Source organism: Melozone crissalis, unplaced genomic scaffold (genome assembly GCF_028551555.1).
Source record: "Melozone crissalis strain CALT ecotype California unplaced genomic scaffold, PUWL_Pcris_2 ptg000033l_1, whole genome shotgun sequence".
Lineage (NCBI taxonomy): Eukaryota > Metazoa > Chordata > Aves > Passeriformes > Passerellidae > Melozone > Melozone crissalis.
Window position 1 is genome coordinate 12,307,790 of NW_026535811.1, and position 144,179 is coordinate 12,451,968.

At 40.1% G+C, this 144,179-nt stretch overlaps 3 protein-coding genes across 4 annotated transcripts; 2 read left to right on the forward strand and 1 right to left on the reverse strand.

Moving 5' to 3' along the window:
• Positions 1–444: 444 nt before the first annotated feature.
• FGD4 (FYVE, RhoGEF and PH domain containing 4) lies at positions 445–54,938 on the forward strand. The gene is made up of 17 exons (XM_054281886.1): positions 445–569; positions 14,330–14,494; positions 22,974–23,145; positions 26,967–27,438; positions 32,859–32,948; positions 34,918–35,063; positions 38,612–38,768; positions 39,838–39,976; positions 40,911–40,969; positions 41,591–41,737; positions 43,009–43,181; positions 45,553–45,583; positions 45,756–45,851; positions 46,730–46,855; positions 49,433–49,573; positions 50,719–50,859; positions 51,047–54,938. Exons 1-17 carry the CDS (start codon positions 554–556, stop codon positions 51,302–51,304), a joined length of 2,529 nt encoding a protein of 842 aa, XP_054137861.1. The 5' UTR covers positions 445–553; the 3' UTR covers positions 51,305–54,938.
• Positions 54,939–66,111: 11,173 nt separating this feature from the next.
• Positions 66,112–102,333, forward strand: DNM1L (dynamin 1 like). 2 transcript variants are annotated; one of them, XM_054281919.1, is made up of 20 exons: positions 66,112–66,314; positions 77,293–77,440; positions 82,554–82,592; positions 83,770–83,816; positions 84,891–84,962; positions 85,444–85,530; positions 86,143–86,305; positions 87,610–87,730; positions 88,335–88,466; positions 88,730–88,936; positions 89,138–89,258; positions 90,137–90,292; positions 90,409–90,498; positions 91,376–91,468; positions 93,256–93,312; positions 94,518–94,595; positions 96,753–96,920; positions 97,567–97,676; positions 98,827–98,986; positions 100,055–102,333. In XM_054281919.1, exons 1-20 carry the CDS (start codon positions 66,213–66,215, stop codon positions 100,109–100,111), a joined length of 2,208 nt encoding a protein of 735 aa, XP_054137894.1. In that variant the 5' UTR covers positions 66,112–66,212; the 3' UTR covers positions 100,112–102,333. The 2 variants fall into 2 exon arrangements, with proteins under 2 accessions (XP_054137894.1, XP_054137895.1); XM_054281920.1 differs by lacking the exon at positions 82,554–82,592.
• A 3,064-nt stretch (positions 102,334–105,397) lies between these two features.
• Positions 105,398–111,760, reverse strand: YARS2 (tyrosyl-tRNA synthetase 2). The gene is made up of 6 exons (XM_054281798.1): positions 111,587–111,760; positions 109,044–110,083; positions 107,843–108,010; positions 106,549–106,704; positions 106,080–106,250; positions 105,398–105,778 (listed from the first exon to the last, which is right to left on the reverse strand). The coding sequence occupies exons 1-6, from the start codon at positions 111,758–111,760 to the stop codon at positions 105,619–105,621; spliced, it is 1,869 nt and encodes a 622-aa protein (XP_054137773.1). The 3' UTR covers positions 105,398–105,618.
• Between the last annotated feature and the right edge of the window lie 32,419 nt (positions 111,761–144,179).

Consider the following 144,179-nt stretch of genomic DNA (forward strand, 5'->3'; position numbering starts at 1 on the left):
CCTGTATACTTAATTCTTGGCATAAATTTAAAGAGTGATTAGGAAATGCAGAGGATTTGACACGAGCGCCATGCATTAAAAAGGGAGAACAAAGCACCAACAGAAAAATGTACTAACTTGTCCTTTAACCTTGATGCTGTTTTAGTTTCAAACAGCAGCACAATGAAGAGTAACAAAACTTTCATAGTGGCTGAGGTATTAGACAAAACAACTTACAGCAGTCCCTCCTCCTCCTCTCTCCAGCAGTTTTTACGTTACATAAGCAGATTTCTTTGTTTTTCCCCTTTCCTCGTGAACAGACTTCACTCTTTTCTCTGAGCAGACTGGTTTGCTTACGCCTCTCCCCTCAGCACAGGCTGGCCCTCCGAGAGGAGGAGCATCGTGTGGCTGAGCCCCAGCATGTGAACTGTGAGCACAAACCGAGCATCTGGGGAGAACTCCTTCCTGGCAACTTGTAGGGCTTGTCAATGGCATCAATGTGAGCCTCTGGTGGGGTCACTGCCATTGCAAAAGCAGCTCCTCGTGCAGTGGTACTGGATTACGTTTGCAGACAATGTCTTCTGAACCAGGTAAGGCTGACTGGGATGCTTCTGGCAAGCTTTAGTCTCTTCAAGGCTTGGGGTGTGTTTGTGTCCAGAGACACCAAGAGTTAAACTTCATACTCTGAGGCAAATAAACCGGTGAACATCAGCTGCCTTGTGATGCAATACAGCTGGAATGCTCTGGTGGATTTTTCCTCCTATTTGCAGTAAATGAGCTTGAAGTCTCCTGAACGGACTGCCTGGTACATCTGCCACACCAATAACCCCGCTGCTCTGGGCTTGTTTTGCTGCTGCTTTCACCAGCTCAGGACTTTCTTAAAAGCCAGTCCGTTTTCTGATGTTTGTAAGTGGTTTCAGTTCCTGGTTCATTTGCCAGATTCACTGAGCTATGTTCATAGCTGTAAGGTTTCTAGAGAACATATCTATAAGAAAGCATTACCTCTGAGATTTATATCCTGCATAAGATTTATATCTTTGTTTTAGGAAGTAGGTGTACACTTATGACTTATAGCCAGCTTTTCACCTATAATGTTGCAATAATCCATTTAACTGATGCTTATGCTACACTTAATGTATAGAATTTGCTTCCAGAATTTTAAAAGAAACTCACATTTTACTGCACCATCCAGTGAAAGGTTTGGATTTTCCCCACTGTATGCTTGTAAATGAGTTTTAAAGAATACTATTCAAAATACTGCTTTACTTCTGAGTGCATTTTTCAGTTCTGAGAGAAATTCAGCTTGGGGTAAGTTCAGTCAAAAGGCATACCCAAGCCTAACACTTAGTGTAAAACAGCAAGTATTCTGAATTAGGTTTTTCACAGAGAGAGGGGTGAAGCTGATCTGTGGAAGGTTTGGGTTTAGCATGCCAGTCTCCCTCTCTGGAAAGCCCTCTGAGGCTAAAGAGAGGGAAGGAAGTTGCCAGCAGAGTTTGAGATTTGCTAGAGAAGCTCAGAGTAGATGTATGCAGATAGCTCTACCCATTTCTCCTGATTTCAGTACTTGAGGGCATCTGCTTTTTTAGGGGGGTACAAAGAACACTTATTTAAAAAAATTGTATTTGCTCCTTATCTTTTATGAGCAAGTTTGAAACTGCCCTTTCCCCTCTAGCATTTAATAATCAACTAAAGGGATGGGAATCACAGCTTTCCTCCCACTCCTTAAATACCGTTTTGTTGTATCCAGAGAAGAATTTACATGTGGATCTAGGAAACTTTCTGATCTTTCCCTGATCTCTCTCTTTAGAGCTGTTCTCCAGTGTGTATCCTTTTCCTGTAAATGTGACAGGAACCCTTAGGGATCTTTCAGGAAGGATCATGTGGTGTTATAACTACTATTTCCTCTTTCCCTTTGGCTTGCTTTCAGTCTGCAAAGGCCTAGGCCTACAGAATTCTTACAGTGTAACAGTGGCAGTCTGAAGGTCAAATAGAGTGGTGAAGCTGTGACATTTGGGGGTTTTTTGAGATTAACTATGTGATAGACAAATAAATTTTACAAGCTTTAAGGTGATGTAAATTATCCTATCAGGTGTAGGAGACCTAGGATATAGACAGTGCACAGAGAAAGGGTGACAGCAAATAATTCCAGTCTGTGTGGGTTTTAAATCAAGTGGACAGATATCCCTGGAGCCCCCCAAACAGTGTCAGAGAAGCAGTGAGTCTATTGCTGAAGCGTTGGCCGCCTCCAGTCTGAAACACAAAGAAATCCTTCCAGTGCTCACTGCTGGACTGGGTGAGAGGGCAAAAGGAGGGACAGTACCTGCAGGAAATATAAATTCACATATCAGTCCCTTCATTGCTATCGCCATGGGCAGTTTGGGCAGTTGAGTGTCTGCAGGGACCTGAGCAAAGCAGTTTTTCCAAGCACTAAAGGCCACAACATATATGGAAAATGTACCTTTCCTGGAGTGTTGATGTTTTTGAAGACTCAAACTTTATAGATTTATATTCTTTTAGTAATAGCATTCACTATAAGGGAAAAAAACTGATTTCAAGCAATGGCTTTTCAAAGGGTCATTGAAACTGTGACTCAGAAGTCAACAGGGACTCCAGTGTTTTCATTAGTGCCACCATTATGCTTTTCTTTGTGCCTGCAGCGCTGAGTCTTATCTTAGTCTTTTTCGTGATGCGTGGTGTATAAACAGAAAATGTCTGTTGATTTACACCAATGCTTGTAAACTCAGAGTATTTGTTGAGTCTACTAAAAATTCATAATATTTATGCAATTGTCCTCTATCTCTCTCCTTCTGTTCTGGGTTTATAGTTATTATAAAACAAAGAAGTAAGTTTCTTCAGTGTTAAGAGTTTGGAACTTTAATGCCTGTGTACTTCTAACAGTTTTTGACAGGCAATTCTCAACCTTGAGAAGGACAGGTGGTCAGGAAAAACAGTCTTTCCTTTACATTGCCATAAGATATTTAATGCATTATGGTTACTCTTGCTTGCCTGTGAAAAACCCCTGCAGTCATGACCCACCACTGTAAAAAAAGGAAACAAAAAGAAGGGGAGGCAACAGCTGGTTTACGTCATCTGAGGTGGAGAGGGATTGGAGCATTGCCAAACCTTGTATTAGAAAAGAAATTAAATGCTTAACCTTAAACAAATGTTATTTTTACGAGTAATTTCGTAGAGTCTATTTGCTCTCTGTTTTGGAAAACTTTATTCCCCATCATGCAAGCCATCCACTTTTTTTAGTGACTATTAGAATGCTCTTTCTACTGATGCCAAGCGCTGAGGCTCTACGGAGAGCGCTAAATATTACCTAGGAGTCAGCAACATTCTGTTGGGCTGCAGTTCTGTGAGCAGCTCAGTGATCCAGTGGGCAGCTGCTGCCAGGAGGCTGCCAGGTCCCTTCCTGGGGCTCTTGGGCTCACCCAGAGCCAGCTCAGCTCGTTCCCACTGGACAAAGCTCTGGTGTCAAAGCCGCGTCCGCTCGCCCGGGAGCTGTGCGCGCTTACCCCGACCTGGAGACAAACCCAGCCAGCCCTGGGGTGGGTAAGAAGGGAGCAGTGGAAATTCCAGGGATGTGGAGGGATGGAAAAAGTGGAACTTCTCATCGTGGTGGGGGCTGCTCACTCTGCAGTTTGGGTGGGAACAGCCTGTTTTTTGGTCTGTCCTGGGGCCTTCGAACATTTGCGTTTTGAATGGTTGCACATCCTCAAGCTGTTTTGGACAAAACTTCAGCCATTTCAAAATTATTTCTCTTCTTGGAGTCTAGTTGGCCTTAATGTATTTTTTACATTATATTACTTTATTTTTTTTTAATAGTATTTTCTATCCATTTGCACACTCAAAGATAAATATTCATAGGAATAGTAAGCTTTTTGGAACAGTATGATAAATTTTCTAGTTTGCATATAAACAAGATGTTTCAATTGTCCAGCTTTTTATAAGTTTTAAGAAATGACATTCAAAATTCATCATACAGTTGTTTTTTTTCTTATTCTTTATTTAACGTATAAGATTTTAAATGGAGGTCTAGAAAAGAGAGGAGAGAGAACTAATTTTCAATTTTAATCTCTCAGCCTGTTCAGAGCATTAAGTGTAAAGCTGTTTCAATCTGTATAATGTTCAAGGGGCAAATGCATTCACGTGCAGGTCTGTCAACCTGGAGTGAATTCTGTACAAAGAGTGGTCATTTCTGGCAATTAAGGGCTAAGGGATTTTTTTCCCCATTTGGATTTCAGGCAACTTGTATTTGGCTTCCTTACATAAGGATGATCATGAGCCAGTGGGTTACTGTGAAATGGTGATTGGTTTCTTGTTCCTTACGGAAAGGAGGTGATGTAAAAGCTGGCATAATTGTGCTAGGCTTTAAAGAGACTGGACAAGGAAGGTCCTTCCTGAATGATTACACAGGAAGGCTCTAAATGCACTTAAACGAGGCTTTTTGTAGCTATTCTTCACTTTTTTTCCCTCAACCAGGTCAAAAGCAGGAAGCACTTGAATTCTTGTGAAGTGTCCAGCTTGGGGTTCTTTATATTTCTGGTTTGGTGCAGCGAGCATTGCCTGGGAGCTGCTTGTTTGGGAGCTGCTGGTTGTTAATGACTTGGCAGGCGGCTGGAGCTCCTGGGCAGCCGGGCTTGGGGCGGAAGGCAGCGGCCATGGGGCGGCCGTGGTGCTGCCCTGCTGGGGCCCAGGGCTTCTCTGCATCCCCACCTTCCTCTTCATCATAACGTTCACGGGTTTGCATTCACTTGTAACCTTTCATGTAACAGGAAGCAGGGCCTGGTGGCCTGTTGTAGTGCTATTGTGCCGTTAATACCCTGCTGCCTCCTCTATAATTAGAGCACATTGCAAACCATTTAGATAATGTTTGTTTTTATTATTTTTTTTCCCTTTCTGTCCCTAGTGTTTTCTCCAGCCACACTGAGATATGATTCAATAAAATCAGTATTACCTAGTGTCTACTTGCTTCTGGAAAGAGAATCTTGTATTCCTTTCCCTATCAATAAATTTGCATCATCGCCCAAGCTCCAGTGCATCTAAGGTGAACGAAAGCGTGGAACTGGCTGCTTTATTTTTTGGGCAGGGTGACATTCCTGATGGCTCAACTTTCCCAGACCACATGCTGAGGCTAGATGGGTGCCAGCACTGGTGCACACAGAGGGGTGGGAGCGGGCAGCCAGCAGGAGGGAGGGAGGGGAGTGGGTGGAATGACCTGTGTCCGTGACAGCTGGCTGCTGGCTGAGCCCTGGGCTGTCAGAGGCTGGCAGGACACACGGACTGCTCAGCAGCTGGATCAGGCAAACAGTTTCCATCTGTCAGTGATAATTTTATTGACTTGTGTTGAGTGATTGACTTCTTTCTGCATCTTTGGCTGTTCTGCATTTTGGATGTACTATGTTATGTATTTATTTCTTTAAATTACTTCAAGTGTGCCTGTGTTTTACAGCTTCTGCCCAGATCTTCTGCAATAATACATCAGTTACAATCTTCTGTAATTAGATACTTTATTTTTTTCCCCTTTGGGTCTGTGGGGGCATTTTGCTTTGGCTTGTTTAGCATCCTGTTTCTAAAAATGTTTTCATTTAGTCCTTTTATCTACAGAAATAGCTGATTTCATATCTCAAAGCATATGGATAGTTTCCAAAATAGCTCTGAGTCGAGATGAAATAACTTCTCAGATAACTGGGCAAAGAACAAGATTGAAGTGTCAGTGACTTGTTAGAGAAGTTCAGAAGCAATGAATACCGTGCAAAATTATGAAATTTGTAGTTAGCTCAAATTTCTCTGAGCACACTGATATTTTATAATGGGTTATGAATTATAGAAGGGGAGATCTTTCTGTCACTGTCTGAGTAATCCCTGCACTTGCCTGGTAAGTATATGCTAATGAATCCTCTTGAATTATTCCAGTGATTTGAATGAGATAGTCAGATGCATTTTCCCTTCAGCTGACCCCAGTATTGCAGGTGCCTTGCTTAATATGAAGTTAAATTGGGCTGCCCAACATGGTGTCGTTCTGTTTATCTGATATATAATAAAAGAAAGAAGACAATAAATCATCCTAAAACTCAACAAATAAAGTGAAAAACCCACCAGATTCAGTGCAACAACCCTTGCCCAGACAAGTGATTCTTCTGTGATCAGAAAATCTGTTTTTACAAATGGGGTGTCTTGTTTAGTAAATAGGAGCTTGGGGCACTTAGTAAGTGATGATTGCCATCTGTGCAGAATGTGCTGGTGACAAAAAGTTAGTGAAAATTTTCATTGTTGCATAAAATAATAGTTGAGGAGACATTGCTCACCTCATGCAGTTCTGTGGAGAAAACTAAAATGAAAAAATAATTCTGGGAAAACGTGGAGGAGGCGTGTCCTGTCAATCTTTTCTTATGGTAGGCTTCATAATCAAAGTGACTATTAATGCAGTAGGAACTCCAGAAAGCCACACAAAACTTGCTCAAGCCCTTCCTCATCAAACATGAAGGAAGCTGTAAGAAGAGCAAGGGATAGGGAGGGGAGGAAGTGGCCCCCAGACACAGAACTCACCCCATTAATGTGCTCCCATTACCACGATGGGGGAAGAGGTTGGCAGATGTAATCAGGACGCTGCTGTGACTTTGTGAAATGCTGTCATGTGAGAAGCAGCTCTCCAGCTGAAAGTTGCCATTGTGAGTTATGGCACTGGCAAAAGGCAGTGCTGGCCAGGAGGGAGGAATTGCCTGAATTTTCCTGGTGCAGAAATGAGACTGTAACAGAAGGGCTGCTGACTTGGGCTGCAGGGTCAACTTGCCCTGCCTGTTCCTGGAGTGATGGAGCTGATGATTATCCTTGTACCCATTTTCTGTCTTGTTTTGTGGCTTTGGATCCTGTGGTTCTTAGCTACATGAAGTTCATGGTACATGGCTGTAGGGTCAGGAGCTGTATTCACTTTTAAGTCTTGTAGTTGTAATAAAAGCAAAGAAAAATCATTGTCCAAATCTGCTGAAAGATTTTGACATTATTTCATGAAGCACAAACCATTAAAAGTCTCTACAAGTAAAAGAATACTATTGCTTATTTTCTCTCTAGACTTTGTGCTTGATAATACTTGTTCAAAGGCTAAAGTGAAAACAAGGCTTTGAGGGAACATATTGTAATACAGGAACTAAGCTTGTGGAAGAGGAGTAATTCATTCCTCTGAACAGAACTCCTTGCACTCGGAGCTCTCCCTTCAGTCATGTGTTTCTGGAGATGTGGTTTGAACATTTATTTTCTCTGTGTACTTAAGAAACCCCCAGTATTCATTAAATAGCTGACGAAGTATTCTACCATCAGCAAAACCATCATCACAGTGAGTACAAGTGTAGGTGAATAATAAAAACCTCAGTGAAGAAATGGTGTTGTTTGGCAGAGGACCTGTCATAAGCTTCTATTTTCAAACTACAATCATTTGAAGTTCTGTACAGTACTTTTTTTATTAATGGAACAGCATCAGCAGTGCATGTTATATTATTGTGCTAATCTGAAATTGAAACAAATGTTGAAAGATAATCCCATTAATTGTTGACTCATTTTAATAAGACTCCCAGCAGATGAGCAGGTTGGCCTGCAAGGAAATGATTATCAGAGCCAAAAGAACAAAGATTGCAGCCAGACAGGACAACAGAGTGAAGCACACTGAGTCTGCCTCTTGTAGCCAGCATTGGCAGGACATTTGTAGTGACTGTGAATTCACCATTCACTTCCTTGCTTTGTGTGATTCACCGTATGCTGAGACTGAGATCAGGGGATTACTGATAAATCTGATTTAGTTAATATTTTGGTACTTCATCTTAAAGCTTGGGCTTTATAATCTTGAATTTGTTACTTTAAATATGTATTCTACTTCAAAGTGGTGGCATCCATAGCAACTCCCATCTTTTTGGTAGAAATTACTGAAAGTTCTATTTCAGTCTAGAAATGAAAGTTGCCATGAGAAAGATGCATGATTTCTTCCAACCAAAACAACTGTAATGCTTGGCAAAACATGGGAAAAACAGCATGGAATGAGCTAGTCTCCTAAATACCTGCAAATCAAACCAATCATCTTAGACCAAGCAGATATGGGAAAATTTGATGTTGGGTTCTGTCACTGATGCACTGCATAACCCTCCTCAGTTTATTAAAAATGAGACTATTTCAGAAGTTGTTTCTTCTTTTAAAATAATTTGGGTGTTGTCCATGGTTAAACTTGCTGAAATTTCTTTCACTTTTCCTTCTGTATTGCTGCTCTGTGTATTTGTTGCCAGTGGTTCACACACTGTTGTGCATACCACAGTCTGGAAACCTTTGCTCTCTGTTACTAAGTAAGGTACCATATCTACCAAGAAGTTAAATATTTTCTGGTTCTTGGCAAGTATCATATAGCAAGTATTTGGTCTGACAGTTTGAAATTCAGTAAGGTTTCCTGTTTAACTTCACTATCACATGTTAGGAGTGCATTCACAGAGGTCATTAAACTGAAAGAGCAGAAATATTTATATACTTTTTGCAATCTACAATTTATATGTACCATGTTCACTTGAAGATTTATTTACTCCATCCAGAAAATGCTATGAGAGGCAGGTAATATTGGTTTGGTAGTTCTATTAGTGTTTGTATGCAGTGAGAAATAATAGTTTTATATGGTTTGAATCTTTTTTACTCCCAGAAAATGGTCTACCTTCTTCTGTTGAACTTAGAATATTTTTGCCTGTGTCTGGGGAATAGCTCTGCAAGGAAAAAACCCTACATTTTTGCATTTTGTTAGCATAGGTATCTGAACTAATCCTTTAAAAGAACCTGATCTGCCCCCTATCCTTTGCCAAGATTCCATTTTTCAAAGATAATTCTAAACCGTCTGTTATTTGCTATTTATTTTTCTGGCCAGCACCTTCTTGCAGGAAGAAAACTAATTTATTTGGTGAGACAGCCCTCCTGACTTCAGCAAAAGCTATTTTTTTCTCTTTTTGCAGTGTTTGGTTGTCAGCTATTTACAATATTTCAGCAATGGCTCACCACAGTAAAGGCTGGCCTGATGTTTAACCTTTTATAGCTCATCTGCACAGAATATCAGTGTGGAGTTTCTGCACTATTCTGAAGCTGAAAACATTCACAATTCTACCACCACTGCAGTGGGAGAGGTGAGGATGTATCAAAGCACAGCTGTGTCATTAACTCAGAATGATAGCTTTTAATAGGAATTGGAGGAAGGAAGATTTTTTTTTTTTTTTTTCATGAGAGAAATGTTGACTTCCAGACTTCCTACCCTCCTCCTTCATACTCTTAATTCTCAGATAATTTGAGCTTAGTCCAGTTGTTACTGACATTGGGTATACTTGAGCAGTATAAGCCGCAGGAGCATGTCAGCTCCCCTCACAGAAAGGATAAATCTGTGAAGGGGAAGTAGCAGGTTACTTGAGGCTTAGGTTTGAGGGCAGGTTTGGACACAACTGTGTGCAGAATCTGTGACCTCATGCACTGGACGTCTGGCTCGGCCTCAACATGTGGTGCTGTGAGTGAGAAGCTGCTTTGCGCCTTCTTGTTCGTGACCAGGGAGCTGCTGCTCGCTCTTGCTGTGCCCTTGCCAGCCCCTGTAGTGTTTGGTGAGTAGCTGGGTGGCTTGGAGTACTCTCTGCTAGTGTCAGTGTCACTCAGCACTCCTCTGAGCTGCTCAGGAGAATATCTGGTTTGGTTGCTGTGCCTGAGCCAGTGCCTTGGCAGGGTCTATTTGCTGAACACCCACTTCTGTCCAAGGCTGGCTTGGGTGAGGCTTTGCATTGATGTTACATGAGAAGATCCAGCAGTAGAACAGCCACAGCCACTGGGGTAGGTGCTCTTGGGACTTAACACATGGGGCATGCATAACTATATCATTTATGAGAAGTAATTTTCATCCTTTAATTTTCCCTCTTATCATAAGAGATTAAAACTTCCCCCATTGATTTTGTTTTTACATCCAGAACCACTGCATTTCTTTCATTCAGAATGCATGAACAAGAGTGGGATCACAGTGGCAATAAAAATTAGACAGTGCTGCAGCAGAAGAGAAGCACTATGTGCTTGGAAGTGGGAATGAAAATAAATGCAACAGAAGAGTTAATGGTGTTGAGATTGGCTTATGGAGCTGCTGATGGAGGACCCATCAAATGCTAAGACATTAATGTAACCTTCCTGAATATAAATAGGCCATGTTTTAATCTTACTGGCACTTCAAGCCGGCTGCCTGTTTGTCTAAATGTTCATGGATCCAAGTTACTTCTAATTAAAATGCCCTGAAAAAAAAAATGTAATGCATCACCTAGCTTGAAACATACTTGCAGATGCAAGCATGTTTGCAAGCATTCTAGCTTCTCATTTCCTTGCAGATGATAAGCAAAGTAATTAAATGCTTATCAAATTTGCACTGTTTATTTCTCTTTTCTATTAGCTATTATTACCTCTTTCTCCCTTACACTTCTTAATTCTTTCCCCACCTTTCTCTCCTCTTCAGAGTATTTAATTATTCCTGATTAAAAGAGGGAGGGTTTAATCATGTACCAGTCAACACAGCAAGTGACTGGTAGTATTTGGTTGTGCATGGCATTTCTGACTTGAGGTAAAATTTCTCAGTTTTTATTATTTGTAGGAGTAGCAGAAGTGCACAAGTGTTTCTTTAATCAGGTCAGAATTAATCATGGTGGAGTTCTACTTCAGCCCAGTGCAGGTTTTTGCAGCATGTCTGCATTTTTGCATATCTAATGGGATTTTACAGGGCAACAACTGTATTTTAAAAAGGCAAACTGTGTCACTGCTTACTTAAGCCTCAAGAATTGAGCAGCCCTACTGAAATGCATGCTCCTCATTGTGGAGCAAGTATTTGGGCTGAATGTTGCATGTTTTGGGCTTTTGTTGTGACAAAATGTATTGTTATGTTACAATACACTTGAATACAATACGCTAGATACAGGAATTTTCACTATGAGTTTGTGTTTCTGCCACAATTTTATTGTCTGCATCACCTGGAAGGTGCTATTGTTCATCATTATTCATATACTCTTCATCATCATTGCCTAGAAACTAGGGCTCAGATTTCCATGAGTGTTAAAGGATGTGCTTTGCCCAGAGAATGTTCAGTTTTGTATAGAAATATGCTGTGGCTAGATTTTTTACCTTTTACCATTCCAGCTTTTACACAATTAACAAAATCACTAGTTTGAAATATGTGTTGAATGTCTGCAGCATGTCCATCTCGAGCAAGCATGAGAGGAAGGAGGATTTGTTTAATGGCTTGTACAACACTCACAAGTTTGAAGTCGCTCTCTTTCCCCACAGCCCCATGTGCTGGGTTGTTGGTGTGAAGACAGAGCACATCTTGAATCAGAACACTTCTTGTAGCTTTTGTTTCCTGTAAGCAGCTGCAAAAATCCCATTCTAGAGAAGCACTCTTTTCTCTTGCTTGTGGTACTGTTCTGTCTTACAGTGGGTGAGCTTTACAAAATGGCTTTTGCCCACTGAATGCAGGTAATATTTGCCAATCTAGTGGGGACTATGTGATGCTGACCACAAAATTGGTTCTTAAGGCCACCTACTATTTTTGCATTAAAGATTTTTTTTCAGCTGTTGCTATTTTTGCTGGACTTTGTGTTAAGGCTGTGTGTGTGCATGTGTAAACCAAGCAGAATGAAAGTCTGAACAGCTGCTGAGGAACTGGGGTTGTGCTGAAATGATCTTATCAGGCAGGTCTAAGGAAGGGCTGCTGCTGCTGGGAGGAGCTGTCCTGTCCCTTTCCAGCCATATTCCCAGCTGTTCCCTGTGCCAGCAGCAGTGCTGGGGCTGCTGAGTGAGGCCAAACCCACCCAAAATGCACTCCAGCTGCCACCTGCCCCATTTCTGCTGCTCATCTCACAGTGCAGTGCAGCAAGGGCTGCTGCTGGCCCAGGGGAAGGAGTAGCCAGAAGCAGAAGCTGGAGCAGAAGGTGACAGGGAGGGGGGACCGTGGCTGACCACAGAGCAGCTCTGTTCTCAGCAGCAGCTCTATTTACTGGGCGTTACGTGATTGTGAGTGATAACCTTCAACAGGTGTGAATGCCTTGATAAAGATGTGCGTGCAAAGCAAGTTCCCATTCTGGCCACAGCAGAACCTCATTTTCTTAGGAAATCCTTATAATAAATAAGATAGTATTTTGATGGAGATTTTTAGCCTTGGCCTGAGCAGTTGACACAGCAATGGCCCTTACTGAGCTGCACTCTGGGAGCTCTGGATTTTGCAGCATGTTGGCTGACAAATCTGCAAACCAATTAGTTTTTAGTAAAGTCTAAGCCTTCACACTTTGACCCTCACTGCAAACTTATAACTGATCTGAATATAGATTTATAAATTGTATGCAATTGCCTACCAAATTTGTACAACCTACTGATCCCACAGGAGTTACTCTTAAATTTGTTTCTGAATTTAGAATTGCCCATTAAGAATGCAAGCTGCTTCACTTGTAGCAGTGTTTGTATGGGATTCTGTAGGAGAGGGAAATCCAGCCTGTCGGCTCTTAGGTGGAGACAAGGAAAACTTGGTGGTCCCTCCCTGTACCATCAGCTTGGTCTTTCTAAGAGCTCTCAGAACTCCCACCCCCAGGAGAGACAGATATGGCACTTGAAGTACCTTGTTGGGCTTTGAGGAATGCTGTGGGACAGAGCTGTCACTGCTGTAGTACAACACAACTTTTTGTGGATGGGGCTGACACCAAAGGAAACAGAGTCAAGGAATCTCTGCCTGAGATTGCAGGCATCTGAGACCTGCATCTGTAGAGTGGGGGCCCTGTTAGATTATCCTCATCACTCTGGAACAGCCACCTTTATGTTCTGGGAGATCCCTTGCTACTGGGATGAACTGGAAGAGGGGAAGATGCTGTGCTGCTGCTGCGGGTGTTGTGCATGCATTGTCACCTGGGGCTTTGGTAGCACGGACTGTTGATCTCACTGTTACCTCCTCAGGAATCTATGTTGGTAGAGGCAGCCTCTGGGTGCAAGGCTACCTCAGTGTCCAACAGGAAAAATAGGCTCCCAGGAAATAAAGAATAAATACTTGAAGGTATTGTTGGAATCCAGAAAATGCTGAAAAATCATTAAAAAGTAGTTGTAGCATCCCTTTCCATTGCTGTACAGGCTTGGCTGTATCTAGGGGTGGGTGAACTTTGCAGTGGGAGAAGAAGTTGGATGGGACCAGAGGGTCCAAACTCTGCAGGGGAGTTGTTGTTCAGAAGATGTAGGAAGATCACCTTATGAAATGGGTGAGTGGGCTTTGGATTTGCTTTTAATGGAAACATGCAAAAAAAACCCCAGCAAAGGCAAGAAAATAAAAAGGGTGGTAAAAAACAACAGGAAATAGAGATGCAGAAGCTCTACCCTAATTTTTTTTTTTTTAATGAAAATAATTATGACAACACCACAATAATTGAGTAATGGACTTTCCTCCTTTTCCTTGCTCCTCCCACAAAAATGTTCTGGAGTATTTTGGATTCAGAGGTAAATGAATCTTGACCTAAGTGACATCTCAAAGTCCTTCATACTATCCTTTCAGGTTTTTGATTGTGTTCGGAGAACCAATTTCTTTTAAGCTGGAAAACTAGAGTGCATGGTTTTGGCTTCCATAATTCACATGACTTATTGTAATAAGTGCTTTTATTACAGTTTCCATTGTTTGAATATGTTTTACTTAATATTTTCTTCCACACTTCTTATCAATAACAGCATATTGATCCTATGAATGAGAATAAATTCCATTCTGCTAAGAAAGAATTTCTCTCTGGCTTTGTGCTGTGCTCTTTTTTGTTTTTTTTTTTTTTTTAACTGCTTATAATAGGGCCCTTTCCTACCAAAAAAGACACAATTAGTTTAGCTGACTTTTGGATCCTTCCACCAAGTAATTAAATAAGTGTTCTGAATATATAGCATTTTGTACACATTTTGAATACAGAAATAGAATAGATGAATAAAAATGCTGGTTCTGTTGAACCAGCTGGTCCAGTTCTGTTGAACAAGCAACAATTCAAAGGGGAAAAATATCTGTTGGGTATTGTCATGTTCCTATGGAAGAGCTCAGGCTAATCATGGTGGAAATATATTCTTCATATCCAACCCTTCAAGGTTTAAACGACAGAACAAATTTCAGTGAAAGGCAAAGAGTGTTTTTAGGATGAGACACTTTAAGTATTTTAATATTCTCTGTAGGGAGTTGTTAGCACTCTAATAAATGTTCTTGTAGTCTATTCTAGCCTATACTCAATCCTGTTTCTTACTTTTGTATGTACTTATACTTTTACTTATTTATACTTATTTTCTATACAAATCCTTGTGTGTGTTTATTTTCCAGGCAGCAGCATCTGTCCAAAGCCCTTGATACTGTCCAGGGCTTGTGCAGCGGGTGCCACAGCCAGGCTCGTGGAGCAGAATGTACGCTACGACGCGGCTCAGGGAATAAATGGAAGTGTGCCACTCAGACAGTCCCCGCGCTCAGCTGCAAGTCCAAAGCCACAAGGTAAGTGCTCTCCAATATTTTTGTTAGGGAAGTTGTTCTCTCAGTGTTCTGAGAGCAGAGCACCTTGAGAGAATTGTACTTGAAAGAGAGAAAACCATGGGGCATAAGCTTGCTGCTGAAGTACAAATGTTCTGTAAATGCCTTGTGATTCTGTAATTTCTGGCTTATTTTTCAAAAGTATTGCTGTTTTTGAGCAGGGAGGTTTGGACGCTATTTTTAAACTGGAGTGTTTGACAGTCTGGCTTCAAGGCAGGGGTGGTGGGAAGATATTCAGGGTCTTTGGAGTTCTAGCAGAGATTGAGAGGAGCCTTCCTGCAGGAGTGTGTGGAAAGATGGGAACTTGATGTTTGTGCACCAAAAGCTGACTGTAATGTACACAGACTAGAATTAGATCTCCTTTCTCTCTGTTTCTGTCCATAAATATCTTTACTTTTAAAGGCAAAATAGTATATAGTAAATAGTAAAATAGTATATAGTAAATAGTAAAATAGTATATAGTAAATAGTATATACTATATATATATATATAATATATTAGTATATATATACCCCTGTGCATATATATACATATATATATATATATATATATACATACTTTATATATAGACACTTTATATGCACATATGTATAATCATACATATATAAAATCACTATTCATATTGACTCAAACCATCTTTTTATGTGGTCTTCTCAGTAATATATTGTTGATTCTGCTGTGGCTGGTCACAGCTAAGAGTCACTACATTCCAGAAATCTTGATTTCAAATCAAATCTGGACTGATATCTTTTAGAGGTGACATGCAATAGGAACTTTGATTATTTAAGTTTAAAAAAAAGTGAGTTTTGAAGGCATGAATCACAGTGCTGGTCAGTGCATTGAATTCTGAGACACAGTGCTGATAAGACAGAAATGAGAATTACTTACGGAAAACCAGATGTGGAGAGCTGACCCTGGCTGAATGCCAGGTATTCACCAAAGCTGTTCTATCAGTTCCCTCTTCAAACGGACAGGGGAGAGAAAATACTACAAAAGGCTCCTGAGCTGAGGTAAGGACAGGGGGAAGATCACAAACTGATTACTGATTAAGCAACATAACAAATTTCAGGGTGCCCCCCATGGGAGACAGTTCTCCATGAGCTGCTCCAGCATGAGTGGAGGTGCAGCCCTTCAGGCACAGCCTGCTCCAGCACGGGTCCCCCACAGGGTCACAAACCCAGCCAGAAATCCTGCTCCAGAGTGGGCTTTTCTCTCTCCAAGTCTGCAGGTCCCTGCCTGTGTGGGCTTCCCATGGGCTCACAGCCTCCTCTCAGGCATCCGCATGCTCCACCATGGGTCTCCTCCATGGGCTGCTGGTGGATCTCTGCAACCCCATGGATCTCCATGGGCTGCTGGTGGATCTCTGCAACCCCATGGATCTCCATGGGCTGCTGGTGGATCTCTGCAATCCCTGTGCCCTCCATGGGCTGCAGGTGGATCTCTGCAACCCCATGGATCTCCAGGGGCTGCAGGGGCACAGCTGCTTTACCATGGGCTGTGAGGGAATCCCAGCTCCAGCACCTGGAGCACCTCCTGTCCCCCTTCTGCACTGACCTTGGTGTCTGCAAAGTTGTTCCTCCCACATATCGTCACTCCTCTCTTCTCAGCACAGTCATATCTGTACAATAACCTTTTTCCCCTCCCAAATGTGTTATCACAGGGGTGTTTCTCCCTTCTCTGATGGCTCAGCCTTGGCCAGTGGTGGGTCCATCCTAGAGCTGGCTGGTATTGGCTCTGTTGGACATGGAGGAAGCTTCTGGCAGCTCCTCACAGAAGCCACTCCTGTAGTCCCCCCAGCTACCAAAACCTGGTCACACAAAGCCAGTAGTAGAGTACATCTAAATTGAGTGCAGAAGCTAGAATCACACAGAGTCATCATGTAGTGGAGTCAAAAATATCTGTATCACTCAATGGGAAAATGCACCTTGAAGAATTTTGCATCAGTCCTGAGTTTGTCTTAGAGTTAAGGGCAGGAGGAAATTCTTAGAGGTATCAAGAAAGTTTTGTTTCCTTCAGGAGAATGAGAGCAAAATAAAGCTGGTTTTCTGTGTGTTATTTGTTTTTACAGAACATTTGCCAGTATTGTTAACTAAACTAAGACTTTTTGCCAGTCATATGTAAGCATTACTTATTGAGGAGCCTTTCTGCACAGTTTACTAGGTCTCTGGAATTAATTCTTTACAGCAAAGGGAACATGTGTTCTTCCTAAGAAAAATATTTTAGAACTAATTAATGGATTAATAGAAATGTGCTATCAATAAAAAGATTTAAAGCCTTTCAAAAACAGAGCCAACACACTTATTATAAAATTTTAGCTATTAGATAAATTAGGAGTTTTATATTATTGGACCTCATTCATTCAAGTTACACAGCTGTTGTTGATCTTTCCTAGCCATGTTTCCTTTTGTTTGTCAATACTGTGTGCTCCAAAATGTGCCACAGCCAGGAATAGTGTGGTAGTCTAAGAAATGCAGCTGTGTAGACAGAATTCAATAATACCGTTGTAAATAGTATTTTGTGTCTCCTTTGTTCATGGCTCACTCTCCATTTAATAATATTAAGTATGTGCATCAGATGGAAGTTTTATACTATATCTTTTGTTTGGCTTTTTATTGAATTGAAGCAAAAGAAACCAGAATTAGTGAGAGAGGCATTTGGGAGACTAAATGTTCTAAGCAAACTAGGCTGCTCTGGTTTATTGGTTTAAAAGTGGCCACTATTTTTTTAAAGAGCTTCCATGCAGAGGTACAAAAATTATTTTTGTATTTAGCAGCAGGAAACATTTTTCCATATGATTATTCTAGTCATGCAAATACTAAGTGGCCTTTAACAGTGAAAGGAAACAAGATGACAGACCTGAATTGTAATGCCAATGTATTTGGTTGTGGAGGAACTAACTGCAAAATGACCTTCATCTAACCTATCAAAATAATTAAAATGAGAGACATATTTATGGCTTTGAGGTTGTGTTGCAAGTGTGGTACAACCATTTTCAGTAAAATTTACTTTATTAAGGGAAATAGAGTTTTAACATTGAAGAAAAATGTTCAAAATCTTGTACTTCAAGTGAACCCTGTACTTTTGTCTCTACTTGGTCTCTGAGAAGCAGTTTAAGTATTTGGAAACAGTTCACTCAGGGTATCCAGGTCAAGTGAATAAATTTCTGCACACAATCCAATATAAAATTCTTTATTTTCATTTTAATTTTTCCCCCTGGCATTTCAAGGAGTAAAAATCCTGTTTGATACACTGTCAGTAATAGCAGAATTTTTGTTCTCCAATAATTCCTTCCATCAATTTTTGTTCCCCAGTAATTCCTTCCATCAACAAGTCAGCAATTCATGTGTCAGATTTCTGTCTGGAGCAGAGTTTGATTCAGGAGAATCTTTGGAACAAATTTGGAGCAAAGCCTGAAACTGGCTGAAAAGGTGATGAGGGAGTTGAGCAAAGGAATTGGAGCTGCAGAGCAAAGCAGTCAGAGGCTGTGTGTCTGTCCCAGCTGTGAGATGTGCTGCTTTGCCTTTGCCCCAGTGCAGTGCATTCCCTGATAAAGTGGACTAATTCACACTGGAGGCAGTCAGTGGAAATAGCAAAATATGCTACCACATATGAATCCACAAGAGAGGAAGTAAGTTGTTAAATAATTTGTAATTTGCCCTTACCTACAAATATTTGGGTAGTCCTCTGAACTTTGCAATAGCAGAGTTCATGTAGAGTGACATGTAAAAATTACCTTTTTCCCCCTAGTTTCTTCTATTCCTTGCTCTTTGATCCTCTTGCATCAGTTCTTTTATGATGTCAGACTGCTAAATACTGGGCACTGAAACTGCTGTCTGTACCAGGCAGTTTTATTGTAGGATGCAAAATATGTGGAAATGCCAACACTTCTTCAAAGCAGTGAAGTGCCTTGTCAGTTCAAGACTGTGCATCAGTTGCTCATTTAAATTTTTCTAATGAGAGCCTAGGAGTACTTATGAATCTCCTGCTGAGGCTGAAGAGGCATTTTTGTTTGGGTTGGAGGTGAATTTCCACTCCAAATGTTGGCCTGGTTTGTGCTACTGTGAAATGATTAGGATGCAGCAGATTCAACACTTAAACTTTGGCATTCAGTTTTAGCTGCCTATCTGCTGTGTACCATGAATCCTGCCTTCCTTTCTCAGTTATTATATAGTCTGTGGTTAAAAGCTGACAGTGGCCTGGGCTTTAAAAAGCTGAGAGACCTCTTAAAGGACTGAAATATAGACTGTACTTCCCTGGCAAATGAAACTAAATTGAATGGAAGTGAGTGGAATTAAAACTGACAGCTGTTCCTAGGTAAGCTTCTCCAGTCTTGGTGGTCCTTTAAAAAACCTGCTACAAAGTCTCTTTTAAACTAAAACTGAAAAAATCCCCAAATTATCTCAGTGAAGACGACAAATGAGAGAACAAAAGACATCTGATTATTATTGGTCATCTCTCTTGATATACTATTGAAAGATTCTTCTTGTGACATGAAGTAAAAATATAGGAATGCACATCTCAAAGAGGAGATGACTTTTTTCTCTGTTTCTGCTGTGTTTAGGTTACTGGTTAGGTTATTTAGGTTACTGGTTAGGTTATTTAGGTTATTTCATATTGTTCTTAAGAGTATAAATCTTTGGCATCTATTCAGCAGTGCTCATTTGATATTCCTGGTGATGATGGATGACTCAGCCAGGAGAGCTGTAGTTGCTTACTACAGGAACTTTTAACTTCATTTCCATTGAGTCAAGGCATAGCAGCATTTTTAACCATTGAACACATTATACTTTTTAAGACAAGAGATTAATTACCTTTGCTTTGGAGTCTGCAAAGGTGGTTGTATCTTTTGGGCCATTTATATAGCATTACCTGACATTTCCTTATGTATATATGCAAAGTTGAATGCACAGGCAGGCACTGCAGCATAAATCTTGATTTTGGTAGCTCTGTACAGTATTTTCTGCCTCAGTATATGGAAGGGTTTTCTTTGAGCAGAATAAGCAGTTCATATCTCCTAATGAGCTCAAAATTCTGCAGTACAGAGGCAAAAGTATTTATAGACTCAAACAGAGCTCTGTATTATGCAGGTTACTACAATAGGGCAGTCTTTTCTCTTTTTTTCCACTTAAGATCCTTGCTCTGCGCACACTGAAAAATAATCTGATTAAAATAAAACACTACAGAAGTACATTGAGGAAAGAATTAATAGAATTTGCTTTCCATAATCCCTGTTAACAAGGCTGACCTTACAGGTAGGTTTGAGGGTTGTGGATTGCTTTTTTTTTTTTTCCTACACTACTGATTCTTTTCTTTCCATTGATCTTGTGACTATTCTTTCTCCATGGCACTGTTTCTGAACCATACACTAGCTACAGCAGCAGCTGGTAGGGGAAATGCAGTCTGCTAGGTGCTGATAGGGAGTAAGGAATAAGATATTTTGCTTAAGTGAACTGGCTGCTTGGTTTGTGGTTGTCTTCTGAAGACATTAAAGTGATTTTCAGTATATGGGGATTGTCCAGTTTGACATGAGGTTCCTCATTGCTTGCCATATGTGCTTAGCTGTGGTTTTTCAGCTGCAAAAGTTTGTGACACTTCCACAAAATGTCCTAGAATTTGATTTTTGTCCCAGTGGATCCAGTATAAAAATAGCTACCAACTAATTCCTTCTGCTTTATCAGTAGATATTAATTCCTTCAAGTTTAGTAGTTTTAATATATCCTTGTGAGGATTATTAACATTTCATGAGATGTACAGAAGAATTGAAGAGCTCTACTAGTCCATTGCATAAGAGATCTCCCAGGACTGGGGGTTATACAGAGTCCATTGCAAGAGGAAGGAATGTTCCTACACATTGCTGTGGTGTGTTTCGTGGCTTTGCAGGGGTTCCTCAGGGTGAGAGAGATAGACAAGAATCTTGCTTCATGATCAGAAGGCTGGATTTATTAATCCATGATATATACTACATTATTATTATGCTAATAGGAATAGAGAGAGAAGTTCAGAAGCTGCTAAGCTAAGAATAGAATAGGAATCAATAAACAAGAGAGCTCTCTGTGAATCTGTCCCAGAGAACTTGGTCCCCGATTGGCCCTTAATTGTAAACATGGAACATGGGCCAATCCCTGTTGCACCTGTTACGTTCCACAGCAGCAGATAACCATTGTTTACATTCTTCTTCTGGGGCCTCAGCTTCTCAGAAGAGGAAAATCCTAAAGAAAGGATTTTTATGAAAGGATGTCGGTGACAGTGGTGCTGGTCAGCAAATCCACTCCGTGTCCCCTTTGCTGTCCCCCTCCTCCCCGAAGGGATGGCAGTGCTTGTGATCAATGGTGTGTCCTGCTTTTCCCCAGCCTGCTGGTGTCTCCCTGGCTCAGCTGTCCCATGGCTTTGTCAGCACAGGGAGCTATTCAGTGCTGGGACAATTACGGGATGCTCACTGGCCTCATTCTGCCAGGCCTTGCCCGGGATCCCTGGGGAGAGGGAATTTGGGAAAAGCTGTTCCACTGCACTGCAGCTGCAGCAGGGCTGCATGGGGCTGCTCAGGATGGATTGCACTTACTGCAGACACTGAAGGAGTTGCACAATTTAATAATCTGCTTGTTTCAGGGTTGCATATAACTATTTCAAAAGAGCAACATTACTGTATCCTTCCCCAAACTTGCTTTTTTTGCATGTGTTAATAAATATAAAGCTTCTGAAGACTGAGGGTGCACATATGCACAGTAAAAGCATCCGACCTGCAATAATTGTCTTCCTTCTCCCTCTGATTATTTCATCTATCGGCCTTTGCAGTTGATAGGATTGAAGTCTAAAGATTTTTATGGCAAATTCATTTCTTCACAGTGTCTCTCATGGTACTTTTTAGACTGTAGTGATCACTGCAATCCCATTAAACTGCAATTAGGTTGTTGGAAACACAGACAAATATTGCGTCCTGTATTACCTATAAATTAAATGAAGGGAAGAAATGAAAAATTGCCCTTAATCACATGTAAAACTTCTTTATAAACCTGATAAACTTCTTCAAGTTTATCACCATCTATGATTAATATATTTGAAAGAATTTCTTAACATGCCTTTCAAATGTTGGTTAATGGGATTTAAGATCATTCCTGTGGTGCATGGGTTTTCCAGGTTAAGTTAGGAAGATATTCTAGCACCAGCAATGCAGGGAACATGGCTTTTCCACATCCACCTATTGTGTTCCTGTACTGGAGCTTCTGTCCCTACCACAAGAGTGGTAAAAAAGCCAATTCAAGTCCTCCTTCCCTTCCCTTGCTCACTGGCAGGTTTTATAGTTGCTGGAGGGCCAGCACTGTGTCCCACTGGAATGTGGTGCCTGTGGAGCAGTGCCTGAGCCCCTGGGACACTGGTTCCACTAGCAGGATATTGCCTACCCCTGCCAATTTATGCCTGCCTTTCAGTTACTTTTTTCCAATTTCATATCAAATGCTTTCACTGCTCCCACAGTATGTTTTGGGGATGTGTGTGGGAATGAACACGTGCTCTCAGGAATTAAGAACACTTGTTTTCCATCAAGTCTCTCCTTTTGATGGAGCTGGACATTCATTGCTCAAAGGTGGAATGCATTTGGGCCCAGTCTGTGATGTGCTTTTGTTGCCCACAAATGCTGCATGGTTGTTTAAAGTTAAAGATTTTAGTGCTGTTACTTCAGTTCCCTTATGTCTCACCTTGTCTTTTGTGTTCTAGTCACTGCTCTATTAAGTAGTGGCTGATCATCAACAATCTAATTAGAAGGACTTATGGCAAGGATGGGGAAAAAGCAAGAATAAAAAAAATGTTTTCAGGGGGAAAGGTTTTCAGCAGTATAATTAGACAAAGGTTCAGTGAGTAAGGGAATTTTAAAGCTGAAGGCAAATACCTTTTCTACTGATGATTATTACTGAGGTCACAAGGGATAAGGTAAAGAATGAGAGCACCAGAATTTTGGGACAGCAATTTCCTTTGTCTTTCCTTTGTGCTTAATTCTTTTTTATTACAAAATCTGCAGTCATAAACTTCTCATATGTATTTCCTACAGTACACTATGAAAACAGACTGAAAGAAAACAAGAAAACTCCCTAATTTTCTAGCTTGTTAAAGTAGCATATGGTTCAGCTTTTAGTCAAGAAATGTAACAAGATCCCTAATAACAAACAGTGCATGAAGAATTATATGAAGTCCTTGTATTTGTAAAGCAGCTTTGAGATTGAATAAAGCCAAGGGTATCTCTTTTTCATTGATGCAATGAGTTCTTTATGCAAAAATCTCATTTGTGAGAGTAACCTGGTCTTGCAGAAAGTGTCGCTGCCCATGGCAGGGGGTTTGGAGCTAGATGATCTTTAAGGTCCCTTCCAACGTAAACCATTCTATGATTCTGTATTCTAGAAACTCAGAGAAATACAAGTGATTGATATTTTGTTGTTGTTGTTGTTCTTTGCAGTGCCTCCAAAGCCAATTCATCTGCAGAAGGCAACATACCAAACCACTAGGCATAAAGCTTTAACAAACCAGAAACCAAGAATGGAGGAAGAGACACCTGCTGCTGTTTCTAGTGTCACAAAGGAAAAGTCCAGTAAAGTGTCAGATCTCATCAACCGTTTTGAGGGAGGCAGGTATGTGATGGATTTTGATTTGGTTTGTAATTCTGTTTGTTGAGGGGGGATTGTTGGAACTTGAAGCTGTTGATGCCTTGTGAAGGCTGACTTAGAACAGAGGCTGGGCACAGCTAAAGAAGAAAGTAGGGATTTATTAGAAGGCCTCAGTGGATGCATCTGGAGCAGCACAAGAGCCCAGCCAGGGCTACACCCCAGATGAACCCAAAATGGTCACTAAAGTCATGACCAGTCACTTTGCTAAATTCTGGTCCATTGGCATATTGGAGTTAATTGTCCAATTATAGCTTCAGCTTATGAAGTCCCCTCCTTCTTGTTTTTCTCTCTTGAGTCCACTGTTGTTTATACTCTTGCACCTGAAATTTGGATCATTTGTCCTTGGTCCCCAGCTAGAGAAGGAATTGTTTTGTTTCCCTACTCTGCGAAGAGAGCTCACCATCCCCTAATATGAGGCTCAGAACTACACACCAAAGCAGCACAGAATCTGAAAAATACAAAAGCTAAAACCTGAGAGGCATCACTGTGAGGAAGAACATTGGTACTGTGGTAGGGCTCACTCCTATCTCTGCTAAAGGACTTGATGGCAAAACTGCATGTGCTTTGAAATAGTGGGAGCTAGTTGTATATTTGGCTTAACAAGGTGTGCTTTTTCATAAGGCTTTTTCATTATTCCTAATTTTCCTTTAAAAGACAAAAAAAAGAAACCTGCAGTATTTTAAAAACAACCTGGAAAATGTCAGCAATTTGAAATAATTTGAAGCTAATTTGAATATTTGAAAATGTCAGCAATTTGAAGCTAATATTAAATACTTCTTTTCTTGAAGGAGAAAAAAATACTTTTATGAGCAAATAGAAAAACCTGAAATACTGGTTTTAATTTCATACTGTCTTAACTTCTTCAATTGTTCATGTGAAGAGGGTGAACTCTACAAATTATTTGTAGTGGTGTGGCATACATTCCCTAAGTGGCTTGCTTTGTAGTACTTGGTGATTTTGGTGGAAAAGCTCATTGTTCTTGAGTTTCAATTCTGTGGTTTATGGGAAACATATGGAACTTTGAGAAAAAAGAACCACAGTCAAAACTGCTTTTACAAAATGGTGTTTCTTGGGTGTTTTTAATTAGATGCACATGATGCATCTCTAAGTGGAGGCATTATAAGCTCTGAAACAGAAGTTTCAAATATATCTGCTCTGTACAAAGAGAGTGACTTTCCAGAAAGCCCATGAGAGAGGAACGGCTCAAGAAACAGTCCAGTGACAGTTGTGCATTGCAAGGTTTGGATGTGGTTTTTTATGTTCCCTTGGGACATGAAATCTCTTGGATCTCAGAAGGGGATGCCCCCTGTGGGAGTGAATGAATGATGTACCTGAATGCATGACCTGCTATGGAGCCAGAGTAAAAGGGCTTTCATTGAAAGAATTTCCCCTCAAGATGGGTGAAATTTAATCGTTTATATGGAAGCTGCTGAGCATTGCAAAAGTGTTTTTGTCCGTTGGAATAGAAATAATTTCAGAGCTTCATCTGCAAGAAACTTCTGTCATTAGGCAGAGATTTAATTACACTTGGTGATGACAGGTTCTCAGAGATGGGAAAACAAGATTACTGCAGCACTGGAGGTCATGTGAATTCTTTTAGCACCAGCCTCTAATCCTGCTACCACTCTGTTTTCCAGTCTTCCTCCAAAACATCACCAAGCTTTTAAACAGTGCAGTATCCTTAAAAAAAAAAAATTAAAAATTATCTTTTCTGGAAGAAAACTCTTCAGGTTTGTTGTGCCCTGCACCACTGAGCCTTACATTTCTTCCTCCTAGACCTGCCTACTGTGCTGTGCAGGAACTTCTTCCATATTATACAATCATAGGAAGCTATAAATAAAGAAATAAAACTTTCTTGTTGATAGACCTTTACAAGTAGGGACATTTTGTGGACTATGGGAAGCTGAGTTGTTTTTTTGGCAGCATCATTTATTAGGTGCACCAGTAATACCTGTCCAATGACTAAATTCTACTCAAGTCTATGATCTCTGCTTATGAGAAACTTTCATGATTAGCATGCCAGGTTCTGGATTATCCTGCTTTGCCAGTGCACGTAATTCCTGGTTTTTTGAATGAGCTCAACCCACAAAATATGTCTTCTGTGAAGCTGAAATTCAATTTAATTAAGGATCTTGAAATGGCTAGGTAGCACGTTCATGAACTGCAAGCTGTGGTTGTTAACTATAATAACTTATTTTCATTAGTCTGTACAGCCCACAAGCATGTAGGCATGTCAGAAAGTTAATTAAACCTCTTTGTGCAGGCAACTGAAAAACATATATTAATTTTATCCTGGAGTTAAGTTTATTTAATAAAAAAAGCATAGTCTTTACATGACTAAAGAAAAAGTGATTTAAACTTTTTTTTTGTTATATGATGGAAGAAGATAAAGCTAGTGTAAGTTATTTTTGATCTGTATGCACTAAAGTGCAGGATATGTTTGCAACATTTGTGTAAAGTATCCTATAAATAAGGACTAAAAGTACATTTTGTAAGCAGTTTTCATCCTTCCAGAAGATGGAAGTCCTTACCAGGAATAGTTAGGGGACAGTCAGGAACAAGAGATAATATGTTTAACGCAGAGACAAATTTTGGAGAACAAAGATCTTCAGAAAAGATGCAGCATGAAAAAAGGACATTGCTAAGGAAACAAAGGAAACTGGAAATGAGACAAAAATGTGAAGGTCCTCATATAATCTGAACTAAGGAAAGGGATGCTAAATGGTCTTGATTGATTTTGTTTGATTAATTTTTAATAATTAAAGAGCTATTAGGGAATGGGATATTTGTTAGTTTAAGCAGTGGACTAGGACTTGGGAAACCACAAGCCTTGCTCCATTTCTATCAATAACCTTCTGGGACACTTTGGGCAAGTTGCTTCATTTATCAGTTTCTTGGTTTCGTGCTCTGTTTCATGGAGCTAAGAATAGAAAAATTTAGGTTGCAAAAGATGAGTGAGTCCAGCTGTTAACCCAGCACTGCCAAACCACTAAACCACCTCCTCAAGTGCCACATCTTCACATCTTTTAAATACCTCCAGGGATGGTGGCTCAAGGTCTTCCCTGGACACCCTGTTTCTGTAGCCATGATATTTTCTGAAAAATCCTTTCCTCAGGATTTTTTCTCCTGAGGAGCTGAGAGGCCTCAGAAACAAAATGTAAACAATGGTTATCTGCTGCTGTGGAATGCAACAGGTGCATCTGTGATTGGTCCATGTTGGTTGTTTCTAATTAATGGCCAATCACAGTCAGTTGGCTCAGGCTCTCTGTCCAAGAGACAAGCCTTTGTTATCATTCCTTTTCTATTCTTAGCAAGCCTTCTGATGAAATCCTTTCTTCTATTCTTTTAGTATAGTTTTAATATAATATATAACATAAAATAATAAGTCAAGCCTTCTGAAACATGGAGTCAACATTCTCATCTCTTCCCTCATCCTGGGACCCCTGCGAACACCACCACATGTTCCAATGCCTGATGACCCTTTCAGTGGAGAATTTTTTCCTAATATCCATTCTAAATCTCCCATGTACATGGGATTCAATACACATAGGGATGCAATGGCTCAGAATGGGCAGAGGTCTGGGTTTCTGGTAAGAGAAGCTTGTTTGTAAGTGTTTTATTACATTTCAGGTCTCAGAACTTCCTAATATCAACACAGGAAAAAGAAGATTTTTTGGGGAGAAATTGGTTGTATGTTGCAACTCTCCTATTTCCCATACCAGGATTTTCTATAAGTCCATATTTACCTCTCCTCTCATCAATGCTTTGTTTGCTTGGTCTTTTAGCTCCCTGAACCCTAGCGACTTCAAGAAAGACCCCTCCGTTCTCCACATCACTAAATCTCAAGGAAGATATGGGTCCACTCCATCACCTCAGCCAAAACTCCCCTCCCAGCACTCACTACAGACACAGGGAACCAGTAACACTGACAGAACTCAGGTTGCACAGCTGCCCACGGCCAACGGCGTGGCGGAGCAGGAGGAAGAGGAGCGGCGATCGCCGGAGCGCGGCTCGGCCGCGTCCACCCCGCTCCCGGACGGGGCCACGGACAGCAGCTTGACCAACGGGGATGGAGAGAGCGCTCACACAGAGCCCCTGCCAGGTGAGGCTGCCTGCGAGGAGCAGGTGCTCAACAGCTGCCACAGGACTCCCAGCGGTGACGCGCTGCTCCCACCCGACAGCGAAACTCTAGGAATTGATGTCAAGGAAGAGCCAGCTGAGGAAAGCAGTAAACAAGATCAACCTGTAGAAATTAAGGTAAAGAGAGAAATGCTTTCGTTCCTGATATATTGCTACTTTTCCTATTTTCTCTAGGTTTTTATTTACAAAAATATGCTTCCAGGAGCAGGTCAGAAATTGAAAATATTTTGGTTATTTTCCCTCTGAAAAAAGATGAGAAAAAAAATCTTGCTTGCCTTTTCCCACACTCTTCCCTCCTTTACTCTTCTCCTCATCCCCTTGGCTCTTTCCCCATTAGTTATCTGAGGTTTAAAAAAAGTGAAACTCAAATATGTGTGCCTGTTTAGCAGCATGCTTCAGCTGTGCTAGCCTACAAGGGACACATGTTAATGGTGTATATGAAATAAAATGCCATGTGCAGTAAACTGTCTGACAGAGCTTCAGGCAGAAGAGTTGTGTGAATCCCTAACTTGGATGTGGTTGGCAAGTCAAAGCAGGAAAGGCAGTGGCAGTCTGCTAGTGATCAGATAGATGCAATGCTCAGGGTATACTAAATACATGCCTTTTAGCAAGGAGACCTTTTATCATGATGAATTTGAGCTCCCTTGTAAGGAAGATTTTAAATGCTTAAGCGAAGTAAGTGGGTGGACGGAAATCTGTCTTGGGAAATTAATTGCTGAAAAATAGTGCATATTTTTCACTTGTGAAAGTTTACTTGTGAGTTTCCCTCCTTGTACCAAAGCAGTGAATGTGATTAACAGTTCTGCTCCAGCCATCCCCTGTTTGGCAAGGGGAGCTTCTCCTCTTCAACACAGAGCCAAACAGCTGATGCTGGAAAAGCTCTGCACTGCTGGTCAGGGGTGCACCTGCAGCAGCTCACTTGAGTTTGGTTAGCTGGGGATCACATACATGCATGCCTGCAGGTAAATTCTGTAATTCTATGAGTGGGAAAGGTGGATGAAATATCCTGGGTAATGATAAGAAAGTGATGTGTTGTGTGGTTTTCTTTTTATTAGGGGTTGTTTTCTTCTGTAATGTTTTTTTTTCCAGTAATGAATGTTATGATCTCCACCTAAGCATAAGCCTGGGCGCAGTCCAAGGCACTTCTGGCCCTCCACACCTGTGATAACATTTCTGTCTCCTGTTGGGAAATGCTTTTTTCCCCTCTCTGTGCCTATAAAGTGCTGAATTCTCAGTGAGCAACAATGTTGAGCTTGAATCCAAGTCACGCAGTAAGGTGCTGGGAGCATTTTCAGGAAAAAAGCTGAAAAGGGAAGCAGTTCTGTTTTAAAGTTCAGGAAGGAACTGGGCAAATGCTAATGGCAGCAATCTTATTAAATTCTGTCTTGGAGCTGCTGGGACCAGCACATGTGATCTGTCTTATATTGGCACTGAGTCAGCTTGTGAGGTGTAGACTGTAACTGGATGTATATTGTTCATTGGTGCTTGAAGGGTACAAAACCAAGACATACCCGTGCAGGATGACTTTTAAGCTTGCACTGGTGCAGAACTGAATCTGTAAAACTGAGCTGGGTCACAGCAACCCTTCCTGAGATACCTTGTGCAGCAAGGACTTCCCCTTTAGTCTGGCGGGGTTGAGAAGTGTGTCTGCCACCCTTCACAGAATCAAACACTGATTTAGTTTGCATTAATGCAACCTGGAGATGGAAATCAGCCCTGTGGTGGTCTAAATAGCTGCTGCCATGCTGTCTGAATTATGAGAATGATGATGAGCAACAGGAGAGTTCTGGTGGAGCTTTAAGCAGTTTCTGTGTTCAAGCACACACTGATAAGAAGTAAGAGCATTAGACAATCTGTGATTTTGCTAAATGCCTACTTAGTCATTATAGAATATTAAAACTGGGATGCAGTCCAGCTGAAGTTGTTCCACACAGGATAACAGGACTCTCCTGCCCTTTTGATTAAAAATGTAAGTACAGTTGAATAAAAGCAAAAGAAGCAGATGCATGTGAGTCATAATCAAACTTTGAGTCTGATGTATGTATTTTGATGCTGATACAAAGTATTTTCTCTTGCATGTCATGTTTCTTAATTCAGGAAAGAGTAGAAAGTGGTGCTCTTTCTCTTTGTAAATGTGTACATGCACAGTAGAAGTAATCCTAAATCCACAACTGAAAGGGGTGAATTAAATTCGCGAGTGGTGCAAAACCAGTGCAGAAATTACTTTTTGGACTTGGAAAAGAAGGCTTGTTTTGAAATAGTGTTGCTCTTACAATTATTCCCCTCTCTCCTCCCCCAGTCAACATAGATTTGACTAAAGACAGATTATTGCAGGTTCTGGAAAAAGTTGAACAAAACTTATTAAATTTGGCAGTGATCTGAAACAATTTCCTCAAACATCCAGAGTAACCTTTATTTCTCTTTTTGACTGAATTAGTTTGAAGGTAATGAAACACAATCATAACAAGCAAAAAGACAATTAAAAGTTAAAACTTTCCTGCCTTGCAGCAGAAACAACTCCTGTCATAAAAATTGGTTTGTGTAAACTGCGGAGGCTGAATAGCACAAGAACATCTCAATCAATTAACTTCCTGAACAACATCTTGTGGGGAATCTGCTGCTGCAGCTAACTGAGGACAAGAGGACAAATGTGTCAGTGTTTGCTGTGAGACTGGTAGGAAACAGGGATATAGAACTGCCTGCATGCCACAGATGGGGGAGAATCCGCTGAACATCTTTAAATAAAATCCTTATATGATGTCTTCTTTCAGTGATAGTGCTGGGGGCTCTGATGTTTCAGATGCAGAAACCTGATGTAGGTACTGGATTTCTAAATGTGGGGTGATGTTTCAGTTTAGCCAGGATAAAATTTTTGGTTTTGCAAAATTAATTCTCTGCCAAGGAATGTTTTACTGTTGAAAGAGTTGAGAAGTTCTACCAGCTTCTTGATTCTACAGTTTTTAGCCTTCTTTACCTGAAACAAAGCTTTGTATCTTCAGCAACCAATATAAATGCATAAATCTTCTTGTGAACAGCCACTACTTTAGGGATACCAGAATCTTCCTGCTTTATTGGTTGCTGTGCAAGAAACAAGCACAGTGTAATATAAATTTTCTTTGTTCATACTCTACTTCTCTCACCCCGTCTGTGTTGTTTAATATATTCCTTCAAATCCCTCGGGGCAAGGGCTATGCCTGAGTGAGAGTGAATCATATACATCACTGTCATGTTGGCAGGTACAGTTTTCTTGACAGGAGATGGCTCCTGTTTGGTTTGGATAATAAGAAACTTCATACTTTCACCAGCATTTCTCACACTTCTCCTTAATTTCAGAGTTCAAAAGCACTTATTTTAATTTCTTAAGCATGCATAGTAATAGAATTATTCTAGGCATGAGCAACTTTGTACTAAAGAACTAGATCCAGCTGACAAATTTACTGTAAGCATTGGAGTAGAGATTCAGGTTTGCAGTCCCTGCTGATGCAACTCTTGGTCTCTCACATTGTTGATATTTTGCTCCAGGGATTAAATAATGTACCTGTGTAATATAAATGTTCTCTATATAGCACACTAGCCATTTCTGCTTGGTTTTATACATTGAGTTGCCATGTGTGCTGGATTGTCACAGAAGTTTAAAATGTTCCTTGAAATAATTGTTCCCTGAAGTTCCCCTCAACAACACCCCCTGCTTCCCCACTGAGGATGTGCTGAAAGAGAAGCAGTAGTAAAGTTTTCTGCTATTTTGCACTGATCTGACCCTGTAGGTGGATGTTCTTATGCTGGAATAGGAACATGCTGCAGGGATTAAAATACAACTCATCTGTGATGAGCATTTTTCCCCCACAGAGAAGATCCCTCTGTTGTGCAATTGATGTAGAAGGAAGGTGCAGGTTCAAGAATTGAGATGATGTCTAAGGTTGATACTGAGAGGATTGGAAATCTGGGCTCAGCTCGTTTCATGTGATTTTTTTTGCGTTTGTTACGCATGATTTTCCCTCTCTTAATTAGTTCAAGTAATCCTCTAAAAACTATGGGTTGCTTCTATAGCACTGCTTCAGGGAGAAAATGGGGTTCTGGGGTGAGGAAAAAAAAATAAAATTACTGAGGAACCAGTAACCTCCATGGTTTTGTGCCTCAAGTCCACATGTGAGATCTTTTGTAAATGGCTGCACTGAGCAGCAAGCTGCAGCTGTAATAGCTAATCTCCAGCTCCCTGCAATGTCTCTTGACAGCACTTAAAACACTGTTCTGCAGGTTACTGTGGTTGCTATGCTGATTTAAACAGATTTAATGAACAGCTTTGAAGTCACTATTGAAAGCCTGTTTTTAAGGAGGAGGTTTGCCATGTAGCAGTGCAACTGTGAACACTGAAGATTAGAATTGAAATACATTGAAATTTGGAATACTTATTGAATGCCAAAATGGGGGAAAATGCACTGAACTGCTTTAAATATGAGACTGTACTTTAATATTTGGTGTTCTTCACACAATTGTTGTAAAGGTACTTGCAAACGTTTATCATAGTTTTGCGGGAAGCAGTGTGCAGCTTGAAATCAGAAACCATTCTCTTTTTTTTTATGAAGAATTCTTATGGTTTGTCTAGCAATTACCAGTTTCCCATAAGCAGTGTGATAATACCGCCATTTATTTCAGGAAGACTCTGTTGTTGTTAGATGTGAACAGACAGACTATCACTAGATCTGGAGAAAGAACCTTGTAATGGGAGTATCAGTTTGTTGAGCCTGACACTTGCAAGCCTGAGGCATTTCCCTAATGTTTTGACATTGTAGAAGGCTGTCCTTTCATTGTTTGTTTTGGAATAATTTTGCCCAGCAACTTACAATTACATATTCTAACATATTTAGTTTAATACTGAAAATTCAATGCATGTTTTGAGTTTCTGTTCAGCAGAAGAATCTGAAATATATTTTGCTGAATAAAAGATTTTAAAATGAAAACTTCCCTTAAAATGCAAAAATTACTTCCATAAAGACTTAATGAAGGAGTCCTCTAATTGCAGTCAACAATTATTCAGCAATGAAGGTATTGGTGAACATAAAACATTTTGTACCACATTTTTCAATAATTTTGCTGTGCAAAGAACACACAGTTCAAATAAGTTCTGAAATGGGGCGGGGGTGAGCACTGAGTGCTCCCATCTGTTCCCTCTCACTCTGTAAATCAGCTCCTGCAGCTCTGAAAGGTCAGTGGTGCTCAGTTACCAGGATGTGAGCTGATCTGTTGAGTAGGGAGCTGGTGCTTTGGCAAAGATCCCTACACAGACTGGAAAATACTACATCTTCTAGGCTTTGAGTTTTGCTTCACAATTTAACTGATTTTTAACATTCTCTGGCTTTTGTATGTATTGATTAAACTATGGGAAATGATGTATTTTTCAGTTGATGTTTATTACTAAATGTTACAGTTGTATTTCAGTTTTTGGACAATAAGGTAGTCATAAGTATTTTCAAAATATTTTATTATTCTTAAATTATGTTTTCTTCCGTATCCTAAGAGTTGCTCTTCTTTTCCTCCAGGAGACAGATGAGCAGAAACGTCACAAAATTGCCAATGAGCTTCTGCAAACAGAAAAGGCCTACGTCAGCCGACTGGACCTCCTAGATGGGGTACATTTTTCTCATTTTGCTTTTATTGTGTTGCCGTGAATTCACTCAAATGTATAAGTGTGGGTATAAATTACAGAAGATGAGGCATGTTTTTCACAATTTGCTGATTCTCCAGTCAGTCATTTTCTGTTGCTTCATGGTTTTGCCTTTGTTTCTATTTTAAGAGTGCTGTATTTTTAATAAGTATTAGAATTTTGTGGCTATCAATGCAATATGTTCTGTGTGTGGGGATGTCACTTTAAGCAATCATGCTGGTAGCCAACAAGGAGGATGGATAACCATGTTTTGGCTTCCAGTGAATTGGAGTGAATGTTGCAATCACCCACTCATCAGAAAATTACTGAATCCTTCTAATTTGAACCACCCAGTCAGAATTTTTCTTTAGTTCCAAAGAACCTAGAAATTGCCCATTCCAAAAAGAATATCCTCTGCTTTCCCATTATATATTTAGAAACAGAAATTACTGTTCCTGCAAGGAAAGGGTTGGACTCATGCTTTGTACAATCTAGCTGATATTTCTTAAACCGAAAAGTCTGGACTTTAGAATTTTCCTTCCTAAGTCTTGTTTGCTTTCCACATAACACATATACACTTTACTTGGATGCCTCTAGCTTTGCATTGCCTTACCACAGGATATTTTTCTCAGGTCCAGTGCAGAAGAGCTGTACAAACAGTTGATGAAAAGTAAAAAGTCTCAACTGATACAATAATTGTTCAGGCTGCTTGGGGATCTAAGTAATTGTCCTCAAGAAAGTGGATTTACACAGCAGACCTACATTGTGATGGATGTATGGTAACTTTTAAAAGCCAAATTATTGCTGGGAAAAAAAAAGTGATTTAGAGAACTTTAAAAAAATAAAAAAATATGTTTATTTCCTGCATAGATTTCTCTGATGGGTAATGTACAATTATTTTCCTTGATGACTTTTTAAGTGCATTACTGCTATGTCTGTTTTCCAAATATTAACTGGAGAAAATTCTGAAAAATTAGTTTCAAACACAGCTGCTCAACTGCTGCTAATGAGAGGAAAGCAGACTAGGAGGGGACTGTTATATTTCTGAGCTTGGTTAAAAAGTTGTGTAATCTTTATGGTCTTCAAAGTAACTAGCTGTCCTGTTGGCAATGCACCAAACTGGGCATGTTTTAGAGTGTATGTGGAGAAAAATGGCATTTTTCCTTTTAAGACACTTTGGCTGTCTCAGTTGGGAGGATCAAAGTTGCTGTCTTCGGAGTCTTTTCTTCTTTTCCAAGTACTTACCCAGACTTTTGAAGCCTTTTCTAGGGATATACAATCTGTTCAAGCATGGGAGAGGGTGGCAGAAGGACAATGGCTGTCCAAAAGCATTTGGTTTTTTGTGATGCGCATATTAACAGATGCACATTTTGTAGCTGCACCTAGTCAGGTTTAGCCCACTGAAGGAGAAAAAATACATTTATTTTTTAAAGAGACTATAGTCCACTCAGAACTGGGTCTCTTCTGTACTTTAAATGATACGTGGGGACCACTCATAGTCTGTCAACTACTTTGATTTCAAAAGGATAAGGGGATACAGCATTCAAGGAAAGTGCTGGGGCTGTTGGTGATCCAAACATCATGCTAATTGCAAAGAACAGAAGAGTGGAAAATACTGCTGGAAGACTGGGGAAGCTGAGATGACGTAGCTGCTAAAGCAGACAGGATGAGATGTCTGGAGCTGCTCCCAAATGGCACAGCTTCAGCTTGGCTCTCCTTGTGTCAGCCCTGCCTGCAGTGCTCTCCTGCCTTACGAGAACAAAAGGGGGGGTGTCAGGAGAGGAGAAGCATTTCACTTCCAGAGAGGGAAAGGCAATGAATGAATTCATCACTACCCATCTGTATTATTGAAATGTTAATCTTGCCTCAGCTGGAGCAGGAGGGGTGGATGGGTGGTCTTCTATTGGTTAAATATAATGGGCTGATAGGTTTGTGGCTCTTTTTCTGTATTGCAGGTATTCTATTCCAGACTCCTTGAGGAAGCCAACCGAGGTTCATTTCCACCTGAAGTGATTAATAAAATATTTTCCAACATTTCTTCGATAAATGCCTTTCACAGTAAATTCTTACTTCCGGAACTTGAAAAAAGAATGCAAGAATGGTAAGAGGCAATTCACTGGTTAGTACACTTCTAAAACTGTGTCTGTAGAAACTCTCTTGCAGGGTTGAGGTAGGGAAAGTACCTTCAAATTAGCTCTCCAGGCCCAGGAGCCACTGTGAGTAAGAGAACATCTGCTCTCCCACTCTTCCTCAGGATCTGACTCAGCAGAGGGCTGGCATCATTTGCTCAAAATAAAGGACATGGATCATGAGTAATCTCACTGAAGCCAGTGAGATTGCTCATGAGCTTGCTAAATTAGGGGTTCAGACTCAAATTATGTGCTACCTGGTGAATTTATTGTACAAAGTTGAGGTAAATAACACAAATGAGGTTTATGATAATGCTGAAGTACAGTAACCTCTACATTTACTGCCTTTTGTAATAACATAGGACAGAATCTTCTTCTCTGTTTTACTTTTCTTTTTGAAATTAAAATCCATGCCAGGTATATTTGAGGGCCATTTTCCCCTCAGCTTTTCTTGACCTCTGTTTGGAGCCAGCAAGGATAGAACAGGTGTAAATACACTGTGTAATACTCATGTACAGATGTGGTGTCTTTATCCTGACTTGGGTTGTGTGTGTGATTCTGGGCATGTTAAAACACAGTCATACATTTTTGGTCTCTTCTATGTAATTAAAAAAAAAAAAAAAGAAAAGGTCTCAAACCATTGCTGCTTCCCTACCTTCTTTGGGAAAAAGGATAACCTCATTTAAAAAGAAATGGTAAATAGAGTTTCATCTAGTCATTTCACCTCAGCACTTGTTTGGCTCCTATATTCTATATTGTCTAGAATTTATTATGAGGAATTCAAATGTTTGTCCATACAGAATTTCCAGCTACACTGTCATATAGCTCCTTTATTATCAAAAAATACACCAAAAATGAAGGGGAAAACCCCGTTCTTTTGTAATATATATGAAAATCTTGGACCATGCAATGGTGCTTTAGACAGCAGCTGTACATCTTCTGACTCTGTAAGATGATCGCCCTTTAAATGATGGTTCCTTAAAATAGAATACTTCACATGCACAAACACATGGTACCTCTGGGTAGTCTATAATGCAAGGAAGTAATAAAATGTAAGCATTGTGAAATATAAGAACTTCCCTGCAGAATGGCTTGAGTAAGTAAAAACTACCCATTTCTTTTAACAGAAGTTGAAAAAATGTGATAGGAAATAGGAATGCCTAGATTGCACTAGAGTGCATGTTCATGACAAGTGGAGTTTAGATGTTTAAAAAACAGCTTACACCACATTATGGCAGTGCTGTGTGATTTGAAATGGGATTCACAGTGTAATCTTAAAATTCTGCTCTAGACACTTTATGGAGCACAGAATATGGGTTGCCTTACTTTACATATCTGCAAAATGCTAAACTGCTCACTGCTATGGTGTGTATAATTATATAGCTTCAAAGGTTGAAAAGTGCTTTTGCAGATAGGCTTTGACTCTTGGTGCAGAGCTAATAAATTGCCTCACAAGGATATTATCTTTTCCAAATTGTGTGAAAACAACCTTTGTGCTGTACCTGAGACAGCCTGCTTAAATGTCCTTGAAACACTGTGCTTTTGGGAGGAGTTAGAAAAAAGGGTGTAGCTGAAGACAGCTTTTTGTGATCATTGCTGAAAGTAAAATCTGGGGTAATTTTCTCTCCCCATCACTGGTCTCTGAAATTGTCTGGAATAATAGCTTCTGCCAGATACAGTCTTCTCAGAAGCTCCTCTCATTATACACAAGAAATTAAGTGTGTTCCATGGGTAGCTTTATGTGCTTCTATTATTCTTTATCTTCCAACAAAAAAAACCTGGATAAAAATTTCTGACCTTTCCTTGAGTTTTGGTTTAAATTGAAAACTTAGAGTAAAAATATGTAAAAATATGTAAAGCAGATCAAATGCAAATTCATTCTTGGAAGAAAAGGCAGTGTGAATCTAAACTTCCCAAGTGAAAGTGAAATTGTCTGGTAGCTGCATTTAGAATGAGTTGAGCAACAGCTGGAGCAGAATATCTCTTACAACATATGGCTTGGAAACACCAGAACCAGCGTTGTTGCAATATATTTCTCATGAAAAGTGTGTAACAGAGCACAGCAGTGATCCCATGCTGTAGAATCATCAAATGGTTTGGCTTGGAACAGACCTGAAAGAACATCTAATTCCAGCTCCCCTTCCATGGGCAGGGAGACCTTTCACTAGGCTGTCAAACATGATAATTAGATACAATATCCTGAGTTTTCTGGACCCAAGGATGACCAGTAGCAGGTACTTGGGAATAACATAAGAGCCCTGCATGATTTCAGAGACCAGCTTCCCACCCTGTTTTGTCCCCCCATTGCCAGCCCCAGCAGCAGCCCAGTGTTACACAGGAACCCTCTGCCCTGCAGAGGCAGCTGCAGCTGCACCAGTGTTTGACTGTCCTGCAATATTCACTTTTCAAGTATAACTTTTCTGTTCTGCATAGCTTTTCTCTCAGACAAGTGGTGTGTTGGAGTGGGCTGAAGAATTTTTCACTTCAGACCGCTATGAGAACGTTGATTTCAGACTTTTAGGAATCCTTACTGAGATACTGAGTTTCTGAGTCTGTCCCTGAAAATGAGACGTGAAATGTGCTTCCTATGGTAGTTCTTGGAGGTGCCTGTGTGCTGCTCCACATTTTTTGTGTGCCCTGGGAGTGCAGCTTCTCTCAGCCTCTCCATCTGCTACTTTCCTATTCTGCTTTATCTGAAGACGCCATCAGGAGTTGGGAAAAACGTGGGAAAGTTCCCACAAAAGACTGGAATCCGAGGGATTATCTTCCTTCATATGTTCCCTTAGATAATTAGTAATTAAAACCCAAATGTTAATACATGTGTTTATACAAGGCACAGAGTGGAAGCTCTACAGAATGGGTTTAGCCCTCAAACCAAACCACAGGTTAGATATTTTAAGGATTAAATTATGGTCAAAAGAAGATAATGTAATTTTAAGGACCTGCAGATAAAATAAAATAGGCCATGCTTGGTAAATAAAATCTTTCATGTCTTCAATTTCTAACTTTACTTATTTGAGTCTTCCACATGACCTGTGGTGCTTATACATTATCAAAGGGGGGTAGAAAAATTCTAGATTTTCTTATTTTAGTCGTCTACATGATCTGTGGTGCTTATACATCACTAAAGGAGGATACAAACTCTTTCTAGATTTTCTTATTTGAGTCCTCTACATGACCTGTGCTGCTTATACATCATTAAAGGAGGATACCATCACTTTCTAGATTTTCTTATTTGAGTCCTCTACACAACCTCTGGTGCTTATACATATCAAAGGGGATACAAACACTCTTTCTAGGTTTTCTTATTTGAGTCCTCTATATGATCTGTGGTGCTTATACATCATCAAAGGGGATACAAACACTCTTTCCTTATGAATTCAGATTTAATGCTTATGTTGGAACTCCATATGAGGCGATCCCAAACAGGTTCTCTGTTGAACACTTGAAACCTTTTATAACCTTGAGTGACTTTTTTTCTTTCCATTTTGCTCTGAGATTCCACCCTCTTGCTTTGCAGGACCACCACCCCTAGGATCGGAGACATTCTGCAGAAGCTGGCTCCTTTCCTCAAGATGTACGGCGAGTACGTGAAGAATTTCGACAACGCGATGGAACTGGTGAAAACGTGGACTGAACGGTCACCTCAGTTCAAATTCATTATCCAAGATATTCAGGTAAAGGGGAGAATAATGAACATCCTCAAGTGATATATAAAAATACATGTTTGTGGATGAAAAAAGGATTAAAGAGGAAATTACATACCAAATCCCTTAGAATTAAGGTAGTTGTTTTTATCCACTTCACACTGTGTTTTTCCCTGCTCCTTCCTGTGTATGCGCACAACCCATCCACAAAAATCCAGATTTTTCTCCTGCAAAATAGAGGAGCAAATTGTAAAGGTTGAAATATCTGAAGATAATGAAAATAATGCATTTTGTTGTAAATACCAAAGTAAATACCATTTTAGGATGAAGTGAAAAGGCAGTGCAACCCTAGATCCCTGCACTGCGTGAAATAATACTGTGTTTTCTCCCAGTAACGCTGAGCAGAGCCAGCTGAAGAGCCCAGGGATGCCAGTCTTTCCCAAAGGCTCGTTTCACACCCTCTGGTGCTCCCTGGGGGTGTCTCTGGGAATTGGCAGTGTGTGTCCTGCAGTCTGAGCACTTAGAAATAGAATGGAATATTTCTACTTAAATTTTACTGCTCTATGGGGTCTTTTGGTTGTAAGCCAGGGAATAAAACAATGTAGGTTTTAATGTAAATTTTGTTCTTATAATCTAATTGCATCTAAGATTATGGAAATGAATATTCATCTTAAGATATGAGGGAGTTGACATTGTAAATGAAACTCAAAGAAAACTTTCCCTCAGATAGGTAAAACATACCTTTGTAGCCCATTAGAGTCATTGTTTATAGATGTGGTCATGAACTGTTCTTATTAATTTAGAAGTATTTCTCTTGTGTGTTATCACAAACCTATTTTAAAATACACTGGAGTTTAAAAGATTTTTTTGGTAAGACTTTTTGGTAAGACTATCAAATACTTAGAAAATTTTTTACAGTTATTATTTGTGAAGATTTTCTGATTATCTGGTTTGGAAAAATAGTTCTGTATTCTTTCAGAAGATCTATCATGCATGCCTCAAAATACATTGTTTACGTTTCATCAACCATTACTTTTATTTTATGGTATTGTAATGACATTTTTGCCTGCCTCATTGAAATATGTTTACAATTTTTTAGAAGGAAAAAGTGTGTGGAAATTTGACATTGCAACATCACATGCTAGAACCAGTCCAACGCATTCCACGCTACGAGATGCTTCTAAAGGACTACCTAAGGAAATTGCCTCAGGATTCCCTAGACTGGAAAGATGCTGAAAGTAAATATCTTCAGGCCATTAAAGGAGCTATAATAAGATATTAGTAAGAGGATACTGTAAATTAAAGATATTTCCAGGAAAGAGCAAGTGAAGAATTACCCATGAAAAGAATGATAGAATTTCTTCAGTGGAATCATAGCATTCCTTGACAAAAAATCTGTATGAATTGAAGTTAATTTTAAAGTCATAAAGCCTTTAGTATTCTCCTGGAGCACAGAAGTTTTACTTCGCTTTTTGGAATAGTGTACAGGTTTTGATTTGTTTGCTTTGCAGATGATCAGGGCTCGTGGTGGCTTTTTAATTTATTTTTGTTGGCATTTTGGTTTGCTTTATGCACATTTGGAATGTTTGACTGCTACTTGTAAAAAAGTGAAGTTAGGCTCATTGTATTTTTAAGCTTCTGCAGGGAAAAAGCACAGCCCACTTTTAAATTTCGTCCTTTCTGTATTTACATGAGAACAGTTCAAGGTATTTGCATGGAGTGTTCAAATTCACTTGCCAGATAATTCTTTTAAATATTTCATTTTTAGTACCATTGCAGTAAACAATTATAAGATGAGCTGTTTCAACTGAAAAAATATTGTTTGACTTTCTGAACTACTTTGAGAAAAGGAGGGAGAGAACCATAACTGTTCTTGTCACAGAAAAATGTGATTCTAAGTACTGAACTGCTACAGTAAACTGCAATAATTCTCTTCTTCTTTTCCATATTATTGTTTCTATTTGGTACCTGACTTTTTTATGCCTTCCACTTTACCTTGTTTTCTTTTTATTGCTAACTGAAGAAATTTATTGTACTTTGAAATTTACATAAAAACAACAAATATTTTTGTAGAATTACCACAGTGCCCCCCCTTTTTCCCCCCTGTGTAGTACATAAATAAGTAAAAGTACAGCTTTTTGGTTTTACTTATTTTCTTTTTCTTCTGTTTAGAATCCCTGGAAATTATATCCACTGCAGCAAGTCACTCAAATAGTGCAATAAGAAAGATGGTAAATGATCCTTGTTTTCCTGATCACTTTTCAGTATATTATATTTCAGTATTTGGTCAAGCTAGGAGAGTGAATTGCAAATCTTCCCTCAAATGGCAAGAATTGGTTTCTTGGGTCAAAGTGATTGTTCCTACTTAATGTATTTATACAGCTCCTGGAAATGATAGACAAAATCTGTCATTGCATCAAATTCTCTCAAGTGGAAAATGGGACATACTTAGTTCTCCTGGCTCAAATCACTGATACTGCACTGAATTGTTAACCATGTTTCATCTGTTCTGTGAGTGCAGGTCAATGTTTGTAGAAAGCAGTTACTGTTTCTCTGCCTGATTGGGCTGGGATGATAGGATCTTAATTGAAATGTGAGATGTTTTGGGCAAGAAATAATGCAGACTGTATAAAACAACTGCATTTTAAAAATTACCAAGGATATAACATTTCTGAAAGTACTTCTAGCTTTATCAACTAAATTAATCAGTCAGACCACACATGCTGGGTACAAATATGTTTTCCAAAGCTTACAGTCTCCAGATTTACGCCAGCTCCCATCATTTAATTTAAACTGCATCAAGACCTGTGCTTTCAATTAATAACTTTTACAACTGTGTTTTCACCATAAAGGAGAACCTAAAGAAGTTGCTGGAGATCTATGAGATGCTGGGAGAAGAGGAAGACATCGTGAACCCTTCAAATGAGCTGATCAAAGAAGGGCAGATCCTTAAGCTGGCTGCTCGCAACACGTCTGCCCAGGAGCGCTACCTTTTCCTGGTGAGTGTGGGGGCTGCTGCTGCTGAGAACTTTGAAACCCTCATCAAACTGAAATGTAAGAGCTTAGGATCTCTGCCCTGATGGATTGGGCGTTGGGGTCCCAATAAGTAAGTCTCGTGGTTCTGTGGGAGCTTTATATCGTGGCAGATCATCCTCTCGGTGGGAATTTGAAAAGTACAGCCATGCTCCCTTACAGCTCCCTTGGAAGAGGTTTGGTGGAGCTTGTTGCTTCCCATGCATTGAAAATTGCTTCTATATTTTTGCTCAGGGGTCTCTGGCATGGCCCTTCTTCTGGTTAATAAAGGGTAGTGACAAGATGTTCAGATGATAAGATGATAAGCTCCTCCTTATCTGTGCTTCAAACAAAAGGAGAAATCATAGAATAGAAAGACTTCAGCTGGGGCCAGACAGCTGACTTAAATAATATTCCCTTCATATGAAAGGTGACAACCTCAAATGTGCTGTGTCTGTGATGCAGACTAGGCAATAGTCTAGTCAGGATTTCTATGAAATAGGATTCAGCTGAAGTGAGTTTTCAACTGAAGTGAATTTTTCTTTTCAATAATTAATTTTGAGAAAAATGAGAGAGGGGAAAAAAGTGAGAAAATTAAGCACTTTATATCTGATTTAATAACTGTGCTTTTAGGCTGTGGCTTTAGACATTTAGCCATTATTTAAAGTTCTGCTTTAGTAAAAGAATATATCTTTGTCCTGCTCTCTGTACTCTTTTTCCCCCCTGTGATATGGAGGATTTCCGGGAATTAAAGCTTTAAGAAATGTTCTTTTGTCTTGGAGAAAAGACAAATAATGTCTTCAAATAACATCAGTTACAACTTGTACAAAGCAAAATCATTTTGGTACAGGATAAATATAAATGTATACACTGAAGGAAAAAGTCCTTATTCTACAGTTTACAGTAGGTTTTGCAGAATTGGGACATGAGAACAGATTTGGTTAGAAAAGCTTTACACTGGCATAGAATATCTGGTCTCAGTATAATTTGATAATAAATACTATGAAGACTGCTGCACATGCAGAACAATTATTCTTACATTCACTGAAGCTGTCCTTGAATCCTATTCCTAAAGGAATAAGAAAGACAAGTTGTCTTGCATTAGAGCTTTGGTCTTATGTGTCAGCTGATCAGGAAAGAGCCTGCTTTCTCACCCACCAAGTCTAGCTTTGTGATACTGTCCAGCTCTCAGTGGACAAACTGTGGCTTTATCTGTGTTTTTCTTAGTGCAAAACCACGTGTTTATTTCTCCCCCCAGTTTAACAATATGTTGCTCTACTGCGTCCCCAAATTCAGCCTGGTAGGATCCAAGTTCTCGGTTCGAACCAGAGTTGGCATAGATGGCATGAAGATTATAGAAACCCATAATGAAGAATATCCACACACTTTCCAAGTGTCTGGAAAAGAGAGGACACTGGAGTTGCAGGCCAGGTAAGCAGTCTTTTTAGCCAGATCCTTGAGATCAAATATATACACACAGAAGAGTGGATTAACAGATTTGAAGAACGAGGCAGCGGATTTCATCTTAATGTTGGTGTTTTGGAAATAGCCTAGGCTGCCAAAAATCATGAATAGTCAATCCAAGAATCTCACAGAGCAGAAGGTGCATCTGGGATGCATAGCACATTGGCTAACCTTGCAGAAATGCCCAGGATAGCTGTCAGTGGGCTGGCTGGGAATTCGAGGGCAGTGCCAAGGCAGCCTGTCTGACTGAGGTGTTTTAGGACACTGGGTGTGACAATCACTGGTGCCTCTGGGATCTGAGCTGCCTTGGTACCAACGAGTCTGTTCACCTCAGGGCAGGTCCAACAAACAGAGCTCTCACTCCCAGTGGGTTTGCCTCCACAGAACAGAGTTTTCTGCAGAAGTAGCTGATGATCTGCTTTCCTCTGTTCCTCAGCCCCATTTCCCATCTACTTGTATTCTTCCAGTCCAAGTATCAACCTCCTCCTGGAAGGCAAGCTCTCCTCTTAGTTCTTGGGTCCTTTCCCTCCAGGTGCACTCTTCTCACTGGCACTTTTTCTGCTCTCCAATTTATTAGTCCTTGTATCCTCCTTTTGCTGAGTTACCTTCCCCTCACATTTTTGCACTGCCTAGGCTAAATTGCCCCTGTCTAGACTCAAATAGAGTGAGATGCTCCTCTCATTTTGGGCCTGCTTAAAAATCCTATTCTTAGCAGTCAGGGTTTCATTGCAGGGAGGCAAGGATTAAATAAGCAGGAAAATGTCCATGGCTGGTATAGTTCTGTGTTGGCACCATGTGTTTGGGGACAAACCATAGCCTGCTAGCCAATTAACTTTCAAGCTACTTTCCTTTATGGGAAATATGTAATGTTTAATGAGAGTTACAGCAGAGAATGTGCAAAGATAACAGCATATAGGTATTTACCTACACATTCATTCAATTTCACATTAAATGTATACTTTGAAAAATGACACAAAAAAAAACCTTTCCACTAAGATCTGCAAGATTTCTGGGACGGGTTTTTGGCTATCAGTCATATCTGCTGTAAATTACTGTCTGATATCTTGCTAAATATTTTGTAAATTGTTATGCCATACACCTATTTCAATGGTGAAAGGTGGCATCTTGCTATACCATTTCTGAAGCATGTTTTAATTAGAAGAAAATTGATACAGCACAGTAAGTTTATTTTGTTAGCTTTCCTACATTACCCATAGGAGAAATTTTATTGCATTAGTTTATTTTAGGTGAGGGAAGCACAGATTTTTATCTTTTGCTTTGTGGTCATTGTTAGAATACATTAAGTCTGTACAAAACTCTGAAGGAATAGATGCCACAAAGCTCTTATTCAATTATATTAGAAAAATGTTTATCAATGTATGAGTAGTGAATGTACCCTATGCTTTAATGTCCTTAATTCATGAGCTTTTATTTAACACTGTAATAATTTTTAATTTACTCTTGGTGAATTCTTTAGTAGGAGGATGGTATTTCTTTTTCAAACTCTTATTGGAGTCCATTTCCAATTACTGTTTTTAAACAGCTGGTAGATTATTTCTTTGGAAGGCTGCTGGTCAAGTACTATGGATAATAGCCCAGCTTTTTGTTTTTACTGTAAGCAGGCTTTTATTTAACACTGTAATAATTTTTAATTTACTCTTGGTGAATTCTTTAGTAGGAGGATGGTATTTCTTTTTCAAACTCTTATTGGAGTCCATTTCCAATTACTGTTTTTTCAACAGCTGGTAGATTATTTCTTTGGAAGACTGCTGGTCAAGTACTATGGATAATAGCCCAGCTTTTTGTTTTTACTGTAAGCAGGTAGGAAGAATGATTTTGGCTGCTTGGACAGGTTTCTTCTTCCTCATGTGCAGATGGTAGGTGGGAAGGGCAAAGTAGTTTAAGATTCTGCCATCTTAAAAGTTCTGCTAATACTGCAAAACAACAGGTAGGGAGCTATTTTAATTGAGATGTTGTAAAGGTTCTCTTTTGCATCCTTCAGAGCAATCCATAGAAAAATTAATTTTTGTATGACTGGTATTACATGGTGCAGCAGGGTATTTTCCCCAACACATTATCCAAGGAGGAGGCAACTCTTGGAGAGCAGATACACTGAAGTGTTAATTCTCATGTTTCTAACATTTGTCTTCTGGTTTGGTTTGTTTGGGGTTTGTTTTGTTTTGTTTTTTTTTTTGTTTAAGTTGGACAGTTAACAATTAGTATTGTTTAAATTCTTGACATTTACTGAAGCGTTACGTGGCTTTTGCAACAAGTTGTTGATAGTGGAATAATGTTTCCTAAACTAGTCTCAAACTAATGTGTCAAATATTTCTTTTAGTTCTGAACAGGATAAAGAAGAATGGATAAAGGTAAATTCATCTACATTCTTTATTTGCTGAACATTTTGTCACTGAAGCAATCGGAAAAGTAATATTTGTGTTTTCTGTCTCTACCTTCTTTCTGCTGATCAATAACTGGTCAGAATGCAGAGTCTGTTTTAAATTTTATCGTGTGTGAGGAATCTCTCCACTCTTTCCTTAGGCACTTCAGAGTACCATTGAAGCTTTTCAGCAGAGGAATGAAACTTTCAGAAATGCTATTGCTAAAGAATATGAAGACATGCCTATTGAAGTCTCTGTAAGCTGCTCTTATTCCTTTGTAACCTTCTTAATACCCATTGTGTTCTTCAATAAGTGGAAAAAGTTTGGCAGAAATTTTGTTTTCATGCTCATCATTCTTGAAGCAGAGTAATCACAAAGCAGTCATCTTGTTGGTAATTGTTTTTCTTCAAAATGCCAAATCTTGTAAACAAGCCTCTTTCTTTCTTGAAACATGTATCAGAGCACCCTTTCAGCGATGCATCATGATTTTTCACTGGGTTCTTTGTTATTTCTTTTATAGATTTCGAAAAGCATCTTGAGCTATGTTTTGTAATTTCCTCTACAGAGGATGAGTAACAACGGGGTCTGGATAGCTCTGACCTGCTCGGCACAGCTGTCTGAGCTCCTGAGCAGTTCTTAGCCACAGGCAACCTTAGCAAGCTTAAGTGATATCAGCTCTTTACTGATTATCAGCTCATTGTGATCTCACCCTTCAGCTTGCTAGGTGCCTAGGCAGGTAGAAGCAGGGAGAGAGGAGAAGGCTGTGTGAGGTTCCACAGGGGTGTCTTTATTGAATGTTCTGTGAAGGTTTTCAGGGAGAGCTCTTCTGCCCGAGCTGGGCAAAAGCAGCTCTTTATATAGGGTACAGGGGTTTAGGGAATTGTCAAGTAGCAAGGGTTAAAGGAAAGTGACCTATAGTCTTACAGAGAGATAAGGAAGGAGTCCAAAGGCAGAAAAGAGGGGCTTCTAGTCCAGTCACCATGATTGGCATTTCCTATCTTAGGCTTCTGACTGCCAGGGAAGTCTTACAGGCTCTGGGCCTGCTGCAGATGAGAAATTTTCCCTATTTCAAGTACTGTGCAGTTTTTTACTAGCTCTTAAAAGTCTTTTCTCCTCCTCCTGGCCCTCCTTTAGAACGCTGAGCTTGGCAAGAGGGCGCCGCGGTGGATCCGGGACAACGAGGTCACCATGTGCATGAAGTGCAAGGAGCCCTTCAACGCGCTGACGCGGAGGAGGCACCACTGCCGAGCCTGTGGACATGTGAGTGCCAACCCCCTGCTGCAGCTGCTCAGCATTGCTGCCAGGGTCTCCAGGCACCTGCCTGGCTTCTCATTCATGGCTCCTTGTCAGCTTAGAATGGCTTGGGTTGGAAGGGACTTTAAACACCATCCAGCCCCTGTGGTCACCAATTGTTGCGGTGTTGTGGGGGTCCCTAGGACGAGGTGAGAGACGAGAATTGACTCCAAGTCAGAGAATGATGAGAGATGAGAATTGACTCCTTCTCAGAAGGATGATCTATTCTATTCTATTCTATTCCATTCCATGAAAATGAAAATGAAAATGAAAATGATGTACTAAAACTATACTAAAGAAAGAGAAAGGAGAGATCAGAAAGCTAGACAAGAATGAATAATAAAAACTCCTGACTGACCAGAGTCCCGACAAAGCTGGCTGTGATTGGTCATTAAGTTAAAACAATTCACGTGCTGGGTAAACAGTTCTCCAAATCACATTCCAAAGGGGCAAAACATGGAGAAGCTGAGGCTTCTCATCTTGCCAGAAAAGAAATCCTGGCAAAGGGATTTTTCATAAACAATCACAGTGACAAGTGCCAACCCCAGTGCTGTGGGCAGGGACCTTCCAGCCGACCCGGCTGCTCAGAGTCACATCCAGCCTGGCCTTGAACCCCTCCAGGGATGGGGCATCCATCCACAGCTTCCCTGGGCAGCCTGTGCCAGTGCTGTGGAGTCTGCTGCTGCACTTGAAGCTGAAAGAAGCAGCTCTGCACACCACCAAGGACCCTCTGCCTGCTCTAGTCATTAGAAACACATATGCTTGTGTATAATGTCCCAAGGCCCTGCACACAGTATATTGTTAATTTTGAGAGAATTCTACTAATATGAAGAGTTTCAAGACTATATTAAGATGGCATAATCCAGCAAAATTTCAGTGTTTTGTTAGTTTTGAGAGACCTCTACTAATATGAATAATCTCAAGACCATATTAAGATGGCATAACCCAGCATTATTTCAGGCAGCCCTGGCTGGCTCCACCAAAAGAACATAAAACCCTGCAGTTTTTTCCTTAGGTTAACTTGGAGCTGCTCCCAGCTGGGGTCAGTAAGCGTGAACATGTTCAAAGCATCAGGGAAGGAGGGAATGTGAGGGTGGGGAGAGAGTTTTGCTGCTGCTTTCCCTGTGGAGTGGTACAGTAACATATTCAGCTTGAAAGCAACCATCAGGCAATGGCAGTATGACTTGTGAGTTTTCAGAAGGTAACAAAAGAACTGCAAACACACTGTGCTTTCTTTGCTTGCCACCCAGCAGCTCTGCCTGTCTCCACCAGATGGTAGCACAAGCTCAGGTTTAATATTTGTGGTACAGGTTGTCTTGTCTGATTCTTTTCTAATGTTTTTAAGTGGTATCAGGGCTTGCTGCATTAATAACACTGCTTTTGTGCTTTGCAGGACACTAGAGACTTTTTCAGAAGCTGTAAATGATTGGTTTTACAGTTGTCATAGAGGGTTTTTCCCCCAGATCTTTTTGTCTTAAAATTCTGTTAATGTTAAAAGCACACCCTCCTTTTTTATTTCCCTTTTTGTTTAGACTGCTAACTACTTCCCTCTTTTGTAGTTCTATCACATCTCCTTGTGCTTTAATTTCAAATTTTTTCATGGGAGTTAATTTGGGCTAGCAATGATGGTTCTCCAGAAGTGAGTAATTTGGAATACTTAACAAGGATTGTCTAGGGCTACAAGCTGAAGGTGGTGATCTAGATTAGCACTGCAAAGCCTTGGTCCACAATAAAGTTTTGTTCAGATGTGTTAATGGTTCAAGTCCATTTATCTACCTTTGTTTCTTGAAATAACTTCACTCATATTTTTTTATTCAGGGAATCTTTTTTTCACGTGAAAGAAAAGTTCTGTGGAAAAACACTTCTAATGAAACAACTTTGATATCTCTCTTTGATATGAGATATCAAAGTTGAAATATTGAAAAGAAAAATCAGTAAAAATCAGTGAATATTGACTTATTTATTCTGTGTATTTATGATTTGATTTTAAAATTGTAAATTTTATATGTATAGGTATATGTATGTACATTTAAATATGCTATTATTTCTTAGCAAGTTAAAAATGTAGCCATTTCTGATTTCATCAGACTTTTATCATTAAAAGGTCATCTCAATTGTAGGTTTTTTTTAATCCCATAACCTCATTCTGCGTACGGGATTAAAAAATTTTTTGATTTACATAGAAAATCTGGTGGTGAATGTACCTTTTCAGATTGGCATATAAAGAAACTGCCAGCATGGTTTGGGCTATATTCTGATTCTATACCTAACTAGAAACTACAGATATAATTAAAAGCTAAATGTGATTTTATGCAAAGTGCAAAATTTCCAGCCAGTAAATAGGAAGAAGTACTTCTAGTTAAGTAGTGGCACAAATTTGGAAAATCATTATTTTCATTTAAGTTATTGCTGACATATTATAAAGACATCTTTCTTGTTCTGTATAATTAAAAATATACTACAAAAAGCTTAACACTAATTTTTATTTATATTTTAATAAACTTCTATAAATACTTAAAGTTTATATGTATTTCTTTTTCTAAGGTGGTTTGCTGGAAATGTTCTGACTACAAAGCACATCTCGAATATGATGGCAATAAATTGAACAAAGTCTGTAAAGATTGCTATCATGTTATAATTGGTTGTACAGACAGTGAAGAAAAGAAGAGGAAGGGCATCTTGGAGGTATGTAATTCCAAAATACTATATATGTATAGCTGCAATCCTTTTGGTTCGTCAGTAGGTGAAAAATGGTAGCATTCTTGCAGAGTTTATTTCCTCTTTGAGAAATAAAAAGTATGTGGATCAATTTAATATAATTCCACAGATTTTGGTTTTCATTACTCACCTTTGCAAAATTGCTTTGTTTCTTGCAACTTTACATTTTTTAGGGGAATTATAAACCTTAGAACTTGTTTGCTTCTTTCAGTTACATCAGCTCCTGTGACAAGATGTAACCTTCCCTTATAAATTTTCAGTTTTCTTCTCTTGCACTTAAGCTTTCATCACACCAAACCACTGCTACCAGTTGGTTTTTAAAAATATATACCCAGACTGAAAGAACTGGGGATGGAAACAAGGAGAATGGGGGAGAATTTTGCTCTTCCTTCAGAGTCTGAGTAGTAAGATACTGTTTTGATCAGTGTATAAAATGGGCCTTTAAGTTATCAGGTTGTCCTCAGCTTTTGGCATCTGAAAAGCCAAGGCCAATGGAAATTTTAACACATAATTATTTTGTGTTCTTTCTTGTCATCTCAAGTTCACTATTTATTTTGAGTAGCATTTCACTCTGTCTACAGGTTCTAAGCAATTAATCTAATCTTTTCTCTAGGATTAGTGCTTGAATGCTCATGTTATTCTTAAAAATGTGTTTGAACTTGATTCTGTCGTAATATTTTGACTGCTGAAGTAGATAAGTTGTCATGTGGGATAGTTAGTGGCACTTCAGTGCCTAACATGGTGTTATTTTGGAAATCAGACATTGTTGTAGATGCTCAGATACCAAGAAAGGCAGGCTGTGGTGGCAAAATGAAAATTGGAGTGATATAGGAGTCTATAATCCAAAGTTACTGATGAAAAAAGGAACAGATTACACATGCTAAGGGAATGTGTGTTGTTATTGCACATGTTTAATATATATATTCTCCATAAATCCAGTCCTTCATGATCTTTTTTGAGTATTTCCTGAAGCCTTTTGCAGATACTATCCAAGAGCTGATGTGAATGGTGATATATTTCCTGCTTTTCTGTTCTTTGTTTTTAGTCTTTACTGAAGGAAGGTTTAGTTTCCTTTGTTTAGTTTCCTTTTTATGCTTTCTGCTGTCTCCTAGATTGAATCTGCAGAAGTCTCTGGAAACAGTGTCATATGTAGCTTTCTTCAGTACATGGAGAAGTCCAAGCCCTGGCAGAAGGCATGGTGTGTCATACCCAAACAGGAGGCTCTTGTGCTCTACATGTACGGTGCTCCACAGGTATGTACAGGGAAAATGGGAAAGATTTTAGTAATTTTTGTCACTGGTATTTGAGGAAGAGACAGCAAATAGCTTGGGAGTGGAGGAAAGATCCAAGTGTTTTCACCAAACTGTACAGCAAATGAGAAGTAAAGGGTAGATTAGTTGTTCTTAAAAAATAATAACTTCTTCTTATTCTTCTTCTTAGGATGTGAAAGCTCTGGCTACAATTCCTCTTCTGGGCTACACAGTGGATGACACCCCAAAAAGTGCTGACCTCCCCCATAGCTTCAAACTGACCCAGTCCAAGTCTGTGCACAGCTTTGCTGCAGACAATGAGGAACTGAAACAGAAATGGCTCAAAGTTATCCATTTAGCTGTCAAAGGTGAGACACCAGAATGTCAAAATGAACTGCAAGTGAATTTAGAAGAGCAGCCTGAATCTTCTAAAATATATGAATGCTGAAGCACAGGAACACATGGCATTTTTAAAAAAAATTTAGTTGAAATTGTGGTTAACCTTTGTGTTAACCTCTCTCTGTTCAATCAAGGAGAAAAAAAAAGAAAAAGAAACTTCGTACTACCATACACATCTTGGCACTTTATGTTTGGGAAAGAATTCTGGTCTTTTTAGGGATCTTTTTCTTATATTTATGTTCTGTCAATAAAAGTGATGTACAGGTCCATTTCAGAGACTTTTAAAAAAATGTGAATGCTATTAAAAATACTTACTAACTTTACTGTACTACTTGTTCGTTGTAATGCAATTTTTTTAAAATCCAGTTGCTCTTCAGTTAACATTTAAGAATGCAAATATTTGAAGCCTCCTACTTACATGTTAGGACTTGCAACAGGATAAAAGATATACCTCCACATTGCCAAAATAGATCTGTACTTAAATATGCAGGGACAGTTTGGTTCAATGTATGTAGTTTATAGATTGATTTCCACAGTTCTGTACATATGTTGTATTCACTTGTATCTTTTTAATTAAAGTAATGCAAATTGCTTTCACAGGTATATTGGCTTTTAAGGTTTCAATTATCAAGGAAACAATCTAATGATTTTCCATGTAGAAATAAATACCTGAAATATGAGAAAACTATATATAATATATGTACAGTATTAAAAATGTACAATACTTGATTATTGCTTTGATTTCATGATACTGGGTTCTTATTAGTGAATAATTTATTTTTTAAAAAGCATGTTTTCTATTTGAAATTAAACACAGTCCTAAATTGAAAAATACTGTTCAGTGATTTGTTTTAATAGCTGACACTTAATGATCTTGACATTTTTATGCATCAAAAAATTAGCAGTAATGTAAGTGGCATGCAATGGACAAATGAGTTCCAGTTGTGTTTAAACAAGTAGTCGCTTTTCTTCAGTGTCCTATCACTGTTAGCTTTTAAGAGTGCAGTAGTTTGTTGCTCAAATGCAGTATGTGGTTTGAGAAAAGCAACAGATTCTAGTAACCCTCTTAGAATGTGTATTTTTGCTATTATGGTTATTGGAGCAAAAGAACAATTTGAACTTAAGTTTTTTTAATTTTTGTAGAAGATTAGGTATTCTAATGCTTATTTATGACAACAATCTTCAAGGATTCTTGTTTTAAAGTGCAGCCTGGTTTATAAAAATTTAGGATGAAATCTGAGCTTGCAAATCTGAAATTTTATGAACTAGCATTATTTCTTTCCTGTTCCTGGGTACAAGGACCCATTGGCTTTACAATATTAAGTTCCTTATGAACTTCCATTCCTATTAGAGTTTTTATACATAGAGACAAATGACTTCCATAAAATTTTTACTTGAGTGAAATATGGCAAACTCAGAGGTACTGATTGACTATCAATTAAAATCATTGCTGTCTTTCCTTTTAGAAACCCTTTAAGGAAGGAAAATACGTAACTTCTATAATCAGCTTGTCATAAGAACATTCAGAAGTCTTACTTCTCAATAAATCTGCAATCTGTGTTTTAAATCATGTCAAGCTGAAAAGCTCAGGTTCAATTTTGTTAGTAACATGACAGATTTAAATTGTTGGGTTTTTATAATGAGTTTGCCAAGCAAACTATCCACTGAACTCCTACTCCTGCTTTACTCTTTCTGCAACATTATAGGGAAAAAAAAACCCAACTCATTTTGCATTTAGCAAGGGATTCATACCTGTTTGTAGTGTCAGGCACACATGAGCATTCAGTGTCATCATTCCTTCATAAAAATGTCATGTAAGTTAATGTTAGTGGGATGGATTTTGCTCTCACCTGCACAGATCCAGGATCTACCATATCCTTTAGATTCCACAGCTTTACACCAGTGTTAATAATGATCAGGACATGGTATGGTACTAACTCTCCAGCTGACTTGGTGCATGTCCATTCTGAATTCTCTTCCTTGGGTGCTCCCTGGGTCCAGATTGCTCTGGATATAACCCTGGTAAAGCTTTTATCTGATGTGCAAGCTCTTCTGTAATTCTCTTTGAGATTTCAAGTTACTTCTACTGGCAGCTGTGTTTACCTTTAGCAATGGGCAGCTCAAGCCTGGTTTGATTCATGTTGGTGAATACCATCAGGTTTTTGCCAAGGTAATATAAGATCTCCCTAGCTAGTGCCTGTAATCTTACATACACCTTGGCAAGGGATGGGGGAACATTCAGGTAAGCAAGCAGAACTCTTGGTGGCTGTCTTTCCTTCATGGCCATCTCCCAAGAGTGGCTATCTTCTACAAGAGCCTCAAGTGCAATTGTGGGATATGGAGAGCTTTCTTTCCACATCCCAAAGTATAAAAACAGTTTCCCATGGTCAAGGTGTGGAGTGTAAAGGAGGGAGATGCTTTAAAGGAGTTCTCAGATAGGAAGGACTGAGCTATAATGAAAATATGGTTATATGACTGTAGAGTTAATTAGGTGGGAAAAGCCCTCTAAGATCACTGAGCCAACCATTGCCCAGCACTGCCAAGTCCACCACTAAACCATGTCCCTAAGTGCCACATCTACACACTTTTTAAATACCTTCAGGGATGGTGACTTAACCCTTTGCCTAGGCAGCCTGTTCCAATGCTTTACCTCTGTTTTGGTGACAAAATATTTTCTAAAATTCAATCTAAAACTCCCCTTGTGCAACTTAAGGCCATTTCATCTTGTGCTATTGCTTGTTTCTTGGGAGAAGAGACCAATCCCCTCCTTGCCATCATCTCCTTTCAGGGAGTGATAAGGTCCCTCCTGAGCCTTCTTTTCTCCAAGCTGAACACTCCCAGCTCCCTCAACCACCTCTCACAGGACTTCTGCTCCAGACCCTTCACCAGCTCTGTTGCCTTTCTCTGGGCCCTTTCCAGCACTTCCATGTCCTTCTTATCCTGCCTTTCATGTCCCAGAATGGACATGGCATTTGATGCACAGCCTTGTCCGTGCCAAGTACAGGGGGCAACCACTGTCCTGCTCCTGCTGGCCACTCAGTTGCTGGTACAGGGGACAATCACTGCTCTGGTCCTGCTGGCCACACTGTTGCTGGTACAGGGGACAGCCACTGTCCTGGTCCTGCTGGCCACACTGTTGCTGGTACAGGCCAGGACACCCTTGGCCTTCTTGCCCACCTGGGCCCACTGCTGGCTCTTGTCCAGCTGCTGTCAAACCAGCACTCCCAGGTCCTTTTCCACCAGGCAGCTTTCCAGCCTTTCTTCCCCAAGCCTCTAGTGCTGCAGGGCTTGTTGTGACCCAGCACTAGGCCTTGTTGAACCTCTTGGAGCTGGCTTGGCCCATTGATCCAGCCTGTCTGGATCTCACTGCAGAACCTTCCTGCCCTCCAGCATCCTACACAGCTTGGTGCTGTGTAGTACATTCTGTTTTCACCTGCAAATCTCATTCTAAGCCCATTCCAGTTAAGTGATTAGAAGTAGCAGTTTCTGTGCTGCCTTATTGTTACAGTGGTGTTGAGCAGTTGAAGGTACTTGAATGGCAGCATCTCCCAGATGAAGCCCAGCATCCGGGCGCAAGCAGTTTGAAATAGGAGTTGCTTGTTTGGATGTTAGCCTCATGTTTGTCCTCAGCCATTAAATTTTATACAGGATAGCACAGGATATTTTATTTACCCTAGTGAAACCCATTTAATGTTCTCATAATCAATTGTTTGGTCAGAATTGTTCTCTTCTGAGTCAGAATGCCTTGGCACTCAAATACATGGTTGTGTGTGTATTTTGTGGGAAAAGTGTATATTACCAATATTGAAGGACATCAGAAGATGGAGAAATTCTAAATTTCACCACCCTGTTGCCTTCATTCTCCACAGACAAGCCCTCCTAACAACAGCATCCCAAACTTTTCCTTTAAATTGTAAATTATGACTGCAGAGGAACAAATACAAAGTTGTAGCTGGTGTGGCTTAAGAATTATGATAAAAGCAGTGAAATTAAAACCATCATTCTAACAAGGTAGAAGCTGTTCCCACTTGAGATAAATTCTTAAATTCTTCAAGGAAAATAAAAAAGGCGTTAAATTTGGGAGCATAAAGCTCCGTGTGTAAGGAATAAACTGTAACTAAGCATTCATTCATAATGCATGAATGCATGTGAATGGCTCTGCTGAATTATTTAAGTTTTGCAACTCTTGTGTTCAAGTAATGCTTGTTTCTCACTTTAAAAGTGATCACTCTTCTGTGCGATTTAAAGCAGATCAAAACTTATTTTAGTGGTTTTATCTGTGTTCAACCAGAACAAGTCTTAAATTTATCATTCATATTTTTGGATCATAGCAATATATTTTTTGAAATTACTTATTTTTTCCCCCTACCATGGGAAAATAGTGTATCATGATATGTCTGCACCATTCCTCCAGGCCCTCTAAAAATTCTTTTTTGGTATCAGGTACTCCTGCTTGGTTGAAGAGCTGCTATAAAACCTGTATTATGTAATATTTTCAAATCCCTTTATGCCAAGTAGTTCTGTTTATTTCTAAGTGTATTTAACTTGTATGTGCAAAAAAGATATTGAGAGTACAAAACATTCTCTTCTATTTGGAATAGAATATTAAACCACTTTAATTGCATGTATATATAGTAGCACCTTTTTATGCAAAACCATCTCAAAGTGCTTTATAAATCTCCTCAAAAATTCTAACTCTTTTTCATAGAAAATAAGATTTTTATTGCTCATGTTTTTAAGTTATGGATGAAGGCAAGGCAGTGATTAAATATAGAGTAAATACACTACCACCTAAGTAAAATTTAGGAGAAATTATAGAAGTACGCTCCACAGACTTCCAAGTGGAGTCAGAAGGAAAAAGAATATTTATATTGAAACAAGTGGGAAAGATGTGGAAACACTTGACAGGTTGTTTGGGTTCCTCACCACATAGCTAGCATAAAAAATCATCAGCTTTTCATTTCAAGGAAAGATTAAATAAAATTAAGAGAGGGTAGTTATTTCTTACACTGAAGGAAAGACTTTCTGTAAAAATATAAACATTCCATGTAGAAATAATCCTAAGCAATAACAAAAGGTCTTTTTCCATATAGCTGGTATAAGCTAGCATGGGCCTGCTGGAGCTATTATACCTTCAGTGATTTAAATTTACATACAATCTGCCTTACATAATATAAGGACACTTGGGGAAGATGAAACTTCCACCATTAGGGAGCTGATGTGATACCAGGTCTCACCTGGACTCACAGGGCTCAGATGAACTTCAGATGGAGGTAATGGATGTAGGGGTGAATGTAAACAACTGGAAATAAATATCCAAAATAAATTACTGGAGAGAAGTAATTTTGTGGCAGAACTGACTACCCTTAATGTAAATCCATTCTTAGTCTCTGTGGTGTACTGTTATTTGAAATCTGAAATTAAATACATGGGGTTAATGTTTTTTGCTCTAGTCTGTGGCCCTGTTGGTGTGAGGAATTTATCTGGCTGGTTCTGACCCATGGGACTGTAGTATGTTCCTCAGATAGGAGTTTTAATCTGCTAGTCAGATTGTTTCCTAATTCCTTTTCCTTTAACAGATGATAACATTAATTTAATGGTTACATATGTGTGTGTATATACACATATGCATATGTATGTGTGTATATGTATATATGTGTATTTATATATTTGAGACTATTATTCAGATGACTTGTTTTCAAGCAGTATTTTACAATCAAAAGAAAATACACTGTGCTGCATTCAAAATAGAATGTATAATGATTGTGTTGAGTATGCTTTCCAGAAAAAGATGGAGGTGGATCTGCTATTGTGGCATGTTTACTATTTCAGCCTATAAAAACAAACACAGAAGCCCTCACAAACATGCTAATTCCAGTGAGGCATTTCAATCAGCTTCCTTTGAAACCTTGTGATTAAATTTCTACCTAGAATAAACCCTGGCAATTTATTTCACCCCTTCCTCTTCCTAGCACAAGTGAATGTAGAACGTGCTTTATTCTCAAAATCCTCAAGCAGATTTCTTTGAATAAAACATGTTTTCAGCCACTGCATAACACCAACCTACTTCTGTTTATAGTTCATCCTCGTAGAGTCATTAAGTATTTATGGTGGAAACATTCAGAAAAGAGGGAACTATATCAAAGCATTTTTGCATGTATGTGCTCTGGTATTTTTAAGCCAAATTTGTTGCATATAGAGAATAGTTTGCAGTAGAAATACTATTTTTTCTATCATTGTATTTTCTATTCTGCAGCAGTTAAGGCAAAATAACACAGTAATTTTAGTGGGAGCTGTATCAGCTGTAATGTTTAACATCAGAATTACAGGCTATACATGTTCCATTTCCCTTCATTATGGAAGCATTGCTGATTTTAATTGCAAAAAGATGTTCTAAAAAAATAATAATTGGAAGAATTGTAAATTTGTTTTGGTTTTGCAATAAAGTGAATAATGTTAAAAAGGTGAAATACAAATGCCATTGTAAGTTGTGCAAATGTTAAGTCGTCATTTTTATGGTTAAGAAATATATGAATGTAAAAATGTTGAAGATATTGTACATATTTTCTGTAATATATGTATATTTGATCCTAAGGTGGGTGGAGAATTGTAAAAATTAAGCACTTTAATTCATGTTGAGTACCTAAAAAGAACAGAAATTTGTATCCTGTAAAATAAAAGCATCATTAAATAAGTATTGCTGGTTGACTTCTGTTTTTTGTCGACTTTCCCATTTTGCTGATAAAATCTTTAAGCTATATTTCTTGCTGTGTGTGATGGTGAGGACCAGTTTTGGAACACTGGTATCTCATTTGCTAAAGTGCTGGTTAGTCACAAGTACGGCTAAATTGGTGAAAGATATATTCTGAGTTTATAAAGGGTGTATTTAATGCTATGGTGTATTTATCCTCGGTAGGAAAGATAAATGACATCTGCACAGTTTGGTCCAGATTTCTGGAATGGGAAATGGGAATGTGACCAGGAAGTTATATGAGTTCTTTATGGATTTCTGTACCACCATCGCCAGAGAAAAGTGCAAAAATAAAGGAAATTGTTCAGCAGAGCCCCAAATCTTTCTTAGTATTACTCAATACTAAATGATAGCATGATCTCATGCACTGAACTAAAGTGGTGCTGCAAAGCGAAAAATAGTCAGGTAATTAGCTGGATGTGTCCTTTAACAGTCCAAACCTGGTTGCAGTTGCCTCTGATTTCCATCATCTGTTAAACCTGTTTTGATTGTATCTGATTTATTGTTGGTATTTTTCTGCAAGTGGGCACAGTGTTGCAGAAAACACAGAAACACAAAACAGAGGACAAGTTACTGTAGTACTTGGTAGTTCCTGATTGGAAAGAATTGCATGCAAGAATTTTTGTTTCATTTCTACATCTTCTTCTCTTTGCACACACCATAAACAACTCGGTATTTGAAATAAGCACTGATTAACCACAGAGACTAATGCTTCCCTTTCTGTTTATCCAACTTACTTATTGTTCTGATTTTTTTTGTACTGTACTCTATTCCAAACCTCATTTTCCCCATTAAGCCCAATGCAATGCCTTCTGCATGGAGACAAAAATAATAGCATTAACCCTAAAAATGTGCTTTAATAAGAGAACACAATTATAAAACTCAAACTACGGGAAATGGGGCACCACAGGTCCTAATTATTTCCTTTAAATCAGCAGGGTTAATAAGCACTGATATTTCTATGTGGCTGCAAATTGGCCAGAGCCCATCAAGTTGGTGAGGAAGTGGTAGGTGTTGCCTCCTTTGGCTTTCCTGCCTCATTACCAGGGAATTGTTCTTGGCATTGCATGAACTTCCTGACACGAGAGAAGTGGCAGAACAGCCTTTGGTAAACACAGTATTTGGAGCTGGTTAGGGTCAGGGTGGTGTCTCAAATGGACAAGCAGAGGGATCCTTATGATTGTGATAATTTTATTTCACCCCCTGCCTTCTTGGCCCTGTGCACCAGGCAGCCATGGCAATATTTATCTTCACCAGACCCAGTTCTTGTGTTTGGTTCCTTGAGGAACACCAGGTCTGTGTTGTATGGTGCTGGTCACTTTTAAAATTAAATCACTTTAAAAATAATAAATAATAATAAATGTATAAATAATAATAACAAATAACAATAATAAGACTTTTCCCATTAAGCTTCCCATTCGGACTTTCTCATGCCTGCTACTGTTTAGGCAATGAATATTCATTAATATAAACATGATTTGTAACATCTGTATGCCGATGGTGCAATGTTAGCAAGGCCTTTACACTCCTTTGTTTGGGGTATATACATTTATACAAAAAGAGAAAGTTTCCCTTCTGATCTTCTCCAGATATGATATCACACTCCAAAGTCTGGCCATTGTGCTTCTGTCTCAAAAGCACAATGCTCTGGTGGCATGAGCAGGATGTGCTGCCTGCCCCAGTCAGAGTTGACATAGCCTCCAACCATCAGGATCTTACCAAGAAAATTCATTAATACTTTTTAACTGCCAAAATTGAATTTTTTTTTGTTTGCTGAATGAAGGAAATTACTGCTGTCAGAAGCATTTCCTTATGGGATAGATCCTTAACTGGGAATCTAAGGTAAGATGAATTTCCAGATCCCAAAGCATCTTCACACTAATTTGACTGAATACTACCTTATTTAATTTACAGATTCTAAAGGTTTCTGGCTTTGATTTATGCATTTGTAACATTAAAATAACATGTGGCTGAAGAAATGGAGATTGTCCTGGGAGCAGAATCTGGGATTACTCTCTCTTTGCCCTCTAGTAGCCTCCTCTTCTCTTCTGCCCCTTCCTACTCCTGTCTGGGAGCCAGGCAGTCCCAGCACTCTTGCATGGAGAACGTGGAAATGAACTTTCTCTTGGGTTCACTGGACACTGAACTTGTACCTCTGATTCTGTGATCTTGTGTTTGGAAACAATGCTGGAGGTTTGTGCTCTCTTAGGAAGGTTTTAACATTGTATGTGTGACTCACTTATCCAAACTCTAGGTAAGGGGAAATTCCTGCTTTGGGGAAATGGGTTTTAGACTCCGACTGCTACTGGACAGGGGAGCTTTCTCTCAGTGTGAAATTAAATTAATGAGCCTGTGGTGGAAGAAGACATGATTTCATTGTAGTTCTGTTTCCATGTACTGCCTAGCATGTAGAACCACCTCTTTTGTCTTGAATATTTCTTGCAAAGCAAATCCAAATATCACAGCTGGAGGTCCTGGGACGCAGCATTTGCAAAAGGCCTGCCACCTTATCTCTGCTGTATTTGGGAAGTTGATCTCAGACTAGCACTCAGTTGGTCCTTTGAACTGAATGCCTTTTAGTTGCTGAAGTGCATCCTGCAGTTGTGTTTCACATGGAAAGATGCATCCCTATGCCTCAAGATGAACCTGCAGTGCAAAGCAAAGCATGGCAGGTGAGAATGAAGTGCCTGCCATCATTACTCTTACAAGCAGGGTGGGATGTTGTAAATCCCATATGCTCAGTTGTTACCTTGCCTACTTAAAATTGTGCCAATCATAAGCACAAGAAATGTGTATCACAAGAATAAGAAATTCTCCTCTTGGCACACTATTTTACCTTAAAAAGACTACAGGAGATAGATTGTCTTCTTTAACTACTAGATCCAGAAGTAGAAGACACAAGCTCAATTCCTCCTGAATATCAGCAAGTTTTGGTTGAGGTAAGGTTTGGTTGGGACAAGATTTTTTCTTTTCTGTTTATGTTGAATGCTAAGTGTGTACTTTGTTTAGCAATAAAAGTTACTCACTTGATAGCAGACAGGAGGTTATTGCTTTTCTTCCCAAAACTTTGGTCCTTTAACATAAAGAGTCCTCACCTGAAAACTGAACTGCAAACCATTGGGGTGGTGAAAATCTTTTACTGAAGGAATTGTTTCAGTACTGTGTTTGCTATTTCAAGTGACCACCCCAGTGGCATCAAGGAGGGAGTGCTGCTGTACAGGAATCCATAAGGATACAGATTTTACTTTCATCTCCAGCCTAAGTTTTTATCTCTATTGACCCTGTGAGAAAAGCTGATGTCTTCCAAATACCAAAGTGCTTGGGCTTTGTTACTGATTTATGAGGTTCGACTGCTGTGCTTGCCTTGTGGCTCTTGACCTCTGCTCTCCCCTCCCTTAACTTGAAACCTGCTTCCAGTTTCACAAGCAAGATTTACCAGAAGTTGTCTGACACTCCAAATAGCCAGTGGATTTTCATAGATAACTTGCCAGTGTTCAGATTAAGAAAATATAAGGAACTGTCAATTTTTTTAGTTCATATTGTCCAGCAAAGTTGCATCCCTGCCCCAGGATAAGTTTGTTTTGCCAGAGACTGAGTGTCAGCACAGGTAAATGCTCCTCTCACTCAGGAATTCCTATCATCACTGTGATTTCTTATACCAGCCAAAGCACCAGGAGAGCTTGCTTTGCCAACTCAGCAGAATTCCTGAAATATGGATTTCAAACCTCTGACTTGTGTTGCTTCTGGGAAAAGAAAAATAAAAATAAAAGAGCAAGATTTAGAATCTCTCAGCCTGGGAAATCTGTGTAGAGCAGCCAAACAAAGGGTCATTCTGTTAAGGGACTTCAGGAATTTATTTATCTCATCTTCTAATGGTGCCTGGTGTAAGAAAATGTTACAGTTACATCTGTTGCAAGGTTGCTCTGCAGAATACAGAAACACCATTCAATTTGACTTCACATAAAATCTGATCTCTGCCAGACCCATAGAATTGCTGTACTGCATGGTTCCAAAAGGTGACATTAGTAGAGAAATAATTTATAGAAGTATTTTGCTAGTGGTGTGTTTGCAGCATAAAGCAGTATGAATGTATGAGGCACAAGTTCTACGTTACATACTTGATACATCTCAGTAATAATTCTCCAGACAAAAGAGGATGTCAGGAAAATGCTTTGCTGAGGTGCTAGTTCGTGGTTTCCTTGTCTGGCACAAATGAAGTAAATGGCAAGTGACTTGTCCATTACTGTCAGTATGCCAATAAAAAAGACTCAGCTGTCTAAGAAAAATTGAAGCAAATGATGATGCAAAACCAAAAAGAAATTCATATTGTGAAGAAGAAAGTCTGGAAATGTTCTCCTGATGTCAAACATAAAACCAAGGAGGCTTACAAGGAAATTAGAAGATGACCAATACAAAACTCGTATCAAATTGAATTTTTGCATTATATATAATTAGATAATGAAATTTACCAACAGAGGTTGTCATTGGAGCCAAGAATTTAGCGTGATGGGACAAAACCCTATTATTTGTCAAATAAAGGAGTCTAGTTTGCAGTAACATGGAAGAAATATTGAACTGTCTACTTCAGATCTTACAGCAGTATCAAAATAATTTAACATACAGTTTTTGGGATGATCTTATTGCTGCATTTTTATATTTTCCCCAGAGGGCTGATGCTGGAAGCTCTTAGGCGAGGTCCTGAAGTAGATTGATATCAGGTCACATTTGGTGTGGCAGTTCCTGTGTCCTCATGTCAATTAACTTCAATAACCAGTCTGACTACTATTTCCTTTATCAGAACTTTGAGTTTCTTGCTCAGCAAGTCAGCCATGGGAATTTAGAGTTAAAGCTCCACACAACCATTGCTTGTTAAAATATTTATTGCTTTGGCACAGTCCTCAACAGGGCTGAGGTAACTTGTGGTGCAGGCCATGAAACTTCACAGCAGAGGTATTTCTGGCTCTCACTTTTTACCCAGAAATGTAAAATGTGTTAAATGTAGTATTCTGATGCTTCTTAGCTTTATATCTCCTTTAGTACTTTCTTCTTGCATTCCTTCCTTAATTCACTTCCTCCATCTTCACTGTGCTTCTCCCTTGGTGCATCCAGCCCTCGACAGGCCTTTCAACATCTCTGCTGGGCAAGCTGGCTTGTCTCAGCTTGGTTCAGCAACTGATATTTCCTCTGTGTGCTCCTTGAAACATTACACTGATAAAATTCTAAGAATAGCCATAGTGGGGCAGGCTAGCGGGTGAGAGCACACACAGCTTCTCATGCTGCTCCCCCAGCTCCCAAACCCTGCCAGCTCAGAAACAGCCCAGCTAGATCTGATCCCTACAGGGCTGCTTCTATACATGCAATGCATTTCTCCTTCTTAATCTAACCCATGCAACATCTGAACCAATTTAAAGTTTTACTGTCTTCAGCATCCTTTGGCAAGGGGCTCAAAAGGTCACCAAAGCACCCGTATGGGGCTACTCTGTTTTGTTCTGAGCTGGCTCTTATTTTCTTTAGATGTTCCCAAAATCTCTCAACTGGAAGGGAGAGTAAAGAAATCTGATTCTCTTTCACCCACTCCAGGTTGCTGATGATTACACAGACCTCTGGTCCTTGCTACCTTGTGCCATTTTTTTCATAGAGTGAAGATTCCTGGCTTTCTTAGTTGGTTTTGACATAGAAGCTGTTCCACACCTTTCATCATCCTTGTTGTTCCTCTATGACTCTCTTCCAGTTTTACACTCTTGCTGAGATGTCCCACTTCTGGTCTAAATTAAGACATAAACCAGGTTTTACTTTCTCCATTTCACAGGGGTGTCCATGAGGTCATATAGCAAAATAAAACTGGTAGGAGAAAAGAGATTTGCATCGAGAAATAAGCTGGTGTTATCCACTTCATTGGGAGCCAGCAACTCCTTGTCCTGCGCAACTGGGATGCTTTTTTACTTTTCTTTCCCTTTTCCTTTCCTTTCCTTTCCTTTCCTTTCCTTTCCTTTCCTTTCCTTTCCTTTCCTTTCCTTTCCTTTCCTTTCCTTTCCCCTTCCCCTTCCCCTTCCCCTTCCCCTTTCCCTCTTTTCCTTCCAGAGACTCAAGGAAGGAGAGGAGATCAGCCTTGACAGGGAACAGCTAATCTGTTAAAAAGATTATTTGCTGTGTCAGAGAAACACTTCCCTTTGTCCTGGAAGCTGGAGAGGTAGATGCCAAATGACTTTTTGGTATTAATGATCTCTGGGAGTCATCAGTATGCTGAGAGCTAATGAGTGAAATCACTGGATAATGTTTGTGTGACAGGAAGCCCTGACCAATAATTCAGGACCTTCTTCCCAAAATTTTACACGCATTAGCTCTTTATCTCTGTGCAAAATTCACTCTGTGAATTTTAAAGTGTTTCAATTTGCTTAGCCATCTTTATGCTTTTATCACAAAAAATATTATCCCTGTGACGAACAGTGTGTAATTCCTCAGCCAAGAATGAGAAACTTTGTTGAAAAGATGTACAAATAAGAACACATATCCTTGTTCTTTCCATTGACATTTGAGTGTTCAAGACATGAAGACTGCAAAAGACTAATTTGTACAGAACAAGAATAAGAATTCTAATGCCATCCAAAACTTGAAACTTTCAGAAGCCTTTTTATTCTGTTGCTTACAAGAAAGAACAAAGTCCAAATTAACCCAGTGTCAGCATATTCATAATTTATCTTTCAGAAAATCCACTCAAAGGAAAGACATTTGAAGATGAGACAGCTTATTTGTTGTGATCTTGCATCACAAGTCATCCTCTGGTTTCATTCTATCTCTTTTTATAACACAGCTGAGTATTAGATCTCACACAGTTTCCCACTTCCTAAGACACCTCAACCTAACCTCTTATTACACATCTAGGTTACAGAATTTCAGATGATTATCCAAGAGCCTTGCAGCAAAAAATATACACATCCCCAAGAAAGCAAACAGAATAAATATAGCTGTTCCACATGTGTCTATTGCAATCCTCAATATGTGAACAGAAATGGAAAAATATTCCTTTCACTGTGCACTTCACAGGAGCAGATCTCCAGGTCTGTTCTTCCCCAGAAATGACCTCCATTATACCTTGTGAAAAAACGCCAATCACTTGTTGTTAAAAATTTAAAAGTTTAATAGTAATAAAATGGTTATAAAAATAGTAATATAATTAGAGTAATAAAAATTTGAACAATTAGGTTGGGACAATACAAGACAATAAAAACAAAGAGTTATGGACAGTCCAGGTGCCTCTTTCTGGGCAAAATAATCCCGAAAGAGGACACAAATTAACAGAGGATTAACCCTTAAAAGCAACAGCCCATTGCATATTCATACATCTCATACATGATGCATAAATTCAATTCAAACAAAGGATTCTGTCTGGTCAGGGTCAACTTCTTCCTCTGAATCCTGACAGTGTCTTCAGGGCTGAGCAAGGCAGGAAGAAGTTAGATTCTTCTGATAAGGGAGCAATAAATTCTTTTTCTCTGAAAGATTTAGGTGTCCTGTGGCTGCTATCTCAGTGTGAGTAGCTCATTCCTCTTTTTAAAAAATATCCCACATACATAGTTTCTATTTAAAGTACAACAGTTCCATTTTAACTACACAACAACAAATTACAAAACTACATTTACCATACTATTAAAATGTGAATACAGCGCTACTAATCAATACAACACACTACATATAGTAAATATCTGCATAGAACCATATAACATGCATTTTTCACATGAGGAAAAATTTGTTCACAGGAGGAGTGATTGTGCATTGGAATGGGAGGTGCTGGAGCCACCGTCCCTGGGAGTGTTTGAGGCAGGACTGGAGGTAGCACTCAGTGCCTCGGTTTGGTTGACATGCGGGTGTTCAATCACAGGCTGCACCCAAGTATCCCAGAGCTCTTTTCCAGCCTCGCTGATTCTGTGTAATAAAACCGGGCAGTTTTTGCGATACAAGACTGGCGCCGTCCGAGCAGGGCGCGGCCCGGGCGGGGCCCCTCAGCCCCACGGCCTACAACTCCCATGGTGCCCCGGCGGCGACGCCCGTACGCGCGGCGGGCGCGCAGGGGCTGCCGGGGGCCGGGCCGTGCGCGGGGGCCGGCGCCGATGGCGGCAGGCGCAGGGGGCGGCTGAGGGAGCCGCCGGTGCCCGTCGCGTCCATCGCCCGCCGACGCCTCGCCCGCCCCGTCCCTTCGCCCGCCGCTATGGAGGCGCTGATCCCCGTCATCAACAAGCTGCAGGACGTGTTCAACACGGTGGGGGCCGACATCATCCAGCTGCCGCAGATCGTGGTGGTGGGCACGCAGGTGAGGCGGGCCGGGCCGGGGGCGCGGGCGTTCCCCGCCCCGAGGGCGAGCTCGGGCTGTCCGTGGCGCTTCCGCCGCCGCTGAGCCGCGGCTGCCTCCGCCAAGGGCACGGGGGGACGCGGCGGGCGAGGGCGGGCGGGGCGCCCTCGGTGCCCGCGTTCCCCCCGCACGCCCTCGGCCGCTCCGCTGCCTCAGCCCCGGCTGCGCTGGGAGCGCCGCCCGCCCGCCGCCCTTGGGCGCCGCTCCGGAGCGCTTGGAGCGGCCCGGGAGCTCCGCGGGGCTGCGGGCAGGGCCAGTGCTCCCGAACCACCGAGGGGATGCGGGCGGTGTCGGGGAGCCGGGGAGCGGCGGCCGCCATCGCACCCGGTTCCTGGCTTCCCTTCTTGGGCAGCGAGGCCGAGCAGAAGGGATGTGCTAGCGGGACGGCATCGTGCGGGCATGAATGGATGTCCTTTCCTTCTTGTGCCGTTCGGACGCTTTGTGTGAGCTGGTGACGGGGGTGGAGGTGAGAGGCGAGGCCGGCGGCTGTTGGCTGGCTGCAACAGTTGCAACACGTGCGAGTGAGCTGGTAATGCTGCTGGGCTCCAGATAGCTCAGGGCCGCTCCTATCTCGTCAGATGGGATGCTGCTCTACACCAGAACTTTTGGCAGCTGAATAGGCCTGACCAGAGCTGCATCAGTCACAAGGGAGGGGAAGATGAAGCTAAGATTTGAAGCTCATGGATCTCTCATTTTGTTTCTGTGAAATTTAAATGGGTATTGAAACGGCTGTGCTCCTTGACAGTAGCTTGCTCACCAAAGACTTCAATACCGAGCACACTATACTCAGGGTTTTTATTGATATCTTAAAACACCAGCTGTATGTGTAAATGCCATGGCATTTTTCTCTGTAAGATTAGAAAAGTATTTTTTCCAGTTTCACTTCATGAAGTGGCATTTTTTAAAACTACTTTTCAACAACTCTGTCCCAGTTATCTTTTCCTAGGTGTAAGTACTTTCCATAAGTAAATACTGAGAGTTAAAACAGCATTGACATGTTTGCCTTCAGTAGTCTCCCCATCAGTATCAATATCCAGTGCTGCATCCATATTATTTATAAGCCCCCTTGAATTAGCATGAAATTTCCTATCATGCCAAAACAAAGTCCTCTATGGACTCCAGAAAAATATCTAGCAAAATATTTAGCAAGCTGTATTTTGGGGTGTTTTTGTTTTAGTCAGGGTTGTTGGAAGAAAAAAATGTCTTTACTGACATAATAATTCCGTAGATGGTTGTTTTATGCAATTAGTTTAGTTTAAATAAAATATTATTAGTCTGTCAATTTGGAGTTAGTTTATTGGAGACCAGATTTCTAGAGCTGTGTCAGATATGGCCTTAGAGCTGATATTTTTCTTGCTGGTAGCTTTTTTCCTTTTTTTCACATGTGTCTTTTAGACAGTCTTGTTTCTTTGTGAAGTGCTGTGTGGCCTTTAAGTTTGTTCACACAGCTGATGTATCTGTAGCCCACTGGCATATGCTGTCTTTGCTTTTTTGTCTGTGAATAATATTCACAATAAACAGTCTGGGATTTTTCACCTCCTTTTTTCTTGAAGGAAGCAAATGCTGCCATTTCAGATTTTGTAATTCTGTTAATTGAGTTATGCTTTTTTGCTTCCAATTTGCCACTTGCTTTTTTTAAATGACCTTTTTATATATTCAGCAAGGAGAGGAAAAATGCTTTTTGAAGTAGTTTTCTGTTTATTTTTCTCTTTCTTCTCTACCCTTTTGTTTTTTTGTGCTTGTCTTTCTCTGCTCTTCATTCTGTGCATTAAGTTGATTCTTTATTTTCTAGAGTATTTAGGACTAGAAGCTGTTTATAAGGCTTAATTGTATTTCTCATGTTCCCTTTCCCCCACCTCTGTTGTTTGGGATTCATTTCCTACCTCCCTTGTGCCCTGAGCAATTGAAATATTTTAATTTTTCCCCTTTCTAGATACGTTTTGGTGCTAATTGTGAATTGTTTCTCAGTAAATTTTGCACATATAGATGGCCTCCTGCACTTGTAGTGGTTTTCCTGCCATTCAGTCATATGAGAATTCCTTCTCATTCTCCCCATAAATATTGTGTAAGTTATTTTTGTATCCTAGTACAGGGTCATTTAAGAAAACTGGGGACTGTGCTGGTAGAACTCAGAGGACACCTTCAGACTGTCAATTTTTCTTCACTATTTCAGGGTTTTTCTGCCATTTCCAGATAGGTGTTCTATTTTTTCCCCAATTCAGTATTCCAGTTCCATTTTTAGAACTGTATGACTGAATTGCAAAAAAAAAAAAAAGTGTCCAGGTTAGGGATATGATATAAAAATATGAGTTCAGTAATGTTGTAACACTCAGTGTTCTGGTTTATACAAATGCTTTATGCTCTGTATTTTAAGGGATAACAAGGTGGTATTGAAGTGCCTCAAGTAAGCACATTAAAACTACAGTAAAGAGGCAAAGGGATGAAAAGTGATTTGGTTAATTATGGCCTTTTGTGTGGATAGGTGGTATCACAAAAATTAAATGCCTACAGTACCAAAGTGATCATAAAATTTAGAAGAAATTTAAGAAAACCAGCCAGACAACAAAATGCCTGCCTAGAAATAGGTAAAAATGAATTGTCTTTATTTTTTGTGCCATTAATTCCTGGAATATGTCTGGGGCTTTTAGTAGTCATCAACCTAGTTTTATACAAACTTTGGTGTCAGCTTTGTAGCAAAATTCTTCTAATACTAACATTATAAAAACACCTTGTGGGCTTTATTTGCACTTGGTAGTTTGAAGTGGAGATATCGCAGTGAAATTGATGTAGCAAGTGATGGAATTGACAGGTGAGATTTTGGAGGGACCTTTCACGTGTACATTTATGGAGCACTTTTGCTCAATGTCATTTTGTGACTAAATGGGGAGGTGTAGTTTACAGTATTTATTAATGAATAAATCCATTATCTTGGATGTTCCCCTGAGATTGCCTCACAGATAAGCATTACATTTATTCCTTTTGTTTTTACTGTTTGGTGTAAGTGTGCTTGATGCTGATGCTAAACCACTTTTTATTGTAAGGTGGAAGGTTTCTTGATGTGAGGTCACAGCCTGAGCACGTGGACGTGTATAAATTTATGTTCTGGTAAGATAAATAGTTGGAAGAATGCTGATTTGGCTGTTAAGAATTTGACAGCAGTGGGAAGGTGTTGTACAGCCCTGGCTAGTGGGATGAGGAGATGAATCCAGCAGATGCTATCAAAGGATCCTGTCTGAGAGAGACTGGCACCTTTGGCTGGAGCTTCAGGTGTTCTGCAGAGCTTCTGTGACTCCCTGGCAGGGGAACAGAAATTCCAACCACTGAGCTCATTCAGTGTTGGCAAAAAGCCAGGTTGAGGTGAAGGAAACTCCAGTTTGTACCAAGCAAGGAGGAAAGCCCCATGCCAGGCACAGCTGTGTCTTCCTCCCTCCTCTCTTGCTGGGTTGGTTTGATTTTTGTGGGGTTTTGTTTTTGTTGTTTTGTCCAAGGATCTTTCAAGCAATTCAAGCAGATGCAAAACCCCATTTGTATCTACATTGGAATAGAGGATGTAACCAGAGCATTGCTTCCATGCTGGCTGGGGACAGTTTGTTTTTTTCTCCCAAATGTTTTGCAAACTTCCTGATTTCATTTGGTTTTTTTTTTCTTTGTTTTCACATCTGACATTTACAGTCCCTGGTTTTGGGCGTAACTGTTTTCCTTTTTTTGCCATCCTTTGCTCCTGTCAAGTCATGCCCTGACTGTTGTGTTTGTTTCAGACAGGCAGCAAAGTGGGGCTGACATTAATTAGCTATTTGCATTTACCAGACATAATAGAAATGTTGCTGCTGATGTGATACAGTGCAAACAACATTTAGTGTTGTGCTGTTTCTTTTCTCTGATGGGCTCCCTGTGTTTCTCAACAGCTGAACTTTTTGGGTGCTGTGATTGAAAGGATGGCATTTTCACTGTTTTTATCTGTAGACTTCATGTGAATTAAAATAAAACTATAGATCTAATAACTTGATCCTGCATTTTATGATTCTTAATATGAGAACACTATTAAACACCATGTAGAGGATATTAATTTCATGGTTTGCAAATGCCTGGTTATTTTGGAAGAGTGGAGAGTCTGCACAGAATTCACAGTTGTAGAAGGATGTGGATAAAGAAGTCTTGTGCTTCCCTTTTCTTGTTTTGTTTGTGTGCTTTGTTTTGTTTTGATGCTTTACTGCAAGGGCCCTGTTCTGTTCATCTTGTGATTGGCAATTGTTTTCCTTGGAAAACTGGTGTTTTAATTAGACCAGGTGAATCTTGTGTGTTGTCCAGGGGGCACAGTGCAAAGAAAACATATTTTCAGGAAGATGGAGGGGAAGAGAATTAAAACAGCACAGGCATTTGATTTTCACAATCTGGAGAGAAAATGCCTGTGTAGCTCTTGGAAAATATTTGTTTGTATAGTAGCCAGAAGGTTGACTAACTTAAAGATTTGGGGTTTGGGTTTGTTTTAATAGTACTGTTGTTTAGAGCTTTTAAAATTTGAATATGCAGGTTGGTTTTGTTTTGATTTACTTTACTGCAAGTCATGAATATAGCAGTATCCACAGCAGTGTGTGAGGTCAGGGTATCTGGCTTGCCAATGTGAATCTTCAAATACCACAGTTCCATGATGTAACTGAGAGCCTGGAATTTGTTTCTACTTAGATGAGGCATTTTTTTTTTCTTAAGTGAATTATTGGAGGGCTTTGGGAATTGATGTACTGAGGAAGAAAACATCTGCTAATCATTGCTGTGTTTGCTGTTTAGCACTTGTCTGCAGTTAGATATGGTGTAAATGCAGGATTTCTGAAGAGTTTGGACTGAGCTGTGTCAGTTCTTTACTGCTGGTGCATAAGCTGCTTTATGTGGAGGTAGTTCCTGTGACTTTGCATCTCTCCATGACTTACTCAGGAGCTCTTTATTCAAGTAAATGGGGAATGCCCTGCAGGAACAAGAGTCTTGTAGTCTGGACAAGATCTTGCATGTATTTTGCAACAATGAGCAGTGCATTATGCTGGTTTTACTGCTTCCTCAAGTTGGGATCAGCCTCTCGTTTCTTCTGCATCTTTTAGAAGTGTTACTTTGTTTCAAACAATGTCTTAAAATAATCCATTTGGCCTGCTTATAGCTTTAACATTCTTTTTTGATTAGTAAATAAATTTTTAAATTTTTTAGCTGCTTAGAGCCAGCCTAGCTTGGGGCATTCCTAGTTTGAATAGGAAAATTTTGTTATCTGTTCCAGCTAAAGCAGTTCCTTTGTGGAACTGCTGTGAAACTACATGTGTACTCACCTTGTATTCCAGAATAATTTGTATTTGCAAAATAAGGAAAGAAAAAGAAATATTGCTGTTCTTTAGTTATAGCAGGCTGAACTCTTCTAGAATGGCTACTGCAAGTAACTTTTTAAAGCACCAGTGTGTGGATGACATCCCAGCACAAGTGATTTTATTTCCCAATGATAGAATGAAAATTTAGGAAATTCTGTGTGTACAGATTGCTGAGAGCAGGACTTTTGTACTTCTTGTATGACAGAAACTGCAGCATTGCCACCATTCCATCCCAGATGCATTGCTTTCCTTAATAGAGAACTCCTCAGGAGTTAGTATGTCTCATTGAGAAGTTTCTCTTTCTTCACAGCTCCTTACTTGAATGTTTGTATTGTGTCACTCCAAAAGTCAGGGAATTCTGACATCACTGCCTCTATTTTCTTAGTGCTCTCCTATAAAAAGTCTGTGTTGTGTTGCAGGAGTTCTTTGCATTTTTTTCCCTATTGCATGAAATAGTAAAAAAACTTATCCATTTGCCCTGTTCTAAAGCAATGAGCTAAATTTTACACTCCTTTCAACTAATTTTTGGTTTGAAAGTTTTTCAGTAGTTTATTGGACGTGTTTCCTCAACAAGGCTTTTTCCCCACAGATGTGGAGGACAAAGACTTTATGAAGTCTAGAGATAGACAAAGGAAGGCAGGAGATTCTTGTAAGATGACTTGAAGTTTGTTGCAGCTGATTCAAGTCCATTATCATTTTAATAATACTTGAAATACACAACAGTTACCAATCCAAGGAAGTGACTGTGAGAAATTTGGTTCTTGTGCATCAGTGGGACTCCAGGTGGGCCTTGTGTTAATTTGCCTGCTTGCTTCATGAGCTTCAGAAGAGTAAGATCAGACTTTGCTTATTTACTGAGCCAATTGGTGAGACCCTGTGAGCTAAAGGACAGTGAATCACAAGGGACCTGGCATTCCTTTAAGGACAGCCCCATGGAGCACAAAGCAGTACTCCTTCCACTTGCTTGGGAGAATGAGTGGAGGTTTAAGGAGAGCAGAATTGAGGGAGCTCATGACTCAGCCTCAGCACAGCACACTCGTGCAGGAGGTGGAAACAAGGACAAGCTTGCTCAGGGGTATAAAAATCCTGCCTGTATAGGCAGAGATGGTATTGAGAAAGCCACTGTTAGTGGTAAGGGCATCAAAGGCAGCAGGAACTTCCAGCACTGGATCAGGAGTTAAGGAAAAAGAGAAATAGGGAAATAAAGGCTTCCTGCTGTCTGTGACATGTGATCCAGGGACAGTGAATATGGACAGTGCTGAGGTGCTGGATCCTTTCTTTGCCCTTCTAGGGTCTTCTAGGCCTTTGTCCCTGTAGGCAGGGTTTAAAAATGGAGAATAACTCAGTGCTGCAAGAGGATTGGGTCAGGGTTTTTTTTTTTTGATATGGAGAAAACATCTTTGCATTCTGTTTGGTGTAAGGAACACGACTCCTAAAATAGTAACGCTAATGAGGATTTGGAAATAGAGTAAGAAAGCCAATGAAGTAAATAGGATGGGGTGAATTTGAATGGTTGTTCAGAGTGTTGCTTCAGCATTTTCCAGATGGAGTCTCTTCCATCTGACTTGTCAACAGCCCTAAAGTGTTTTTGGAAGTAACATCTCTGGCTGTTAATGAAGCTGGACAATTATAAAATCATGCACTTGCTGTGTGTTCTGAATTCCTAAAACTGTGGTTTGTAATGCAGCAGATTGTAACCCACATTTTCTCTTAAGAGTTAGTGTAATGGTTGGGAGCAAATGCCTTTTGATACTTCAGTGTGCACAGTTGAACCATGCAGAGATAAGTAAAGAAGAAATGAAGGATGGGAAGCAAAGCAACCCCATGAGGACTTTAAAAGTAGAGGTGCTGGTTATTTGGAGTGGATCACAATTCTTACAGCTCACAGCTTTTTAGTTTGGGAGGGTAAGTGCACAATTGTTTCCCAGTGACTGCCCTTCATCCTTGATTGTTAACATCATCTTCAGGTTAATCTAAACCAGAGATGAACATACAGAGGTGTTTGTAACAGGTGTTACAGAGGCAGTGAGACTGCTGGTAAGGTTTCAATACACTCTGACAGTACATAGAATATAAAATACTGAAGTCCTGTGTGCATCATCTCTATTTCTCTTAGTGTTTTGGGGGCAATTGGTTTGACCATCCACCAGACACAGGTGTTTCTCTGTGAAATTAATGGTGGTTGGCAGAGCAGAGTGTAATACACTCAGCCATGGTAGTTTGACACAAAGGTTAGAGAAGTGACACAAGATGTTCCTGTATTTGCCCCCCACCCCGCTTTTTTCTGAGCAGCCTCTATTAAGTTCCTCTAGATATCACAGCTAGTAGATATTTCAAATTAGGATCAGATATTGGTGTCCAGAGGGAAAATCTAAAAGTTAGTTTATTAATGCTTTTTTTGAGCCATCATGAAATGAATTTATTTCAGTTCATGCTTAAAATTGCGACGAGCATTTTAATGCGATGACAAAACAAGTGTGGTACTTCTGCAGACTCGTTCCTTAAAATTCCTTTGGTTATCAGTGTTAGTGTCTGTCTACATCTGTTCTGTGAAGGACTGGCTGAACTGACTTTAGACCCACATCCCTTGCTTCCCCCTCACCGGCAGAACAAGATCAGCTTTGTGTTTGCTGCTTTCTGCACCGTGTTCCCAGACAGTTCTTGGTAATGGATGCTGAGGAGTCCAGATTAAGAAGTGCGTCATTAGATAATTGTATTCCAGCAGCAGATTGCTTTAGTTGGGAGTGTAATGCAATTTGCAAGAATTTCCTGATGCAGGGAGCACTGCAATGTTTCATTTAGTGTGTTTGCAGAGGATCCAGATTGTTCCTTCCCCATCCAGAGGTAACTGGGGCTGGTGTAAGGCACAGTGGTTTGCTGCTGTACAGAGCTTGGTGTACCCAATTTAGCTTCCTGCATTCCCCCTCCTTTGGAAAGGCTGAAGAGCAACAGTGTGCAGCAGCTTGTCCATGGATTTTGGTTTCCTTTGTGGTGAGGTTGTTGAAAAGGATTCCTGCTATTTGTTACTATCCCTTATGTGCTTGGATTATATGTTCATGAGAAGCCACTTCATCTAAATCTGATCTCCAGCCTTGTGAGACTGAGTTATCATTTTCCCCATGCCTAAGAAAATCTTGCTCAGGAGACCACAGAATCCTCAAGATTGGAAGAGACCTTCAAGATCATCTAGTCCAACCATCAACCCAGAAACATCACCCCTAAGCCATATCCCCAAGTGCCACATCCACACATCCAGATGCCTCTTAATATTTGAAATATTTTTAATAAATGAAGCACTGGCCTTTTTTTTTTTTTGTTTTGGGTTTTTTTTTCCAATGCAGAAGATGAGCCTTTATCATCTCTCATTTTTTTGGTTAGGCATTTCACTTGTTTTAAGTAAGTTTGTTGAGCAGTGTTTTGTTATTTGTCTCTGTGAAGTTTGTTTTTTCACAGTCTATAATATCAGTAGTTCTTCAGAAGTGGGCCAGACCAGGAACTTGCTCAGGGAGGCTTGCAGACCTAGTTCATGCTCTTGTCAGGTTGTTCTTAAGTTATTTGATAAGAGTTCAGTGCCCAATGGTCTGTTACAAGCTGCTTGCAGGGAAGGTGCCCAAAGCTGATTTGGGGAAGGACAGTTGAAGAAAATTATTAATAACTTTCATGGGAGTCTTTTGAAGGAAAACCAAATCTTAAAAAGGCTGCATTTCTGTTTGACCCTGCTCTTTTTCCAAGTATTTCTAAATCATTGATCATTGATCTCACTGCTGTCAAATGTGATTTAGATTTACTTTGAATAATACACATAATCTGCATTGGTGTGTTATTTACCTATTGAGACAAATGATATTTTTGATAAAGCATCTTTTTTTTCTGGGTCATAAAGCCTATACAATAAAGTGGTACAATAAAAGAAGGCTTCATTTGTTGCTGTTCAAACTTTATAGGAGTTTGGCCTTGTATTTTAATATTTATTTTGTCTTTTTGCATACAAGCTCTATTTCAGTATGTTTTAAAGCTCTCATATAATATATTTGTGTCTTGTTTTACTGCACTAGTAGAAATGTACTGTCTGATAGTAACATGTTGCTTGACCTCTAACCTATTTTTCAGTTTTAGAAAAGTCACTTAATGTCACTAAATTTGTGAGATTTAAGGATATTCATCCGTGAATATGCTACTTTATATACTCATAATTTGCTCGAAGTCTCAAATCTGTTACTTCAGAACTGGTAGGCTGAGTGGAGGTTCTGTAGCAGTTACATAATGCACATTCCAGCTGTCAGAAGCATCTGTTGGTTTCCTTTTTTGGTTTTGTTTTCTTGTTTGTTTGTTTTTTGACAAGAGAATTGTCTGGTAGTTGCATTAAGACAGAAATATTTCCTAGGTGGTGGCAATGGCTGTCAGAGTAGGTTTTCTCATGGCATCGCTATGTAGACTTAGAGCTGCAGAAAATTGAAAGAGTTCAATACAGTGTTATTAAAAAGACAAAATCTTCTCAATCAGATTGAGTATTATGTTGGCATATATGTGTCTATTTTTTATTATTAGTTTTAACATGGTTTTTGTCTGGAATCACTTTTAAGACCAAGGTTTTCACAGCTGCTGTTGGACTGGTTGTGCATCTTACACAAAAGTTCTGCAGGAGAACCTTTTAAATGTAGTCTCTCAAAGAATATTTGTAATTACACAGCCTTTTAAAAGGCTGTAGAAAACAACTGTATTCTTTGAGAGCCTATATTTAAAATGTTCTAACTGTAAAAAACCAACTTTTTACGGTTTGTTGTTATGTAAATACTTAAATATATATATAGAGAGAGAGAGCGGGATGCCATGAAACAATGTTTGTTTCTATGTTTAGGGTATAAAACAATGTCTGTACTTACCAAGCTGATGCAATATATGATTTTAAAAAAACAAAACAAAAAAAACCCAAAAAAACCCACAAAACCAAACAAACCCCAAAAACCAACCAAAAAAAAAACCCCAAACAAACTCCCCCATCCCACCAAACCTCAAACTGAAAGGAATACAACATTGTAGCAGCCTGTGTACTCAGGTATACATAGTTCATATATGTTTGTGTAATGGCTGCTGCTGGTGTCAATAGAGCCAGCTCTTGTCAATTCTTACAAATACTACCTGAAGGTTAAATTCCTCAGTTTACGCAGCAGTTTTACTTCAAGATGTTAGAACATGACATAGGACAAGACATCAAATTTCTTTCTGAGCATTATAAAGAAAAGCATTTGTTTCCAGAAGTGTTTCTGGAGAGTTTGATGCTTGTGGTAGAAAATGTTAAATAGGAGATTAATTGTTTTGAAACCCACTGTGAGTTTAGTTTGACTTTAAGAGATAAAAGCCATGGGACAGACCATGTAGACAGAAACCTGTTCTGAGTATCTCAAGCAGGTTTAGACAGTTCCTGGCCTGTAGCAGACCTGTGTCCCTCAGTGCCTGTGCAGTGGCACTGCTCTGTCTGCAGGCAGTCTGTCCCATGCTCCTCTGTAGCAGAGGACAAGGCAGATGAAAGCAAACTAAAACATCACAGCATTTTCATGTCTCAGAAAGTAATGTAGCTGTATTCCACTTTGCAGAGCAGTGGAAAAAGTTCTGTGTTGGAAAGTCTTGTGGGGAGGGACCTGCTCCCACGAGGGACTGGAGTTGTCACCCGGAGACCCCTCATCCTGCAGCTGGTGCACGTTTCCCCAGAGGATGGCCGCAAAGGAGCTGGCGATGAAAATGGTGAGTGTGATCCAACAATGTGTTCTGCCTTTTTATTAAACTCTTTCCTGTCCTTTGCAACAAAAAAATCAATCGCTGTAATCTTAAAACTCTAGGATGCTTTTTAAAATTTGCTTGGAAGAAAACACAGCTGTTGTCACATCTGTTTTTTCTATTTAGCAAATGTCATGAAGTCAAAATCTTTTGGATAGTCAAAATACCTTTAATTTTTTAATCTTATCTGTTCTTGGGAATTTCTGTAGAGAAAAATGGCATTTCACTTGTAAAGATAATTGTCTGGAGTGTAGAGAACACGATTTTCTTATGTGTGTTTTTTATCCCCTCCCCTTTTGCAGTTTATATAAGGTATTTCATTGAAGGGGTGATGAGTATGAGAAGTTTTAGAAGGAGGGTAGGAAATAGGTTCTGAAGTTCTGAAGAAATGAAAACAAACTTGTGGTAGGTGCAAACAGAATTGAACTGCCAAGTTCTGTAGCTTACACATGCCACCCTACTGGCTTGCGCTGAGAGACTTCAAGTGCATCAAGCAGGGCATTTTAAATGTTCTGTGGTTTTTACTTTGAAGCTTGTCTTCTGCACTGCTTCTGTTTTATCCTTCAGCAGATCAAGAAAGTGATCTCAGTTGTCCCTTGGGAGTTTCAATGCTCATTTTATACCAACTAATGCTCCTGATTAGGAGCAGCAGGGGCATATCCACCTGATTGTAAGATAAATCTTAGGTTTTTTTATGTAGACACTAACAACTGCACAGGCTTTTGCTGGCATAAATTTGAGACTATAAATATTAATTCTCATTGTGTTCAAATTTTTCTTAATTTGTTTCTACCAATAGTAAGTCAAGGGATCAGATGTTCTTTATTTATTTTCCTGTATTGTTTATGGCCTTTGATTTCTGAAGGACAGTTACTTGTATTGTGCTGTTTGAAAGGTTTAAACTCCAATCTTAATCACTGTCACAAGCAGAGAACACAGGGTTCATAACAATTAACATGCTAACCTTGTGAAAAATTGTAGGGGCAATTCAGGCTGGAAGTTATTTCGGGAGACCTCTAGCCCAATCTCCTCAAAATAGGGCCAGTTCTGAAGCCCAGACCAGGTTTCTCTGGATTTTATTTGCTTTATCTGAAAACCTTGAAGGATGGAGAATTCAATCTCTGTGCAACTTTTAGAAATGGCACATTTGATGTCTTTACATGCAGTTTTACATTGCTTGTACTGTGCAGTGTATAGTTGGTATTCCTAGAACTTCTCAGAATGCTTGGATTCTGAGTTGTAGGGTAAAATAGTATTTTGCTCTTCTTTGCTACTTTACAGGTGTAAAAGGAGGTTTTGTAATTGGAGTATTCTGAGTCAGGGCAGAGCCATTTTGTTTTAGGTTGCATTTCATTTGGGAATTTGGATTTTAAATTAAAAATTAATAGGGATGTTGAGCTAAATTATTATTTATGATGCCCAGTTAGATTTTTTCGGGGAAAACAATCAATATGTAAGATGTTAATGTTATAATCTCATCTTGTTCTTCTGAGAGAGATGTGGGCTTGTTTGGTAAGAACAGGCATTTGATAAGAACAGACATTATGATTTACCAATTGAGTTTGAAGTGTCTTCTCTCCAGAATTCAGGCAAATTGTGGTCTAAATGGTGTTGTCACTGATCTGGTCTAGCTTATGTTCAGATTGTGGTGTTACATCTGAGAAGCTGGGATCAAGTAGCTTGGGAAGAAAAAAGATGACAACCTCTTATCCTGGCTGTGCTGTACAGCATTGTAATAAGTGCCATTAGAGGTCTATTTTTAGAGGTAACTTTATCTGTAATGAGGTGGGTGTTGAGGTAGGGTTGAAGAGGGATTTGGGATTTCCCAGAGGAAAATAGTCTTGCAGAAAAGGATTTTATCCAGATGAGGGATTTCTTTACAAGATGAACATTGGACAAGAGAGTATCAGTCTTGGCATGCTGCTCTGAATGCTGGCATTGAACTCTCTGTGCACACAGATGGTTTTGTACAACTCCCTCTTCTCTTTTGACTTCTGTTTTGTGATTGTCACCTGTGTCCATCATAGTGCTTGCTCTACTGGTATTGTATATTAACACAGCCATTTCAAAATAGCTGCTACTCTGTGGTTCTTACAAGCTTTAATTTTACCTCTTTTGGAATGTTGGCATCCAGAAAGCTTCCCAGTTTTTAACACAAAGCACTTTTGACTGCTCTGCTGTTCACTTAGGGAGGGACAAGTAATACCCTTTGTACTGTGTGCAATAAATCAAGAAAGTCAGAGAATACCAAAGATAAATTTTCCATTGAATGGGAAGTTCTCTATTTTTATAACAGGCTGATCTGTATATTCTACAGAGAATGTGTGTAGTTTGATGGGAAGGAAATGTTCTCCTCATGCTTTTGCTGTTTGTTGTTGGCCTCTAGTGATTCAGCACATATGGTGTGTTTGATGTGATGATACCACACTGTGGTGTTCTCTGATCAAATTGCAAGAGAAGCAGCACTTATCAGAGAACTGGGCTGGTCTTGTGAATTATTAAATTGGCCTTGCAGTGAAAACCTATAATGGTACTTCAGAAATGGAAACTCAGCGAGACCATACCAGTGGCCAAGTAGTAAATGCTTAAAGGTTCCTTTTCTTCATTTGTTCCAAGATAAGAAACTGAACATTGTTCAAATTCTGAGCAGACAGAATTAATACAGGGCACAGGAATAATTAATACAGATCCATTGCTTGATAAATGAACATTGTTTTGTTAGCCTTTTGCTCTCTACTTCAGATAGGAATCTCTTACCCCTAGCTCCCAAACAGTGTGGCCTGCTTCATTGGGCTTGGCTTTGTAGAAGCACTAGAGAGAGGAAGAGCTTTACCCAAAAGTGCTTGCAGTCTAGTTGGTGTAAAGGATGGGAAAATGGTACAACAGTTAGTATTTGGGAAGTTCTCATTGCCATGCTGCTGGAAATCCTCTGTGGTGGTGGCCTTTTATGACTCCCAGCAGCTTCTCCCATTGGAAGTGAGTAACATTTCTATTGCTTTAGAGAGGAGGTACAAAGATTACTGACTTCAGTTATTCATGTATTTTACTGAGCTTCTTAAAGGAGTGTTCTAGAGTAGGACATAACAAGTACAATTTGGTGGAGGGCAGTCCTGAGAAAAATCAAGATATATATATGTGGTTTTCCTGGGAATTAATTAAGGTTTGCAGGTCTTACTACAGGATATGGAAAACAAGAAAAATATAGACTTGCTTGATTCACAAGATGTGGTGGGGTTTTTTTGGAAAAGCAGAATCTGTTTGTTCTTAATGGCTGCTGTTTTAGTAATTTCTTACAGTGTGTAATACTGGATTTCATCATGACCAAAGTGTCATTTTGTCACACTTTTATCTAGCATTTAATCTTTAGTGTAATCAGGTGGTTAATTCTTCTGAAGGTATTGCCTGAAAAGCTTCCAAAAAGTAACATAACTGAGGGAAGACTGATTTAGCAGTTAAATGAGTGATAAAAAAACCATTCTTTGTGCAAACCAGAAAAGTGGGTTGCTAAATGTAGGCTAGCTAAAACACTTTCTCCTTGCCTTGAGCATTGTTACCTTTAGAGAAATGCAAATCCTTCCTCCTTTCCTAAAAGCTCCTTTCTATTAAATTGGATCTATTGGGAAACTTTTCCATAGGTGTTAGCAAGTTAAAATGCAGGGTCTCTGACCCAAGTGTGTCTTTTTAATATTTATTTTAAGAAGCTTATAGATAATACTGAAAAAAATTATTTAGACATAGAACTAAGGCTAGTACCTGGCTGCAAATTCCCATGGCACCAGCAGGAGAATCATTTAAGGCTAAAACAGTGTCTGAGAAGGAAATCATCTCCCAAGGAGGGACATAACCAGAGAGTGCTTGGAAGTTCTTTCATAATATAACACTTTGTATCTTGCTGTATATTTTTCTTCCTGGCTTGAGGCCTCTCTTTACTCCCTTAGATTTAATTTTCAAGAGGAGATGAGCAATACGATGCTGAACATGTTGTAGTTTCTTCCTCTATGTGCATTTTACTTTATTTCCTCTGAACAGTAAATAAAACCTGTTAAATAACCTGGAATGGAGAAACCCTTTCATTTTGCACTTACTTGGGAGGCTGGTGTGTCATTTTGCCTATTTACCAACCAATACAAACAAAAGCTTTTTCCTGATGATGTTTTCTCCATAGCTCTTGTGCCTTCTTGCTCTTGTGCAAAACAGTAGGGATGAAAGTTTGGTTTTAAAAATTTTTCCTGAACAAATCCAATCCATCAGAATCATATTTGTATGGATGATACACCTTGACTGAGCAAAACATCAACTCTCCAAATGAACTAAGCTGTTGAAACAACTGAGTTGATTATTGTTGTACTACCTGAATTTTGTACCAAACCAAAAATATCTTTACCATTTTTGTTTTGCTGCTTGTACTTTCAGGGTGTTGTCCAGGCATCACAGGAAAATAGAGTTTTAAATTCATCAACTCCTCAGTAAGAAGTTGGGTGTTTTTTTTGTAATGAAGTTTCCATAACTACTTTGAAAAATTATAAGTTGGGAAGGATAATGCATATGTTGTCTCTTCTTAAATCTGTCTCAGAACTGATGTTATTCTTTAATTGAGTCTTAAAAATATTGATGCACAGCACCAGATTTCCCTCCCATACAGTAACACTACTTCCAATGACATTATAAATGTTTCTTTACTCTTTCTGGTTCTTCCTATGAGTAAGTTATGAGAAATATATTTTGCCAAAGAAGTTCAGCTCTGTGGAGCCCAGTGGTGCTGTTTTCTGTGCTCAAATAAGAAAATACATTGGGCTATTAGAATTAAGTGTATGGCAATAATAATCATCATTAAGTCAACTTTGTTGTATAGAATATCTGATTTATAGGCATCATTTCTATGTGTTTAGTTAAGGTGATACTTCTGTGCCTATTGCTAATATGTTACACACTCTCATCAATACTAGAATAGCATGCACATCTGTCTGCATGCATTTGTGCTCTTTGTAATAGAATCTGGTACTGAAAGTGAATACAATGCTATATTAAATATGATTAAAAATGTTAAACACCTTTCAATGCTGTTTCTCTTTAACTGCAGACCCTGCTACATGGAAAAATTCAAGACACCTTGCTAAAGGTTGCCTTTATCCACTTGCTTTTTCTCCCTACACCTGAAGTGCATGCTTATATACACTAATCACATACATTTCATGCCACATGATTGATTGTTGATTGATTACACTTTTCCTTTTACACTTCAGCTACTCTGGTGATTATTTTGCTGTCTTGTGATCTGATTGATTTTCAGTTTTCTGACCTTGTTGCATTAGAATGAGATAATTTTTGCTTTTCTTCTGTGCTGTTGCTGCTTCATAGAACTTCCTGCACTTTTAATTCCCAAATCCTTAAAAAAAACTTTGATCAACTTTCTTAAATTTCAACTTAAGTGAAAAAAATGTTTGGAAAGATTACTTGATTGTAGGTAAACCATGTGTTTGCCAAAGGGCCAGAGTTCTTGTAGACAGTTCTTGTAGAGCAGATTGCTGTGTCAGGGAGCTCAGAGGAAATAACTCCAAACTAAAAATTGGAAATGGAACTTGCCTCTAATACTTGGAAACCTAATAGTGAAAATGTGAATATCTTGCAGTGTAACTCAGATTGCTGCCTGTGCTACAAAGCAGGATTTGAACAAAACCTCCTTTGCTGTTTCTGGGACTGCTCTTGCATAGTCCCCAAGTAATTCTGGACCTCAGTGGTGACTGACAAGAGTGAAGATGTTTGGTGCCTGACAGATTTGGGAAGAGACATGTTCTCCTAAGGCTTTTTCATTATGCAGAATTCTTATGTATTTTCTGTTGGCTTGCTTTTAGTTCTACAGGTTTTTCTAACTTTTTCTTTCAGCTGTAATTTGATCTCACTTGCATGGTTTAGAAAAAAAGATGCTAAATGCTAGCCTTTTCTTTCCCAGGTTTTTAAGCTATTGCTAATAATTCTTTTGTTTTCTGTTACAAGCTGATATTTAGTGAACAAGACCATTTCTGAAAGATTGCAGGATAGAAAAATAATGAGCTCAGTCATAGGTAGGAAGGTGGACCTTGTGTGAGACAAATTAGACATGGTAGTGAGGTGCAATGCTTCAGTATACAAAATCATAAATCTATTTATACTGAGCTATTTAACACCTAATTGTAGAAAGCTAACTAATTTTTATTTTGCTGCTTGAAAAAAATCTCACAGTTTTCAATGACCAGGCCTTGGAAAAAATGTTAGTGAAAAATCTACTTTTTTCTCATGTATCCATTTTTTGTTTTCAGAGGTAGATGCTGCAGAATGGGGTAAATTTCTTCATACCAAAAATAAGGTATGTTTACTCTCTTGATGAAGTAGCAGTGTCATAAATATGTTAACAGATATATACTTCATTCTGTTATCTCTTCCCTTGACTTTCCTGAAGAGATGATGTTTATTGGTATTATTATACCTGCTGTACTACATGGCAGAATATTGAGGATTTTGTGTTGCTTTTTATGAGTAGAAAACTTTTGAAAACATAAAATGTTAAAATATCTGTTTTGTGGTTGTTGATTCTGCTGAGTTATTATAGTCCTTTTTGGGTTATTTTGTTGTTTATTCTATTTTGTGCATTGCCAAAATTAGAATGGATGTCATAGGACAAGGTGTAAGCAGAAGTCATTTCAGTCCATTGAAGATTTGGCTACTTCAGAGGTTTGTTAGAAAGCTGTGAGAAAGAAAAAAGAGCCTCATGTGCATCAGGGTGAAGGAGCACAATCTGAGATAACCCAGCACCTCAGGAAGAGTCAAAGCTTAATTTTTGCTTGAAGACAGTCATATTTTTGTTGGCAGATAAATGATACAAGTGTTTATTATTTTAAAGTGATTTTCTCACATTCTAGGCAATGCTAGAAATTGAAGTGAAGTTAGAGAGGAATATAGAGGGAATCAGTGGAAGGACAGCTCTATGCTAACCTTTTTAGGTTGGTGGCAGGAGAAGAGTTTTTACAAGAGTGGAAAATTTTGAATATGAAACTGCCCTTTGTCCTCTTCAGGATGAGAAGGGGTTTAGGCTACATGTTGCTTATTAACTCCAAAGGATTCCAACCAGACTCAGAATGGAATTAAGTATTTGGAATTCTCTGTAGGTGGACACAAATTAACAACTTGTGGCTGACATTGGTCATAAGTGCTAATAACTGCCATCTCACAGAATTAGTCAACAGATTAAATACCAATTTCTGTAATTCTTAGCACTGATCATTCCTGTTTACATCAATTAAAGGACTACTAGTAATTCTTACATGTTTTTTAAATATTCTGTATACTTAGAGACGTTTTCACCATCCATTGGAGAACATTATTTTGCAGTTAAGTAAGTGAATGCTGTCTTTGATTTTTAAACTTTTTTTTCTTCCTTCAGATCTATACAGATTTTGATGAAATTCGTCAGGAAATAGAAAATGAAACAGAGAGGATTTCAGGAAACAATAAGGTAAATCCTGTCCTGTCCATCTGTTGTCTTGCTATTGATTTTCTTGCTGCTTAAACCTTTCTTAAAGAGTTTCAACACCCAGGAGTGAAAAGTACTTAACTGTTCTAATGAAGAACATGGGAATGCTTCTTACTATCTTGAGATTTTTTTCACTGTGTTCATGAGAACAATTACTTCAGCTGAAAGACAGAGAATTGTTGCTTTACTTCAAGATTCTGTAATAAAAGTGCAAAAAATAAACTTTCAGTTAAACTTGCTTTAGTTTTTCTACATACCTGCCTTTATGTAATTATAAAACTGGCAGCTGACAAAGACAAAAAAATTGGTTGACAGATGGTTGGCTTTTTTTCCTTGCTGTGTGTTTTAAGGTATGTGGTGAAAGTAAGTCTTTGTAGTATGAATCTACAGCCTTTGGATTTTCATGTGATGAATTTAAATAATCCAGGCCAGTAATTATTACTTCTTATTAATGTATTTCTAGGGGATCAGTCCTGAACCCATTCATCTTAAGATTTTTTCAGCTAATGTTGTAAATCTGACTCTTGTGGACTTACCTGGAATGACAAAGGTATGGTGCAGCATGCTCCTCTTCTGACTCAGTGTGTGTTTTTGAACAAGGTGTGCCTGTTCACTCTTTGCCATTGTTCTGCATTGCTAGTTCAACTGCTTTCCTGGGGTTAAGTAGTGTTATGTAAATGTGACATGTCACTGTCTTCTGGGGTAAGATTTGGGTTTCTGCTGCACTTTGCTGATGTCAGAGATAGATTTGCTTATGTTTCTCCTCTTTCTACATGTAAGTGATGGTAGGTGTGTGGGCTGCATGTTCCTTTCCATAGAGGAGGTAGCACTGCAGGTCTCAGAGCTGTACCTGCAGATAGATGAATATATGGCAACTTGGAAGGTCTCTTCTACATTGCTTCTCCAGGAGTGGCTGTGTGTATTTTGTGTAAGAGGCTGTATAAAGTGAGGATATCCTAAGAGAAATGTTCAGATCCTTCTTGTTCAGGTTATATATGGAATAATTTTCTGAGACATGAAGATGACAAAGATGGCTTCCTTCCCTGCCCATGCACACATCCCCACCCCACTCTGCCAGTTGTGCACGTGGTTCTTGGACATTAAAACTCATGCAGGTACAAAGACACAATTTTGAACAGTTCCATCTTGGTTTTTTCTCTAGGTGCCTGTTGGTGATCAGCCTAAAGACATTGAACTTCAAATAAGAGAGCTCATCCTGCAGTTCATCAGCAACCCCAATTCCATTATCCTGGCAGTCACAGCTGCCAACACAGACATGGCCACTTCTGAAGCCCTGAAAATAGCTCGGGAGGTGGATCCAGATGGTGAGCACCAAGGCTAGCTGTAATTCAACTGCTTTTTGAAACTCAATCCTAAAATAAACTGAGCTTGTTTGAGCAAAATATAGTAAGAAAAGTAAATGTCACCACATTTCCTAGAAAATATAAATTTAATATTTGCTCAATGACTTCTTGCTGCAGTCTCTGCAGCTCAAGAGAATGCTGGGATGAATCAAGAACTGATAGATTTCTGGCTTGCCAGCAGACCAAGTAACTATTCTAATAGTCATGGAGTCACTTCTATTTCCACAGCAGCAAAATGGTGTTAAGAATGTTGGGGGTTTTCAGAGTTTTACTAGTTCACAGTGGTCTTTTAGGGCAGCTTTGTGCTTTGTTGTCCAACATTGTTTCCTTTGGTAGAGAAAATATGCCACCCCCAGCTAAGTAATTGACTGTCTAGCTGTTAGTTTACTGACTTTTAGTAAGGATAAGATGAATTCTGTGCCCTGTATTTATGTGGGAGAACTCACTGATTTAATGGAATAAGAAGATTATAATTTTATATTTACCTAAGGACTTTGAAACAGATCTGAAGCTACTGGCTGCCTGCTTCTTGCTTTTGCAAAGTGCTGTCAGTACCATTGACTAACAAATGGCATTGTGTGATTTGAAAGAACATGGATTAATACACTTGGAAAATAAACACACAGAAAGTAGGCTAAAATTTAGTGTTGGTTTTAGTGTTGGTACCCTCAAACTTTTCTTTCCACAAAATGTAACATTTCTTGATTGTTTTCAAACTCCAAGTCTGCTTTGACTTGTCTGCCGCATAACCTTGAGGGAAAACCTCTTCTGGCAGTCTGCTCAGTTAAACCATCCTGGTTCAAGATATCCCTTTTATTTTACTCCTGTAAAAATGATTGACAGCATCTTTTGGATCACTTCCCAGAATTCTGAAACTTAAAGGACTGGAGTGGCAGATCATGTTGCAGGTTCTGCAGGATTAATACTGTATAGTGAGACCCTACAGTACTAAAGTAACTACACTGACATGAAGGTTTCAAGACCCAAGAACTTCCTGATTTTACTGAGATGCTGGTTTATTTTTTTAGACTCAAAAAGTGTGTTATATTTTAAAGAAAATGTACTTGCCACATTTATTTTCAGACCAGGAGCTCAGGAAATATTGAGGTCCCAGACAAATCCTATGTGTGTTAACCTACTGGTTTAGATGGGCAGTATTTCCCTATTTAATGAATTTAGGTCACTAATTCTTCATTTGCTGAATCATGAGTTTTAGTTACTCTGATGAAATCAGAACATCCCTGTGAGTGTTTTCCTTTTGGTAGGTCGAAGAACCCTTGCTGTTATCACAAAGCTGGATCTCATGGATGCTGGCACTGATGCTATGGATGTGCTCATGGGAAGAGTGATTCCAGTCAAACTTGGCATCATTGGAGTAGTGAATAGGTCTGTGTGGGCACATTGGTGCTATTTTTAAAACTCTGTTAATATGAAGTAATGCTTCTGCTTTTTTAGCCATGAATATAGTTTTAAGAATAAGGTGATGGTGTTGAAATAAACTTCTGAATAAGCAAGTGAGAAACTTGTGCTCACTTCTCAAAGCCTTTGTTCTTCCACTCAACCAACTGCTGATGCAGAGTAGAGACACTTCTAGAGGAACTGTGGTGTCACCACTTCTGCTGTTGTCCTTCAGCTTGAGAGGTGCCTCTGGTCAGCTGTTCACATTAGCTCTGATCCAGCACAGGTCCTGTGTATATTAGTCCTAAATGCATATGTCTGTTGCTCTGCTGTATTTTTTTACCTTACTTAGGTCAAATCTCATGCAGTTTTGGTAAGAGCATTGTTTAGTCTGTATATAGCTGCTACCAATACAGATTTGTTGACTATGCTGTGTGGAGAAACAAATAAAAACCTTTAAAGTCTAAGGACAGTGAGTTATGTGTATAAAGCAAAGCCCAGTTGTTAAATATTCTGTCTAGACAAGCAGAAGTGTAACTTACTTTTACTTTGCATGCAGTAACTAGTGTGTAACTCTGCCTTTTACCTTCAGGAGTCAGTTGGATATTAACAATAAGAAGAGTGTGGCTGATTCCATTCGTGATGAGTATGGGTTTCTCCAAAAGAAATATCCTTCCCTTGCCAATCGAAATGGAACCAAGTATCTTGCTAGAACACTGAACAGGTATTCCTTGAAGACATAAACTGATGGGTTAGACAAATGTGCAGACCTTTCTTTTTACCCTTAGTGTCTCTTTTGGTGCTGTACAGTAATGCATTAAAGAAAACTCTGGTTGCAAACTCTGGTTCTCTCAATTTCTGAATTTACTGTAATTTTCCCAAGTGTTTTCCTTTGGTGGTTATTTTGTGTCTCTTCTCTGTTTTGATGGAAATGATAAACCTGAAACTCTTCCTCCATTCTAATAAGAGACTGTTTTCTATTTTTAGATTGCTGATGCATCATATCAGGGATTGCTTGCCAGAACTGAAAACCAGAATTAATGTTTTAGCTGCCCAGTACCAATCTCTACTGAACAGCTATGGGGAACCTGTTGAAGACAAAAGTGCTACTTTATTGCAGCTGATCACCAAATTTGCCACAGAATATTGTAATACTATTGAAGGAACAGCAAAATACATAGAGACTTCAGAGCTGTAAGTACAAGTGTTTTCCTGGAATATTGACTGAGTGGTTTGGTTGACCCAGTGGCTCTTGCTGGCTCTCAGTGGCAAAATTAGTACACTGGACCATAACATACTCAAAAAAAGTTTTAATCCAAGCAACTGTAAGAAAGGTTTTCAATGAGAGCTTTCTCCTTCTTATTTGCTACTTCAGTTGTTATTTTCTTCTTTCAGATGTGGTGGAGCCAGAATCTGTTATATTTTTCATGAGACTTTTGGAAGAACTTTAGAATCTGTTGACCCTCTGGGTGGCCTTAACACAATTGACATTCTGACTGCCATTAGAAATGCCACTGTGAGTGTTCTTCTGTATTTCTGAGTGTTGTGGCTGTATGTTAGATAGGAAGCTAAGGTTTAATTCTGTATAAGAGGCGCAACTTTGAGATGGTTCAGTGTTTTCCTGACAGATTTGGTTTCTTGCTAATATGGGAATTGGTGTTGCTGAGAATTAACAGAGTAAGGCCACCTTTAAATTTTGCAGAATTTAATAAAATGTTCACTCCTTCAAGCTTGACTTTGGATGTCAGACATGTCAGTCTGCTTTTCTACTGTGTCTGTTGTGTGTAGACAGACAGGCAGGTTTCTGCATGGTCTGGGAGCATGAGTACTCCATAAGAATGATTTGTGTGTATGTTCCCATCCTCCTGTAAATGTAAAATGTAAAAACAGGATTTAGTAACAGGAAAGATGTCATATTTCAGGTAAAAAATGTTATATGTGTAGCTAAGCATTGGTCTGTGTGGTCATAAAGGAAATTACTCCAAACACTGAAATCCACTTATCTTGTTGGTATGGCATTAGATGCCCAAGACTGTCCAGTAAATAATGTCAGTTTCTCTCTCTGAAATTAGAAAGAAAATGTCTTTGCCTTTATAATAGATTGCATCAAAATGCAGATCCTCAAATGTGAAAAAGCATTGTTCAGATTTGTAAACATAAAGTGACATGAGTAGGTAGAAATCTCTGAGATTCTATAAGGATGCTAGTTAATAATTGTTTAATACATTTTGTCTTAGAGATAGGAACTTACATCTTTTATTTTTACATATACTTGAGATTTCTTCTGAGCGTCACTGTGACCTGATTAATTCTGGGCCTCATTAAATACTACTTCTTAGAAATGCATCATATTTTATACACAATTTAGCAGCTTTTTCGCTCCTTTTGAACCAGGGTCCCCGTCCTGCCTTGTTTGTCCCTGAGGTTTCCTTTGAGTTGCTGGTAAAAAGGCAAATCAAACGTTTGGAAGAACCCAGCTTGCGCTGCGTGGAGCTGGTTCATGAGGAAATGCAGAGGATTATCCAGCACTGTAGTAATTACAGTACACAGGTAAAAATGCATGCTCTACAGCTGGGATTGTAATCGTGGCATGTGTGTGTGGGTGTGTGATTACTTGCTTAAAAACTTCTGGAAGTCTCACCAGTAAAATTTGGGTTTGTTTTTAGGAATTACTGAGGTTTCCTAAATTGCACGATGCCATAGTTGAAGTAGTAACCTGTCTTTTGCGTAGGAGACTTCCTGTCACAAATGAAATGGTAAGTTTCCATCTACTGTAATTTTGCTGGTAAAAGTGCATTGATGTTTCTGCACAGGAACCCAAGTTATTAAAGGAATCTTAACTTATTTGTTAAATTGATAGTTATTTAATATGTATGCATTTTGATGTGTACACATTTAATATGTATGCACTCTTCTATATTATAGATGCATATAAAACAAAGGGATGGGGTTAGGGTTAAGCATGTAGTCCCCTATGTTTCAATTTCCCAAGAAAAATTCTACAAAATTTCAATTTAGCATCATCTAGTCTTCCTCATATAGGTTATTTCCCTGCCTTGTAACAGAAGCTGTGCAAATACTGTAGAGTTTGGGATGCAGTGATGAAAATTAAATTGCAGTCCTTATTCTGTGTGTTTCAGAGGCTTGTAATGCCCTTTACCTAGTGAAAACTAAAAGTTCAGCTTGTACCTTTAAATAAATGTTTTAATATTAAAATCTCAATTGGACTGCCTGTTGGGCAGTAAAGAGTGTTTCAGTATTTGACTCTGCATTTGATGTGAAAAGCAAAAATTGCTTTTTATATTCACTGTCCCTCACAGTGAACCATCTCCCCGTGGTTCACATATTGTAGGTGATTTGTGGCTGAGTGGTCTTTTGCTATGGGCAAATCAAGATAAACAATTAGTAAAACCATGCCTATTGCCCCTTTTTTATCTTCAGAGTATGGCAATGAACATGAACACGAGGCTTAGTGATTTTTCCTTTTACCAAACAGCCAACAAAGTGGGCAAAAGACAAAAAATAACACAGTAACAGTAAAATGCTGTGCTTGCCAGCATTGTAGGTCATTGCTCTGCACTGGCATTAGGTTTACTGCCTGAATTTTTAATCTGGGAATATTTTGCATTGCAGGTTCATAATCTGGTGGCCATTGAGTTAGCTTATATCAATACCAAACATCCAGACTTTGCTGATGCCTGTGGGTTAATGAATAACAACATAGAGGTAAGAAATGATATTCTCTTAAAAAGTTTCTGGCCTCTTTAAGTGAAGGTGAAATTCATAAAATAACAATAAAACGTGCTTCTTTCCTTGAAGCACATTTCTGCATTTTGAGGCATGAGAAATGTGATGACTTATGAATATGGTGTATACTCTAGTGATCTGTGGATTTGTTAATTGCTATTGCATTTAGGATCACTGATCGATACTTTACTGAAAGGATTCTGTCTGTTTTTCAGTCTGGAAAATAAGATGGGTATCTAATTGAGTATTGCCTATGAAATGAAATTTTTTAAGGCGAAATTTAAATATGTAATTGTGAAATGGCGTTCATGTTGAAGTAACTGCATTTTGTCTTTGACATGATGTATCAATAATGTTCCTCTCATTCATGAAAGGATAATACAAGTGTTGTTTCCTCTGTTCAGGTTCTAATTTCTGCTTGCTTTTGGTATTGTTCTTGAACCTCTGTGTTACCACACTTCAGCCCCCATGAGACATTCTCTCCCTCAGTCTCCTGTCAGTAATCTTGTGTTTTTCAAGTCCAAATCTGATAATACTTGCTGCCATCATCCTGTGGAAGCAGTTCAACAACCAATCTGCTCTGTTAGATTGGAAGAACCAATCTGGTGTTTTTGCAATCTCATTAATACGAGCTCATTAGTACTCTTGTGTTTATCCACCACATCATTTTCATTCATCACAGAATCATGGAATAGCTTGGCTTGGAAGGTAATCTCCTTCCAACCCTCCTGCCATATGCAGGGACACATTCCTCTAGACCAGGTTGCTCAGAGCCCCATGCAACCTGGCCTTGGACACTTCCAGGGATGGGGCAGCCACAGCTGCTCTGGGCAACCTGTTCCAGTGCCTCACCACCTTCACAATAATGAATTTCTTCCTATGGAATATGTAATTTAAACATTCTTTCAGTTTGAAGCCATTCCCCCTTGTCATGTCACTACGTGCTCTTGTAGTGTTTCTTTTTTAAATGCTTACATTAAAATTCCTACTCCATGCAATTTCTTCTATAATCTATAAAATTTCTTCCATCTCTACATATATTCTGTAGTGACTAGGTATGCTTTTGAGTTTGACTGGGTAGATTGCTCTTTAATCTAGTTCAAAAACAATGTGTATGGAAACTGCTGTGAGTACAGAAATTAAGACTTTGTGAAGCTGAATTTACAAAATTGTATCATCGTGTGTTACTTAAAGTAGTTCTTTCTTAATATTTTCCTAAAGAAGGACATTGAAATTTTTGAAGAACCAAACCATATAAACCCAAGCCTTATTCATTGGACAATCAGTTGTTATTTGCAATTTCAAGCAAATTCAGACATTTCTTTGTCCTAATTGCTTCAAATTCTATTTTGCTATGAAGCAAATTCTGCCGCCTCCTTCATTTTGGGCTTATCATGTCCTGGCCACAGAATCAAATCCTTTAGATGACTTGGAGGATTTACAGCTTAATGAGGGCTGTAGGGTATCTGTGATGAACCAAATTGTGGAGTTTTGATATTGTTTTTTAAAGGCTCAGACTTTGATGAGGGAGTGTGGTGCAAAAAAACTTAGCAAAACTTCTTATACGGAGAATTTAGTTTTGACTGGGTAATCAAAGCATCCAAATAATCAAGGGTTTCATAGACCACAGTATTAGCATGGCCCTGGATGAGATGAAATTACTCATATTTGTGTCTGAAATGGAAGTCATGTGTAAAATGTGGCTCTTGCCTGTATGTTGATCCAGAGTAATACATAACTGAGGTCTTGCTGGATTGTTTTTAAAGGAGCAAAGGCGGAACAGGTTAACCCGGGAGCTGCCTTCTGCTGTGCCACGGGACAAGGTAGGTAAATGTTTGATTTTGTTTTTTACATAAAGCTGAATGCATTCTCCTAGATCCAATCCAAGTATTGGAAATTTTCATATGCTGCTCTAGTAACAGTCTTGGGAGCTTCCAGGTATTGAGTTTTTCTTTTCGATTTCATAAGATAGAAGTGGAATATAATTTTCTTTTCTTTTTTCTTCTGTACTTTTCTTAAAGATGCAATATTTGGGAGGTTTTAAATCTGGCATTTCAGAAGACTTGTCTATAAATGTAATAATAACTTATTACTTGAATTTTGTCATCTCAGGTAAGGTGTAAAATGCCTGCAGATGTTGAAGATGGATTTAGAACTTCCATGCTTAAATTTGTAGCTGGTTTCAAAAGATAAACAAGTGATTTAAAATATCCAGTGCCAACATAGTGGCCTGTGGTTGGTTTTTGTTTAGTCACTCTTAAAACTGCAGTTTATTGCAGTCTTACTTTCTCTGGGAGCAGATGTTGGAGTTGACATTTTCAGTTGTTCATGTATTCTGTCTCTGGAGTTTGCTTAATTTTATCAGTTTTGGGATTAGTGCAGTGACAGGAGTGGAAGAACCAACCAAATGTCATGGAAAACAGTCTGGCTGTAGAAAAGAACAGTCTGACAACAAGCTGGAATTTTAGGCAGTTATTTAATACTGTGTGAATTATTAAGAATTCAAAGATAGAGACCATAGTTTAGAATCCTCATGAGGTTGTAACAGGAGTTTCTACAGCTGATAGAAATCTTTTCACTAAGTTCATTACCTTAAAAAGTGAGACAGATTCCTAGAGCAGATCTAATACTGTTGCCTTTAATCAGTCTAAAACAACTGATGGATGAGCTGGAAATTTAAGGTAGCTGTCTAGAGATTGCTTTCAGTGCTCTTTGATCCTTCATTTTGTTGATTTCATAGTTAAATCATCAGTGTAGGAGCTTAAATGAAATTGAAGGTCAGATAATCCAAAATAACTGTCTTGGAGATGCTTTTATTTTTCTTTTTCTTTTTTTTTTTTTCTCTTTCTTCTTTTTTTCTTCTTTTTTTCTGCTTCTATTATTTTTTTCTTGTAAATTCAAAATATTTCTTTTCTGGATTTTGAAAGATGCTAGTAGGTAAAAGTGTTTACAATTTGCTAGGTAAATTTGGTGGTCTTCAGTTGAATTTTTTTTTTCCCCCTCTCCCTGCATTTTTTACCTTCCTTAGTCTACTAAAGCTCCAGGTGCATTGGCACCTGCTTCCCAGGAGACTGTTACTGCTGCTTCTGCTGAGGCTGATGGCAAGGTCTGTCTTGATTTCTCCTCTAAGCACTGCATGCACGTTTCTGTTGTGCACCCCAGGTGTAAGGAAAGCAGTTTGTCATTGGTGTTCTGTCACCAACAGTGTGTCCTACCCAGTCTGGATGTCCTTCCCAGTGTGGATTACTTGGCACTACTGGTTTTATGTGCAGTGGCATGTCAAAACATGCCATGAGGTGGCCAAGTCACTGCTTTCTCTTTGAGTTCTTGTTTTGCAATATGTTGGGGTGCAAATATGCACCTAATTTGCCTCAAACTGTCCATAGATTGTTGGGTGCAACAGTACTGTAATTAAAAGTCTCCAGCATGGCTGTTAAACTGCATGTTTTTAATGTGTTGACAGTTAAAGAAGGAGGACAGAAGATAATCTAAAATGTGAGTTTCCTGCTTCCTGCAGGGAATCTTTACAGGCTTTGTTCAAACTGAACCTCCTTTGTGTTGTTTCATATAATTGTTGAATCCCTGGTTTACTTATATTTGTGAAATGTGCTCTGCAGTGTTTTACATGTTAGGTGTGCTGTCTCATGTGTTAAAATAACAGCTCATTATTCCCCTGAAGGCTTTTCTGCTAATTGCTCTTGCTAGGAGTCAGAAAAGATGGACAGTCACAAGTTTGTGTATTAGGAGTACCAGGGGAACTCAGGCTTTCTGCTTTATTGCACATTCAGATGTAAATGCAAAGCTTCCATTTCTGTCCTGAGCAAAGTGGTTCTACTAGTAAATAGTAGAATTTTAACTATTATTTTAATCAGTGTTCTAGAGGTTTTGTTTGATATGCTGCAAAATTTAAAAAGAAACCAAGAGCCACCATGAAAATAGTGTTGTGACTTAGGAAGCAGCAGGAAGCTGCCAGATTTGGTTTGCATTTCCCATAAACCCTGTCCCCTGTGGGGTGATACATTTCACACTCTCTTATGTGGCTGTGTTTCTGAAAGTGCTTTGGAGGTAGAGCAGGCTCCACAGTAACACAGAATGAGAGTGGCATTTTTGTCATTTTGAGCAGCTGTCTTGCAATCAGAAATCATGCAGTGGAGCTTTCCTTAACAACAACTTTCTTTTATTAGCAGAGTTTGATTTGAATTCCTAGTGTGTTGTACAATGCCTCTGAGTAATTTAAATAAAATTTTTGATGTGCACAGCTTAGCTGAGTTTCTTCCTGTATGCTGCTGCTGGTATTCTACTTGCTATGCTTTGTTTCTCACTTTTTTTTTTAGATTTAAGATCAACCAGTGGTGTTTCATTGTGAACACAATAGATAAATTTAGCTTTTTTTCCTCCTATACCTGAAGCAAGACAACTACAAAACCTTGAATGACCTTTTTCAAACAGGACTAGATTTTAAAGCACAGAGTAAAGATATTAGGCTTATGGAAAGGTACAAAATAAAAATTGCCCCTATTCTACATCAAAATTAACTTTGTGTTTTTTAATACTAATTAACATATGGTGGATACCATCCGCTAATATTTCTTTTGTTCAGTGATTCCTAATGTTTGAGAGTTAGGTGTTACATCTTTTTCTCAGAAGATTCATGATTTATTCTTTGTCTGGAACTCCTCATAATCTCTGATCTTCATTTTGAGACGATGAAGATTTTTGTTTTGATTTGTTATAAAAAAGCCTTCCATAAATTCTGACAGCACAAATATGATCATAGCTGTGCTACCTCAAAACAGAAATGTGCATATTTTTTAGCTGTTACTGTAAGAAACTCAAGTTTGTATTTAAATAAAACCTGAAGTATTTAAATTCAAGTTTTGCAAGAGCTGTGGTGATCTTTTCAGAATGTTCCTGATAGTATAGGATGTGTAGTCAAAGCCAAATGACTTAGAAAGACCACTCCATATTTTAGAAGTGATTTGTAGACCCTTAAAATGCTGTGGAACTTCTCAAAGTGAGACATTTTCATACCCTTTATTAGGGACAGTATGAGTTTTAAAAGCTTTCATTTTACTGGTACCTTTTGTGAGCTGTAGCCAGCAAAGGGACAATAAATGTGGGGAATGGGAAGAACAGAATGAAGGAATATACCTATGAAAATCTTGTTTTTAGTGAGTTTTACCTGTAGTGATTTGATCAAATGCTTCTGTATAGTGGCCAAGTTCTAATTCTGCCATGTTTTTTCAATGTGCTGTTTGTGCAGAATCCTGCTGTAGGAGCAGATGCACCTCAGGAGTCTGGAACAGGCAACTGGAGAGGAATGCTGAAACCCTCCAAAGCAGAAGAGGTAGCAGCAGAGGAAAAATCCAAGCCAGCTGCTGCCCTACCTGCTAGTCCTCAAAAAGGACATGCTGTAAACCTATTAGATGTGGTGAGTCTTGGAAGGCAAATTCCTTTTCTTTGTAGTTCAGTCTCCAGAAAAGGAAACATCTCAATTCCAGCTCTTGTAACTCTGCTGCTAATGTGTGGTCTCTTTGTAAATAATTCCCACTATTGCGACAAGGAGCTCCAGCCAGTCTCTTCTGCTTTGCTCCTTGCCTGACTCCAATCTCTCTGCAACCTCCCTGCCTGCTCCAGTTTCAGGCTATGATTGGGATAACTGGCTTCCTTTCACAAATTCCTGTGCAGGTGAACTCCTTGGCTAGATAGCTGTTGGTACAGAAACAAATCTTAGCTCAGTTCAAATTCCTGCTCTTCTTGTGCTGAATTTTAGTGTTTATATTAGAGGAGGAGAAGAACCATTAAAGACAAAACCTATTTAAGTTAAAAACAGATGGAGATATTTGAAGTATTTGGAGATGTTTAGAAAAAATGTAGTGGTGCCCTGTGACGTTTGTTTCATGTATGTGGATTTTGATACGCCTCTAATTTTATTTCTGACGAATTATAGGTTTATTGCAAGACAGATTACATCTATCAAACTCAGGCTAAAAGAGCAGTAGTTAGAGCTTTGTGTTTTATTTACAAATGCAAGTGAGCAGAGTTGGTAAGCTGAGGATTTTATTTTTTTCACACAGCCTGTACCTGTTGCACGCAAACTTTCTGCCCGTGAGCAACGAGATTGTGAAGTGATTGAACGACTTATTAAATCTTACTTCCTTATTGTCAGGAAGAACATTCAGGACAGGTAAACCTAAACTTCCTTGAAATATTTAAGCCATGCAAGTATTGTGATATTTCAAGAGTCATATATATGATCATGTTACTTTTATCATGTTCTTATGTTTGTAAGAAGAGAGGAAATAAATTTATTTTTTAGAAGGGGCAGCAACAGTAAAATTTGACCATTCACAGAATGAAGCAGTTTGAAGAAGCACTTATTTCCTCTAATGGTTTCAAGTTCTGTATATTATTAAGTAAAAAGTTTAATTATTTAGGAGATGCCTGCTTTTCTGGAGATGCTTCAATTCAGATGGAAGATTTCCAGCAAATAACTGGAATAAACCCTAGTTGCTGTGTACCTGGACAGAATTTAGCTTTGCCGTCCTGTTATTTCAAATGGGAAGGTGAAATAGGAGCTAGTGTGTGTGGCTCAGTTTTCTAGCACTTAGCTACAAGGATGGGAATGGCATGAAAAGGTTCTTTCTACTGTGGAAAAGTCATACTTTTTCTTAATTGAGGAATTCTATAAAACTTTTTTTGCTTATGTCTTTGTGGAAAGGTCTAACTTCATATATGATTTTTATGTATATGGGAAGTCTGGAGGGAAGTACAGGAATCTGGAGACCAGATTTTAGAGCAGGTTAGTGAGGCTCATAGGTGTTTTAGTCTATCCAGTAAACTAATACCTTCAATATAATTTTTAGTATTTCATGGCAGGGGAGTGCTTTGTTTACCTTAACTTTACTGCACTGCTTGTACTATATAATATCAGAGATGTGAATTATTTCTTTGCCTCTTTCTCTTCCCATTTACACATAAAATTTGTTGTTAGGGTTGACATACTTAAATGTGTGTCATCCTGTGCACAGTAGAGATAGGTTGCTTTGTAATGAGAAAAATTTATTTATTCTTATTTTGTGTTTTACACTGTGCATGTTTTTTACAATGCAGCTTTTCTGTTTGGAAGAAGTTATGTTCATATGAATTAGCTCTTCTCTAATACTGTACATGATGCTGCTTTTACTTGAGAGAGTTTTTATTTATAGTAGTGATAGATTCCTGGTAGTTTGAGCCAATGCTATGTGTAGCTGCTTGCCCTCATTGTGCATTCTTCCTCTGGAACAGCCCTGGTTTTGAACAATTATTTGAAAGAAACAATCTTGATGTGCTTGCAGTGTGCCAAAGGCAGTGATGCATTTTCTGGTGAACCACGTGAAGGACACTCTCCAGAGTGAGCTGGTGGGCCAGCTGTACAAATCCCTGTTGTTGGATGACCTTCTCACAGAGTCTGAGGACATGGCACAGCGCAGGAAAGAGGCAGCTGACATGCTCAAGGTAATGAGGACATCAGGAGCTCCTGGGAGCAGTTCACCAAATCAATGGGAGGCTTCTTTTTTCTTTACTGCTTTTTAAGACTGTGCCAGTGTATTGCTTTTCTCTGCTAGAGGAATTAAAACCAATACATGACCAGAAAGGATTAGAGATGAGCTTTTAAATCTGCAGTTTAGCAGGCTAGATAGAAAGTAGGTGCAGTTTCTCTTTTGTGGCAGACTTTTAAAACTGTGTATAGTGAAGTAGTCTGCCCTTCTTGAGAATTTAATGGGTTGCCACTTGTTTTGTGTCTTGGTTTGGAAAGACGGGTGTCTGCTAAGGAAGGCAGGAACCTCCCCTGAAATGGAGAATGTAAACCCCCCCCCCCCCTCCAAATTGCTATGAACTTTAAAGTAAGGAATACTCTCAGGCAAAAAATATAGGAGCAGGAATAACAGTTCTTTTTAGTGAAGAAAATAAAAGGATAAAATAAACAATGCAGTAGACCAAAACAACACTGACAGAGTCAGAACACAACCTGACACCCTGTGGGTGAGGGTGTTGGTAGCAGTCCAATTGGAATTGTGGCTGCAGCCCTCCTGGAGTGTCAGGTGTGGTTCTGTTGGAGCAGGGATCCTGTAGAAGGGTGTAGTCTTCCTCTGAAGATCCAGTGGAAGAGGCAGCTGCTCCTCTGGAAATCCAGTGGAGAAGTCGTGCTGGTGTTCCAGAATCTCCAGATTATATCCAGTTAGGAATTCTTGGCTCCTCCCTCTGGGTGGGGCATCTCACAATGTGTTGCTGTAATTCTTATCAGCCATGCAGTGATATTCAATAGCCTGTTATCAGTAGATGTCACCCTGGAGGAAGGATTGGTTGTGGGAGAGATAAGGAAAACTGCCCACTTAACAGAAGACAACTGCCATACAGATGGCAAATAGAATACAGTTTTCTTGGCAATCCAGTACATTTTGTAATGACACTGATTAGCTTTGGTTTGTTTTTAGCTTTGCACTTCCCAGACTGCTGCTGTTTTGTCCCTGGGAAATCTGTGCATGATAACTAACTGTGGCTTTTGTGTGTTCCTGTGTGCAGGCCCTGCAGAGAGCCAGCCAGATCATTGCAGAGATCCGAGAGACACATCTTTGGTGAAGACTGTATCAGCCACACTATTTATATGCATTGGAGGTTGGCTTGACAATTGCTAGGCATGGTATACGGAGTAGAATTTTTATTTATGAACTCTTCTTATCTGTGTACTGCAACTGTGTAAATCTGCTCATGTAAAGACAGTTGGTTTGATTTGCAAACAGAAAAACATGCTGTATTTTGCAAAAGAAGTCGTATTTAATCCATATAATAAATGGCTCTAAATGTTTCCTTACCAGGTTTCTGGTGCAAATTAAAGCAGACCAAGTCTTCTGTCTCAGTGACAGTCTCATTTGAACTTGGGGAAAAACATTCAAGTTCCAGTGCCTGACTTGCTGAACAGGTTGCCTGTGGTTAAGACAGCCAGTGTAGTCTTGTGGCATAGTTTTAAGCTGCTTTTCCAGTAGAAGTTTCAATACTGTGAAGACAAGAGAGCACCGAGTATTTTCTTTCATGAATATATTGCATGCACTGTGACAGATGGAGGTCTCCATTTTATAGCACAGTAGAGATGTCGAGCGTATTACTATGTATGTGTGTTCCCTTTTTCTTTTTTCTCTTTGTCCCCAAATGTTTCAATGGCAGACAAAACTTCAGACTTGATTTCATGGAGTATCATGTAGGAAGAATTAGCCTGGAGCTTGTGAACAAGAACAGCCTACTAAAAAGTGGCTGCAGAGTTATTAACGTGCACTGGAGCTTGTGTATGAATGTTGGAGTTTATAATCAGGCACAAGGACACCTTCCCCTTCCTCCCCCCTGGGACCAAGCCCCTGGACCACCTGATAGTAAATTTGCTCTGGCAGAACTGAAAAATAAAACTGGATTTCAAAACTGTCATGGGATAGTAAGCGTTTCTTTTAAAAACAGATGAAGTTGGCCAGGGAGAAGGGGATGCCCAGAAATTCTGCAAATTTTGGAATGTATGACAGTATGAAAGAAAGTCTGTGGAATTGGAATATTTATATCAGAGATTACAGTTGCTTTTGAGGAAATTTTATTGTGCTGTAAGTAGCTTTTTTTTTTTTGAGGACAATCGTAAAATTATTAAATTTAAGGTTGGAAATTAAGTTGATGAGGTTTCTTTTTTTGTTTTGATTATAATTCATACAGATGACTATTGATCACACTAGCCTTGAAAAAGTAAACATTTTAATTTTTATGAATAAAAATTTATTTAAACTCCAGCCAGCATACTTGCATGTACTTTTCAAGCAGATTCACTCTTTTTGTGTAAAGTGAAAATGTTTACTATAGTGTTGCTAATACTTTTTCTTTAACACAACTTGCATGAAAAATAGGACACTGCTGTTAACCTCCATGGCTTGATTTTATGGTATTGGGCCATGATAGTGAGGGTTTCATTACCCATATGCAGTTCCTTCCCCCTGAAATCAGTTAGCAAAAAAGGAATTCCTATGGTAAGCTGCTAAAGATTGAAAATTTAAAAACTCAGTTTACAAGAAGCTTTGTTTAAAAATGTATTTTTCTCATGGTAATATTCAGTTTGGCATCAATATGAGCACAAGGAGTTAAGTCTGACAGATGCAACTTTTGGATCCTTCATGTATGATCTGAGGTAATTCATGCAGAACACAGAAATACTTATGGTGCATTTTTAAACAGCCTAAGAAGTCATGGTGTATGCATTACATGTAATGAATACAAAGGAGGTACTTTTATCTTGCATTGTATCCAGGGATGATAGTTCTCAGATTTAAGAAACATGACTGAAGTGCAAACCACTTTTTAAATCATTTTGGTGATCAGTGAAAGCTTTTTAAGTTTTGTCAAAAGCATTACATTTCTGTTTGACACCTCTCTCCCTTTTGCTTTCAACATCCAAGAAGTTTTCAACAAGGTAGTGCCGTCCATAAGTGATCTGCTACCTAAGCTTTAACTCTCAAAGTTCAGTCAACAGTCTCTTTGTGAAGAAATACTCTGATTTGTAAAGTTTTGAAATGCTGCATAAAGCAAATGAATTTCATTTATTGAAGAAATTCTTGCAAGTGATACCTGGCTCTGTAATGTCATGTGGAATTTCCAGTGTCAATTTGGTTTCTGAAATGTTACGACTTTTTTTGTTTAAGTTTCACAAAAAGTTTCAATTTGGTAATGTTTGAGTGCCAAGAAATGAACTTGATTTGTAATCCTTAATGCAAGACTTTGAAGGTCCATGCTGTAACAATCCTGTTATTTAATAAACAGATAATACACAAAATTAATTACTCCAGAAATAGTTTTGGACTGACTTGTAGTTCTGGTGACAGGACTTAGATGCACTTGAAGTTAGTAGTATAAGTACCTATATGTGTATCATAACCTTAGTTAGGATTTCTCTTGTTCTCACTCAATTCTGCATTGTTGAATAGTTCCATAACCCATAATGTAGACAAGCTGCTCATGCCTACTGATCGGTTTGAAACAAGCTGTGTTCTGGAACTGAACTAAAATACTTCAATGCCACTATTACTACCAGCACTAAAAGAAAGTGTGGGAAAGCTGTGGAAAAGAAACCTAATGAGGGCAGCAGCTGAAAAATTCCCAGATTAGACTGGTGGTTTACAACTGTCTTCTAATCACCTCATTTAATTTAAACCTGAAAAAAATGTTGTCACCAATGCAGTAGTTTTAGCTAACTTGCTCTCCAGTGGGGAGAGAATCATGGAGGGGAAAGCCCCCTGTAGCCAAGTTCAGGTTAGTAAATGTCTGACACTGATACCTGAGCTGTTGTGGTCCTGCTGTAACTAAAATACAGGATCCTCCTGATGTCAGCAGTTAGTATTCAGTAGTCAGGTTCAAATTTTACTTAGTGAAACAGATGGGTAGAAGGGGTGGTGCTGTCTGTGTGCTTCAGACCTTACTCTGAAGTAAATGGAGCAGACCTGGTGTAAAATCTGCAATTATTCATTGCTTTGTGGATGAATGACAGATGCCAGAATGGATATGGCAAACCCAGATCCTTGCTTTATGGACCAGGGCAGGGGAAAGAAACAACTTGCCACTTGGTTGTGCCCTTATTGGGAACTTGAATTATTCTGGGTAATTTTTTTTTCTGCAGTTTTCTCCTTCAGCTGTGAGAGCAGTGGGTAGCTGGTGTTTCCTGTAGTCACTGAGGTTCTCTACTGTATCTGCTTTTTCTTGCTAATTAAACACTGCTTTGAGATGAGAGGCAGAGGATTGATTCCTCAAAGTTTAATACCACTTGGATATGGTTTTGTGCTCAATTCTTTAAACTAGTGAAGGTGCTTTCATGCTCCCATAGTTTTGAGTTTACCTGCTGCATGCCCTTTCACCTTTTACCTCTTAACTGGTAGGTACCACACTAAGGTTAAATTCAAGTCTTCCAGGTTGTGCTGCACAAATGTTTTTGTTGCAATTTTTTTAGTTTGTTGGTTTTAGGTTTTTTTAAATATCTTGCCAAAATAATTAATTTTCTTTTTGCACTTTTAAATCATGCATGTGTAGCCATGTTAAATACTTTAATATTAATTACTCCTTGTTCACATTTGAACAAGTTTGGACAATTTCTTTCTGATTGTCTCAATGTACCTGTATGTAAGAATTAAGACCAGGCTAAGAAAGAATAGTTGATTTTTCCTTGATCCTTGACCCAAGTGTTCCAATGCTCAGTTGTGATGGCCCTGTATGGTCATGGCAAGTATCCAGCTGTTTCTCTGGGAAAAGTCAGGGAAGGGTTTGGAGTGCTAGGACTTGGTCAAAGGCAAGCATGGACTGAATTTCTTGGGGTTTATGAATCTTTTTAGAAACCCTGCATGCAAAGAACTTTATTCTTTTTTTGTTTCGTGTTGCTAAAAACTAAATTTACTGATTTATTAGAGGTGGATATATATGTCTGTCTGCACGATTGGGTGATGACAGAAAACAGGCAGGAAAGAGATCAGACATGAAACACTACTTATTCCTGGAAGTTTTTCCTGTTACCAGAAACTCTCAAATGGGCTCTGTTGTATTTCTCTGGAGGTGAATGTGGGTGTGTACTGGAGCATTTTGGTCCCAGGTGCATGTTTCTGATTTGCTCCAATGCTTCTGTCATTTAAGGAACAAGGAGCTGTGTTAGGTGGATGGACTTTCCCCTTCCCTTCTTGCTTTTCTTCTATGTGCTTTCTTTGAGGTAGAAATGACTCAATTACTTTTCTTTGTTATGGAATGGAGATTAGGCTAGAGATGTTTCATTATGAGACCGATAAGTAGGATCTGGAAACTGAAATTAACACTAAGAACATGCTGAGCTTTTGAAAGTACCATTACTTCAGTTCCATTGCCAGAAGAAACTGTCATCTATAACAAGCAAGCCACTATATTTTATTACTGCTGAAATCTTGAGTCATGGTGCAAATGAAATCAGCATGAAATTTATCAAGTAAAAAGAAACATAAAAAGGATATCTAAAACAGTAACAAATTCCCCACCCAACTCTAAAATATATAACCACATTCCAGAAGCTAAGATTAAGGCTTTCCCCCTTGTGGCTGCTGTCACTGCAAATTTGTATTGAAGATTTCATGGACCAGGAAATTATTCTCCATGGCCTCAGAGTGGGGCCTGATCCTTGAAAGCAACACTGCAAAGCACTTCAGCTTCCCTCATGTGTTTCCTGGTCCTGGTTCCTTGTGGTGCTGTCCACCACAACTCCTGGGCAGCTAATATTAAGAAAAACCCTTCATGTACATGCCCCAAATCTTCTGGTATAATGTGCTGTCTTCCTGACTGCAGAGCCTACAGAACTAGGACCAGGATGTTCCTTCAGCAAGGAATGCTGGATAGCATGGATGTCATTCTAAGACCAAAGAAGTGGAACAACTGCCACTCCCCTTGTAAGTCATACTATGCACATAGAAGGCCTAAAGGATTCATTAGGTTGATTTAAGCTGTGAAAGGCTCTGTACTTTCAGATTTCAAAAGTGAATTTGCTGTGTATTCCCACAGGAAGGTTGGAAAACTTTGGTGCAATGTGTCCCCATATATAGCCAAGAAGCAACTTTCACTGGTGCCTAATCATTTATTAGGAATCTTTATTATGACTTTTCTGCAGCTTCCTTCAAAGCAATCCTGTTCAGGGAAACATGACCACAGGTTGGTTGTCTTTGCCCCCAGCAAGGATTCTTTCACTGGCTGTAAGAAGGAGTGGGTGTGAGTTTGCTTTGGCTCATTTTCCTGTGAGTTATCCTGTGGAATAACTGGCCACTGTTCCTCTACAACACAGAGGGCTGTTACAGGAGGGGAAGCACATCTCCATTGCTGGACTTTGAAATGAATCTTTTCATTTTCTTATGCAGATCCTTATGAATGGTGCTTTGAATAAGGCAGAGTATCCACAATCTCTTCAGTGGTATAACTCAGCTCCTTTATTTGAACTCTGTGCATTTTGAAAAAGAAGTCTTGGGCAGTCTGTGAGCTGTGTAGTAATGCACAGTACAGAAATATCTTCAAGTACCTCTTCAAGCAGCAGAGTCAGAGACCTGTCCTTTTAGGGAGATACTCTGTTGTCACAACTGCAGCCATTTTATAATGTAGTAATTTTTCTTTCCAACCCTAAGTAATGATACTCCATTCTTCAGAATATGCTGTCCCAGAATAAGAACAGTCTCAGGATTAGTTACACGATTCCCATTTATCGAAACTCCTCCATCTGTGATTTTCCTGTACCTTAAAAACAAAACAGAAACAATTGTTACTTGCAAGAGAAAGCTATTTATTAAGAATTGAAAGTTCACTTAGTTTTGTTTTGGTTTTTTTTTCTTTTTTTTTTTCTTTTTTTTTTTTTGTTTTTTTTTGTGGTTTTTTTTTTGTTGTTGTTGTAAGCATAATTGAATACATTTTAATTCTGCACTTCACTTCCAGTCCAGGTCAGCAGTGACTGAAATTACCCTTAGCCTCTACTACTACACCATCTGAGAAGGGTAAATACTGTTTTAAGAATTACCCCCAAGCACAGGTGAGAACTCACCCACTAGGTCCATCTGGAATGGCATTTGCTTTGCGACACAAGTCCAGAACAGTCATGCCAGGTTCAAGCAGCAGTTCAGCAGAAGTTGCTTGTCTGAAAAGCTCCTGTAGCTCTTGGTCAGACATTTCTTCCAGTGCCTCCACACTGCTGTGGTAAAGGGCCTTAGTGCACCTGTGAGAACAAAGAGCAGTCAAAATACAGAGCTAGTCTTCTCTTCACACAAAATCCTGCTCATCAGATTCCCCTCCCCAAACAGAAATACTTTAAATACACCCCCACTTTTTAATTGTACCCTACTGCCCTGCAAGGTTTTTTAAAATTTTCAGTGTATTTTTAAGTCTACATGATTATTACATTTTTCTCTTTGACCATCTAAGCAACAACTTAATAGACTATAATAGTCCCTGAAAAGCTATGGAGAACTCCCACAGAAATCTGAAACAAAACTGCTTGATAAATCAAACTTTACCTCTTAGCAGATTCCAGCCCCTCTCTGCCATGAACAAGCTTAGTTACTTCAGCAGCCAGTCGTTTCTGAGGGCCCCATTTCTCAGGTTCTTTAGCATGCATTTCCATGATGTGGGCAATCTCCTCAAGAGGAAGGAAGGTGAACAGTTTCAGGTATCTGTGAGCAGGGAAAAAATACTTTGTCTATATAGCCATCATTACAGATTTCCTGCCTTTGTCATTCAAACTTCAGTAACTGCATGAAAATGATTCTTAGTCAATTTAAGAATTACATATTAAGATGCTCTGTGCTTTCAATCAAATCTTTAAAGCTCACATTTTACTTAATATTCTGCCTAAGGTCAGCTCTTCAGGCATAAGATAGTGTGAGATGCTTTTATGAAGCTTGAACTCCAGTCAACAATTTTGTTTTCTCTTGAAACTTTTATAGGATTTATTGGAATCACGTGTCAACTAACAAGGTTTTGTATTTATCCTAGGAGATCCACAATATGCTAATGCAAAATCCCACTGCCAGTCTGTGGCCATCATGGGACAGAAACATACTTGTATTGGCAAGTATCTCAGCAGGAAGATTATTTAGGATAATCAAGAATTTAAAGATGCACCCTAAGCCTTTAAACAAAGTCTATTTTAATGAGCTGTCAGTCCCATGCAGTGTATTAAAGGTACCTTTACTGGTAAAAAGTTTCAATGGCTGAAATATTTGAGTCTTAAGTACCCACATACACTTCAGTCTGAAAGGTGTTTGGGATTAGAACATGGATTTGAATTATCAAGGGATAAACCTTTCAGAGAGGTAAGTAAGTTATAAGGCAGGTCCCAATATGAAAGGGAAGTAGCTCAGATTTAACAGTGCTATTGATGTTAAAAGTAAAACAGATTTAGAAACGAACACAGCAACTAATTAAAATCAATGTAGTAATGTAATGTACTGAAAAACTCTGATGCTACAGAACTAAAACTAATATATCATGTAAGAGAGTCAACCCAGTGGCAGAACAAAATAGAAGCATTATTGCTTCATTCCTCTGTCATTCCCCCTTCTAATTTTCTGATGCATATTTCAGCATGTGGCAGTTCCACTATCCTGTCTATTTAGGAACCAGTCATGCCTGTTTATTTAATGAACAGCTATAATTAACACATACTTCTACATGGAGCTTGTGTTGCTCCATATAGAAGTATGTGTTAATTTTAAGTGCTCATGAAACAATTAAATGAAGCAGTTACAGTGAACAGTTTGAATCAGGTTTTGCAAACAATGACAAAAAGCACGATGGAGAAAAACTTACTTTTCAACCACGTTATCTTGCTGTCTGACAAAAAACTGATAGAGCTCAAAAGGAGAAGTCTTCTCCCTGTTCAGCCAAACTGCATTTCCAGCAGTCTTCCCCAGTTTATCACCAGTAGTACTTGTAATAAGAGGTACAGTAATTCCAAACACCTCTGCTCCTGTCATCCTGAGAAAGAAGAGTCACTGTATGTTAAAATAAATCGTATATAGGTAAAGCTGGCTAAAATAAAAGCATTCTGCAAGATTCTAACCTTGATATAAAGCTAGGGATGATGGGCAAAAAGATGCCAGAACACTGTTTTACGAAGAGAGCTTTAGGGAAAAAGCCAGCACCATAGCTTTTTAAGTTCTTCTGTATGTATCAAAGACATTTATGTCCTTTAAGTAGTTTATATGTTATGTACTGCAACTGTCTCATAATCATATTTGGTGTGATTACACCAGGATGTGTGTACTGGCAGACTTGTCTTGATTTTGTCCCATGCTTCAGGGTGTCTGATTTTGGTTCTTGGATTCACTAATACAAGAACCTATTATTTTTTTCTTAAATCCATATAAACCCGGTCAAAATGTATGCATGTGCCAAGCTTATGGTCAGGCCAATTAATGACTCCTCTCAAATCACATGGATTTGTGTGTGGCCAAACTTCTTGTTACTTTAGAGTTTGTGAGCACCAAGTCGCCCAGCATTCTGTCATGGAATCCCAGAATTGGCGAGGCTGGACAAGATCTCTGAGACCATTGAGTCCAACTTGTGACTGAACATCACCATGTCACCTGGAGCATGGCACTAAGTGCCAGGGGCATCTTTCCTAACACACCTCCAGGGACTGCGACTCCACCCCTCCCTGGGCAGTCCATTCATGCCATGTCACCTCGAGCATGGCACCATGTCACCTGGAGCATGGCACCAAGTGCCAGGTACATCTTTCCTTAGACACCTCCCTGGACAGCAACTCCACCCCCTCCCTGGCAGCCCATTCCATCGCTGCCCTTCTCCAGACTTGCTCCAGGACCTCAGTGTCCTCCTGAATGAATGACCCAGGACTGGCACAGCACTCGAGCTGCGGCGTCAGCAGTGCCCAGCACAGGGTGCCAATGACACAATGACAATGATCCCCGGTCCCGCTGGCACCGCTGTCACAGCTTGCCCGATGCCCACACCCTGCCCATCCCCTCCCGGCCGCGCTCCTCCGTACTTGGTGACGAGCTCGTATCCGGACATGATGTTTCCCATCTGGTCGTGGCCGCCCAGCTGGATGCGGCAGCCGTGGTGCCGGTGCAGGTGCAGGAAGTCGTAGGCCTGCAGCGCGGGGTACAGGAACTCGGCCAGGCTCATGCCCTCGGCGCTGCGCAGCCGCGCCTGGCAGCTCTGCCGGCTCAGCAGCGTGCCCATGCGGAGCCGCCCGCCGGCGCCGCCCAGGAAGCGGAGCAGCGGCTCCCGGCCGAGCCAGCGGGCGTTGTCCAGCAGGGCGGCGCGGCCGAGCCGCCCGGCCCCGGGCTCCCAGAACAGCTCCCGGTGGTTCCCGAACAGCCGCTCCAGCCCCGCGCGCAGCGCCCGCGCCTGAGCGCGCACCCGCCCCGCGGGCAGCGGCTCCCGGGCGCGCTCCCGCCCGCTGGGGTCCCCGAGCTGCGCCGTGGCCCCGCCCACCACGGCGATGACGTCGTGGCCGGCGCGCTGGAAGTGCAGCAGCGCCATGACGGGCAGCAGGTGCCCCACGTGCAGCGAGTCCGCCGTGGGGTCGAAGCCGCAGTAGGCGGCCAGCGGCGGCCGGCCCGGCTCCAGCAGCGCCGGCAGCTGCTCCTCCGCGCTCTGCGCCGGGAACACCTCCTGGAACAGCCCCCGCTCGCACTGCGCCGCCAGCAGCCCCGCCGCGCCCCGCGCCCGCCGCGCCTGCTCGTGGGCCCGGCGGTGGAGCGGCGGCGGCGGCAGCGGGAGCGGGGCCCGGCGCAGGCCCCACGGCCCCGCCGCCCGCCCGCAGCGCCGGCACAGCGCGGGCGCCGCCATCGCGCGCGGGGCACGCCGGGAGCGCCAGGAGGGCGGGGCCATGCGTCGGGACCGCCCCGGAACCGGGAACCGGCGGGAACGGGCGGGGAGAGCGGCTCGGGCGGGGCCGGGGGTGTGTGGGGCGCCTGCAAGGGCGGGGCTGCGGTCAGCTTGCTCCGGCTGGCGGCTCTTCTCCGCCACATTAAAGATGCGACAAAAACCGGCGTGCGCTGGCTCCTGCTCCGTTGCATTCTCCCAGCCCGGAATACCGGGAGTTCAGGCGCTGTCAGGCGGTGGGAATCGGCCTGGCAGAGCGGGGACCGCGTGCCTGAGTTGGTCACAACGGGGCTTCAGAATTTACACCCTAGAATTAGTTATGTTACCACAATTTATTATCTATATACCAAGAAATTTTTAGCTGTGTTACATATTTGCTTGGGAAGAGGCAGCTCAAGCCATAGATAGAGGTGTGCAGCTGTGGGTGATAAAAGGAATGCTGAGGAAACATGGGCCCTCTGCAGGGGAATGGAGCACCTGGTATACGGAGAATGCTGAGGTGTGCACTGGGTTTTTTGCCTCAGTCTGCACTGGCTGGTGTTCCACGCACCCCGGCAGAGTTGCAGAAGGAAAGGTAAGGATGAGGAGAATGAACCACCTCCTGCAGGAGAAGATGAGGTTTGAGCCTGTCTAGGGAACCTGGGTGTAGCCATGATATTTTCTGAAAAAATCCTTTCCTTAGGATTTTTCCTCCTGAGAAGCTGAGAGGCCTCAGGAACAAAATGTAAACAATGATTATCTGCTGCTGTGGAATGCAACAGGTGGATCTGTGATTGGTCTCATGTGGTTGTTTCTAATTAATGGCCAATCACAGTCCAGCTGTCTGGACTGTCTCGGTCAGTCACAAGCCTTTGTTATCATTCTTTTTCTATTCTTAGCTAGCCTTCTGATGAAATCCTTTCTTCTATTCTTTTAGTATAGTTTTAATATAATATATATCATAAAATAATAAATCAGCCTTCTGAAACATGGAGTCAGATCCTTGTCTCTTTCCTCATCCTAAGACCCCTGTGAACACCGTCACACCTGGGGGTGCACAGGTCCATAGGACACGATGAGATGCTTTCACAGGATGTGAGGGGATGGTTGCATGAAATGTCTGAGCCACTCTCCATCATGTCTGAGGAGCTGTGGTGGTCTGGTGGGGTTCCCACTGACTGGAAAAGGGGCTCAGCTGGTCATTGGTTATCTTTGAGACAATGGCAAGCACTTTGTAGACGTTGTCAAAATCTTTGCCATTCTGTGTTCAAAGCAATTTGTAGAGGTGATAATACAGTGGGAAGATCAATAAATGGAAATACTGTGCAGACTTAGAAAAGTGTAGATTTTTAATGCACCAAATAATACAAGAGTAATTCTGACACCCTAGATCCCAAAAGCCAGCCATTGTCTCGTAATGCACCACTTTCACACTCAGCTGAAATTCCTGTTCTCTAGCACTCTCTATTCCTATTTAAGTGCTGGCAAAAACAATGACTACGAGAAGTTCTTGATTGCTGTAGGTTCAGGTAAAGGCCCAGCTGGAGCAGATGGTTTGATTCCTTTGTGCTGGAAGGGGCCAGCGGCTTCACATAATCCCTTTTCCTCCCCTTGTTGGCTCACAGCAACCCGCCTGCCATGCTACAGGCTGGGAGAAGAGTGACAGGAAAGCTGCCTGGGGAAATTCAGCCTGGGGCTGCTGGCTGGGGGCAGCTGCACCTGAGCCAGCAGTGGGCCCCGGTAGCCAGGAAGCCCAGTGACATCCTGGCCTGTGTCAGCAAGAGTGGGGCCAGCAGGACCTGGGCAGCGATTGTCCCTCTGCTCAGCCTCGCTGCTGAGGCCACTCCCCGAGCCCTGTGCCCAGTTCTGGGCCCTTGATGACACAGAAGACATTGAGGTGCTGGAGCATGTCCAGGGAAGGGCGATGGAACTGGTGAAGGACCAGGAATTTACTTCTTTGTAATCTCTGAGATGCTGTGTTGTGTTACCCACAGCGAACCAGTTAATTCTGTTACAGAGCTGATTTTTGCCATTTTGTTCTTTATTCGTGTCTCCTGTACTTCTGCTTTCATTTCACAGGGACAGCCTGTGGCTGCTGGGATGGTGAACCAGCCTAAAGCTCCACAACGTCAGCACAAGCTTTAGAATCCATCTCCTCCAGCTCCTGTCCAGTAAATTCCCTGGTGCTGGGATAATTTGTGGTGGCAGATGCTTTGGCTGGGCCCACTGCCTTCCAGAGCACACATCATACCAATACACCTCTTTTCTTATTATTGCTTATGCTGCACTCTGAGGGTATTTTTCTTTACAAGGGTGGGAAAAGCATTTGCTCTCAGTGTACATCTGAGGGGTAGCCTGGCTCTGTGGTGTCTGTAGGCAAGAGGACAGTTGTTTTTTTCTGCAGTTCTTAATCCCTCTGCAGCTTTTATCTCTCAGATTAGTTAGAGCATTTGAACCAACAGTTTTCCTTTTCCTTTGATGTGGTTTGTCACCCTCCCTCACATTTATTTTATTTCATTTGATCTTCTTATTTTTCAGTATATCTATCTTTTTTATCTTGTCATCTTCTTCAGCTGAAAATTAACTTGTTCCCTGTTTTCTCACCTCTCTCCACCCAGGGGTATTTGGTGCTTGTGTGTTCCTTTCTTCTCTTTCTCTGCTGTAATTGGTTGTTTAATTTTGTTTCTTTTTCATGGACCTCTCTATGTGTCCTCTGATAGGTGCATATCTGTTTTTAATTGGTATTTGTGCCATATTGTTCTTGTTTTAGATTTAATATCCATCTTTCAAACACCAGACCAATTAATATGGAATATGCTTTCATATTTTTCCATGCTAAATATTTTTTTTGACTTTACAACGACCCAGGGGTTTGCAGCTATGATGCTGACAGCTGCTTTTTAGCAGCTTATTTTAGACTCATTTTAGACTCCATCAAATTCAGTTTCAATACTGGGTTTTTCTAAGACAACCCCTAATCCAGAATCAATTATAACAATCCTCTTTATTTTTAAAATACTGTTGTGACAATGTTTGTAGCATGTTAGCTTTCAGCAATTATTCTTTTTTTACACAGCTTTTTTAGACATGACAGTATCCCAAATCCAAAATCTCTCAATTCTCCACAATCAGTCATGCACAGAGTTAATTTGCAAATAAGATAAAAGTCTTGGGAAGAAAGTTCTGCATCTCCCATGAAATTTAAGTAATTACACAATGTGTGTTGGCACATGGGGTCTTTTCCCCAAAGTTTATGGGTTGGTATCACTCACTAACAAAGTATTTGCTTGTGACCTACCTGAGAAAAATTTTGTGACTATTTTGCCACCCTGCCATGCTGTAATGGTCAAATTATTCATTCTGAGAACCATTCACTTAAAAGATTAAGAGCAAAGCCAGGGGTGATCTCTCTTGGCTGTATAATGGGATACCAGTAATGTAACCAGGGAAAGTAGGAAGTGTTCAGGGCTAAATCCCATTAGGAGACAGGCTAAGCCTAAGTAGAAGAAATGTGGGTGCAGTTAGAGATGATTAAGGTGCTTAGTCTTTCCATTATAAATCATCAATCTTTAGGTGTGATTGTCTTCCTATAAATCATAAAGCAATTTATTGTAGCCTTGCAAGCAAATTATTTTTTTTCCAGGCATTTTGAAAGCATTTTCACACAAAGAAATCCAGAACTGATAGTAAAGGCTTAGCTTCCATTATGATAAATAAAGAATAGTCATGAAAGAATCATTATTTTCATGGCAATGTACTTGCAAAAATAACACAGATTAAAACAAAAACTAACAAGACATAATAATGAGAATAAGAATGGTTTTTATTCTAATTCAGTTGTTCAGAATGAGTCCTTTATTCTGGCTGACTGGATGATGCTGATGGAAAAGAGAAAACCCTTCTGCTTTCAGAATATAAAAGTAAATATAAAAGCTGAAACTCCCCTGCTTGCCAGTACAGGTGTATAAACTTCCTGGTGGTTTGAAGGAAATCACTTGGACAGTTCAGGGAACTGCTATTAATATAGCTGAAATTAAATATGAAGTGCTGGTATGAAAGGCCTGGGTAGAGCCTGGGGAGCACCCACACAGTTCTCTGGGCAGTAGTTGATGTCACTTCCAGTGGCAGGCACCCCTCCACTTGTATTTTCCTCCTTGCTCTTCACTGAGCCCATGGCTCTTTTGCCCTTCACTATTCTCAGGTAGATGCGGATATAATCAAATTCAACCCATGCATTATTGTGGGATGTCATTCCCAAAGAAAGGGAACATTTCCTAGAGACCCCAACTCTCTCTATGTCAATTGAACATCAGATCACCTGGGGTCTTGGAAACTATTAAAAGCATTTCCCAGTCAGGTTATTTACCTGGAATAATTTTGAAGTCACTCATTAGTGGCACCGTTGTCTTTTGTGTTCCCCAGGAAGCGTGCCAGGCTGGCACATCATGGGTGAGGTGCTCACTAAAGTTTTCACTTCATGCCTGAATTTTCACCCACTATTTGATTCCTATTCTTCTTTCAGAGAAGATCCTCATTCCATTGCCAATTATCATTATTAAATGTAACTGAGTTTAAAACTCTGCTTCGATTTGTGCCAGCATTTATTCCTTTATGTAACAGAAGGAATTCCTGATCCACTTTCCTCCCGGTAAAGCCAAGTAATACGTGCAGCAGCCACGAGGTGGCAATACAAGAGCTTGATATGCTGAATTTTGGTGCCATTCGTGTCGGGTAAGCTTTGGGGTATTAGCTAAGTAAATATATTTCCAGTGTTTCTGCAGAGTTTGGCTTTCTCTGCCAGTGCCCCACATCTGCATAATTGACTTCATGCAACAGCCAAGGGAGACTAAGCTGATTTTCTGGATCAATGATTGAAGCCTTTTATGTGGCTAATAATTGATATCTTTATTTAAGTGGCTCAGTAGTGGATGAGAGATGTTATGTGAGGAACTCAGCTGTGGTTAAAAGCAAAATCTCTTAAGAAAGGGGATGCACTGGTAACATACAGCTGTCCCACTGGGAGTTTTCTCCTGGCTTTAACTTCTGACCTTCCTGAAGGCCAAGGAAACCTGAACACCTCACATGTGTGGAATTCCAGATGTAATTGCTTTACAATATTAACATCTGCCTTTTTCATCCAGGCTTTTTGATTCACTTCTCGTCATGGCTGATGCTTGTTTTTCTGCCTTATATAAGAGCATTCAACACTGGTGTCTGGTAGAAATAGTTGATTCCCAGTCTTTTTCATCCTTTCTTTTCATTTTCAGGCATTAGGGAAAGTGATAATATCTCTGTACTTTCAAGGACTAGTCTTCCACCCACTATAATGGAGGAAGTATTTTAAGACATTTTTTATTTTGACATTAGCTCTTTCAGTAGCAGTCAGTGCTACAGCTTTTCAGAAGGTGGAGTTCTCTGTTTTCTCATTCAGATGGATGAAAAAGCTTCTAGCACAAGACATGTATTGTGGACTTGGCAGATGTCTCATGTCACTATATTCACCACAGTGTTTATTTGAACCTAGAGAAATTATGGATGTGCATTTTGTTACTTCACATGAAAGTGCTAACAGCCTGCTACTGTCTTTTCCTGACATGGAAACAGTTTTCCTCTCAATACTTTATAAGTAATCTCACTTTCAATCAGACAATGCACTGTGAAGTCTGTTAGCAAATATGTCTTTCAAGCACATGCAAGTTTGTGGTTTAGGAAATAAATAGCAATGTAAGGAGAGGAGCATAGTAGGAAGCCTTGAAAGAGTAAATAACTTTTGAGAAGGGAACTTCCCTAAGAAAGAGTTGAGATAAGATTCTGCCTGTGAGTTGGGTGTTCAGTGTATCAGAAGTGCTGTGGGCAGGGATGCTGGGATTGAATTTTTGTTATTGTTTGAATAACACAAAGCTCTTTTGCATGGGCAGTGGTGGCCCCTCTCAGTTTGGGCACTTTGCTAGACCAAGGGCACTGGCCCTCGTGTGCCCTTGTGCCCTCAGAATTCAAGATTCACAACTATTAAATCTTGAAGGAATTGGCTGATTTGCCCTCTGCAGCATGCTGACCATGGGATTTAACAGATTTTAACAGAAATTGCAGAAATGGAGACCTGTGTTTGGCAGCAGCAGATCCACCACAGCCCAGGTGCCTTTCAAAAGGATCTCTAACCCTATCTGTTAACATCAGGCAGCCTGCTTAGGCAGCTGATAAATAAACTTTGTCTTCAAAGCTGATAGCAACAGATTTCCCCTGAGAAAACATGCACAATCCTCAAAGCCTCTTCTCTTTCTTGAGGTTGTTTGTATGCAGTCTCAGCTTTCTTGCTCAGATACTGCACAGCCTCAGGCCATGCCTCTGGCAGGTTACATAAAGAAAAGCTTTGAGAAGCTGGCTGGTGATTGAAGAAATGAAAGTGAGCTCTGGGACATGATGTTTGGGGAACTGGATGGCTACTGCTTTTCCCTTGCAGCTTTCTGCAATTATAATCACCAGCCTGGGGGCAAGATGCTGGACACAAATCCCAATGGGAGCCATTTTTCAGGGATAAACAAGTAACTGGTTGTACCAGCAGAAGGATAACTCAGTGTTGAGCCGATAGGATAATATTTCTGTCCACCTAAATTGTTCTGCAGTGTCAAATGACAAAGGTAATTTCACACTTCTGTTAATCCTTGGGCTTTGGATGTTACCCTGACAGCTATGACTGTACAGAAGAGCATGTGCCTGTGGGAGAGGGGAATTTGAAAGGGAAAAGAGGAGCAGAATGTGACCACTAGCCTGATAGTACAGTGCTAAAGAGAGAGGCCACACACCACATACTTTTCTTCAGAAAAACAAATTATGCCAGTGCTGTGTTTTCTCTCATCATATAGTTTCTTTTTTCAGGTTTATCTTGAAATGGATACTGAACATTTGTTGTATTGCTCATTTCTGATTCTGATTTAAGGTGTTTAGTATATATTTAAACAGAAGGAATCTGCTGACCACTTAAGCAAGACATGAAATGATGTTCCCTGACATAGACAACGTCAGTGCTCATTCAGGGTTGGTGGTTGTGTTCCATATATATATATATCTATATCTATATCTATATATATTCTATATCTATATATATATATATCTATCTATCTATATATATACATATATCTGTTATTGATGTTCACAGATGATTAATTTGATGGGTTTGTGGTTTGAAAGCTAACAATTTATATTCCTGCTCTGTTCCTGGAAGGGAGAAGCTTGCTCTTTCTTGCCAGGAATCATTAGTCAATGCACAGGCTGTCCATATCTTGTGTATTGTTATGTGATAAGGGGGAATTACAGAGTGGGATTCTTCAAGGCCTGTGGGAGTTCCCCCAACATGCCACAGACTTCTTCAGATACATGATAAGGCAAGCTGCAAGTACTGATAAAAGATAGAGAAAAATGTTTGTTTTTCACAATAGAGGGGGATTACCGACTGGAATCCTTTACAGATCAACGTTAAGATCAGTGCTGTTTGAAATACCTATAAACAATGTGGGCAAGTTACTGAATGGTTGTTGAGGAGAGGATGATATCAGCTCCCAAAGACATTTCAGGGTACTCCAACCTAATAATGTTTAGGGATTTGCAGTGTATTGAGGTGCTATCATATCTGGTCTGGCTTCTCAGGCATCATGGATTTGTCAGGCTGCATGGAATTCAGGAGGAGGAGAAACCTTAAAATTAATGTTTCTGCTAGATTTGAAAGAAAAAAAAAATCTTTTTTTCTAAAGCAGGTTTCATTAAGAGAAAAAACATTTGTTCCTTCTGTTACCAGAAATGCTTTGTTACAAGACCCATTTGCAAACAGGGAGAGTAACTTTGACTTGTGCCCAGATGCATTTGTAGTTTAAATACAGAATAAAGCAGTAGTTAGTACAAACAGCCATTGAATATGAAGAATCAAGCCCTGCCTTAGAGCCTCCCCACCTTATCCAAGTTACAGCTCAGCCCAGGACACCTGTCCTGGCTGCTTTATAGGGGCAGCCCTGCCTGGCCTCCTTTTGCTCCTGTTGAACCCCCTGGTCCTGGCTCGTTCTTTGATCTACCTGGTGTGGCAGAGGTGTGTTGGCCCCCTGCTTGTCCCTTCTCCTGGGGCACCACAGGGTTATGTATAGGAAAGGCAGGTGTAACAGTGAAATACAGGATATCTGAGGATGCCAGGTGTCTCTGAAGGGTGGGTTTATTTTCTGTATTTCCTGAAAAGTGCCTACCTTCACCTGCAGCTCAGAAGCTCAGCTGCATTGCAGCTGGGGTTATGAACACTGCAGGGACACCTCTGCCCTCCTGTGTGACACTGGTAAAGCTCAGCCCAGAATCCTGAGCTTTGTGAGAAACAGTGGCTTTGGCTGGCTGTGAGCTGCAGTGAGAGTCTGGGTGAAGTGGCTGTCAGCCCAGAAGTGTTGTCCTAGCTGAGAAATTACAATGTTGGGCAGGCCAAACCAGCAGAGATGGAGGAGCAGCCCGAAATACCAGCTTCTCCATTGTCACCGTGATATTTTCTGAAAAATCCCTTCGCCAGGATTTCTTCTCCTGGGAAGATGAGAAGCCTCAGCTTCTCCATGTTTTGCTGCTCTGGAATGTGGTCTGGAGATTGTTTATCCAAACATGTGAATTGTTTTTAATTAATGATTAATCACCATCAGCTGTGTCAGACTCTGAGTCTGTCATGGGTTTTTATTCATTATTGTCTAGCTTTCTGATGTATCCTTTCTCTTTCTTTAATACAGTTTTAGTATTGCATAAAAATACTATGATATACTATGAGATAATATACTATACTATACTATACTATGATATACTAATATAATATAATATAATATAATATAATATAATATAATATATTCAGCCTTCTGAGAACTTGGAGTCAAATTCTCCTCTCTCACCTTGTCCTAGGGACCTCACAACACCACACTCCATGGCGATTCAGTCCATGCAGGAGTGAACTGGATGCAGTGTCTGCTAAAGAGCATTAGATCAGCCTAATGCTCATTCTATCAGCTGAAAGTGTGTCTGTGGTCCCACATGTCCCCAGAGATGTTAAGTGGTGGGGTTTGCTCCGTTATTTGCCTTCCCTTTGCCACCCCTGTGCAGCAGCTGCAGGCTGGGAGATGTCCATGGAAATGGAAGCTGCTCAGTCATGATTTGGGTGATGGAGATTTCCTCAGCCTGTTGAAATGGATCTGGCAATGGCCAGTCTTCCTTATTTCTGTGGGACTCCAGTGACCTGGAAACCAGGCAAACAATGGCCCTGTATATCCCTGTCTGCGATTGCTTAATTGTCTTTGCAAATAAGGAGAGTGAGGGTTCCTCAGTGCTATGTGTATCTTAGCATTATGGCTAACTGTGGGATATTGTTAGCTGTTTGCATTGCTTAATGTTAATGTTAAACAAGAAAAACTATTTCTGAGCCCAGGATAACTCCTGGCTGCCAAACAGAAGGGAAGAAGTCCAGGTGCAGCTGTGTAAGCACTTTAAATTTCTGTGTGTGTGTGAACCTGAAATAACCCTGAGGAATTCATTACTCAGTCTTTATCATGAGCACACAAACAAACATGTTTTCTATAAATAGCACTTTCATTAACAGTGGTGGGTAAAGGAGCCTCTTGTGTGTGTGGCCTTGGTATTGTGTTTATGTACAACCAGTGGATCATTATTAACATTTATTAGGGTTAACCATGATTGCTATATAACCTATATTATAAACCTATATTATATACTACTATATAACCCATGATTGTATAGCAGTTTATACCTCTACACACATATATGGGATTAATTTTAAAGTGTATATAAGAATAATGTGTGTGTATATATACATATATCTATGTGTATATATATATATATAAAATATATATTTATATATATATATATACACACACACATATACATGAATACAGCCCTGTAGTCCTGTTAAAGCTCACAGAAAGTCATGTGAAAAAGAAAGAGCAAAGAGCAGGGAAGTCACCCTGGCTGTTGGAGACTTTGCCAGCTGGCTAAAACCAGTGCAGCTGGCTCTTGCTCTCTGTTTTCCACTGAATTAGTTTTTTGCCTGGTGACATTTGTTTGGTCAAATGCATTTGAATAAGGAGGAAGAGCAGAGGTAACTTCAGAAGCAAAATTTTAAAATAAACCAAACCAAAAGACCCAGAAGTGTGGTCCCTACACTCAGCACAGGCAGCTTTGGCAGCTTCTCTGATGGAACTTTTAGTGCTACAGAAAGCTCAGTAATCCAGAGCAACTGCTGATTACCTCCAAAATATGTTGAGATATTTACTAGGGACTGAGAAACATTTTAAGTCTTCCTTTTTACCTTTTGTGACTTACTGCATTTGGTTCTTTGGAGCTTTCCACCCCATATCTCCTGTCCCAAGGTGCCCTCCACAAGGTGTTGCTTCAGCTTGAGCTGGTGACAATTTCTGGGAACCAACAAATTCAGAGCTGGAGAATGGGAAGTGTGCAGAATAGCCAAGTCAAGAAACCCTCACACCCAAAATTTAAACCCAAAGGGAAATCTTCCTGTTCACTTCACTGTTCACTCCCTTGCCTGAATGCCTCGGTAAAACAGCATTTTTGTCTCAGGGGGTTGATAGCAAGGTGATGTGAGGGGTGGATAGAGAGGCAGAATCACAGAATACATTGAGAAATGATCAGGATTAAAAATATTTAAATGCAGCCATTCAAAGGTAAGTGGTAAATCCATTAAATGCAACCAGAATTATTAGACTATCAGTCAGTTACAAAAGCTTCAGTGAGACACCAGCTCAAGAAAATGTGCAGCAGCTACAGGGACAAAGTGCTAAGAAAGGTGGGGAGTCATTAGCCATGAGCTGTACCTGTTCCCCATGTGCTACCTGATATAGATGTTTTATCACAGTGACTTTTCTACTTCATTTCTTTTATTTGAAGCAGATTACTCACTGTATTTCACAGGCAGCAGGTTTTTTCATAAGACAGCAATTTAACAGTTGAAAGCCTTTTTGCACATTTGTACTCAAGTCACCCTTTCCTGTTTACATAGAGGTTTCCATGTCAGCATTTTCAGATTATTTATTATTTTTGTTGCCTGCCTGGTACATTATGGTATGGTCCTTTAGTGGTTACCTAAAGGACTATGGCCATGTCCTGGGTTGACTATATGATGCTTTTATCTCCCAAATTTGCCCTGAACTAGGACAAACCACTCTGTGCAAATATTCTTCTCATAATGGTTGGGTTATACCATAAATTAATTTAGCTTTGGCATGTATAATTTCCACAGTGTTTATAACATGTTTCCTTTGTGCTCAGCAGCTTGATTTCTGTTTGGTTGTTTAATATAACCTGATCTTTTGCACTGTGATGGGTGATTAATCTTTAGCTGTCGTATTATTAAGCAGTTCCTACACAGTATGAATTCAAAAGTCTGCACTTCCCATTCTCTCTCAATAGCCTGGGCACATATTAAATTTAATTTCTAATTACATATGTTAGGGTGAGCTATGGGCTGTTACTCAAAATAAATTGTTCTTTGATGTCAGTTCAGCAGATGAATGGCCAGTTGTAATTATACCAAGTTAAAACAGAACTCAGTGCTACTGCGCCTAGTCCAAAATAACTCTGTGCTGCTTTTAAATAGAATCAAATCAGCAATTTTCCATTGTTTATCAGCTCAATGCAGCCATTATGAAAGAATTTTTTCCTTTGTAAATTTGAGCTAAAAATGCAAGTGGCATGTAAATGGCACTGACAGAGGCAGAGGAAAGGTGATCCTTTCCAGTGTGCCATCTCCAATTTCCATTTCCCTACAAAGGAACCAGCCACTGGTGATTCACAGCACCTTTGCTTTGGTTCAGTTCATTTTTATGAATGTGCTGAGCTCCCAATAAATGTGCCTGTTTATCACAGGAAGGCACCATCCAGTGTCTCAGCTGCCCTGTGGAGCAGCATCACACAGAGCTGTGCACAATTCACAATTTGGGGTAGGGACAGAGAGGCAGGACACACATTCGCTGTCTGTCATCCACCCCATGGATGTTCCTGGGGTTGTTTTGATGTTAAACACTGATCCTTTGCCGTGCTGGAATGCACAGACATGTTCTGCTGGAGCATGTCAAGCCTCTGCATTTAACACAAACATTTTTAATGAGAGGACTGAACACACTCCTGGTGTCAGACCTTAACTTCCAGGGGTTTGGTTATTTAATCTGTGGCTGGCATGCCTTTTGTGCTGGGTGGAATTTGTTATCAGCTGTGTTTACAGGCTGCTCCAAGGCTTTGTGGAGCTGTAAGGCTCTTTAGCATTTGTGGTTCTGCTCTTGGGCTGCCTGTTTTACAGGAGTGTGTGTGCATTAGCTCTATTTTTAATTATTGGCAGTAAATACACTTCAGGAGTGAAATATGTTTTGTCAGGAGAAATCTGGAAGTGCTTTCTCAGGAGAAAAATAATTAGAAAGGTTAATGCAATCCACTCTGTATAAGACTTCAAACTCATTTGCTTGGAGATGTGAAGCAGATGCTTTGCTCACAAAACTATATTAAATTAGCCCCGTGGGGTGTCCCATTACTGTTTCTCAAGTACAGCAAAAAAGGCAAATTAAATCTATATCAATTTTCAGTATTGAAGATACAGTTAGCTTTTAAGTGTGTACAGTGCCTCATGCAAACAGTCTTTTTACTGCCTGCTTGGTTTCACACAGACCTTGAGAGAGTGAAAACTCGAATTTTCATTTTATTGTATTAAAACCATGGATCTCATTGTCTGAGCTGCGTAGGAATGTGATTTTTACAGGATGCCAGAATCAGCCCTGGAAACCCTGACCTGCCAGCCTGCTCCTTGCAATAAATGGAGCCCAGTTTTGGGAATAATTGAGAGGGGCCAACAGAGCTGATGGGTTGCCCCTGCTTTGCTCTTTTTTTTTGTGGAGAGGTGTTCAGGACTGGCTGTATGTGCATTTACTGCATTGTAAAAAGCCTAATGCTGCTCTTTCTGGACTTCCATAGTCCTTGTGCAGGGCCTTGAGGAGCTAAAGTGTGCTGGGGCTCAGAGCCAGCAGCAGTTTGTCACTGTCACATTTTCTGAAAAATCCCTTCGCCAGGATTTCTTCTCCTGGGAAGCTGGGAAACCTCAGAGAAAAATGAAAACAATAATTATCTGATTTGCTTCTCCTGTGTTTTGCTGCTTTGGAATGTGGTTTGGACATTGTTTACCAACTGGTCAGTGTTTGATTGGTTTCGTGTGAATTGTTTGGACTTAATGACCAATCACAGCCAGCTGTGTTGGGACTCTGAAGAGACCATTTTTCATTAGCATCTTGTTAAGCCTTCTCTAAGTATCCTTTCTCTATTCTCCAGTATAGTTTAGGATAGCATTCTTTAATACAAAATAAGTACATAAAATAATAAATTAGCCTTCTAAGGACATGGAGTCAGATTCATCTTTCCTCCCCACTAAGGGGGGCCCCAGAAATACCACATCAGTTTCTCAGCTGGTTCATGTTGGCAGGGCAGAACTTCAGCTTCTATCAAGTTAGCTCTGGCACTGACAGAGACACTCCCCTGACACAAATCACACCCATGGCTCTCACTCAATGCCTGCTTGTGCCTATCTGGCTGAAATTTTGGCTGTGGTTTCAAGAGACTTCCTTGCAGGATGTTATAGCCCATATGTTTCAACCAGAAGAGGCAGAGGCTAGCCCTTAGTTGAAATAACTTTTTGATTAAGTCAAAGAGAGATAAATCATTTATTTGGCTCCATATAAAACCAGCTTTAGAAGCACAGGTCATGTTTCCTCCTGTAACCCAGATAGGAAATAGATTTCACAGCATAAAAAACCTTGTTCAGGTAATGCTGTAAGTGTGCCTTGAACTTGTTGTGACCCCACTGTCACTGCTAATGTGGGCTGAACTGCTGAAGAGATGCATAAAAATGAATGAAATGGGAAATTTAAGTTCTGTGAATTTCCTCCCTTTGAGATTAGTGGGTCCATCAGTCATTTCAGTTACAATAGGTTTGTTATCTCTGCAAATAATTTTTTACTTCCTAAATCATAGCCATCCTTCTGCTGGAATTAAGGCAGAAATTTGCAAGGGACAGAGGTAACTTTGGGGCTAAGATAAGAGAAGTTGTTTTTCAAGAAAGCACTTGAGAGGAATTAATGCTCCTTAATGTGTTTCTTGATCATTGCTCAAGCCAAGATCTCATATATTTTCTCAGGCTGATGGGCCAGCAGTATAAAACTTCTGCATTTTATTATCTTGCTCTTTATGCTCCAGTTTATTACTTCCCCTTTGTCTGGCTAACCCCAAAGATATATGATACAAGTAAAGCTACTTGGTGAAAATACAGAAATGCAGCTCAGTCTGAGGCACAGAGGGAAAAAACTACAGAGAGAGATTTCTGAATGGAATGTGAGGTTTTCATTTTAGCACTTTGCTTCTTCCCAGGTCTCCTGCCTGGGTGACCCCTAGCAATGTTGTCCTTTAAGCACCAGAAATTCATGGACTGCTGGTGAAGGGCTCAGCCTCAAGCTCTCCTCTCACACTTGTGGAGTGCTAATCAGGCAGATCCCTACTTAGCCTTCCTTGTTACCTGCCTTTTTTTGTTTGTTTGTTTTGGTGGTTTTGGTTCTTCTTGTTTTTACAGCATTCCTGTCATCTGAAATGTGATTTATTTATCTTCTGTCTCAGAAGACATTACAACACTTGTGCTGGGAGTGATGCCCTTCCTAGTAACTCTTTGGCTACCCTTTTTCCATGGTTTGAGCGCAAGCAAACTTGTCAAACCTCTTTCCCAATATCAGGTGACTACAAAGGGGCTCTCAGAGAGCTATACAAGGCACTACAATCACACCTTTGAAAGCCCAGTTGCTGGCATGCATGGAGTTTGTAGTTAAACTGCTTTTACTTCTTCAGTGTGGAAACCCAGGGCACAGGGAATATTTCTCTGTCTGCTCTGGGGTGCCCTGATCCCCAGGGGAGCACTGACTTTGACCCTCATTCATGGAGAAAGTTTCCTACACTTCAAGATAGACTGGAATCCACAAAAGTGTGAAATAGATCATAGAGAGTAGTGTAGGTGTATCACTAGGTGAGAAATTCAGGTTTTGGGATTTTTGGTATGTTGTGGATGGAAGCAAGATGGAGGGCACAGGGTGTCATCCTGGGTTTCTCCTTCATGCTTCTTCTTCATGGGTTTGGGTGGCATTTTGTAATTGGGCAGAAAAGTCTGCATTGCAGCTCTGTGGGATCAGTTATTGGGTTAAAAGGGAAAATAATCTGGGTGTCAGTTCTTAATTGGATAGTTTACTCCTAAAAGACCTTGTAACAAGAGATTGTTGGCCATTTTGTGCCTTCTAATGAAAAGCTGCCAAACTTATGGTTGTGAGTCTGTTTTACTGATAGGAAATAATAAACACCTGAGTCTGAACACGAATTACTGTCTCAAGTGCCTTCAATCCAGACCCAGAGACACCCATACTTCAGCAGTAGTATTGCAAGTTAAATAGAGCAGCTGGGTCAAAAGTGACTTTTTCTGGCTTAATTCCTTCCTCTTGTCATTTGTGCATGCTTCTTTTGTAGGAAACCACAGCATGTTCCAACAGCAGCTTCTCTGGCCCCAACAACTTTTTCCCCAGAGTCTCAGTTGGTGAACACCATCCAATAATCCTGTTATGGAGGAATTTCACCTATCAAAGGTGGTGTATGATGAAAAGGAGTGAGTATTTGGTTAAAAGTGTGTTTACTCCATCAAGCTTTGAAAATTTTTTTAATGATTCTTTTCACAACTGGAATAGGAGTGCTTGCACATGAAACTGCAGGCAATAGTTCTTAACCTTTGATGGGTACACATTGATTTTACTCTCATAATTCTTCTTGTTTTACTTGGATGCCTTCTTATCAGAATCAGGGGCCCTACAAGATTCCAAAACATGTCTCTTTCCTTGTTATGTGGTAGCCTGTTGGGTTTGATTTCCTAAATTTGCTTCAAGTTACCTCCACACCCTAAATGCTTTCAGTAGTTTAATAGTTTAATTCTGTTATGTCAAGGCTGCTACCCTTGATGTCAAAATGCTCTTGGCTCCAGCTTATGTTAGCTAAATCTGCTTTATGTTGCAAAGTCTCCTCTTGCAGAATTCCTGGAAAAGTGATTAATATGTTGGTGATTAGGAAAGCACACGAGTCCACCCTTAGGATTTACTAGAAAAGGTGGGGTTATTGGAACGATTTTAACCAAAAGGATTTAATGAGACTCACAGAAAGATTTGGGTTGGAAGGGACCTTTCATAGGCCATCCAGTCTGGTCCCACTGCAATGAGCAGATTCTTCAATTTGATCATATTGCTGTGAGCCCCATGCAACCTGGCCTTGAGTTTTTCCTGGGATGAGGCATGGGGAGGAAGCAGTTATCTCTGCAAATTTGCTATTCACCAGTACAGGAATTCTGACTGATGGCTCCTGGCAAACTGCTCCTGGAAGAGTTATGTTATACCTTCATGGAAGAAGTTCACAGGAACAGGACCTGGACTGCCTCATCCCTCCTACCAGTGCTTTGGAAGTGTGTTTTGCTTTCCTTGGGCCTAAATATTTGTGGCACCATCTGTGAAAGAGTGATTGGCTGGTCCTAGGAAGGGGACATGATGGTGTGTTCTTTGTGAGCTCTTTGGGTAGGTGAGGGGTGTCACCATCATATTTTTTGAAAAGTCCTCTTTGCCCAGGATTCTTCTCCTGGGAAGCTGAGAAGCCTCAGAGAAAAAGGAGAACAATGTTATCTCATTTGCTTCTCCTGTGTTTTGCTGCTTTGAGCTGTGGTTTGGAGATTGTTTATCCAACAGGTGGTTGTTTGATTGGTTTCATGTGAATTGTTTTGACTTAATGACCAATCATTGTCAAGCCGTGTCAGGACTCTGGAAGGAGTCACGAGTTTTTAATTAGTATCTTGTTAAGCCTTCTGTAAGTATCTTTTCTCTATTCTTTAGTATAGCATAATATAATATAATATAATATAATATAATATAATATAATATAATATAATATAATATAATAATATTATAATATAATGTAATATAATAGTTTTCTAAGAACATGGAGTCAGATTCATCTTTCCTCCCCTTGACAGGGGACCCCGAAAATACCACAGAGGGGCACAGGGTTTGCTGGGTATCTCTCACCTTTGGGTTGAGTTATCTCTGAGGGCACTGTGGGTCTACTCTGGGACTTCTGTGGGTCTCTGGTGCATTTTATTTATTTGTGTCCTCCACTTCCCATTTCACAAAAGAAAAAGTAAAATCTAGAAGTGAGAAATACTATGTTCAGTATGTTCAAAAATGCCTTTTTTTTCCTCCTTGAAATGAGATGGTTCCTCTTTTCTTGTAAATCCTAATTGGAACTTTTTCAGGGTTTCTGAAGCTGTGCCTCCTCTTCCACCTGGCTGCAGGGGAGCCAGGGCTCAGCAGAGCAGAGGCTTTGAAGTGCCCCATGCTGCTGTTGCCTTGCCCCTGGCCCTGCTGCAGCCATCCTGCCACGCTGAGGGGGCAGCAGTGCAAAGTCCCTGCAGCAAGGCTGGATCCTGGCACCAGCGGCTGCCCTGGAAATCATTTCCCACTTCATAACCCTCACCTGCCCAGGTGGCAGTGCCAGGTGAGTCACCAGAGGGGCTGGGCTGGCACTGCCCAGGCAGAGGCCAACGCCTTCCCTTTGTTGCTGCCCTGGGCTGGCTTCCAGAAAACATCCTGAGACGGTCCCAGCAGCAGGGAAGGACTGGGGCTGGGGCTGGCAGGAGTGGGGCAACGCTCCCCTCTGTTTCCTGTACAGCTGGGAATTCACATGGATGCATGTTGGAATTTGGGACATCCCTCTGGCTGTCCTGGATTGTCAGGAGCCCTGCCGGGGTCTCAGAGACCCTGGCACAGAGCCCAAGATGCCCCTGTGGGTTTGGTTATGACCCATGGAGCAAGTTACCAACCTTAGATGAAGATCAGCAAGCCACAAAAGTTTAAGTAGAATGATAGTGAATTTATCACAGGGTGAAAAATAGATTTTTGGGGTTTTTAGAATGGGGATTTAGGGGGCAAGATAGAGGAATCTGGGCATGTCCAGCCTTTCTCCTTCTTCTTCTTGGCCTCCATCTTCTGCTGTGATGCTGGCACTTTTAGATTGGTTTAGAGTAGAAGCTCACTGTCTGACATAGGTGATAGGTATTGGAAAATGATTGTAAATAAACATTGTACACGTAGTTTTTAGTATAAAGACATAACACCACCCCAGGGCAGGCAGAGTGCCTCGGACTGTCCTGCTGAGTGGACCTTGGCTGGCCAGGAGAAAGAATTTTACAGATAAGATACAATAAACAACCTTGAGACTGAGAACTGAAGAGTTCTGACTCCTTCGACCACCAGGCTGGGAAAAGAGACTTTGTAACACATCTCAGGGTCACTCTGAGCAGCTAAAGCCCTGAGAGATTCACTGATTTCTCTGTAGCTGCAGTAATGCACCAGAGAGACTTTCAGTGGAAATTACCTGTGAAAAAAATGAGTAATCCATTTAAACCAAAATGAAGATGTGGGTGTGCCTTTCCAGACTGGGGTTCAGTTGGCCAGCTGTGGCTTGCAGCAATCACAGCCACAGACAAAGGAGCCAGGGAGTGACACCCAGTCAGTCAGTCAGCTCCTGGCTGAGCACACATGGCACAGACCAGTTGTGCCAACACTGTGACCCCACCCTGAGCTTTTACCTCCTGTGCCCTCAGCAGCCTTGCAGCAAGGAGAGCACCTTCCTGAGGGTGGCACCTGGAGACCTGCAGCCCTATTCCCATCATCCCACATTTGGAGCAGCTGAAACCTGCACAGCTGGCACACTCCCATTTGGATGCTTTTTCTGTTTCCTTCCTCTAAGGCTGGTTCAGTGTCAGGGTCTGTAGCTTGTCAGAGCGACCCCGAGAAACGTTAGAAAGTCTCTTTTCCCAGCCCCAGTGTTGAAGGAGTCAGAGCTCTTCATTTCTCAGTCTCAAGGTTATTTATTGTATCTTATCTTTAAAATTCTTTCTCCTGTCAAGCTGAGGTCTGCTCAGCAAGACAGTCCAGGCACTCTGCCTGCCCCCAGGGCACTGTTATGTCTTTATACTAAAAACTACCTGTACAATATTTACAATTACTTTTCAATACCTATCACCTATGTTAGACAGTGAGCTTCTACTCTAAACCAATCTAAAAGTGCCAGCATCACAGCAGAAGATGGAGGCCAAGAAGAAGAAGGAGAAAGGCTGGACATGCCCAGATCTCTCCATCTTGGCCCCCTGGATCCCCATTCTAAAAACCCCAAAATCTACTTTTTCACCTTGTGATAAATTCACTATCATTCTACTTAAACTGCTGTGGCTTGCAGGTCTTCATCTAAGGTTGGTAACTTGCTCCATGGGTCATAACCAAACCCACAGGCATCTTGGGCTCTGTGCCAGGGGCTCTGAGCTCCCTGGCAGGGCTCCTGGCTGCTCAGGACAGCCAGAGGGATGTTCTGGGTCCTGACAGTTCAGGGAGACTGAGGAGACAGCAGGGAGGTGTGGTGGCACTAGTTAAGGACAGTTTGAGCAGCAGAATTCCAGCTTTTCTCCTGCCTGGCAGGGAGAGGTGAGGGGAAAGCAGCCTGACACAGAACCCTTCCTTTTGTTAATGACCCATATGTTATTTCTTGTTTCTGCACAGAAACTATCCAAGGGAGTCCTGTCATTTGTTAATGAGGTTCCTCCTTTACAAGGTCAGCTTTTTACCTGGGCACCTCCACTTTGCCCAAGCCTCATTACGATCAGTCAGCACCTTCCCTAAATCTTCTTCTAAATGTCTTGTGGGCTGACTCTTCTGACTTGGCACTATCAGTGGCTGAGACTCTGAACCCCTTGGAGGTTTGAGGCTGCAGTTTTCCATCATGCAAGTCCTGAGCTCATCCAGAAGAGAAACCCAGGACAGCATTTCAAGGCTTTGAGTTACCAGGTAGAATCCAACCAATATGGGTTTGTGAGTCACAGGTAAGACATGCTACTGCAGCTCTTCTGAGATTAGTGAAATAATGGGCTGTGATGTGTATCTTTATGTCTTGTTTAGTGGTTGTGTTCCTGACTCAGTGGGCAAGAGAATGCTTCCTGAAATTAATTGCTTTGGGGGCAATTTACATCATCCACGATCATGAAGCAATGTGAGCAACAAAGATTCTGGTTTTTCTCATCTGCCTTGGGAGGAGGTGCAGGCCTGGGACCTGAGTCAAATGGCTTTGAGCAAGAGAAGACTTGAAAAGGACGACTCCTATCCTCAGAAGGAAGGAGGAAGGGAGAAGCCCTGTCCAGACTAACATAAAAGGTTGAGTCCCACTCTCCTGGCTCGCTGCATGAACAGAGCAAGGCAGCCTGGTGTGATGGGCAAGCATGTCAACACTGGAGACATTTTTTCCTGGAGTGCTTCTCTTCTGATCAGTAACACCAGGTGTAGGGGATCTGGCTCGCTCTATCATTCCCTGAAAGCCCTGACCTGAAGGTGTGGATCACAGTGATCTGACTGCCTGGGGACCTGCCATGGGACTCCACGTGACCAGAAGGCACTTGCTATCGATCAATTACATGAAATAATAGCAAGAAAGAGGGATACCTTAGAGATCCAGTTACTCTCCTTGTGGTCTTGATTTCTCATGAGGATGGCAGCAAGAGTCTCTCTCTCCTCTGAAGAGTAAGGTGCCCATCAGGTCACAAGTGTCAGAGTGACAGCCAAGGCTGGTGACATGGCCAAGCAAAATGTGCAGGGACATCTGCAGAGCCTCAGCCTGTCCCTGGCTGTGTGTGCCTGCCCCAGTGAATGCCACACACACCTGGTACCCAGGTGAACTGGCTGTGGAGCTGCAGCCTCAAAGGAGCCTCAGCCAAGGTGGAAAATACAGAAGGAGGAGTCAAAAATTTGCCAGAATTGATGCAAGGGTGGGCAGAGGGAAAGTATATAGTCATGAGGGAGGAAAAGCAGCCATTTGAGTTGGTTTAAACTAATACAAAACCACACCCTGGGCCAGCAGTGACATCCAGATTGAACAATAAGGTTTCTGTATCCTGTATGATGAAGGCAGCTGTGATTGCTGCCTGCCTTCACTTCCCACAGTGAATATCTTGTAGCAAGACTTGAGCTTCTAAGCGCTCCACAAACCTGCAGGATTTGAGCTTCTAAGTGCTCCACAAACCTTCTGCATGACCATGTGTTGATTAACCTCACTAGGGAAGCATTGCAAGGACTCACCATCCAGTTAGTTGAAAACGAGTCATTAAGGGTATCAGGCTGGAAAGGTGTTCTTTACAAAGGCATCCTAAGTGCAGTTAGCTGCTGGTTCATAACACCCTGAGGCTATCACTCTTTGGTTTCATTCATTGTTTTTTCTCTTTCAGTTCAGTTCAAAGTCAATTAAATCTCACCTTAAATCACAGGCCATCTTTGTGCTTGCTGGTAGTCTTTTGTTGAGTTTGTGAGAAGATTCAGTGGTGAGGGTGAACCAGGAAATCTACTCGTGTACCATTGCTGAATTCCAACGGGAGAAGCATTATTCAAATCTGGGTGACACCTAGTAAATCTTTAGCAGGCAATGAATGGGGCACTTTCAGACTGACCTTATTTATTGTTGGAATGGAGATTAATGTATCATCCCAGAGGTCAAGTTGGTTTGACTGATCTCTAAATTACTAACCTGCTTTTTACCCTCTCTAATGGCAAGTCCTGTGCTTACCATCCTGTGTCCCTTTGGAACCTTCTGCTGGAGATAACTGGTTATTTTCCAGAGATTATGGCAGTTTACACATTCTAGAATGTGTTCTACCAAACCCTAACAGCTGCAATATATATTTTATTAGATTAGTGATGACTTTATTTTCCATCCAATCTGTCTTGTTTCATCCATTTCCTTTATCCAAGTGAGATCATTCATGCAGGATTTTTCACCCTCTTAGAGCACTGAGCCTATGGGAGAAGCTGGAAATGCTCTCATGCTTCTGACTTGGCCAACTCTGATGCTGTATACAAGATTAACAAGAAAGCAGTTCAGCCACTGAAATTAGCACAGTTCCAACTTCTCTTGATAGTTTCTTAGCTGGACATGCCACAGGCTTGCTGGAATAATTCAAAGAAATGGAAGAGAATATACAACACAAGCAAAATAATGAGGAATAATTTTATTAGCACAAACACGAGGTGAGCATTCCCTGTGAAAGGAAGCTGATTAACTTAAGGAGAAATCTGAGCAGATCTCAGCTTCTGCAAGGTAATTTCTGCAGCGCTATAAAACTACAGAGCTGAAATACCAAATGTTATGCTTTGTCTGAAAACCCGGTTGTTCTAATTAAGCTGTATTCTTCCATTCTGGCCAAGCTAGAAATGCATTTTTCTTGATTGCTTAGAAGATGGTTTTAGTAGTGTCATTAAAGGAACTACATTTGTGCATACCTTAATAAATTCCGAGTATGAGCTGACAGTTTGCAGTCAGGATCTTCAAACAGGAGATCTTAAAAAGAGCTCTTAAAAAGAGCTGTTGGGTCCTGTCCTCCCTGGCAGGCAGACCTTCCTGGGCCATGTGTTCTTGTAATTTTTTTTTCTGATTCTGGCAAAAGTGTTTTGGAAGACTGTGCTTTTATTGTTAACATTATGAGAAGGGTACTCTGAAATACGAAGGAATTGTTTCTACCTGACCTGGGCTAGAAAAACCAGCTGTTCTAGTTTACCTGAGCTATTTGCTCTTCTGATTCTCCTTTGCAATCTGAGGAACAAACAGTTGCTTTTCTGCATTTTCTGTATTCTTTCAGGTGCAGGGTGAATTTGCAGAGACAGCTGATAGGTCAATCATTGCTGCTCTTGTCCATGCAGAGTACATTTAAAATTAATATTGTAAATATGCCACTTTCTCACTTTCCTACAGTCAGCTCTTGGCATGGGGCCTCACTTTGTGGTCCCGAATGCTCTGCAGACATGCTTTAGAGGCAACAGCCAAAATGCAGCAGAAGCTCCCGTCTAAACTTGGCACCTGAACACCTCCTTCCAGGATTGTGGGGAGGAGCTGCCAAATAAATTCTGCTCAGCTTTATCTCTGCATCTGGCTCTCTCCTGGCATGGGCTGGGCCTGTGCAGGGGGAAACAAAGCTACAGCTCCAGCAGAATGCTGAAATGTGGGAAATGAAAGCCCCCAGCCAAATGAAACTTGTAATTGGTGTGTCACTTTCGAGTGAGGGAATGGCTCAGGCAGGTTCAGCGTTCTGCCTGGGTTGCAGAACTGTTGTAATTATCCTGTGGGGTTTTTAATACTTCTGAGAAGAGGAAAAAAAGGTGCACTAATTTTTAGAGCTATGCTCTGTTGCCAATGTGCAGCATCTGAGGGCAGCTGAGCATTTCAGCCAGGTGAAGAATTTGTGAGCACTGAGGCTGGGTCAAAAATTGCTGCTGCCAGTGCAGGCTGAGTGAGTTTTGAAGTAATGTGACTTCTTCTGGACACAGACACTAGACTGTCACTGAGATTGTAATTTAGTTTGAAGATCAGACCCTTTCTCTCTGTTCCAATGCAGAGCATCTGCTGGAAACATGAGAGGACGGACTAAAAAATGGAATTTATTGTTGGTCCTTCATAACTTTCAACACTTAGCCTTTCCCCTCCCTTCCCTTCTCAAGGGCATTCTTATTATAACCCTTGCACACAAATTGGTACAGATACACTCACACACAGGTGTATTGAGAGAGACATTGGAATTTGGTGTGCTTGAATAGATTCCACACCTTTCCAGAAACAACCTAGATGATATGAAATCTCTCTTGGCAAAAGAATGCCCTTGAGGTATCATATTTGCATGAGGAAGCTCCTAAAATAAATATGCGTGGGAGTTGCTGAATATATTTAATCTACATTTGTCTGTCAGAAACAATAAATCTCAAAAAAAAAAAGGAAAAAAAAATCTTTTTAGTTATTTAATCTTGAAGGTGAAGTAACACCCAACCAACTCCTGAACCTGCTGTGCAGATTGCAGACTGAATGCTTGTGAATGCTGCTGCTTCTGCTCAGGCATTCATGCTTTCTGATAGCAGGTTTGTTCAACAGCTATCAAAAGCAATTTACCAGGAAGCAGCAAAATAAAAATAAAACACTTTGTCTGAAACAGGTGCTCTCAATTCATGTCATGATATTTTTAAAATTTATTTATTTATTTATTTTATATTTATAATTATTGTTATATATTTATTTATATAAAATATATATAAAATTATATATAAATTAGATATAATGTATTAAGAATATAATAACATAGTACATTTCTAAATAAATTTTTATATTGTAAGGAAATTATATAAATTTATATATGTAATTATATATAATTAGATATAGATATAGATATAGATATAGATATGATCAATGTTTCCAAAAGGCAGACTAGTGCTTGGTGCATCTGTTGGTTGCCGTCTTTGAAGGGCAGCACATCATCATTTCACATACTTGTGGGCTCCTGGAAAACACAGAAATTTCCCTCCCCTTGGTGCAAAAATGGTCCTTTTAATAAGATTTTTCAAAGCATTAACAAACAACAAACTACCACATCGATGCTTTGCTGAGGAAGTGGCTTGGGTTGTCCCTGGAAAATGATCTGAGGTGGATTTTTGAAGGAATGGATCTGTCCCTATGTGTTTGAGGAGGAAAAGGTGAGGTTAGCTCAGCTCTTGCAGCTGATGCCAGAGCAAACTGCCTGTTTTGAAGGGCACCCTGTCCCCAGGAGATTTCACTGATGCCCAGAGGCTTTCATTGATCTGACAGGTGAGCAACAATCAACAGAACACCATTGGGTGTGGGAATGCAGGAAACTCCTCAAGAACAGGTAAAACTTGTTCTTTTCCCGCAGCACATTCTGAGCCATAGCACTAACACAGAGAATGAAGTTTAGGCACTCTGTTCAGGCTGTAATTTCCTTTTACTTTTGTACTTTGCAAGCAGAGACTCAGATGTGCAATATTAAGGGGCAGTTCTGTACATAACTCCCATTATATGCTTTTTTTCTTAAAGTGCTTGCATGCTTTAGGAATAAAAAAATTCCAATTTTTATATGCAACTCTTGATGGCAACTAGGCTTCTTAAGGCTTCAAACATCCTGAAAGGAAGAATCCAGGCTAAAGTTTTCCCTTATGACAAGGTTTTGATGCTTCCTAAACCGCTTAATTCAGCTTACTCAGTGCCTGGGCTCTCAGGGCAGCTTGCATCTCAGGTTTGTAAGGACAGGACTAACTCCTCTATGAGTAATTACTGCTGATTAGTTTATGTATTTTTAAAGAACTTCAGCTGAGGCTGGTCAATACAGCAGAGTTGCTGAGACCTGGGGATTTTCACAGACAACCCTTAATTTTTACATCAACTAAGGAGGAAGCACAGGATTTATCTTGTGGAAAAACCATCTCCAGCTTTATTGCTGCTGCTAGAATAGCAGATTGCTGCAGCATTCTGCCTTGGAGGCATAACAAATAAATTATTTCAGTATGAAGTTCTTTCATGCAGTTTTGGGCTTTTCCCTCCCCAGTTATGATGTCTTTTCCCCTCTCTTTGTTCAGCATTTAGTAAATGACAGATACAGCACAAACTTTACCCTCTGCACTGGTGTGTCCCAGGCCTTTCTCCATTCTCCTTATTTATGTAGGAACAAGTTTTAAAATATGCTCTAAATAGGTTTAAAAATTTGCTCTCAGTATCCCTGGGCACTTTAATATATTGCTTATTTTTATCTGGGTTCCCAGGTGAACCAGGACCTCTAACTCAGGCTGTTGAAAAAAAATGTCAGCAGAATTAAGCCTATTTCTAACTTATCATATTCATTACAAAATAAGCTCCAAAATTTCAAACAGTACATTTTAAATCTTCTCCCCTTTACCCTAATTTTAGTCTCTCTTTAAGAAAAGAAAAAAAAAAACCCAAAACCCCATGGAGGCCCATATACTAAAATGAATCTGTAATTGGAGACTTTAATGATAACTTCTAATACTTACTACTTAAAATGCTCATTAAAACTAACATGGCAACTTTAGTGAGAAAAATGAGTTCCACATTATGCAAATATTTGCACGGGCGGACCAAGATTTGAATTTATCTGGATTATAGCTGGTGGAAACAGCCAAAGAACAAGGTCAAGTTTCCTCCTTGTGTCTGAGAGGTTTTCCACAGCTGACTGGGCTGCTCACTCATCAGCTGGGCAAGACCCAACATCCTTTAAGTTATCTCTGAAGGGGGTGTGATTGCTGCTTTATGTGGGGGCTCACATGTAAAATCCTGATCAGGCAGCTGATTACAGGAATTTCCAGGGCTGGCCTGCTCTGGCTGATGGTGACTATTCCTGCTGTAATGTGAGAGCTCTGCTGAAAGGAGAGCATAAAAAGATAAAAAGTATGGTGAAGGAAGCTGTCACCATCATGGAAAATCAAAAGTACAGCAGATTCTGAGAACAGATATGGGAGCTCTCTTAGAGTGGTAATTTTAAGACACACTTCAAGAAAGTCTGTAAGCAACTGGTTTTTCTCTCAAACTTGTGTTTTTCCTTTCAGGTATGGGTTAAATGAAAATTTTGGAGACAGAACTGATGGTTTAATTAGAACAGCAACAACAAAGAAGTACAGAAGCATTCAAAATTCTGAAAAATTTATCTGCTTTGCTGTGAAACTGAGCTTTGTGCTGGGCAATGAGAAAGGAATGAAGCAAACATCTTGTTCTGGTGTCCCTGGCCAATCCCAGTTAATGCTAATGTTAGCTGGAACTAATGTTGTTCTCTCTGCTTCATGCATCTGGGCAGGGCCACTCAGACTTTGAATTCCCCACCAGGGGATGAGTTTGCCTTCAAGGGAAAAATATTTACCAGTTCCCCAGTTAAAGTTACCTCAAAGATTTTTTTTCTATCCCCATAAAGCTAAACTGGTATCACTTTGTGACCAGAAGTTTCAAAACCCTAAAGAAATTGTACTAAAGGGGAGCAACTGGAGTTGTAACCACTTGCACTGTGCACAGAATTGGAAGTACTGAGTTGCCAGGCTGCTTTTTTCTTGCCAAATCTTCCAAAATAGTAGGAATGGAGCATCTCTGACCTCTCTGCATTGCTGTTTCTAGCATGGCATCACTGTGCTGGTAAGAAACTTTTTCGTGATGTCCAGCCTGAATCTCCCACACCTCCGAATGGTGCTGTTGCCCTTTGCTTCACTATAGTGGAATAAATTTGGTGCCGTAATCTCTGAGGCTTAGATGCAAGTATTTGTAAGTTGCTTAAAAAGTACAGTCCAATGAGTATGAAGAATTTTTAAACAGTCCAAATGCTATGCTGCTTTATTTCTGGGGAAGAATATGAATTATAGCTTCAGTCATGGAATCTTTTAACAGAATTTGAAAATTCAAGGTGTGGTGATTTAATATGGTTTTTTTTTGCAACTTGAAGTTTTACCACATCATTGTTTATACCAAACTACAAGCTCAGCTTTCACAGAAAATTTCCATCTTGTTCATCCTCCCCACCATCAAAAGCCCTTAGAGTAAAGAGCTGTTTATGGGGACAGATGTCTCATATCAGCCTTTAAAAAAAAAATACTCCAAACAGACTTTATAGGGCACACAGTAACCACATAAATGCAAAGAACTGCACAGCACAGGTGTGAGAAAGCTTATCTGTCTCCTTATCTGCAAATGACAAGGGTCAGAGAGACACAGGTGTGGTGGTGTTTGTGGGTCCCCAGGATGAGGGAAGAGATGGGAATCTTGACTCCATGTTTCTGAAGGCTAATATAATAATATAATATAATATAATCTGTTATATTATATATAATTAATATAATATAGTATATCTATAATATAGTATATATTATATTATAATATAACATTATATATTAAACATTATACATTATATATTATACATAATGTTATAATATATATTATTATAGATTATACATATTATATTATATTATGTTAAAATTATACTAAAAGAAATAGAAAGGATTTCATCAGAAGGCTAGCAAGGAATGAATAATGAAATATTGTGACAGACTCAGAGAGTCCAACACAGCTGGTTGTGATTGGCCATTAATTAAAAACAATTCACATGTGGGTAAACAAATCTCCAAATCACATTCCAAAGTAGCAAAACATGGAGAAGCTGAAGCTTCCCAGCTTCTCAGGAGAAAAAATCCTGGCAACAGGATTTTTCATAAAATATGACAATGACACACAGGTTTGAAAAAGTCATAGCAGGAAGGAGCAGAAGGCAAATGGTGCAGTCTGGGAATAGTCTTCTAAATTCAGCCATGGGTGACAGCCAGTGCAGGTGAGTGCCCTGTTGTCAGGAGGAAACACGAGCATGCAGGGCTGTCAAATACCAGTTTTCTCAGAAATGCTGGAGCTGGGCTGTTTCCACCAACCATTGGGCCACAGTTTCTGAGTAATACATGTGGGCAATTAGAGAACTCCAACAACTGGAATAATATTACTGAAGATGCTTCCCATCAAAGCTCTTTGGGGAATGATGAATAATAACTGAACACAAGACTTTTATGACAAGTTTCTAAACCCTAAAGAAATTGTACTTAAGGGGAGCAACTGGAGCTGTAACCACTTGCACTGTGCACAGAATAGGAAATATTGAGTTGCCAGGCATGGCTCTCTTGTCCCTTCAGAATTTTCCTTCCACATGAATGAAATTTCAGTGAGCTGAATCTCCTGGTGAATCCCTCGTAGCCCTGGGAGCCACCTCTCTATCAGCACAGCTACTGTTGAAATGAAGGACCCAAAGAGATGTAAATTACTTTGTTTTGGAAAGAAAATCCTCCAGCCACACCTGAAACATCCTTTGTTTTGGGATCTTCCTTTCCCTCAACCCTGTGGGGAATTTCCTGTGTCTGAGGTTTTGGGTTTTGTGGAGGTAAGCAAAGTGTTACTCTGACTTCACTGCTGGATGTAGAGGAGATGGAGCTGACTTTGGTGTGGGAGCAGAAAGGGCACTGCTGGATTATTTCTGGATTTTGGTGTGGGAGCAGAGAGGGCACTGCTGGATTATTTCTGGATTTTGGTGTAGGAGCAGAGAAGGAACTGCTGGATTATTTCTGCTCTCAGCTTTGTCACCTTCAGAGGCAGAACAAAACCAGTTTGTACTTTACAGCATGCCTGCACATTTCAGCATGCCTGCTGTACACAGGGCATCCTGAAAAAACAGGAATTGATTTGTCTTGGAAGAGGCTGGGCAAGAATCATATTTTTCTTAGTTTAGGAGGAGAGTTATTGTCAGAGCCCAGAAAGAATGTTGGCAAGATCTTCACAGAAACTCCCCTCTTCTTCTCCTCTTCCTTACCCTGAAAAAGCAATTGTTAAATGGCATGCATGTAAAAATTAAACTGTCCCCTTCCAAAAAGGGGACTCTGCTTAAAGGACAGCATCATAAGTGTAAACTCTGTCCTTTTGGTGATGCTGTCAGCAGTCACGAGGGTGTCTTCTGGCCCAAACCACAGGGTCATGAGCATTTAACAAGAATTTCATGTTTACTAGAATTGTGGTAAAATATTTTTCAGGCTTGAGACGTTACACTGATTTTCAATTTTATTTTTGCTTTGTGTCTATTGAGAAAAAAAAAATTCTAGCCAAGGTCTCACTGCCTGACTGCAGGAGGGGAAACAGTGACAGAGCAAAATGTGCATCTACCACAGGTGGTTGGTTTGAACAGGTGAGAGATCAGGGATCAGCCCTGTCCAGGGCTACACCTTCATTACCTTGGTTTTCTTTCCTGTTGGCAATCAGCTCACTGCTGTTTGCTCACTTTAATGGCTTTTCTCTCTCTCTCTCTTTTTTTCAATGTCTCTTTAACAAATCTATATCTGTAGCCACTACAGTGGGTATGAAGAACATGAGGCTGCTTTGTAAAACACAGGTTTTACAAAGTGCCATTACTAGATAAACTAAATAGCTCCTCTTTTATAACATATTATAGACTGTAGAATTTATTGTGGCTTATTTATTATCCCTAATAACCCTCCCAATAAGTTAATTACAACCCTGAGGTGATGATGAATTTGTCCAACTCTCTGCAATACAGCAGAAAATTACTGATGTGATGAGGAAATGTGTCCTTGGGTAATTCATGTAGTCAGGAGGAATTCTTTCAAAGGCCTCTGCTCCAATCTTTCACCCCAAAAGACAATCTTCCCTCCATCTCTTTGTGTCATCTCAACTGTGCCAAATCTTCTCCAATAACACTCCTGCAAGAGTATTGCTGCTATTCAAGGCACCAGTTTTTGACTTCCAGGTTTTAAGTAATTTCAGGTCAAGCAGTAGTATACCACTAAAACAAAACACAACACAAAAACCCACTGCAATGCTGGTGCAAATATTGATTTGTAGATTCTCCTTTTTATCACCATGTATTTATATCATCAGACCTGAGCTTCTCATCCCAGCCTCCCTTTGTGTTAAAAACTCCTACCTTTTGTCCATATGCTTTTAAAATAACAAATATTATCCTAACAAAAGAATAGTATTTCAAGGCTATGTGTATCATATGCTTAGAGCACTTCTTTATCCCAGCACCAGGATAGAAAAAAACTCCTTAAGAATCCCTATTTTAATTTTTATAAAGACATAATATCTCCCAGGCTCTCACTGCAGCATCCTGTGTGCTGCAGTAAGTGCAATGCAAAGGTTGCTGAGTTTCTCCAGTCTTTAACAATTGTGCAGGGTTTAAACTCATTCCCAGTTTGTAATGGGGCTAAGCCCAATGTCCAGAGTTTTGGGTTAAAACTCAAGTGTGCTCATGTGTCCTAAGGCACAGTGTGCTTTCCAGAGGCAGAGTTCAACACTGATACTACAACATTACTGATTTATTTTGTTGTTATTCCAAGCCAAACACAGCCTGGAACCCATTTTCTTATGGCCTTCAGAAAATTTCTGAACTTTTTGAAAGATTTTACCCTTCTTGGCCTATCACTATTATTTTTCTGTGGCTCAGACACGGCTGTTTCTCTTTCTGGTAAAAACACAGTAAGGATGTATTTTTGAGGGCCAAAAAATGCCTTTAAATTTCTCTATTACTGAGGACAACCTTAAGTCTCTTACTGAAGTTGCAGGAGGACCCAGATGTTTAAGTAGTGCTGTAAAGAAGAGCAGGGTGGGAATTTTGGGGACCCAGTTCCTTTTAGGGTGTGAGTGGTGATAGTTTGACTCATGGTCCTATAGCTGATTACAAATTAGAGCATGCAAAACACTGTTACCATGGGGTATTTGTAGTATTTGCAAATTTGGGGTATTTGCTCTAAATTGTGGCTGCTAAGAACATGCCTGCTTCCTCTTTTCTGTACCTGTGCTTGTTTAGGCTGGTTTGAGAGAGGACTAAGAATAACAAGATACTAATAAGAGGATGGGAGCTTAATAATTGGAAAATTGTTAAAGAAATGTTAAGTTCCTAAAGTTGAATTATTTGCAGTCACATTGGGACTGGAAGATACAGCTGAAGGAAGGATGCAGGCAAATTCTAATTTCTGATAAGCCTAGAATGCCTCTAATGTGTATATTAGGATTTTAGCTCTGAACACGTGAAATAAGACAAAATTAGTTTATTTTCCCTTCATATGCCAACCTATAAATATATCCAGAGTAAGCCTGCAGAGAAAGGCAACCCCTGATCTGTGTACAGTGTCTGCACTGAAGCCCTTTTTGTTGTGTATTTGAGCAAATCTCTCTGCTGGGATTCCAGTGTGCAACATCTACACCAATATTCCAGGCATAGCTCTCATGGTTGAACCAATATTTGATGTTTCAGGGCTTGTCCTTGGTGTGCTGTGATGGAAATATGCATTTCCTCCGGTCTGACTGCTGTTTGCAGATCTCTGTCTCCTATCAGATGATGCCTTGAGGTGATGTTATCTTGCCCATGGGATGGGTCAGGAGCATGAGTCAGGAATGTAAACTGAGGTTTTAATCAGCAACACTTTGAGTAAAGGAGTGGAGGAGCAGCTGCAGGAGTTGGAATAGCTTGGGAAGCAGCAGTTCCCAACACTTTGCATGGCTTGTGCATGATTCAGTGTGTGACTGCTCATCAGGGCAGCTCCTGAAGCACCCCAAGGAGGGCTGTGAGAGAGGGCTGGGGTTCTGTGGGTGGCTTTTGATGGTGCCAGCTCATTCCAGTTCTTTTATGGGCCCAGAAGGGGAGGTTGAACCTCTCTCAATAGATAGCATGTACTTTCTCTAAAGAAAAGCCCCACAAAAAAGACAAGTAACCCAAACCCTGTGCCCATGCACCATATAATGCAAATATTTTACATAATTCTAGAATTATTCACGTAATTCTAGAATTAATCACATAATTCTAGAATTATGGAAATAATTCTAGAATTATGTAAAATAATTCTAGAATTATTTTACATAAATTCTCTTTAGGAAAGGAGGGAGAAGAAAAAGTACTTATGTTTAGGAGCAGTGACAGTAGAAAACAAGGTAGGAGGATGAAATGAGGAAATGAATTATTAATTCTCTGGTAATGTCTATAATCTACTACAAAAATATCTGTACTATTTAAGAGTTTCTACTAAAACAATTCTGTGAAAGGTGGTTACCCTAGGTTGTGGTTAGGACACAAGACAAGAGGACCTGTGTAAGTTCCTTGTTCAGCCAAAAACTCCTTGGGCACTGCTCAGCATGTTTAAATGCCAGGTTTCCAATCTCCTCTCAGGAACAGAGCAAGTGGGAATGTTCTATTTCTCAGGTCCAAGACTATGGTGAGGCTGATTTAATTATTTTTGAGATCTCCAGTGGCTCATGGTGAAGTTTACTGGAAAATACCAATTAAAGAGAGGTGAAAACAGCAGATTGTGGGTGGTTTGACAGGTCAGCAAAACTGGGCAAAGAAATTATTTTCAGGAGGCCTCTGATGCCAACAGGAGCATTACACAGCTTGCCTTCAGTAACACTGTGCTGTTGCAGGAAAGTCTAAGTCTCCATACCCAGATTTTATTGAAAAATGGGTTTGCCCTTTTGAAGGAAGGGCTAAGGCTTAAAAATACATTTGCTGCATCCCAGCCAAGTAGGTTCACTAATAACAAAAAGACCAAAGACAGCTTTTTTGCATTAGAGAGAGCATTTATTATTTCTCTGCTTTGTTTTCTTTGGAGCCCTGCTGAAATGTTTTTGATTGCATCCAAGTGGGAGATCAGTTGTAATAAGGCGTGTCTCATGTTTCTCCTGTTGCTGCCAGGACTGAGATAATTCCTTGTGACTTTTGAACACTGCTTTGATTTTAAAGGGGCACTATCATAAATTCATTTTGGTTGAAAAAGACCTTTAAAATCACTGCATCAATGGAAACAACCCAAAAACTCTGCATTTCCTTTTTAAGGACAACTTATTGAGAGGTACACATATATTTAAAAGTAACCAACACCATTGCTTGTTTTGTTTCTTAAATACCATGTGAGTTTAATGAGCCTTTCTAAAATGCATGAGCATTTCTAAAAGCTCCCTTCTTCATCTTTTAGACTGCAATTCTTCATTCAGGTTTACTCTTTTTGTATTAATTTTGCCTACCACTTCTTTTGGGCAACAAAAGGAGACTTGTCCAGGTTTGCTGGTGTTCATTCTCTCATGACACAAGCAGAGTTACTTGGGTTAACAAGTTAGAAGAGAAAGTTGGATTTTTATTGTCTGTTTTCTATCATATTTGAAAAAGTTATAAAAACAATTCCCTCAATGTGCGGTGCTGTAAATTCCTTTTTCCCCATGTTGTTTTTGGATCTGCAGTATTTTGAATATGACATCCTGCAAAAAAATAACAGTATTTTTAAAACCTCCTACTGGAGTGCATTTGATTTGGGTTACTCAGAGCAAACGTGGAGGAGTAAGAGCCCTCTGAAAATGATCGGTGGCAGGAAAGCAGCGTTGTTTGCTTCCCTGCCCGGGGCACATTCTGTCTGTCCTGTGTGCACGTGTGGGATTTCTGGGACTCCTTGGAGAGCTGTGGGATCTGCCAGCAGAACTGAGCTCCCAGATATCCAGAAATATGTTTGGGCACGGTGCAGTGGTACAACCCACTGGTTCTAAATGTCTGGTAGGAGCCAGACCTTCAGCCAGGAGTGTTGGAATGAGGAGGGCTGGTGACCTCCCTCCCCTGTGAGGTCCCTACTCCCAGGACTTTGCTGCATCTCCTTCTGGACAAGTTCAGCAGTGAGGGCACAGGCTGGGCTCTGCTGAAGCAGCAGGGCTTGAAAATGCACATGACAAAATACCCATTGCCATGAAGGTAGCTCACCTATCCTGATTTCAGAAGAGTAATGCCAGATCG

Bases quoted from the DNA above. Each gene is read 5' to 3' on its own strand.
- DNM1L (XM_054281919.1), top strand. From the start codon at position 66,213: ATGGAGGCGCTGATCCCCGTCATCAACAAGCTGCAGGACGTGTTCAAC. The intron at 82,593-83,769 runs GTTGCCTTTATC...TTTTGTTTTCAG, and splicing joins TTCAAGACACCTTGCTAAAG to AGGTAGATGCTGCAGAATGG. The intron at 86,306-87,609 runs GTGAGCACCAAG...TCCTTTTGGTAG, and splicing joins TCGGGAGGTGGATCCAGATG to GTCGAAGAACCCTTGCTGTT.
- FGD4 (XM_054281886.1), top strand. The intron at 38,769-39,837 runs GTAAAGGGGAGA...ACAATTTTTTAG, and splicing joins TCATTATCCAAGATATTCAG to AAGGAAAAAGTGTGTGGAAA. The intron at 45,584-45,755 runs GTAAATTCATCT...CTCTTTCCTTAG, and splicing joins ATAAAGAAGAATGGATAAAG to GCACTTCAGAGTACCATTGA.
- YARS2 (XM_054281798.1), bottom strand. From the start codon at position 111,760: ATGTCTTCTGTGTCATCAAGGGCCCAGAACTGGGCACAGGGCTCGGGG. The intron at 108,011-109,043 runs GTACGGAGGAGC...CTTCTTTCTCAG, and splicing joins GGATACGAGCTCGTCACCAA to GATGACAGGAGCAGAGGTGT. The intron at 106,251-106,548 runs GTAAAGTTTGAT...TTGTTCTCACAG, and splicing joins GGGCTGGAATCTGCTAAGAG to GTGCACTAAGGCCCTTTACC.